The sequence below is a fragment of the Capra hircus genome, chromosome 3 (genome assembly GCF_001704415.2).
Source record: "Capra hircus breed San Clemente chromosome 3, ASM170441v1, whole genome shotgun sequence".
NCBI lineage: Eukaryota > Metazoa > Chordata > Mammalia > Artiodactyla > Bovidae > Capra > Capra hircus.
The window spans coordinates 110110488-110251760 of record NC_030810.1 but is presented as its reverse complement, the minus strand read 5'-3'; the positions used below and the strand labels follow the sequence as shown (position 1 = coordinate 110251760).

Genomic DNA, 141273 nt, shown 5'->3' with positions numbered 1-141273 from the left:
GCCAGCTCCAGCAGCCCCTCCCATCCGAGGAAACAGCCTGATGGTGTGTGGGAAACAGCGTCCATCCATCATGTCAGGGTCCCAGGATTAAGTGGTGGTTATTCGACCACTGGGGTCACCAAGGCAGCGCTTACCCTCTGGCCTCTCCTTGATCCCTTCATTGGGCTGGCTCTGGTGGGACGTAAGGGGAGGAGTTACTACCGCTTTCATTTCTATGTTCATTTACGGTTTCATCTTTCAGCCTTTATGGAGCCAGGACTGGGTACAGATGAGTAATATGTGGTCCCTGCCTTTAAGACGCTCAAAGGTAGGGGAGAAAGCAAACAGACCATTGGCGCACAGTCACAAATGCTGGGCTAGACATCTGCCCAGAGGACTGGCGGGAGCTGTGAGGCTCGTGCCGGACAGAGCAGGGCAGGCCTCGTCCGGAAGGTGAGTCTCGAAGGGTGAGAGGGGCCAGCCAGGTGAGAAGGCAGGGAAGGACATGTGAGGCCCTGTGCCATGGAACACAGTGCTGGGGCCGGCCAGCTCCAGGTAAGGCCAGGCTTAGGGTCCCAGGTGGGGACTGAAAATCCCCATCTCTCGTGGAGAGAGGCAGGGTTGCAGGTTGGTATGCCCAAGAGCCAGGATTCCCCTGCCAGCAGGCGGGAAATTATTGCAAGATTTCCTCAAGGGAGAGACACAGTCCGATTTGAATTATACAAAGATTGACTCTGGGAGAGGTGAGGAGATGGGAGCTGGAGGCAGGGGAGCCTGTTAGAAGGTGATTTGATAAGTTAAGCCACAGCTCAGTCACCTCAGAGCCCTCTTGCACACACTCACCCTTGTTTCGCTTTTCTGGTGCCCATTATCTTTAGCCTGGTTCACAAGTGCTGGGGCCCTAAGTGTCAGTCGCTCAGTCGTATCTGACTCTTTGCAATCCCATGGACTGTAGCCCATCAGGCTCCTCTGTCCGTGGAATTCCCCAGGCAAGAATACTGGAGTAGGTTGCCATTCCCTTCTCCAGGGGATCTTCCTGGCCCAGGGATCAAACCCAGGTCTCCTGCATAGCAGGCAGATGCTTCACCATCGGAAGCACCAGAGATCCTCAAATTGTTTCCATTTCTCCGCCAGTGAAACACGAATAGCTGACCTCCCAGGTGAGGCTGGGCGGGTGAGAGGGTTGGTGGGACTGGTGGTCAGGGAGCCATTCACAGTGCAGCCCCCTCTGCAGTCCTGGTGCCCATGGTCTAAGCCACTGAGGAAGGGAGGGGCAGGGGCCTGGGAGGCGCAGCGTCAGCCCGATTTGGGGACGAGCAAAAGAGAACAGCAGACCCCAAAGTGATCAGAATCAGGCGTACATGCTCCCAGGAAGGGCAAGGACACCTTTGCCACGGAGGCTGCAGAGACTCAGAGGCCGGGGTGTATGACCAGGGAGGGTCGAGCAGCCAGCCACCCCCTTGCCCTAGTCCTTTGTTCTGTGTGGCATGTGATCTGGTTTAATTACCTGAATCGCCACCCAGCGCCTGCTTTTCCCTTTTCCCAACAAGGTCTGGCCCCCTGGTGTCTGTTTCATTGGCCCCCAGGGAGGCCCCAGAGGCTGGTAGTGAACGTCAGCCCTGGGTCACAGTTCTCCCAGACCCACAGGGAGGTAGGTGGGGGGGGGGTTGGGGGGGGGGTGTCTTGCACAAGCAGGCCTGAGAGCTCAGGCCCCAGAGCAGTTGACTGAGGGGAGGAAGGGATTGAAAGGTTGTTGCTGAACCATGAAAGACGCTGGGATTCTTGGTCTCTGGAGAAGAATTCAATCCAGTGCCAGAGATGAGGCTTGATCACTCAGAGCTTCAGTGCAAAAAAGTCTTATTAAGTATAAAAGAGATAGAGAAAGCTTCTGACATAGACATCAGAAGGGGGCAGAAAGCGTGTCCAGACATCAGAAGGGGGCAGAAAGAGTGCCCCCCTGCTAGTCTTTAGCTGGATGTTATATAGCTACTGCTGCTGCTGCTGCTAAGTCGCTTCAGTCATGTCCGACTCTGTGCGACCCCATAGACGGCAGCTACTAGCAGTCTGCTAATTAAAGAAAGGAAATGTCTCAAAACTCAGAGAATGGCACCAGACCTCTCACCCACAAGATGCATTTTGAGATGACCTTGGCACCAGGGGAGTCATCCCGGGCCATAAAGCGATTGACATGAATCTTGAAGAAAGGCAGATTTCTGTACAAATATATAGTTTCGTTAACATAGTTTAGGAGAACAATGTATAACATACTGGTTTGTCAAGTGGGTTCTGAGTCTTTAGGCCAACCGACATGAAGACAGAGTCTGGGGTAAATACAGAGCACATTAGCATAGCTTAAGACAAACATTTCCATAAGAAAAATGCATTGGTTAGCTCAGGGTTTGAGAAAAGTTAAGTTCAGGTGGAACCAGGTGTCATTATGGCAACACAGAATTTTCAGAGAAACCTCCTTTTAAATTTGTTTCAGTTCAGTTCAGTCGCTCAGTCGTGTCCGACTCTTTGCGACCCCATGAATCGCAGCACGCCAGGCCTCCCTGTCCATCACCAACTCCCGGAGTTCACTCAGACTCACGTCCATCGAGTCCGTGATGCCATCCAGCCATCCATCCATCCTCTGTCGTCCCCTTCTCCTCCTGCCCCCAATCCCTGCCAGCATCAGAGTCTTTTCCAATGAGCCAACTCTTCGCATGAGGTGGCCAAAGTACTGGAGTTTCAGCTTTAGCATCATTCCCTCCAAAGAAATCCCAGGGTTGTTCTCCTTCAGAATGGACTGGTTGGATCTCCTTGTAGTCCAAGGGACTCTCAAGAGTCTTCTCCAACACCACAGTTCAAACGCATCAATTCTTCAGTGCTCAGCTTTCTTCACAGTCCAACTTTCACATCCATACATGACCACTGGAAAAACCATAGCCTTGACTAGACGACCTTAGTCGGCAAAGTAATGTCTGCTAATTTGTATAGAGAAGGGGAAAAAATATATCACTAGTTTGATTCCTCCTGCCTCTTAAGAGAGAGAGAAAATGTCTGACACTTGCAGGCTATTTCCTCTGTTTGGAGACCCCTGGCCTTCCTGCCTGTTACCCTCTCAGGCTCCTAGTTTCTCAAGGACTAGAACCCTGGACTCTGAAGGGCTGGGCCTCGTCCTGCCTGTATTCTCAGCAGAGTGGCCTTGGATAAGTCTATTCAGTTCGCTAAGCAATTGCTTTTCTCCTCTTCACAGTGAAGGATTTGGACAAGAAATGGAATCCTTAAGGCCCCTTCAAACACCTACATTCTGTGAAAGAGGTGCAGCTTCCTGCAGTGCGGGGCGGCTCATCATCCCTGCGGGCCCTGCTTTGGCCCCCGGGTTTCTGGGCTGACCGCTGGGAGGGGCGTGTCCCGCAGAGCGCCTTCTCCTCCCCCTTTTTGTTACCGGCTCAGAGGACGCTTTCAGTCTCCGCCCCCTCCCCGCCCCATCCTGGCACTGCTGGGGACTCTGGGGGCCAGAGTCACGGCTGGTTTGCATTTCACCCCCAGAGGCTGTTAAGAAGATTAAGGACTCCTACTTTGACCACAGCTCTAAAGCCTAGGAGTCGATTCCTAGTCCCCGCTCAACCCCAGGACAAATATCCCCCGTTCCCTCACTGCAGCTTTTGTTCAGAGACCTTTTTCCTGCTTCCAATACAGGGTAAGATTCCGGTCCTGTGTGGTCCGTGTAAGCCCCACCTCTGTGCCGAGTTTGGTGTCTTCCGAGGAATACTGCTGCTGGCCTGCATCCAGGCTTGGGCGTGAAGATGGAGGTCAGAGTACAGCAAGGCGGAGCTGGGGCAGAGGTCCTGGGCAGCAGGGAAGGCGGGTGTGGCTCAGTCTTGGAGAGACGCCCTTTGGGGCAGACAGGAAAGGAGAGACTGGGGGTCACCCCACATGGTCTTGTGTTTTCCCCAAGAGTGAACCTCAGGCCATTTCTCCTGCAGAATTGGCAATGTGGGGTTCATCTGTCTGGGCAGGCAGCCTGGGGTGGGGCTGTCTCCCGGGAGACTTTCTCTAGACTCTGTTCCAGTCCTGGCTCTGCCACTTCCCAGCTGTGTGGCCTTGGGAAAGGAATCTGACCTTTCCGGGTTTCTTCCTGTGAAATGGAGATATGACCTCTGTATGGTTGGAGAGATCAAAGTGAGACCTTGCTTCCAAACCACACCTTCAGCTCTTAGATGGCCAGTTATAAATGGTAACTGAGATAATCAACAGAAAGCACCCAATAAGGGAGCTGGGATATGGCAACTGCTCAACAAATGTTAATTCCCTCCCATGTGACTCAAATTTCAAACACAGCTTATTCCCAACTCCCCTCAAGTCGCTCCTCCACCCACTCACAACCTCACACTTGCACCATCTGCATTTCCTTTATCAGGGTGTGGTACCAAGGGCTGCCAGCCCAGAGATTGGGTCATTTTCTCCTTTTGCCCTATGTCCCCTGGGTTCCCAGGTCCCATCTACTCTGCTTCCAGCTCATATCAGTCTTTCTCAGCATTATCGCTAACACCATCTCAACCATGGTGGAGGCAAAGACTTAAAGACTTCTAACTGAGCTCCATGACTCCATTCCCTTTCTGGCTGCAATCTGTCTTCCATGCACCCGATTAAAGTACAAAGCTAAGGAATTCCCTGGTGGCCCACTGGCTAAGACCCTGTGCTCCCAATGCAGGGGGCCAGGGGGTTCGATCCCTGGTCAAGGAACTAGATTCCACGGCAACTAAGAGTTTGCATGCCTCTACCAAAGAACTCATGTGCAACGGTTAAAAACCTGGTGCCGACAAGTCCATAAATAAATATTTAAAAAATAAAACACAAAGTTAGCATGTTGCGCCTACTTCAACAGCTGCCCCCACCCCCAGCACCTGTGGGTAATACCCAAGCACACTAGCCTAAAGGTCCCGTGTCAGTCCCTGTAATGCTTTCATGCCTGAAGTCTTTGCCCATGCTGCTCCTCTGCCTAGCACAGTTCCCTCCTCTCATTCTCGTGATTAACCCTTATTTTCCCATGAAGGCACAGCTCAAGGGTCACATCCTTCAGACAGACTTTTGTGACCTATTCCTTCCCCATAGCTTGGGTTAGGAGCTGCTCCTCCAAGCTGTGATGGCATTTGATGCTGGAAGTAACTCCCTGTCATAGAGCACTAAAATTGTCTCATTGTTTGCCATCTTTTCCTACTAGACTGTAAGCTACATAAGTGCAGGGTCTCTTCCTATTCATTAGATATTAAACACATATTTACCAAAGCCTGCTTGGTAAGCCAGAAACAGAGTTAGGCTCTTGAGATGCCAGGGTGAGGGGCAAATGAGCCCCAGCAGTGCAGTCATGGGTCTTAGTGCTGAAAGTGTTAGTTGCTCAGTCATGTCTGACTCTGTGCGACCCCATAGACTATAGCCTGCAAGACTCCTCTGTCCATGGGATTCTCCAGGCAAGAAGACTAGAATGGGTTGCCATGCCCTCCTCCAGGGGATCTTTCCTGGGCCAGGGCTTGAACCTGGGTCTCCCACATTTCAGGCAGACTCTTTACCATCTGAGCCTCCGGAGAGTTTGTGTTAACTGAAGAATCGCACCATGATGGAGAGGAGCGCTACCCTATGAGAGCTCCTGGGGGGTATCTGTATTAGTTGGGGTTCTCCAGAGAAGCAGAACCAGTAGGGTGGCCAGACAGATGGATGATAGATAGATAATAGAGATGAATGATATGGGTTTTTTATTTTTATTTTTTTAGCTGAAGTATAGTTGACTTATAATATTGTGTTAGTGTCTGGTGCACAGCAAAGTGATCCAGTCATATATGTACATTATATAATACATATATTGAAGATTCTTTTTTATCATAGGTTATTACAAGGTATTGAATATAATTCCCTGTGCTACATAGTAGGACCTTGTTGTTATCTATTTTATATACAGTAATGTGTATCTGTTAATCCCAAGCTCCTAATTTATCCCCCTGCCCCTTGATGTTATGATTTATAGTAAGGAATAGATATTTGGTCTTCATTCCTGTTCCTGGCACAGAGCTCCTAAAACCCTTGGAATTTCCTGTGGTAAGAGACATAAAAGTGTTTTTTGTTAATGAAACAAAGCCCCGAGGTAACCTAAGGATGGGGCTTGGTTACCTTCTAGTCCCATTCACTGACCTTCAGGGAGGCAAGAAAGGAGGCAGACTTAGTTCAAAATCAGTGGCCAGTGATCTAATCAATCATGCCTGTGTAGTGAAGCCTGCATAATCCCCCAAAAGTATTGGGTTCTGAGACTTATAGCTTGGTGAACGCGTGGCGATTTGGGAGAGGGGTGCCTGCAGAGGGCATGGACGCTCCGCGCCCCTTTTCCTATACTTTGCCCTACACATCTCTTCCATTGGCTGTTCCTGCATTAGATGCTTCGCAGTAACCTGTAATCGAGTGAGGAGGCCGAGTTCTGTAAGCCGCACTAACACATTAATTGAACCCGAGGAAGGTTCAGTTGTGGGAACCTACAATCTGAAGCTGGTTGGTCAGAAGCGCAGGTGGCGATCTGGACTTGCAATTGGCGTCTGAAGTCTGCTCGGCTTGGCGGGGAGGTGCAGCGAGCAGTCTTATGGGACTGAGGACTTGACCTCTGGGACCTGTTTCTGAGTAGATAATGTCAGAATTAATTGCTTGGAGGTATGGAGAAAACCATACATGTTGGAACTATTAGAATTAAAATATAAATATGGGCATTTAAAGATATATGTAGAAAGAGATTTATTATAAGGAATTGGCTCTTGAGATTATGGAGACCAGCAAGTCCAAAACTCCAGGAGGTAGGGAAGAACAGGGCAACCTGGTGTGTTGCAGGCCATGGGGTCGCAAAGAGTCAGACGTGACTGAGCGACTGATCAACAAACAGAGCTGTGTTGGAACCTGGAAACCAAAGGAAAAATGGATAATATTGATCCTATCTTCAAATTTTGATATTTTGTTCACAAAGAATTGGGGGGGCACTGGTTTAAGATTTTTAAAATATTGCATCAAAATATTATTGATCTTGATTACTGAGTTTGGGGGCAGTTCTGAAATTTGTACCTAAGGTGAGGTCTCACTCACCATACCTAGTCCCAGAGAGTCCCAGAGCCAGAGAAATCCACAGCCAGCATGCCTGATAGGGAGCCATGCCACTCTCCCTATTAAATCGAGGTTCCTCAGAAAGACTGGAGGGCCGTTGGGAAGGCGGGGGTATCTGTAATAGCACGGGTTCTTTACAGAAAGGGAATGAATCCACATTCAAAGCCAGGAGAGAGAGAATACAGTATAGGCCCCACCCTATGTCTGTCACAGAGACTCAACGACCCAGACTGTAATAGGAGCACACCTGAAAAGTAGACTCACTCTATCAAAAGCTGTAATAAAAACAGAGTAATGGTATTATCATTTTAAACTACTGCACTCCATTTTTCCTTTTTAGCAGATAGATCCTTTTTTCCCAGGAGGTCTTTTTTTCTAACCTCTTGCATTATGTTTTTCTTCAGTTATTAATTAAATCATTTTGGGTTTCTTGAACACAGGCATCATTTCACAAATTTCTGCTGGGATGATAGGGACAAATCTGCTTAGAAGGAAAAGAAAAAAAAGAAAACTATTCATGATCCATAAAGGGAATAATCCACATTTCAATTGCAATTAACTGAGATTTGGTTGGAAACATCTTAATCAGGTAACTTCTCTGAATCTAGGAACCTGGGGTAAATCTCTCCCAGGCCAGGTGCTACCAATGTCGGGCACCCAGTCCACCTGGTCCTTTGGCTACTGGCTCTGCCTGCAATGAAGATGAGAAGGTTTTGCATTATCATCATTTGTGAACTGAATACCTTCCATGCAGGATGTATTAAATATAAAAACAGCATCTGACCCTGAGTTATTCACAGTCTTTTCTGCAGAGACAGGTGAGGCAGATGGTGGTATTGGTGGGTTAGATTCTTGCACCCTTGGGTTAGTATTTCAAATAGGCCTGTACCATACTAATCACATTCTAGCCGGACCCTAAAGCTGGGGAGCTTCTGCTTAGACCGTTCCAATATCCACACAGCTCTCTCATCACCGACACACCTTTCAGACTTCTTGAACTTTCTCTTCTCTGATGGGAGTCGGTAATCTTCAGTTGCCCATCCATCCTGATCCCTGGGGCCCCAGCCCTTCTCATCCATCCAGCCAGCTGCCAAGGCTGTGCAGTTGTGCCTCTTGCTCTCTTCTTTAAGGGAATATCATATTGTTTGGGACTAAATGGCACCCAGACTGAAGCCCAAGTGCTCATTCCTCCAACTCAATGATATTCACATCCCCTCTCCTCTTTAATGGCGAGAGCACCCCAGTGAGAACCTCCTGCATCTATGGACCTTGGTGTAATCTCTCCTACTAATTAACTACACTTTTTGTCTTACACTCACTCTCTTTTAAATTCACAACCAATGGAGGAGTTAATTATATCTGTGCATTTTTAGGACACACTTTGAGGTTCTAGGTTGATATGAATTTGGAGGATACTATTCAACTTACCGAGCTTCCCAGGTAGAGTCAGTGGTCCAGCCTCACCTGCAAATGCAGGAGACTTAAGAGCTGTGGGTTCAGTCCCTGTGTTGGGAAGATCCCCAGGAGGAGGGCATGGCAACTCCAGTATTCTTGCCTGAAGAATCCTATGGACACAGGAGCCTGGAGGGCTCCAGTCCATATGGTTGCAAAGAGTCGGACACAGCCGAAGCGACTGAGTACATCCTCACTCAACTAACTGTGCCCTCCCCCAGATATGATATTATTACATATTTGATTCAGCCTAACAGTCTATTGTTCCTTATGTACTTTACATAGACAAATGGCTGATACAAATATTTTTATAAACCTAAAAGATCAAGGCTGATAGATTTTACCAAATTTTATCTCTGATTAAAACTCATGGGCCATGAATCTGGCCAAATGCCTGCAAGTCTGATTGAGCACTGCTGTGAGGCAACCCATGGTATAAATCCAGGAAACTCTTGGTGTAAATCCAGCCCAGTCTTCACCCACATTTTGAACCTAAGGATCAGTGCTGCAAATCAGCTCATGGTTGCTTTTTCTTTCATCTTTAGGATTTTATACTGTAACAATAGCTGTCTATAAACCTGTTTTCCCCTTAAATGTACTGGTGAGCGTTGAGGTTAAAGGAAGCTAAGATAATGTGGAAGGTATTTACGTTTGAAAAGTAAAATTTTGTAACAAAAGAATATTTTCGTTGCTACAGATGATTACTTAAAAACACAAGGTTCATAAATATAAAATGAATTTATACACACATTGCAGAAGACTTAGAAAAATACATCAAAATACATCATGAAACTGCTGAGGCCCATGTGCCTACAGCTCGTGCTCAGCAGCGAAACCAGCCACCACAGTGTGAGGCTTGCTCACTGCAACTGGAGAGAAGCACCCATGCCCGCCACAGCTAGAGAAAGCCCATGAACAGCCATGACCACTCAGCGCAGCCAAAACTTAAAAATTAAAAAAAAAGGCAAATGCTCTTGTAGTTCCAACAATCAGAATGAGCTGTTGTTAACATTTTGGAGTGTACTTTTTCAGTCTTTCTAACCATATGCACATGTAAACAGGATGTGTCTAGAAAAGGAGACATGTGTATATACATATACATTCACAGGACTGCAGCTGCTTCTGCCTTTAGAAGGAGGATAGAATTCATCTCAAGTAAGATTTTTTTTTTCCAAACTTAAAAGTTTTAATTTTGTATTAGGGTATAGCCGATTAACAACGATGTGGTAGCTTCAGGTGAGCAGTGTAGGGACTCAGCCATATATACACATGTATCCATTCTCCCCCAAGCCCTCCTCCCATCCCAGCTGGCGCATAATATTGAGTAGTTCCCTGTGCTATATAATAGATCCTTGTTGGTTATCTATTTTGAATATAGTCATGTGTACGTGACCCTTCCAGACTCCCTAACTATCCCTTTCCTGTGGCAACCATAAATTCATTTTCTAAGTCTGTGAGTCTCTTTCTATTTTGCAAGTAAGTTCATTTGCATCATTTCTTTTTAGATTCCGTGTATAAGGGATAGCATACAATATTTCTCCTTCTCTGCTTGACTTACTTCACTCAGTATGACACTTTCTAGGTCCATCTGTGTTGCTGCAAATGGTTTTATCTCATTCAAGGAAGATTTATTTTAACTTAGAAGCATTCCTAATGGTCTGTATAAAGTGTGAATGGTGGACACCTCCAAACCCTACTCCCTTCCAGGGCAAGACAAATAAATTACTCCCAACAGGAGGAAAGCTTGAGCTAGCAGCTCAAGAGACTGGGGTGAGGGGTGGGTGAGCATGCAGAATGGGAGGAGGGCGACGGGGAGGAACAGTGGAAGCATAGGAAGGGTAGATTCTGTGAAGGAACACTAGTGAGGAATTCCCTGTGGCAGATAGTGTCTGATATTAAATGTGAAGCGATTTCCTGCTTGCCTTGTGCTGTAATTGTACTCCATGACTCAACCCTCCAGTAACAGTATGCTATTAACAACACCCTGGGGTTTGGTTGCTTTGGTTGAAATGAAGCATGGAGGAAAGTGGGGTGGCAAGGGAGCAAAGGAGCTGGGAGTGGAGGCTGGGAGCAGACATTAGGGAGAACCAGGATATACTGTGCTTGAAGAATTTTGTAGTCAGCTTTATGCATAGAGCAAAAAACTTCAACAGCATGCCTGCATATCATTACTCTTCCACATAACCAGGTATTCAACCTCGTATTTATAGCACCCTTTAGAATTAGCTGCACAGTTGAAAGAAGGACAAGACTCAAGACAACATTTAATAAATCCACAATAATTATGGTGCAAGCGGGAATGCAGTGAAATAGCACTTACAGTTTATTCCCCCAGGGTCTAGGTAGACACCCTGCTCCTAAGTTATATACATAACCTATAATAAACATCCTTGTACCCACAGCATTACCCACATCTCTAGTTATTTCCCTTTATATCCCAGAAGTGGATTTTACAAGGGCCAGAGAAGTATTTCAGAACATTTCACTGGCATTATTATCTTCCCCAAAAGAGGTAGTGATGTTACCTTATTCTTTTTCTTAATATATGTATTTTCTTGACGTATAGTTGACACAATGTTTCAGGTACACAGAAAGGTGATTCAGTTATATATATACACATATTATTTTTGATATTATTTTTCATTATAGGTTATTATAAAATATGGACTATAGTTCCCTGTGCTATACAGTAAATCTTTGTTGCTTGTTGCATATCTATTTTTTAATTAGAAATCTAGCTTTCTATTCATGCTAAGTCAAACAACTGGAATCAAAATGTCATGAATTTTTTTAAGCAAAAATTCCTATTTTCTGAAATACATATATTATGCATATTATATATATATGTATACAGAGGCTTTATACTACACTTGATAAAGGCTTGAGAAATAATATAAAAAAAGAAGAGGTGGAGAAATTGGGAAATATAAACTAAATGAAATGGGAGTACTGAATATGAAGGAGAAAAAGTGAGACAAACTAGATAAAAGTAAAAGATCCTGATATAATCCAGTTGTTTTTAAACATGACTTCTCATTAGAAACATCTGGAGCTCTGGAGGGAAAAAAAAAAAGCAATACCTGGTCATTTGTATTTTTCAGAAAATTTCAAGATAATTTTGATATCCATCTGGATTTTAAAGTGATTACAGGGTTTTCTGTTAAATGAAAGTTTTGGTGATACAGATTTCTGTTATTTTTCTGTTGACCAATCATGATACAATTGTTCTGAGTAATAGTTAACATAATCACAATACTAAAGATGTTTATCAGTTTTCACAATCAATAGTCAGACACAAAATAAAAGGTAATTATAATTGCAAGCCATAATGGGAGAATGATTAACTTAACAATATAAAATAATTACATACAGTTTGGGGGGTCAGGCAGAGTGATGTGGTCAGTGCACACACGCACAAATTTTCATCCTCCCAACCTGTCTATGCCTTTTGATTCTTGCATTTAATCCATTTACATTTAAGGGAATGATTGATATGTATGATCCTATTACCATTTTCTTAATTGTTTGGGGTTTATTTTCTGTAGGTCTTTTCCTTCTCTAGTGTTTTCTGCCTAGAGAAGTTCCTTTAGCATTTGTGGCGCTGAATTCTCTTAACTTTTGTTTGTCTTGAAAGCTTTTGATTTCTCCATCAAATCCAAATGAGAGTCTTGCTGGGTAGAGTATTCTTGGTTGTAGGCTCTTCCCTTTCATCACTTTAAATATGTCATGCCAGTCCCTTCTGGTTTGTAGAGTTTCTGTTGAGACATCAGCTGATGGCCTGATGGGAGTTCCCTTGTATGTTACTTGTTGTTTTTCCCCTGTTGCTGTTAATATTTTATCTTTACTTTCAATTTTTGTCAGTTTGATTACTGTCTGTCTCAGTGTGTTCCTCCTTGGGTTTATCCTGTCTGGGACTCTCTGTACTTCCTGGACTTGTTTGACTATTTCCTTTCCTGTGTTAGGGAAGTTTTCAGCTATTGTCTCTTCAAATATTTTCTCAGGTACTTTCTCTCTCTCTTCACCTACTGAGGCCCCTATAATGTGACTGTTGGTGTGTTTAATGTTGTCCCAGAGGTCTCTTAGGCTGTCTTCATTTTTTTCATTCTTTTTTCTATATTCTGCTCTGCAGCAGTGATTTCCACCATTCTGCCCTCCAGCTCATTTATCTGTTCTTCTGCCTCAGTGATTCTGTCATTGATTCCTTCTAGTGTATTGTTCATGCATTGGAGAAGGAAACGGCAACCCACTCCAGTGTTCTTGCCTGGAGAATCCCAGGGACAGCGGAGCCTGGTGGGCTGCCGTCTATGGGGTCGCACAGAGTCGGACACGACTGAAGCGACTTAGCAGCAGCAGCAGCAGGGTGTTTTTCATCTCTGTTTGTCTGTTCTTCACTTCCTGGAGGTCTTTGGTAAACATTTCTTGCATCTTCTCCATTGTTTCCCTGAGATCCTGGATCATCTTTACTATCATGTTTCTGAATTCTTTTTCTGCAAGGTTGCCTATCTCCACTTCATTTAGTTATTTTTCTGGGGTTTTATCTTGTCCCTTCATCTGGGACACAGCTTTCTGCTTTTTCATCATGATTACCTTTCTGTAATGCGGTTTTTATTTTAGCCACTGTGAGACTGTGCCTCTTCTTCCTTCTTTTGTCTGCCCTCTGATGGATGAGGCTAAGAGGCTTGTGTAAGCTTCCTGGTGGGAGGAACTGGTGACGGGAGGCCTTGTTCAGTAAAGCTTTAACCCAATTATCTGCTGATTGGTGCAGTGGCACTCCTTCCCGGGTAGTTGTCTGGTCTGAAGTGACCCAGCTCTGGGGTCTATGGGCTCTATGGCAGGGTTAAAGTCAAACTCCAAGAGGGTTTATTCCAAGGGGGACCTTCCCAGCCTGTTGCCACCAGTGCTCCCATCCCTGTGGTGAGCCTCTTCCTGTCCAACGCAAGCAGGTCGTTTTGCTTCAGTCTCCTGTGGGTCACAGCGCCTTTCCTCTGGGTCTTGGTATATGCAAGATTTGGTTTGTGCCCTCCAAGATTGGAGTCTCTGTTTCTCCCAGTCCTCTGACCTTTCAGGGCAGACTCCCTGGGGATTCCCAGTCCCTTTGTCAGATCCCCAGGCTGAGCAAGCCTGACATGGGGTTCAAAACATTCACAACAGTGGGAGAACTTCTTTGGGATTATTGTTTTCTGGTCACCCACCCAGTGCGGGTATTGGATTTGATTTTATCATGATTGTGTCCCTCCTACGATCTTGCTGCAACTTCTTCTTTGTCTTTGGATGTGGGGTACCTGTTTTTGGTGGGTCCAGTGTCCCCCTGTTGATGGTTGTTCAACAGCTAGTTGCAGTTTGGGTGCTCTCGCAGGAGGAGATGAGTGGACATCCAATAGTAATGTTACTTTAAAAAACCAACTCTTTCCTCAATCTGAGTATCAACACTATTTCATATTTTTTCACAGTTTATAGTTTAAAAAAAGAGCACACAACCATTTCTATTTTCACTTTTGATCACTACTTGTGAGGTTGTACACTTTTCTGCCCATCTGTTTTTTTTTTTCCTTTATGAATTGTCTGTTTCTATCCTTTGCCTATTAGAGGGTTCATTTTTTTCTTATTGATTTTTGTGATCCCATAACATAAGAATATTAACTCTTTGTTGGTTAATATATTGCGGGCATTTTGTCCTGATTTGTCTCTTGCTTTTACTTTTGGCTAAAACACTTTTAGTGTTTTGGGACCAAGAGATACTTTAAATTTTCATGCAGTCAAATCTGTCTACTCCTTTATGGATTCTACGTTTGATGTTATAGTTCTTTTAAACTTTTTCAAAACCCACGATTATAGGTTTTTGTCTAGTCTTTTTATGATTTCAGCTTTTTAAATGTTCAATTCCTTATTCCTTTTGGAATTTAAGGAATGAGGGGAAACTTTAGCTTAACTTTTCTCCTAAAGGCTATCCAAATATCTCAGCACCCTTTATCAAATAATCCGTCTTTTTCTACTGATGTAAATGCCACCTCTACAGTATGCTGTGCTGTGCCATTCTTAGTCCTCAGTTGTGTCCTACTCTTTGTAACCCCATGGACCGTAGCCCGCCAGGCTCCTCTGTCCATGGGATTCTCCAGGCAAGAATACTGGAGTGGGTTGCCATGCCCTCCTCCAGGGATTATGTTAAATGTTCATGTGTACGTCGATCTGGGCTTCACTACGAGAGACATCCCAATATCCCTTCTCCCCTTCATCTTTTGTAATAAAACTTTCTAATTTACCTGGATACCTTATTCCCCTGAATCAAAACTATGTTTCCCAGCCTCCTTTGCTGATGGGTGTTGTCATGTGGCTTATTCTGCTCACTGAGATACAAGGAGAATGTTATTTGTAAATTTCAAGATATATCCTGAATGAGAAGGGCCATGCTCTTCTTTAGGTCTTTTCCTCATTTCTGACAACTGTAATGTAAATGTGATGACAAGCACTCTGGCAGCCATTCTGGACCATAAGTAGAAGCTACATGTTGAGCATTATTGCAAAATAGAATAAGTCTTGGTATCTGAGGAGATCTTGATGACTTTCTATCAGCTGTGGATTGCTTGCCTTTAGACTTCTAATAAAGGAGAGAAAAATAAATTTCTATTGTGTATACATTCAGCCATGAAATTAAAAGATGCTTACTCCTTGGAAGAAAAGTTATGACCAACCTAGACAGCATATTAAAAAGCAGAGACATTACTTTGCCAACAAAGTTCCATCTAGTCAAGGCTATGGTTTTTCCTGCGGTCATGTATGGATGTGAGAGTTGGACTGTGAAGAAGGCTGAGTGCTGAAGAATTGATGCTTTTGAACTGTGGCGTTGGAGAAGACTCTTGAGAGTCCCTTGGACTGCAAGGAGATCCAACCAGTCCTAAAGGAGATCAGTCTTGACTGTTCATTGGAAGGACTGATGCTGAAGCTGAAACTCCAATACTTTGGCCACCTCATGAGAAGACTTGACTCATTGGAAAAGACCCTGATGCTGGGAGAGATTGGGGGCAGGAGGAGAAGGGGACGACAGAGAATGAGATGGCTGGATGGCATCACCGACTCAATGGACATGAGTTTGGGTAAACTCCAGGAGTTGGTGATGGACAGGGAGGCCTGGCGTGCTGCGATTCATGGGGTTGCAAAGAGTCGGACACGACTGAGCGACTGAATTGAACTGAACTTCAAAATGTTCCATGCACACAGTGCCTCAATCACTGCCCCGACCCTGCAGCAGGCCACCACTGACCCACGCCTCCTCTCATACCCATAAAGGGAAAAAAATTACACCAAATTGAAAATGGGATTTTATAGCCACAGATTAAAACTAAAGATCTAAGATTAACACATCAGATTAATTTTTTTAAGTCTATGTAAAAACTCATGTCAACTTATTTGCAAATCTAAACAAAATGGGAAATTTATGGGAAAATAAGAAGTATCAAAATTGACAAGAGAATGTAGAAGGCCTGAAAAGACTAACAAACAGGAAATAAATTGGGAATCATTGCCAGTGAATCTGTCCTCCAAACATAGTAGGTTTAGGTATAATCCCCAGCATGACAAAAACCATATATTTCAAACCAACAGCCAGTTGTTAATGCTAACAAAAAAACTACAGTATTAACAGTAGATGAAATAGATTTCAAGTCAAAAATCTGACTAAAATAGCACCCAAAAGAGAAAATTACAGACTAGCTTGACTTATGAATATAGATGCAAAAATTCTGAATAAAATATTAGCCAATTAAATGCAGCAGTGTGTTAAAAGAATAATGCACTGTGATCAAGTAGGTTTATTTTTATAAGACTACAAGGACTAAAATTAGAAAATCTATTAATATGTTATTACCCATAGGGAGAAAAATAAAAAGATCAACTCAATAGACACTAAAAACATCATTTTCTGATATTAGTAGAGAAAAGCCTAAATAAACTAGAGATGAAAATAGACTTATTTAATAGAAGAAAGAATATCCGTTTCAAACCATTAGCCAATATTGTATTTAAAGGCAAAACTTTAGACTTTCCCAATAAAGCAAGGAGTAAGATAATGATAGTTGTTATTGCCATTGTTAGAAGACATTGTTGTGGTAGTTTCAACTCTATGCAACAGGACAGAAAAAGTGCATAAATGTATAAGTATTGAAGAAAGAGAAGTCTTCATTGCAGTTCACATAGTTGTCTGCCTGTAAAACCCAAGAGTATTGTGGAAATGAACAAAGGCTACCCAAGTGAAAACAATTAGGAGGCTATTTACTCAGAACTTGCTGTAGGAGGGAAATCAATCACATTCACTCGATTTGGTGGAAGTCAAATGCAAGCAGGAAAGGTTTATAGTCAACAAGAGGTGGAAGGTTTCAGATATGCTTTGATAGAAGATTGTTGGCACGGGGATGTTGGCTAACTAGACACATCCTATGTGATTGTTTTGGGCAGGATATTTGTTGGTTGGTCTTGAGCTGGAATTGTAGCAGAAATTTGGCCTCTGTAAACTGATACCAAATTAAATTTTAGAGACAGAGTTTTGGGTGAAGTAGAAAAGAATAGCTTTATTGCTTTTCCAGGCAAAGGGGGACAGGGCAGATTATGCCCTCAAAACTGTATGTCCTGACCGAGAGGAGGGAGTAATGGTTCCAAGAGGAGGGCATGGTCAACTCATGAACATTCTTCTGATTGGTTGGTGATGAGGTAAGTGTGAGTCAGCATCTTCAACCTTCTTGTTCCAACCAGTCTAGAGTCTGTGTGCTTGTGGGTAGCATACATTTAAGTTCAGTATCTGCAAAACAGCTCAAAGATACTACTGTGAATATCTCTTGGGTGGGAACCAGGGCCCTGGCTCATGGTTGCGCTATTGTTTCTTTTCTTTCTTATTTCTTTTTTTTTGGGGGGGGGCGCTGGGCAGGTGCATGGGAACATTTTTAGTTGTTGAGTGTGGACTTAGTTGCCCCACAGAATGTAGGTGTTAGTCCCCCATGGTGGCAGGTGGTAGTTTAGTCACTAAGTCGAGTTTGACTCTGCAATCCCATGGACTGTAGCTTGCCAGGCTCCTCTGTCCATGGGATTTCCCAGGCAGGAATACTGGAGTGGGTTGCCGTTTCCTCCTCCAGGGAATCTTTCCAACCCAGGGCTTAGAACCTGGGTCTCCTACTTGGCAGGCAGATTCTTTAGCACTGAGCCACCTGGAAAGCCCACGGATCAGACCGTCATCCCCAGCATTGGAAGGTGGATTCTTAACCACTGAACCACCAGGGAAATCCCGTACTATTGTTTCTTGGCTCCTTCTCCCATGTCTCTGCATCCCCTCCTTCCCTGAGTAGCAACTGGATGAACATGCCCTTTGGAACTCAGGGAAGGTCATGGAGGCTGAAGGAAGCCTATTTCCCAAACACAAGAAACAGGAACACAGAAAGGCTTTTGCATCCAGGAGTCCCACAGGGTCCTGCTCAGTTCAGAATCAGGAGCAAAAATTGGAGGAGCTGATCACCACCAAGTACGCTTGTATCTCCACTGCTTTCTCTCCAGTCCCACTCCCATCCTGTCTCTAGGCATTCCTCACACTCCTCTTAGCTTTCTGTTCTTGGCCCCTCAACCCTTCTTCCAGCCTCCCTGCAGACACTTGAAATCCTTCCCATTTTATAATAATGCATTCAGGCCTCTTTGAGTCTAGCCAACCCAAATGATTGGATGGCATCACTGACTCAATAGACATAAGTCTGAGCAAACTCCAGGAGATACTGAAGGAGAGGGAAGCATGACATGTTGCAGCCCATAGGGGTCACAAAGAGTCAGGCACGACTCAGCAACTGAACAACAAAACCCCAATTTTTTTGTTTGCTATAACTGACTTTCTCAACCAGAGTGCCCATGGAGGCATTTTCTTAAGACAGACAACAATGAACCCCAGAGGTGAGTTATGATGTTCCCATAGGAAGCAGAAGTAGCTGAGTTGAATTTTTTGTCTGTTTTTTCCCTACACTCTACACAATATAAATTTGCAAAAACCAACTACATTTTAGAGTAATAATTCATGGGGTAAGTTCTATTTGCAATATAAACAGTTTAAAAAATCAGTAGTAAATATAAGAAGCATATGGCAAAAAAAAAAAAAAAAAGTATATGGCAACTCAGCTCATGAGCCACAACTACTGAGCCCAAGCTCTAGAGCCATGAGGCCCAACTACTGAGCCCACATGCCCTATGCCTGTAACCCACAGCAAGAGAAGCCGCTGCAGCGAGAAGCCCCCTCGCTGCAACTAGAGAAAGCCTGTGCACACCAGCAGAGACCCTCAGAGCCCAAAATAACTTAATTAATTTTAAAAAGTGTATGAACTGATACAAGGACAAATTATACCAAGGAATATAATAAAAAACTTTAAGAGAGATGTACTATATTCTTGGATGGTAAAATCATGAAAATAACAGTAACTTTACACTGACTTATAAATTTAATGCAATTTTAATCAAAATTCCAAAGGAAATTTTTGTTTTTGAACTGATTTACTTATCATAAAATGTACCGAGAAGAATAACAGACAAGAATAATTGGCAAAATATTTTAAGAGAAGTATCTGCATTGTCACATATTAAAATATGTCACAATGTTAAAATCTAATTTCATAGCCTTGTTATATGAATATGCAGATACCAGTGGAGCCTAATGGAAAGACTCATCAGTTAGAATTAGGTTCACCTGCAATGACCAATAAAAACAATATAACAACAATGTATCAGTCAGTTCAGTTCAGTCTCAGTGGTGTCAGATTCTTTGCGACCCCATGAATCCCAGAGTGCCAGGCCTCCCTGTCCATCACCAATTCCCGGAGTTCACTCAGACTCACGTCCATTGAGTCAGTGATGCCATCCAGCCATCTCATCCTCAGTCGTCCCCTTCTCCTCCTGCTCCCAATCCCTCCCAGCATCAGAGTCTTTTCCAATGAGCCAACCCTTTGCATGAGGTGGCCAAAGTACTGGAATTTCAGCTTTAGCATCATTCCCTCCAAAGAAATCTCAGGGCTGATCTCCTTCAGAATGGACTGGTTGGATCTCCTTGCAGTCCAAGGGACTCTCAAGAGTCTTCTCCAACACCACAATTCAAAAGCATCAATTCTTCGGTGCTCAGCTTTCTTCACAGTCCAACTCTCACATCCATACATGACCACTGGAAAAACCATAGCCTTGACTAGACGGACCTTAGTCGGCAAAGTAATGTCTCTGCTTTTTAACAAGCTGTCCAGGTTGGTCATAACTTTTCTTCCAAGGAGTAAGCGTCTTTTAAATTCATGGCTGCAATCACCATCTGCAGTGATTTTGGAACCCCCCAAAATAAAGTCTGACTCTGTTTTCACTGTTTCCCCATCTATTTTCCATGAAGTGATGGGACCAGATGCCATGAGCTTCGTTTTCTGAATGTTGAGCTTAAAGCCAACTTTTTCACTCCTCTTTCACTTTCACCAAGAGGCTTTTGAGTTCCTCTTCACTTTCTGCCATAAGGGTGGTGTCATCTGCATATCTGAGGTTATTGAGATTTCTCCCGGCAATCTTGATTCCAGCTTGTGCTTCTTCCAGCCCAGCATTTCTCATGATGTACTCTGCATAGAAGTTAAATAAGCAGGGTGACAATATATGCAGATACCAGTGGAGCCTTGACGTACTCCTTTTCCTATTTGGAACCAGTCTGTTCCATGTCCAGTTGTAACTGTTGCTTCCTGACCTGCATACAGATTTCTCAAGAGGCAGGTCAGGTGGTCTGGTATTCCCATCTCTTTCAGAATTTCCCACACTTTATTGTGATCCACACACAGGCTTTGGCATAGTCAATAAAGCAGAAATAGATGATTTTTCTGGGATTCTCTTGCTGTTTCAATGATCCAATGGATGTTGGCAATTTGATCTCTGGTTCCTCTGCCTTTTCTAAATCCAGCTTGAACATCTGGAAGTTCATGGTTCACGTATTGCTGAAGCCTGGCTTGGAGAATTTTGAGCATTACTTTACTAGTGTGTGAAATGAGTGCAATTAGTTTGAATGCGGTTAGTGCGGTAGTTTGAGCATTCTTTGGCATTGCCTTTCTTTGGGATTGGAATGAAAACTGACCTTTTCTAGTTCTGTGGCCACTGCTGAGTTTTCCAAGTTTGCTGGCATATCGAGTGCAGCACTTTCACAGCATCATCTTTCAGGATTTGAAATAGCTCAACTGGAATTCCATAACCTCCACTAGCTTTGTTCATAGTAATACTTTCTAAGGCCCACTTGACTTCACATTCTGGGATGTCTGGCCCTAGGTGAGTGATCACACCATCGTGATTATCTTGGTCATGAAGATCTTTTTTGTACAGTTCTTCTGTGTATTCCTGCCACCTGTTAGTGATGGCAGGAAGTGATCACATGGACCACAGTCTTGTTTAACTCAGTGAAACTATGAGCCATTCCATGTAGGGCCACCCAAGACAGATGGGTCATGGTGAAAAGTTCTGACAAAATGTAGTCCACTGGAGAAGGAAATAGCAGAGCACTCACCTAGAGCCAGACATTCTGGAATTTGAAGTCAAGTGAGCCTTAGGAAGCATCACTACAAACAAAGCTAGTGGAAATGATGGAATTCCAGTTGAGCTATTTCAAATCCTGAAAGATGATGCTGTGAAAATGCTGCACTCAATATGCCAGCAAACTTGGAAAACTCAGCAGTGACCACAGATCTAGAAAAGGTGTTTTCATTCCAATCCCAAAGAAAGGCAATGCCAAAGAATGCTCAAACTACTGCACAATTGCACTCATCTCACATGCTAGCAAAGTAATGCTCAAAATTCTGCAAGCCAGGCTTCAATAGTGTGTGAACCGTGAACTTCCAGATGTTCAAGCTGGATTTAGAAAAGGCAGAGGAACCAGAGATCAAATTGCCAACATCCGTTGGATCATCAAAAAAGCAAGAGAATCCCAGAAAAACATCTATTTCTGCTTTATTGACTATGCCAAAGCCTTTGATTGTGTGGATCACAACAAACTGAGGGAAATTTTTTAAGAGATAGAAATACCATACCACCTTACCTGCCTCCTGAGAAATCTGTGTGCTGGTCAAGAAGCAACAGTTAGAAATGGACATGAAACAACAGACTGGTTCCAAATAGGAAAAGGAGTATGTCAAGGCTGTATATTGTCACCCTGCTTATTTAACTTATATGCAGAGTACATCATGCAAAATGCCAAGCTGGATGAAGCACAAGCTGGAATCAAAATTGCCAGAAGAAATATCAGTAACCTCAGATATGCAGATGACACTACCCTCATGGTAGAAACCGAAGAACTAAAGAGCCTCTTGGCTCTCGAAAGTGAAAGAGGAGAGTGAAATAGTTGGCTTAAAACTCAACATTCAGAAAACTAAGATCATGGCATCTGGTCCCATCACTTCATGGAAAATAGATGGGGAAACAGTGGAAACAGTGAGACTTTATTTTGGGGGGCTCCAAAATCACTGTAGATGGTGACTGCAGCCATGAAATTAAAGGACGCTTGCCCCTTGGAAGAAAAGCTATGACCAACTTAGACAGCATATTAAAAAGCAGAGACATTACTTTGCCAACAAAGGTCCATCTAGCAAAAGCTATGGTTTTTCCAGTAGTCATGTATGGATGTGAGAGTTGGACTATAAAGAAAGCTGAGCACCAAGGAATTGATGCTTTTGAACTGTGGTGTTGGAGAAGACTCTTGAGAATCCCTTGGACTGCAAAGAGATCAAACCAGTCAGTCCTAAAGGAAATCAGTCCTGAATATTCATTGGAAGGACTGATGCTGAAGCTGAATCTCCAATACTTTGGCCACCTTATGTGAACTGACTCATTGGAAAAGACCCTGATGCTGGGAAAGATTGAAGGCAGGAGAAAGGGACGACAGAGGATGAGATGGTTGGATGGTGTCACTGACTCAATAGACATGAGTCTGAGCAGGCTTTGGGAGTTAGTGATGGACGGGCAAACCTGGCATGCTGCTGAAGGGTGGGGCTATGTTCACTCCCTGTTGTTTGAACTAAGGCCAAACTATTATGGAGATAATGAAGATAATGGCGACCTCCTTCAAAAGGTTCCGTGTAAACAGTGCCTCACTCAGGGCCCCAACCCTGCAGCAGGCCACCGCCAACCTATGCCTCTGCCTGAGACTCCTGGACCCTCATGGGCATGTCTGGGTCAGTGTCTTGTGGGCTCACTGCTCTTTTCTCCTGGGTCCACACAAGGTTTTGTTTGTGCCCTCCAAGAGTCTGTTTCCCCAGTCCTGTGTAAGTTCTGGCAGCTCTGTGGTGGGGTTAATGGTGACCTCCTCCAAGAGGGCTTATGCCATAGCCCGGTCTACTGCACCCAGAGCCCCTGCCCCTGCAGCAGTCCACTGCTGACCCATACCTCCCTGGGAGATACCCAAACACAGTTCTGTCTCAGTGTCTGTGGGATCTCTGGGTCCTGGTGTGCACAAGGTTTGTTTGAGCCCTCTGAGCATCTCTGGCGGGTATGCGGTTTGATTCTACCATCTTGCTGGGGTTTCTCCTTTGCCCTCAGACGTGGGGTTATCTTTTTTTAGTGGGATCCAACATTCTCCTGTCCACAGTTGTTCAGCAGCGAGTTATAATTCTGGAGTTCTCAAAGGAGAAGATGAGCTCATGATACAGAGATACAGCTATGCAATTTATTTATTCTTTATAAAATGTTTTAATTTTTTTAAAAATTTCAGTATTTATTATGGCTGTGCTGGGTTTTTGTTGTGGTATATGGACTTCTCTAGCTGTGGCATGTGGGCTTAATTGTCACGTGGGGGATCTAGTTCCTTGACCAGGGATCAAACATGATCTCTTTGCATTGGGAGTGTGGAGTCTTATCCACTGGACCACCAGGAAAACCCCAAGAGCAGTTCAGTTCAGTTCAGTTGCTCAGTTGTGTCCAACTCTTTGTGACCCCATGGACTGCAGCACGCCTGGCCTCCCTGTCCATCACCAACTCCCAGAGTTTACTCATACTCATGTCCATTGAGTCAGTGATGCCATCCAACCATCTCATCCTCTGTTGTCCCCTTCTCCTCCCACCTTCAATCTTTCCCAGCATCAGGGTCTTTTCAAATGAGTCAGTTCTTTGCATCAAAGTATTGGAGTTTCAGCTTTAGCATCAGTCCTTCCAATGAATATTCAGGTCTGATTTCCTTTAGGATGGGCTGTTTGGATCTCCAAGATATGCATTTAAATAAAGAAATACTAAGGTAAGATTGCTGGATTAGTTCTAGATACAAAACATTTTAAACTGTAATCTTGGGGTCATCTGTTCCATTATGCAGTAAATTATTCACATTATTTTTAGTGGACCAAAAGCTACAAGTTAACTTCATAAGTACTGTAAAATAACCTCATCAATAGAAACCACGCTCAGCACTGCACTAAAAGAACCCACGAAAAATCTCTTTTGCCTAATTCCCAGATACAGATTGTTTTTATAACAGAGGTGCTGTTTTCCCCTTTTTTACTGGCATTATTTCTGGACCCCGTAGAGGTAGAGGACATTTTCAGTCCTTTTGTGGCCATCTTTCACAGAGGACCCAAAGAAATATGTCCTGTTCTACTGAAGCTGCATCTTGAGAGGTTTTTACTTCTCTTAATGATGGGTTATTGGCAGACTCAATAGACTCTTGGCTAAATGAGGGATCTTAAATTATAAAGGAAGCGTCTCCAAAATTTGACACAAATGTCTTATTAAGTTAAAAATGCAAACACAGAAGCTCAAATAAAGGAGAATTACATTATATACTTGTTGAACTTAAGTTCAACAATAAACTGAGCCAGAAAACACTTTCCATAGTAAGGCAATTTCCACTTGCTTTCTTACTTAATGAATATGTACCACTGAATGAGGGTGAGAGGGAGACACAAACTGTCTTTATTTTCATAAGTCTCAGTTTCCGTGTGTGAGTATCTTAGTATGCTGAGTGTGATTCTCATGTTTAAAAGCATATGTATTTTGGAACCACATGGTCCCTAAATGAAAGCCACCTACTTCAACTGGTACCATAAGTTCCAATGTAGAAGAAAATATCTAGCTATCAGTGTCAGCTCTCTCAGAAGATTTTCAAGGGTAATTTTAACACTATGCTTAATTTGTCTCATACAAAGTCTGTAGACATGGTATTAGTTTTCTATGGCTTCATAAAGGATTTCCATACTCTGAACAGCTTAAGAAAACATATACATTTATTAGCTCGTGGTTTCTGTGGGTCAGGAGTCCAGGTGTGGCTTAGCAGAGTTCTCTGCTCAGGGTTTCCTGAGATTGCAATCAAGGTTTCACCTGGGCTGCATTTTCATCTGAAGATTCAACCATGAATAGCTACTTTCTGACCTCATTCTGCTTGTTGGCAGATTTCATTGCCTTGTGGTTGTAAGGCTGAGGGCCCCATTCTGAGTGGTCCTTTACCACGTGAGCCTCCTCAAGACAGCTCTGACTTCATCAAGTCAGAGCTTCCCTAGTAGCTCAGCTGGTAAAGAATCCACCTGCAGTGCAGGATACCTGGGTTCAATTCGTGGGTCAGGAAGATCCCCTGGCGAAGGGATAGGCTACCCCTCCAGTATTCTTGGGCTTTCCAGTTGACTCAGCTGGTAAAGAATCTGCTGTAATGCAGGAGATCTGGGTTCAGTCCCTGAGTTGGGAAGATCCCCTGGAGAAGGGAACAGTTACCCACTCCAGTATTCTGGCTTGGAGGATTCCATGGACTATATAGTCCATGGGGTCGCAAAGAGTTGGACACGACTGAGCGACTTTCACTTTCATCAAGTCAACCAGGAGAGTCTCTCTGACCTCAGAGAAAGCTTAGTCCTGGCTTAGGTCCTTTCACCTGATTAGGTTAGGCCCATCTCAGATGATCACTCTTTTTATTTACTCAGGTCAACTGTTTGAGGACCTTAATTACCTCTGAAAAATTCCTTCGGTTTGCCATATTCTACGCAAGCCATAGGTCCCACCTACACTCAACAGGAGATTATACAGGACCTGGGCACCAGGGGGCAGGGGTCATGAGGGTCACCCTAAAGGTCTATCTTCACAGACCCTAACCCCCAAAACAATCAGGGCCCAGTCAGGAAAATGGTAACCACGTTAACAGAAAACACTTAACATAGGAAATTGTTCAAATAGTTATTAGACAACTAAAAACGTTTAAAAAAAAATAGTGAGGGCTTCCCTGGTGGCTCAGTAGTAAAGAATTCTTCTGCCAGTGCAGGAGACGCAGGTTCGGTCTCTGATCTGGGAAGATCCCACATGCTGTGAAGCCCCTAAGCCCGTGAAACACCTAAGCCCGTGCACCACAACTATTGAGCCTGTGCTCTAGAGCTCAGGAGTTGCAGACACTGAAGCCTGTGCACGCTAGAGCTCCCGCTCCACAACAAGAGAAGCCCAAGCACCACAAATAGAGAGTAGCCCCTGGTCGTTACAACCAGAGAAAGTCTGTGTGCAGCAATGAAGACCCAGCACGGCCAAAAATAAATAAATCAAATAAAACAAACAAACAAAAAGAAATAGTGAGGTAAGAAAGGAAACAAGTGCAAGAAGCAGCTACCTCTATTGCTGGGGGATAGGGGATGAGGTCAGGGTCATCAGGACCTGTGAGCTTGGAGGAGAAGGCCACACGGCTGAGCCTTAACCTTGGAGTAAAGCCCCTACTGTGACTACTCCTGTTTTTCAAGGAGGAGCAGCAGTAGTTCAGACCTCTGAGGAGGGGCACTGTGTGGCTGGGGCTGGTACCTCTGAGGTGTGGAAAGATGCTGTACCAGGTTGACCTGCTACCAGGATGAAGGGTTGTTGCTAGGCCCACCTGCCAGGAGGGCTGAGCAGATCAGAAGAGCATTTTCCTCACTCCTGCCTTCCAGTCTCTCTCTAGCATCCTTCCTGGCAGAGCGTAACAGCTGCAAGCCAGCAAAGGGGAATGTAATTTCCAAAGTCCTGTATCCATCATCACAGCACAATATGAAAGGGTAGATTTGGAACCTAGAGACAATAGCTTGATAACCAGCATACACCTTTCTTAGCTAAGTCTGCTGAAATCTAGGTCCAGTAGAAAACCCTGCCCTTGGCCTCCTGTCTAATCCCAGCGGTGCTGGGATTTTAGATGGTCAGTGAGTAACATTACTCTCTTTCCTGTTTGAGTTCTGGTCCAACCAAGTCAGAGTGTCAGCGGCTAGAAAATGAAGATTAAAAAATCAGCTTTGTATCTGTCTATGTCTATACCTATAGATATCTTTATCTCCATCTCCATATCTAATCTAGATCTAGTGCCCTTGCCTGGAGAATCCCAGGGATGGAGGAGCCTGGTGGGCTGCCGTCTATGGGGTTGCACAGAGTTGGCCACAACTGTGTGACTTAGCAGCAGCAGGCTTCCCTGATGGCTCAGTGGTAAAGAATCTGCCTGCAATGCAGGAGATGTGGGTGTGATCCCTGGGTCAGGAAGATCCCCAGAGAAGGAAATGGCAAGTCACTCCAGCATGCTTGCCTGGGAAATCACATGGACAGAGGAGCCTGGCAGGCTACAGTCCACAGGGACACAACTTAGTAACTAGACAACAGCAACTAAGCATACTTTGGCTATGCCCTGTGGCATGTGGGATCTTAGTTCCCTCACTAGGGATTGAACCCATGCTCCTGGAATTGGGGACACAAAGTCTTAACCACTGGACCACCAAGGAAGACCCCAAAATATCAGCATTATTACTAACAAAGTCTCTATTGTCAACCATGCAGCCAAATGTGTTTGCAAACATCCCTGGACAGACTTCCTGCCCCAAGCTTCAGGCTTCCCCTGTGGATTCATGAAAATCTGTGTTCTCAAGCAGCCCGCAATTCCAGTGAGAGACAGAGAAAACATCTGAGTGAAGCCCACCCTTGGGCTCTGCCTGGCGGTGCTGAGAGGGCCCTGGGGGCCCCCTGGTGGAGGTTCCTTCACCAGGGAAGGCAGGGAAATTTGGGGGCATGTTTGATCACAGCCCGGCTCTGGTTAGAGATGTTGTAGGAACACAGATTATTTTTTCTCTTAGTTAGAGGTATTATTTCTAGATTGTAGCAAGATATCTATAACTTAAAATTTATGAATTTAATCATTTTTAAAGTGTAGAGTTCAGTGACATTGAATACACTCACATTGTTGTACAGGCATATCCATCTCCATCGTCCAGAACTTTTTCATCTTCCCGCATTAAAGCTTTGCACCCATTAAACAAGAGGTTCCCATTACCCCTTCCCCTGTACCCTGGAAACCTGCAATCTACTCTCTGTCTCGAAAGCTGACTACTTTAGCCATATAAGTGGAATCATAGTCTCTGTCTTCTCATAACCAGCTTTTTTCACTTAGCATAATGTCCTCAAGTTTCATTCATGTTGTGGAAAGTATCAGAATATGCTTCCTTTTTAAAGACTGACTAATAATATTCCATCACGTGTACAGACCACATTTTGCTTAACTATTCGTCATTGGTGGACATTTGAGTTTCTTTTACCTTTTGGCTATTGTGAACAATGCCACAACTGCTCTAAACGTGGGTGAACAAAGATCCATCTGAGTCCCTGCTCTCAATTCTTTGGGATATATACCCCAAAGGAGAATTGCTAGATATATGGTCATTCTATTTGGTAAAGATTGTGAGGAGCACCCCGAGGTATGGGCAGAGAACCCGTGAGGCGTGCATCACCCAGTTTGGAGACTTCTTAGGGGCAAATTGTCCTCTTAGCCGTGTGTATCTGCCCCTGCAGCCTCTGCAGGCCTGCAAAGTGGGGTCGGGGCTTCTTGAGGAAAGGAGCTTGTGTGCTCCTTAGGCGTGGGGTGGTGAACCCCGTGCTCAGGAATGAGGGCAGGGCCTGGAGTCTACCTGAGACCCCATTACCCAGGGCCTGGCTGTGGGACCTGAGTAAAATTCTGGAGCCCTTGCAGCTTGCTAAGTTTTGCTATTTTTGCCATCGTTTCCCCAGTGGCTCAGCGGGCAAAGAATCTGCCTGCGATGCAGGAGGCACAGGAGCTGCAGGTTTGATCCCTGGGTCGGGAAGACCCCCTGGAGGAGGAAAATGGCAACCCACTCCAGCATTCTTGCCTGAAAAATCCCATGGACAGAGGAGCCAGGCAGGCTACAAGTCGAAAGAGTTGCAGAGTCGGACACGATTGAGCAACTAAGCTCAGTTGCTTAATTGCAACTGATAAGGTCATCAGCATCACTGTAATGATTGGCACTCAAGCCTTTAAGGTGGAGCCAGCTGTGTGCATGTTTTGGGGGACAGTTGAAGGGAGCTGGAAGGTCTTTTCCTGGTCTAGGGCCACTCTTGGGGAGAGGCTGAGAGGAAAGCAAGCTGAATTCCTGATGGTTGCTGAGGTGTAGTAGCTGTAAGACCCATGCACCATTTCTAGACAGAGTTGAACTTTCTATCCAAAAGAGGCACCTAAATGATGACCCCTTGAAACTTTGTGGAACAGATTGGTAGGGGTTAAAAATAGCATATAGTATGGGGGGAGCAGACTCTTGCTAGGCCACTTGGGAAGATGGTGCTCTGAGCCCATTGGATGCCTCAAAGAGAAAGTGATGGCTACATTCTTCTCCCCTGGGGCAGGGACCTGAGCCATCTGAGGTCAACTGAACTTACTCTGTTGGCTTAGCTGGACCTGGCTAAGAATTAAAGATGATCCCAGGAATGTCTCTTGGGCAGCATCCTAAAGATACAAAAGAGAAGGAGCAGATGAATGCCGGGGCATTCATAAAGAAGTCAGCGTGTTTGACTGGTTTCCCTGAGTGCTCCAGGCTTGCTTTTGTGTGTTCCATTCAGCAAGGTTCAGAGAATCAGAGAGCTCTGTTTGGTAGAAACATAATGCAAGCCACACACAGAAATTTAGTTTCAAAGAGCCACTTTGATAAAGGGAATGTAAAGGGAAAGGGAAATGGGTGAATTTAATTTTAATAAAACATTATATTTATCCACTATATCCATAATATTATCATTTTAAATCTGTAATCAATATAAAAATTATTTAATTATTTTACATTCTCTTTTTTTTTGGTACTGTGTCTTTGAAATTTGGGTATATTTTACCCTCGTGTCATAACTCAATTCAGACCAGCCACACTCCAAGTTCTTAATTGTCACATGTGGATTTTGGCTTCCCTGGAGGCTCAGATGGTAAAGAAACTGCCTGCCATGCAGGAGACGTGGGTTCAATCCCTGGATCAGGAAGAACCCCTGGAGAAGGGGTTCCAGTATTCCAACTACCCATTCCAGTATTCTTGCCTGGAGAATTCCATGGACAGAGGAGCCTGGCAAGCTATGGGCTACAGTCCACGGGGTCCCCAACAGTTGGACACGACTGAGGGACTAACACTTTCACTTTCATTGGATAGTACAGCTCTGAGAAATCCAAGGATGTTTATAATAGGGTGCATTTATTGTGTTTCCCAGGTGGCGCTGGTGGTAAAGAACCAGCCTCCCAATGCTGGAGACATAAGAGACCTCGGTTCATTGTGCAGCTACTGTCCTATATATTAAATCATTTAATTCTCATAGTGATACCCTGAGGTAGTTGCTGTCTACTAAAGCATACAAATAAGGCCCGCTTACTGCATGGTTAAAAAGCTGATAGTATAGTGTGCTTCCCTGGTGGCTCAGAGGGTAAAGTGTCCGCTTGCAGTTTGGGAGACCTGGGTTTGATCCCTGGGTTGGAAAGATCCCCTGGAGAAGGGAATGGCTGCCCACTCCAGTATTCTTGCCTGGAGAATTCCATGGACAGAGGAGCCTGGGGGGTTACAGTCCATGGGGTCACAAAGAGTCGGACACGACTGAGCGACTTTCATTTTTACAACATCTTCTGTTTCCGATCAGCTTCTCCCGTCACACCATCAGATGGCCTTCTTCTGACGCGGACTTCTCCCGAGTCCCTTCAAGGACCCTAGTGATTATCTCAGGTCCATCCGGTCATCCAGGATAACTCCCCATCTCAAGATTCTTAATTTAATCATGTCTGTTAAGTCTCTTTTGCCAAATAAGGTAACGCAGGTTCCAGGATTAGGGTTTGGGCCTCTTGGGGAACACCCTTCAGCCCACAGAGAGGGAAGTTTGTTTTCATAGTCACATAGAGAAAACACTGCTCCAAGACCACACATCTTCTACTTCCTCTTCGCACCGTCTGTGTTGGTCGGCCCACTCTGCTCCTAGAGGAGAACAGCTCCTTCGCTCCATCAAGCCTGGAGTACTGGCTGCTGCTGGGACAAGGGGAGACGGCCTTCTCCGGCTCCCGGGCCGCTTGCTGCTGTGAATGACCCTGCTAGGACTTCCATGCGTCTCTTCCTCTGAGGGAGCTGGTGATCTGTGAGCCCTTCTTACTGCAAAGCGTCTCATTTGGGGGAGTGGAGGGAGGAGTCCGACCAAAATCACTGACCAGAGGAGGTACCTCTGTCCTTTCACAAGGGCTCTGAGAGCTCTTCAAGCTCTGCTAGCCCACCCCTGCCCTCCCACCACTCTGCTCCACTAGCCAACACTGATTTTCCACCCAAATTCAACCTCTCAAGCCAGTCATTTCCTTCCCAACAATGCTATTCAAGTGAATTCATGAAATTCCTTTGTTTGCAAGTCATAGAAGCTGACTTGAATGAGCTTAAGGGAATAAAGAAAAAGTGGCCAGAAAAATCTTTTCTTGAGATGATCTTGTTTTTCTTGGCAACCTGAGGGTTCCTTCTCCAGGAAAGGGAACTTTCCCCCATCCACCTCTGACTCCCAGCACATATGCAGTGATTGTGATATTCAGCCCATGACTCCTCCAACACCCACATGCACTTCACTCTGCCTGAGATGAAGAATCACAGACCTGTGATTGCCCTGGGACGAAGATCCTTGGTGGGAGGGTAAGTCAATAAGAGAGAAGCCTGGCCAAGGTGCAGATGACTGACCAAGGCATTTGCTTTCATGTGTTATATTTAATATTGTGCTTATGTACACATATAGATTTATTTAACATTACATAAAGTTTGGGCACCTACTATGTGTTAGGTATTGTGCTGGTACTGAGGATACAGAATGACTTTATTCTACCTTAAACTTTTTCCTAAGAGACAAGGAATTGCAGGACAGTTTGATAAATGCCATAAGAGATGTTGGTATTGGGTATAAAAGCGGTGCAAAAAGAGGCATGATTTCCTCTGCTTGGGTGTGTCCAGGACATTTAAAGTGGGTCTTGATAGGAATTCAAAAATCACTATGTAGCGTGTGTTTGTATGCTGGGGGTGGTGGTGCTGGTATGCTGGGAATGGAGGAGAATGTTCCAGACGGAAGGAATTTTATGACCAAGAGTCTTGATGTTAAATGAACTGGAGTTCAGAAAAGTGCAGAGAGTTACTATGGCTGTCAGGAGGGGGACTTGGAGTAGGGAGTCTGAGAATGGACAGTCAAGGGCAGGCTGAATCTAGAAAGGCTTAAATCTTTTCATTTCATCTTGTAAGTGACCAGGCATCCAGGAAAGGATGAAAGCAGAGAGTGGGGCAAGATTTGAATTTGAAGCGAAGGAGGAGTCTAGCAGTGTGGAGGATGGGTGGAGGGAAGGGAGACCAGGGGCAATGAGATTGGTTAACAGAAGCAGAGACCACGACCAAAGTCCCCTTGCAGGAGAGTCACTGGGGGGAAACGCCACATCTGTGATGGATAAAGAGGAGGCAACAGGAGTAGAGGAGAGCCTTTGTAATGTAGTTGTGACACCAGTGAAAGGAGGAGAGGCGAGGCAAGGCTGATGGGGCGCCCAACAGCAACGCTCCACATCAGGCACAAACGCTCGTCTCTGGCACTCTGCTGAGCTCCTCACTGGCTGGGAGCCACGTGGGGGGTGTGGCCTCGGGATGAAGACCTGACACGCCCAGAGGGGCCGCGGCTGGAGGCTGCCCACACCCAGGCTCCTCGCAGCACGCCTGAGGGTCCCTCTCCCAGCACAGAGGTGACTGTAACAGCCCCGTCTGAACCAAGGCAGTCGCAGGGAAACAGAAGAAAGATGTGGAAGAGGAGCTGGCCTCATTAGCACCTCTGGCCTGGGTAGGCTGTTTTCTGCCGGCCTCCTGGAAGGGCGTAGGCTGTTCTCTCCTGGGTGTGTGCTTGGGGGTCCCTCCCTCTGTCCAGCGGGTGCGTGAAGTCTTCCTCTTCTTGAGCACGCCACAGCCTTGGGAGGTGTATGAGTCAACTTGAGCTGCCATAACAAATATCATAGACTGGGGGCCCAGAGAACAGAAACATGTTTTCTCAAGTTCTGAAGGGTATGAGTCCAAGATCGAGGTGTCAGCAGAGGGGTTTCTTCAGAGGCCTCCCTCCTTGGCTTGCAGCTGGCTGCCTTCTCACTGCGGCCTCACATGGTCTTTCTTCCAGATGTGTCTGTGATCTAACTTCCTCTTATAAGAACGCCAGTCTCATTGGACTAGGGTCCACCCTAGTGACCTCATTTTAACTGAATCACCTCCTTTCAAGACCGTATCTCCAAATATAGTTACATTCTGGAGTGCTGAGGGTTAGGATGTCTACATATGAATCTGCAGGGGACATAATGCAGCCCCCAACAGTGGAATATATGACTTTTATTTTGCTGAGACTGAGGTCATTTGTCAGGAGTGTTTCTAGATTTCTTTCCTATTTCTCAGGACTTTTTTACATGCCCAGTTTCTGTTTTTCTTTTTCTTTCTTGCGCTGCTTGATCAGTTTCACATTTAATTCCATTCTTTTCCCTTTAATTAAGGGTTCTGTCCTATCAATTACTGAGCATCTCTCATCCTCCCCCACCCCCATTCACCAATGGGCTCAGTGAGACTCCATCATTTAAAGAGTTTCTTTCAAGCTTGCTAGTTAGTGTTAGTTGCTCAGTCATACCCAACTCTTTGCGACCCCATGGACTGTAGCCCTCTGTCCATGAGATTTTCCAGGCAAGGATACTGGAGTGGGTTGCCATTTCCTTCTCCAGGGGATCTTCCCAACCCAGGAATCGAACCGAGGTCTCCTGCACTGCAGGCAGATTCTTTATCAACTGAGCTACAAGCTTGTTACCTCCCCTCAACTTTCTCCTTCCTTTGCAGCCTGATTGAGATGTTCATGCCCTCTTCTTTATTTCCTTATCACCTGGTTTATTCTCTGTGCACTTACATTATTTTACGTACACATACAAAGGGCTTCCCTGGTGGCTCAGATTGGTAAAGAATCCGCCTGCAATGCGGGAGACCTGGGTTCAACTCCTGGGTTGGGAAGATCCTCTGAAGGAGGGCATGCCAACCCATTCCAGTGTTCTTGCCTGGAGAATCCCCATGGACAGAGGGCCATAGGGTCGCAGAGTTAGACATGACTGAGCAACTAAGCACAGCACACACAGCATGCAAAACGCACAGGTTTGTTTCTAAGCGTAGATGTGCTTATGCTGAACAGATTGTTTTCCAACTTGTTTGTTCACTTAAAATTGTCTTTCAAATCCTTTTGTATCACTGTACACAGATCTTTTATGCTTTATTTTGTTTGTGCTTATGGGTTAGAGGTAGGTAGGTACATCAGTATTCCTCTCTGGAAAAGCATTAAACATTGGGCCTCAGGAGCAGCTTGGTCGGTGAGCAGGGCCATCACCCCAGAATGGCTGCTTGTCTGGGGGAAAGTCAAGGGAGGAAAGCTGACTGGCTGGGAGGAAGCCTGCTGGAAGTGCCTTGGTTTTAGATAAAGACCTACTTGCTATTAGCTGTAGCTACCATGCTGTGCACTCGATCCTCTAAACTTATAACTAACTGAAAGATATGTTTACTTTTTAAAAAATTAGCTAATAACTGTATGGTATACTTGAGATTTGCTAAAATGAAAGGGGTGGTAGCTCAGTCGTGTTCGACTCTTTGCCACCCCATGGACTGTAGCCCATCCATGGAATTCTCCTGGCAAGAATACTGGAGTGGGTTGCCATTGTCTCCTCCAGGGATCTTCCCAACCCAGGGATCTAACTGAGGTCTCCAACACTGGGGGCAGATTCTTTACTGTCTGAGTCACCAAATTTGCTAAAAGTATATCTTAAACATTCTTACTGAAAAAATGGTAACATTGTGAGGTGATTGATGTATTAATTTGATTGTGGGAATCATTTCATCATGTGAAACATTACCTACATACATCATCACATTGTACACTTAAATATAGTACAGTTTTATCTGTCAATTATATCTCAATAAAACTGAAACATTTTTTTAAAAATTAAAGACCTGTTTGTTATTGGCTGAACTGTACACACGCTCCCAACTCTTATACATATGTTGAAGTCTTAAATCCCTGCACCTCAGAATGTGACCATATTAGGGTATAGAATTAAGAGGCAATTACATTAAAATGAAGTCATTAGGGTGGGTCCTAATCCAACACTACTGATACCTTTATAAGAACGGGAAATTTGGACAGACATGTACAAAGGGAAGACGTGGGGAGAAGACTGCCATGTACAAGCCAAGAGAGGCACGTGTCCTTCCCTCAGGGCCCTTAGAAGGAACCAACTCTGCCGACCCCTTGATCTTGGACTTCCAGCCTCTAACAGTGTAAGACAGGACATTCTGATTATATAAACCACTCAGCTTGTGGCACTTGTCACAGTGGTGCTAACAAACTAAAACACTATCATAGTGGGTAGGTTCTTTTAGGTTGCAAGAAAAAGAGAGGCTCAGGCTTAAAAAAGAGCTTGAATGGCAGTCAGCTCAGTTGCTCAGTCATGTCTGACTCTTTGTGATCCCATGGACCACAGCATGCCTGTCCATCACCAACTCCCAGAGCCTGCTCAAATTCATGTCCATCGAGTCGGTAATGCCATCCAACCATCTCATCCTCTGTCGTCCCCTTATCTTTTCCAGCATCAGGGTCTTTTCCAATGAGTCAGTTCTTCACATCAGGCGGCCAAAGTATTGGAATTTCAGCTTCAGCATCAGTCCTTCCAATGAATATTCAGGACTGATTTCCTTTAGGACTGACTGGTTGGATTTCCTTGTAGTCCAAGAGATTCTCAAGAGTCTTCTCCAACATCGTAGTTCAAAAGCATCAATTCTTTGGCACTCCACTTTCTTTATAGTCCAACTCTCACATCTGTACATGACTACTGGGAAAACCATAGCTTTGACTAAACGGACCTTTGTTGGCAAAGTAATGTCTCTGCTCTTTAATAAGCTGTCTATGTTGGTCATAGCTTTTCTTCCAAGGAGCAAGCGTCCTTTAATTTCATGGCTGCAGTCACTTTCTACAGTGATTTTGGAGTCCCACCAAAATAAAGTCTGTCACTGTTTCCCCATCTATTTCCCATGAAGTGATGGGACCAGAGATGCCATGATCTTAGTTTTCTGAATGTTGAGTTTTAAGCCAACTTTTTCACTCTCCTCTTTCACTTTTCTCAAGAGGCTCTTTAGTTCTTCTTCGGTTTCTGCCATGAGGGTGGTGTCATCTGCATATCTGAGGTTATTGATATTTCTCCCTGCAATCTTGATTCCAGCTTGTGCTTCATCCAACCTGACATTTTGCGTGATGTACTCTGCATATAAGTTAAATAAGCTGAATGACAGGGATTCACTTAAAGGATGCAAGGACAAGTAAGGAAACTGTCTCAGCAGTCTCATAGTCAGGCCTCACAGGATAGTGGGAATTACTCAGCAGCAGCTCTGATAATCCTCTCAGAAGCCAACTTCTGCTCTAGATGTAGCTGTTCTCCTTACTCAGTCTCTCTCTCCTGTCTTCTCTTCTCACATTCCTATTTCTATCACCTCTGCCTTCCCTGCTCTTTTACTGTTTCCTGTTTACAAACTAGAGGGGTGGGATGGGGTGGGAGTTTGGAGGGAGGTTCAAGAGGGAGGGGACATATATGTATCTATGGCTGATCCATGTTGATGTATGGCAGAAAACAACACAATATTGAAATTATCTTCAATTAAAAGAAAAAAAAGAAAAACCTCCTAGAGAGTATCTAACTGGGAAACCTAGTACTCTATGATAGAAGCCCTCCCATAAACACATGGGTCTAAGACCATGATCCTCGGTCCAGTCAGTTGTGCCCAGGGTATCAGGACAGCAAGCCTCAGGGCATGGCAAATTTTGCTGGTGTACCAGGACAGAACTAACTTCTTTCTTTCTTTTTGGCTGTGGTGGGTCTTCACTGCAGGGCAAGGGTTTCTCTTTTTACGGTGAAAGGGCTTTAGCGCTTTAGGGCTCCGTAGTTGTGACACATGGACTTAGCTGCTCTGCACTGTGTAGGATCTCAGTTCCCTGACCAGGGATCAGACCTGTTGGAAAGCAAATTCTTAAGCACTGGACCAGCAGGGAAGTCCTCAGAACTGATTTCTTCTGAAGAATGTTATGGATGTTGTAGACACTGATAAGGTAAAAAATCTTTCCAGTCCATCCACTCCAACACGGTCTTGGGAGGGTCTATTGTTTTGGTAGGGCTTCCATAACAAAATGCCACAGACTAGGTGGCTTAAACAATAGAAATTTATTTTCTCACAATTCTGGAGGCTGAAGTCTAAAATCAAGGTTCTGGCACAGTTGGTTTCCTCTGAGCCCTCTTTCCATGGCTTGCAGATGGCCAGACTTTTGTTGCTTGTTTATAGGGTCATCCCCTTGTGCACAAGCAGCCTTGGGGCCCTAACCTTTTTGTCTTATAAGAACACCAGTCATATTGGATTAGAGCCCACCCTAAGAGCCTCATTTTTCCTTAATTACCTCTTCAAAAATCCAACCTCCAAATACAGTCACATTCTGAGATATTAGCAGTTAAGATTTCAGTTATGAATGGAGTGGTGGGGAGGGTGGGCACAATTCTGCACATAACAGAGGGTGTCTCATCCTTGCAACTCTCTCACACATTTAGAGGCCCTAGTCCTTTGGTATATGTGTTGCTGCTCCTTCCAGTGATTCCTACTTCTGCCATCTTACAAGGGAAAGGAGAATCAGAGGGTCCAGGAGACATGGACACAGACAGTGATGGAGAAGGACATAAGAGTTGGGGACTGAGAGGTATACATATTAAATAGGGCTGAGATCTCCAATTAGCACTGAATCCTCAGGAGACTCTGCTGGCTATCAAAGAAGGGCCTGGCACATGGGCCATGGGGTTGGGTACCTTCTATCACTAGTCACTTTAAAGAGAGGATAAAGGTAGTCACGGCTGAAAGGACAACAGGCTGAGAGGTATCTGGGCTTGTGGAAAGGTTTGGGATGTGGCAGATGGGAAGAGGCTGGGAAGAGTGGCAAAAGGACAGACACTGAGCTATGTGAGGTGAGTCTTTTTAAGGGCAGAACCAAAGACTCAGCTCATGGTGGAGAGGTGCCCCAGAAGCCCGTCCTGGAAGTGTGCTAGGAATTACTGCTCCAGTGGGTGGTTAGGGACGAGCTCTCGGAAGCAGACGTGGGAAAGAATGGAAGACTTACTGTAAATTGGCCCTAAACTTCCTTTGCCTCGGTCTTGCTCAGAGGTTTCTAATCTTCTCTCCCATCTTCATTTTCCGCTACCTTCCCATTGTTACTCTATGTTCCATTCAGACCTGACCATCTGATACGGCCTAAAATATTCCTGTGATTCCCTATCTCTGTGTCCTCCTTAATGACAATTCTTTCACATACAATCTATTTTCCTGATAACTGCCTCTAAATCCCTTCTTGATACCAGCTGAGCCCTGCAACTGGGCAGGCTCTCTCCCCTCACTGAGCTCTCCTAGTACTCTGACACTTTGCTTTGTGTCTCTGTTTGTAGTTTGTCCTGCAAAGTAGACTCTCTGGGAAAGAGGACTGTTATTTGCAATCTTGTGTCCCTAGTTTCACCCACCATAGTCCTACATATAGTAGTAGAATGAAGTAGATCTTTGCTGAGTTAAACTGAAGTAGAAAAAATATTGCCTTATGTTATTTTCTCTAGGTCATTCGTGATAAAGAGTCCCATGAGCGTCTCTTCTAGTTAATAAAATATTTTTTGGCTACCATACTTTGATGCTTAACTCCTGGCCTTGGAAGTTTAGATTGATGTAAATCTCTTTGCTTTAAATGCCTAAGCTTGCACATTTACCAAAATGAGCTCATAGTTTCATCTAAGCCTGCTTACCCAAGGAGATTTACATTTTTTCCCCTGAACATTTACAAACATATTAGAACAGTTTTTAAACAGAGCTATGTTGAGGTTTCCTCTTATCTTCCTAGCAGTATTTGCATATTAAAGAAGAACTTGGAGGAAAGTAGTAACAATCAGAAAAGGAATCAGTGGACTTTCATGTTGGGGGTGGGGTCTGAGAGAAGAGTTTCTCTAAAACAACTCAAACTTTACCACCTAGGTACCCTTCTACTTCTCCTGATTTGTAACTAATATGACAGCTTCCTCCTACCACATTGATTTTGCAAGGTTTCTACTCAACAGTCACACCAAGTAACAACCACAAACTTGGAAAACCAAACAAGACCAAACAGAAGTTAATAAAAGGAAACAATACTGACAGCGTTGATGAGATGTATTTAATGGCATTCAAGGCTCAGGTCATGGCCTCGTGATAAATAAGCACAAGTGAATCATCTATTCCTTAAAACCAAATGTAATCTGTATTTTCACACAGTCAAATGAAGTCTTTTCTGGGGTCAGCTTGGAAATAAGATGAATTGGAGTAAGAGAAACTCCCTTTCCTACAAGAGGAGAGAGCCAGCCACTGCTTGACCTGCATCTTCATAATCGCTGAAGTTGGGTCTGCAGCAAGAATCTTACGGCGCAGAGGTCGGGGGTGGGGGTGTGGGGCAGGCGGGTGTGGGGGGACAACTGGGTCGCAGCCTGAGGTTCTTTCTCCTTTCGAGGTTCACCTTCTCTTGGGGCCTCTCTTTGGCTACCCCTCCCGGTGTCCACCACACTGAGTTTTGGAGAGCTCTGCTTCCTCTTCAACACATGGCTGAGCTGGGCTGAAACCTTTAGACAAGAATTTACTAGAGACTAGGGTAAGTAAAGGGCTTCCCTGATAGCTTAGACAGTAAAGAAACCACCTGCAATGCAGGAGACCTGGGTTCAATCCCTGGATTGGGAAGATCCCCTGGAAAAGGCGATGGCTACCCATTCCAGTATTCTTGCCTGCAAAATCCCATGGACAGAGGAACCTGGCGGGCTATAGTCCACGGGGTGGCAAAGAGTCAGACACAACTGGCAACTAACACTTTCACTTTCTTTTCAGGGTAAGTAAAAGGGAAACTTAAAAGTACCAGGAATCTGTCTTGTAAGATATAATTTAGGCATTTTTATTTTTATTTTTTTAGTTTTTATTTTTACTTTATTTTACTTTACAATACTGTATTGGTTTCGCCATACATTGACATGAATCCACCACGGGTGTACATGTGTTCCCAAACATGAACCCCCCTCCCACCTCCCTCCCCATAACCTCTCTCTGGGTCATCACCGTGCACCAGCCCCAAGCATGCTGTATCCTGCGTCGGACATAGACTGGCGATTCGATTCTTACATGATAGTATACATGTTTCAATGCCATTCTCCCAAATCATCCCACCCTCTCCCTCTCCCTCTGAGTCCAAAAGTCCGTTATACACATCTGTGTCTTTTTTGCTGTCTTGCATACAGGGTCGTCATTGCCATCTTTCTAAATTCCGTATGTATGTGTTAGTATACTGTATTGGTGTTTTTCTTTCTGGCTTACTTCACTCCTTATAATAGGCTCCAGTTTCATCCATCTCATCAGAACTGATTCAAATGAATTCTTTTTAACAGCTGAGTAATACTCCATTGTGTATATGTACCACAGCTTTCTTATCCATTCATCTGCTGATGGACATCTAGGTTGTTTCCATGTCCTGGCTATTATAAACAGTGCTGCGATGAACATTGGGGTACATGTGTCTCTTTCAATTCTGGTTTCCTCGGTGTGTATGCCCAGCAGTGGGATTGCTGGGTCATAAGGTAGTTCTATTTGCAATTTTTTAAGGAATCTCCACACTGTTCTCCATAGTGGCTGTACTAGTTTGCATTCCCACCAACAGTGTATGAGGGTTCCCTTTTCTCCACACCCTCTCCAGCATTTATTGCTTGCAGATTTTTGGATCGCAGCCATTCTGACTGGTGTGAAGTGGTACCTCATTGTGGTTTTGATTTGCATTTCTCTAATAATGAGTGATGTTGAATTTAGGCATTTTTAGCTGCCTCCCTTCTTAGTTCCTGGCCTGTGCGTATGCCATACTAGTATCTGTCACCTAGGTAACTGCAAACATCCATTATTCTCCTTCAAGTTGGAACCAGGCTCCTAAGAGATGAGAAGTCCTTTCTGCCTGCTGAGAGCCATCTCATCAGATCTGATGTCCTCTATGAAGATCCATATTTACTCTCATAATGGACCCCCAAATCACTTCTCCTTTCTAAAGTCTCCACCACTACCTCAAGCCTTATCCCGCTTGCCACTTCTTAGAGGACTGGTTGTCAAGTCCCATCTGACTTCCTTGCCTCATTCCTTCTAAAGCAGGGAAGATGGGGAGTGGGGAGAGGTTCACCACACCCTTGCTCCTTGGAGACCCTAAAGCCAGGACAACCAGGTGCTGTACGGAAATGTTCCTATGAAGCATCTCAGGAAACATAGTTGCACGCATGCTCAGATGCTTAGTCGTGTCCGACTCTTTGTGACCCTATGGACTGTAGTCCGCCTCCTGGGAAGCCATAGCCAGTTAGGGATGGTGCAGTAGTGGGAGCCAGCACTTTCCAAATCTGTGTAGGAAGAGGGAGTAAGGGGGCTCACTCATCCCCCAGGACCCACCATTCCCATGTTGAATCTCTTTTGTCAGGAAGTCCTTATCGTCAGGTCTAACCCCCATCACTTTTCTCCACTGCAGAGCCCTATGATGGAAAGTTTGGTGCATCCTTAGTTTCATGTCCCTGTTGTTTCTGTATGTATGGCGGCGTTCGCATCCCCTTCTGATAACCCTGGGTGGAAATGTCTGAGCGGAAAGGCGTCTGACTGAGGTCACTACGGCCACCGACTCTAGATCAGTCGGTAAGGCTGGCTCTACAGTGCTGAGCTGGTGCTTGTGTGCCATATGTCAAGGCAGGGAGGTCTCAGGGTCTCTTCCTTCCTGCAAATGGCCTGAACCTCCCCCTCCTCTGAGAGCCCAGTGACAAACATCTGCACCTAGGCACATTCAGCTTTTCCCTCTCAGCCACTCTATCCCATTCACCCCAGGCCTCTCCAACTGAAGTCCCTGTCCTGCCAGCTGGAGCTGTGAGTGGTTCTGCTGGGAGCTCAGCGGACAGGACAAAACAGATGTTTCCCATAACAGAAGAGAGAAAGATGCCAGAACCAAAGTCTGGCAATAAACCCTTCTCTGTGTCTCTGAGTGAAGACTGCGTCTGCGGACCTTGCGTGTCTCCCAGCTTCACCTGGGACCTCGGCTGTAACTCCAGGGGCACAGGCCCGCCTCTGCTTTGTGTCTCCCCTGTCTTCTGCCACCAGCAAGAACGCGAGCTTATCATCAGCTGTCAGTCTGCTCAGCTACTCATCCTGCTCTGCCCAAGCTGGGGTTGCCCAGCTCACAGTCTGTTCCTTGCCTCTTTCCTAGCATCCTCCCTGTTCACCTAGTGACTCAGCTCCCAGATCTTCAGCTGCAGGAAGTGGATCTCTGCTCAGGCAATTCAGGTGGCAGGGATTTATGGGAGGATGGAAAAGCAGAAATAAAAGTTAGAATCTTTTGTTTTACTTAGCCTTTTGTTAAAACAGGTTGAGACTTCCCAGGCAATCAATCCAGTAGTTGAGACTCTGCACTTCCACTGCAGGGGGTTCTGGTTCCATCCCTGGTTTGGGAAGTAACATCCTGTATGCCTCGCGGCTATAAATAATTAAAATAAATCTTTTAAAAATGTGAATGTGATAAAAGCATTAGAAAACGTTTATAAAGAACAAAGAAGCACGTTGTGAAAACTGTTTTTTCCCAACCCTAGTCCACGAGTTCCCAGTCTACCCCCTGTCTTCTAAAGATCTTATATGGCTACACAAACTTATAGACGTGTGAGTATGTACATGCATATCTTTATATATCTTCTTCTGCTGCTGCTGCTAAGTTGCTTCAGTCGTGTCCAACTCTGTGTGATCCCAGAAACAGCAGCCCACCAGGCTGCCCGTGCCTGGGATTCTCCAGGCAAGAACACTGGAGTGGGCTGCCATTTCCTTCTCCAATGCATGAAAGTGAAAAGTGAAAGTGAAGTCGCTCAGTCAAGTCTGACTCTTAGCGACCCCATGGACTGCAGCCCACCAGGCTCCTCCGCCCATGGGATTTTCCAGGCAAGAGTACTGGAGTGGGGTGCCATTGCCTTCTCCTTTTTATATCTATATCTATACGAGTAGAGGTACATTGTACACAAGGATCCACATGTTGTTGTTAGTTTTCTTTCACTAAGACTTTATACTGGGGCTCATTCCATTTGGTATTTACGGACCTACCTCTTCCTCATGGCCACATAGTATTTCACTATACAGCTGGGCCATAATTGTTTAGCTGAGATCCCCATTACTAAACCATCTAGTTGTTTCTTGCTCTTTTGCTGTGTTTTATACACACACATATATGTGTGTGTGTCTATATGTATTTAGCTTTCTAGATTTTACCTCCTTAACATAACTGCCTCCTAGCAGCCGAGGAGGGAGACTCCAGGCTTTACTGGTATGAGATGGCCCTTGAGGGTGGTGGGGTCCAGAAACAGAGCCCTCAGCTGGAGATCAGGGTGTGGCATAACTGGGGGAGGGGAGGCACTACTTAGAAGTCTGGGCAGTGGGGCCCCTGGGAGTGTTGGGGTGGGGGAGTCCCTAAGGGAGGAGCCTGGCTGGTCCAGCTGTCCTTCCCAACTGTGTGCTCCTCAGCTCCTGTGTCCCGTCCCCTGCTCACCCTGAGAACCACCAGCCTAGTTGTGGGGGATGAGGTGGAGCTCCTCTGTGAGATCCAGAGGGGCTCCCCTCCAATCCTGTACTCATCCCACCTCAATGGGGACATCCCGTGGAACCATGCAACTCTCCATGGTGGAGCCACCTCCTTCCTCTTCCTGGTGATGTCATAGCAGGATGCTGGGAACTATTCCTGCGAGGCTGGGAACAGTGTCTCCAGAGAGACAAGTGAGCCCGAGACACTCGTGGATGGTAGGTCTTGTCTCCCAGCTGGTCTCTGAGCCCCAGCAAGCTGACTAGGGTCAGACTTCACTCCTCTGTGTTCCTCTCACCATGGCCCTTGCTGGGCCCAGAGCATGGGGAGCTTGGACCGAGGAAGGAGAAGAACCTCAGGTCACATGAAAATAAGCAGTAAGATGGGCCCTCTTTTTACATTTGCAGATGTTATGGACCCTCTAGAGAACCATTTTCCTGGGATCTCACTAAATCTGAGCCATGTGGATTTTGGTGTGAGACACAGACAACTTGTCTCCTGCGGATAGGCCATAGGGTGTGTGTTATAGGCTGAATGTTTGTGTGACCCTCAAATTCATAGGTTGAAGGCGTATCCCCTGATATGGTGATATTTGGAGATGTGGCTTCTGGAAAGGTAATTAGGGTTGGATGCGATCATGGGGGTGGGGCCCCCGTGATGTGATTAGTGCCTTTGTAAAAAGAGACACCAGAAAGCTTCCTACCTCTACCTCTCTCCTGTCCTCCTCCTCTTCCCCTCCCTCACCCTCCTCCCTCCCCTCCTCACTCTTTCTCCCTAGACTTGCACAAAGAAAATGTCATGTGAAGATACACCGAGATGGCAGCCACCTACAGGTCAAGAGAAGAGGCCTCAGCATGAAACTACCTTGCCGGCATCCTGATCTTGGGCTTCTTGCCCACAGAACTGTAAGAAATTACATTTCTGATCTTTAAGCCTCCCAGTCTGTGGCATTTTGTTATGGGAGCCCGAGCTAAGACGGCGTGTGTTAGAGAGAGAGCAGAGGGTGAGAGTTCAGCAGAAGCACGCACAGGGATGTGGCAAGAGAGGCAGGCGCTGAGCCCCAGGTGTGGCTGGGCTCCAGAGGCCCACGCGAAGCCCCCCAGCTGCAGCGTGGCCCCACTCCTCCCCGGGCCTGCTGATGCCCTCTCCCCAGGACTGGCGGCGCTGCCTCCTCCCCTTTGCTGCTGGGGTGGACTGCCACACCGTCTGCATGTCTCCCGGCAAAGGGGGCCTTGCGGCCATATGGCCTGGATGTACTTCAGGAAACACAGGCCTCCTCTTCCTGGGGCTCCCCAGAGTAGCAGGGGAGAAATGGCAGCTGCTTTGCCCAGGTGCTGCCTGAAGGCTTGTGAGAGTGGATTTGAGACCCTGGACTCTCAATGCCAACTGTGACCTTGATTCGGTATCCTTCCCAAACAGTTCTGCAAAGCTGCCAGAAACCCTACCTTTTACTGCATATGTGCTTATCTTAGTCTGCTCTGCCTGGAGAAGATGGCACCAGTCTGAACCCACCTCCACATCAGCATTCCCTTGCCTGCTCTGGTCTCAGAGGGCATTATCTCTCCTCCCCTCACTCAGGGTAGAGCAGCAACCCTGGATCCCTCTTCCAGTCCTGGGTACCATGAGGAGCATGACCAGCCCTTGGAAGGGCTCAGGCTGTGGGCTCCAGTCCCTGCTGGAGACCCTCACCTTGATTTGTTCCTGTGGCGTTATTTTCAGTAGGGGACTGTACTCAGGAGTCTGGTCATGTTTGGATCGATTCAATTTGATTGGTTGATTCATTCCTTCTTTCCTTGCTGGAAAAATGAATTTAACACTGTGTCATGAAGAATTAACTTTCCCAAAGAGATGTCTGGCCTTTGCTATTGGCTACTGGGAAACAATCTTTGGACCTTTAGAATATCAGGTCTGATAAGCATGTCTTTGTTTGCACGGGGACCTTGGCCACCAGACTAACAGTGTGATCTATGATGAGGGCTTTGGGCCATGCATTATTATATCTCTCCCGTAACTTTTGTAAGGACTAGAAACTAACGGTCAGCCATGAGGGCTGTATGTCATCAAGACACCAGAAAAATGGCACCACGGTTTGGCTGAGCTTCTCTGTGAGTAATGTCACATACTGATGCCAAGAGCATAACACCGTCCTAGGATTTCACAGGGAGAGGACATGTTTGGTACTTTTCCTGGGCCTCTGCATATCCTTGCTAGGCTGATTTTAACCTATGAGTATAAAAGCTCTCCGTGTGTGAAACTGAGAGTGGTTTGGGGGAACCTCTGAAATTTGCAATAGGTGTGAGAAGTGATGGTCTTGGCCTTGTGTTCTCTCTCACTGTATGCTTGACTTAACTCTCACACATGTTTTACAAAATACATTCAACGTGGCAAGATGAGACGTTAATCAGTTAGGAGAATGAGATTAAAAGAAAGCAGGGTAGGAAGATAAGCTGGTGCCAGGAACAAAGACGGTATCCAAATTGCACGCTTTATGTTCTATCCTGGCCATGAGAGGCCACCCAAGCAGCTCTCTACTCTCACAGCAGCAACTCCAAGCGGACAGTGAGGTCAGCTCTACGGTTACAAGACCATTCAGGGAAACAGCCCTGGGCCCTGCGATTCCCGGCACTGGGAGACATTTTTCCCAAGATGACACTGTGTGCCAATAGTGAGCAGTGTCTTTAGCAACCAATAGCCCCATGTGCCAGGGCTGCCCCAGGGGCTCAGCAGTAAAGAATCTGCCTGCAATGCAGGCTTGGGTTTGATCCCTGGGTGGGGAAGATCCCCTGGAGAAGGAAAGGGCAATCTACTCCAGTATTCTTGGCCTGGGAAATCTCGTGGACAAAGGAGCCTGGATGGCTACAGTCCATAGGGTTGCAAAAGTCAGACACAACTGAGCAACTAAACCACAAGCCCCATTTGCCATAGCCCCATTGAATATTCCTACTTTATAGGAAATGTCCACACAGGCTACTGGCCCTGCAGTGGGTCCATATATAATGTGGCTTGGGGTTCAGTTTTCTGATCATCCCACTTAACTGGGGTTAGTAATTCTCAGTGGGGACAAAATCCCTTTAGCCCAACTTTGAGGACCTCTATCAAAGCAAATCATGCTTATTTTTAGGAGCATATGGTACCCTTTTGTGTTTTCAAGGCTCCAAGTTGGGTGATAAACACTGTTTTAAAGGATTTTGAGTAGCAGACACTTTTTTAAAAAAAGGAAAGTCTTTTTTCCCCCACAGACTATCTTTTCATAAGTCCAATAGGTAACTAAGTAGGTGAAATTCCAACCATTCTATTTGAAATGTGTTGGAAATTTGAAGGGCTTCCCTGGTGGCTCAGATGGTAAAGAATCTGCCTGTAATGCAGGAGACCAGGGTTCAATCCCTGGGTCAGGAAGACACCCCAGAGAAGGGAATGGCTATTCCACCTGCTCACTCTGTCCCATTTCTTTGCTCATCTGCCACCCCTGAGCAGAGGAACTCTGTAGAACCCTCAGGGCTCCAAGGAGTGGCCCTGGGGGTTAAACTGAGAGAGGCTCCATCCTCCAACTTCTACCAGAGTAGTGCACCTTTGTCTGTTTCATGTATTGGGTTTCTCGGAATATTTCCTCTGAGGAAGGGGTTGTATGGATATTTCTAAAGTTCACTGACCACTGTTCTAAAGGAAGGGCTGGATTGCATAGCTGTTAGGGAACACCTCATCAGATGAGCTTTAGACAAGCAAAGAGTTAGGGGCAGTACTCCTGGTCACTGCCCTGGGAAACAGCAGCCTGCCTACCCCAGCGTCAGAACTGGCAGTCCAGACAAGTCTCCTCTCCACTGCTTCCTCCCCTGCCCGCAGAGCGGCTGCTAGCAGGGCCTGCTCCTAATTCTCTGGTTCCCCTTCTCTGTCACTGTTTCCTCTTCTCGCGCATTGAGGGGATCCCCGGGGCCTTTCCCAACTCCTTAGCCATTTCCACAGGTTGGGAGAAAATGTCTCCATTCTTGGTGTTCTGTCAGCAGGCTGCTTTCCCCTCAGAGGAAGGAAAGCTCTCAGATCACAGGGTTCCTGCGGCGCAATCCCGCGGCTGAGATTCAAGCCGCCTTCAGTGCTGTGAGGGCAAGACTTCAGACAGCCCCTCTCCCCTGGGAGGAAAGATTGAACCCTGACAGTGGATTTGACTGTGGGGTGTCAAGAAACAGTTATAAGAGATAAACTCTTTGAGGGAATTTGATAGGGAAAGGGAGGTTTTCCTGTTGAAAGTACTTTATATCTGATAAAGGAAGACCTGCAGCCTTCATCAAGAAAAACATCTTGGGCTTTCCTGGTGTTCCAGTGGTGAAGAGTTTGCCTGTCAATGCAGGGGACAGGGGTTTGATCCCAGGTCAGGGAAGATTCCACATGCCAATGGGCAACCGAGCCTGTGTGCCACAACTCCTAATGCTCAAGTGCCCGAGAGCCCGTGCTCTGCAACAAGAGGAAGCACCGCAATGAGCAGCCCTTGCACCCCTGCTCGCCACAAGGAGAGAAAGCCCGAGCCACAGCAGAGAAAGACCCTGCACAGCCAAAGATAAATAAATAAAAATTTAAAAAGCAGCTAATGTGTATGTGGTGGGAGGTGGTGTTGGTCGCCACGGAAAAGGAGAAAGCGAGACTGCTTTCTGAGTTTCAAAAGTGTTGTTACTAAGTCAATACTTAGTGGATCAGAGATGAGATGTGCAAATTATTCCAAAGAAGCAAACGATCAAATGAAAGTATTTACCTTCTTAGAAAAACGTGGTATGGAGGACGCTCCTTGTGACTCGCTGCAAGGAGGGGCACGAAAGTAAACCCTGACCGGGCCACCTGAGTTTTGTTTAGAAAATGTCAGCTGGACAGCAGTGGAGGAGGAGCTCACTACAGAGATGGATGCAACAGGCTGTCGGCAAACATTTTATTTTTAGGTTTTAAAAAACTTGTTATTTTGAGGTATCCTTTTAGACTTACAGATCTACGGAGTGCCTGTATCGCCTTCATCCAGCTTCCCCTAACTAACCTTAGTCCTTCACATGAGTGATGGATGTTTGTCACCAAATTCTTGCAACATGGCTCATCTCCTATATTCTTTTCTTTTTGTTGTGGTCTTAAAAAAAAATTAATTGATCGATTCATTTGGCTGTGCTGGATCTTAGTTTTGGCACACAGGATCTTTCACTGTGGCATGTGAGATCGAGTTCCCTGACTCAGGGGTCAAACCTGGGCCCCCTGCATTAGGAGGAGGGGGTCTTAACCACTGGACCACCAGGGACCACCACCTCTTATCTTCTAACACCTTGCTCCCAGGGGCTGCCTCCTGCTCACAGCTCCTCAGACTGACCTTGTACAGGGAGGAAATGTCAGGGTAGCGCAGCTGAAACATCCATTTGATCAGAACCCCTTCAGTGAAGTATATTTCTTGCCTTCCCCCACCCCTGGGAGCTCCTTCTGTGTCGCTTCGTCCTGTTTTGCTTTCCCTTGTGGTACTTTATCACTGGATGTTGCTGAGTATATGTGTGTTGTGCACTGCCTATCTCCCTGCAACCCACCCGGAACTAGGATGTAAACTCCATGTTTCTTACTCACTGCTGTGGTGCGCATCTAGTGCCTGGTACTTTGTTGGAACTTCCTAAATATTTGTAGGATGAGTGGCTGATTTTATATATCAGTTGATGACTGTTCTGATAAGATGAAGCAGCCTCCCAGATTCTGATCATCCCTGGCACATCGATGAACTGGAGTTTGGAGCCTGCGGTCTGCCGATCAGTGCTGAATTTGCTGAGAAGAGTATCACTCATTCTGTGCAGAGCTGCCTGGGTGTCCAGCTGGCATCGCTCAGGCCATCCCCCTCTGTTCGCCTCGGGCTCTCTTTGAGCGCCTCCAGTCTCAAATACAAGTTAATAATAACAAACGAATACAAATACAAATTAATAATGACACCATCAATACTAGCATTCACTGAGGGTTTTCTGTGTTGGGACATCACAGACAGAGTTCAGTTACATCCAAAATTAGTTTCATCAGGTAAAGTCCTGCCCCCAAGGCTCCAGGAGACCTGGGTTTCAGCCTCAACCATGTGGCCTTGCAGAAGTTCCTCCACCACTCATTCTATTTTGTTTTTTAAACAAGAGGTTGGACAAGATTAGTAGATTGTGAACTTTTTTCTTTCCTGTTTTCAAGCAAGTTCTGCATCAGCACACTCACATGTCAAGGAGTAAACGTGGGTGGACGTCTTGGGCTGGCGCTCCGGCCTGGGCCTGCTTTCCTTCTCAGTCCTGGACACAGTGCTTCCTATTCCCGGGAGGACAGGCCCCAAGCGCCCAGAGTTATCTCATGTCCTAGGCAGCCCAGCCCCACAGGGCAGCGGTTCATGGCTCTGCTCAGGGGGAAAGGAACCTTTTGTAATTGGAGACAAAGGCAGCTCTGGCTGGGGAACTTCCTCTCTGTTTCAGTGAAACAGAAGAGCAGGCAGCGTAGGGCATTCTCAGACTGTAGCGCACAGCGGAATCCCCTGGGGACCTGCAAGGGCAGGTGGATTTGCAGCCATCACTCCCTCCCGACCCCGTCCTGAGTCCCTGGATCTGGAGTGGGGGCCCAAGGTATCTGCATTGTAAACAGCCCCCTGCATGATCTGATGCAGAAGACGCAAAAGCTACACGTTGAGAATGCTAAGCATGAGGGAAGCGGAACATATGGCAGGGAGTTGATTTTAAGAAAGGCAGACGCATGGTCCTGAAAAGGCAAGTTGAGGGAAGGGTGTGTGTACGTAGGAACCACTCAGGGATTTGGATGTTCAAGGGACTCAGCCCAGCATCCTGCGTCCCTCTGTGCATAATGCGCAGGCAGGGGGCATGGAAAACACGAGCTGGGCCGAACCTGCCAGCAGCAACGCCCTCTGTGTCCTCAGACCAGGGGCTGATTTATGCTGCGGGGAACAGTCCCAGATCAACCTGTTCAACCTGTTCATGTGAGAAACTTCCTCTGTATTATTCTCTTCAATAGACACAGACCCTGGCCCATTATGAGGAGGCTGCAGTTCTTCACAATTCCCAAGTCCACCTTCTCAGCACTTAACCTTTAGTCACAACCGCAACGCACATTCTTTGAGCTCTCGCTGTGTGCCGGTCTGTGCTAAGGGCTTTCCAGGCATCATCTCACCTCATTTTCACAACTGCCCCACAGAGCAGATGTTGCGTGGATCCCTTCTGCAGATGAAGTTTCCAGCACAAGCAGCTTGGTTCCAGATGTGTTCTTGTTTCGCCCTGCCCACCCCACCACCTTCCCTCAGATCTTCAGGGAAGCTTGGTGACGAGAAAAGCTAAGGGTGGTCTTGAGCTCTTAGAGGTTAGCTATTTGACTATGATTCTTTTTTTAAGGTTTTGCTACTGTTTTAGAGTAATCACATAATTTACCCTACAAACCAGGATACTTTCTAAGAGTGAAAAGGGACATGATTAATAATTAGCCCAGGACAGCAGACTTAAACTCAGGCTGTCCCAAGAAGCCTGGATGCAGAGTCACTGCATGTTTCAAACTTTGTCCTGCCCTTGACACAGACACTTCAACCTTCAGTTTCAGCAGAGACCTTGGCCTCTGTCAACCACAAACTGGTGCTTGCCAAGGGCATTTACCTCTGCGGAGACTGACCTCTGTGCTGCTGCAGCTGCTGAACTTGGACACTCCCTGAAGGGAGTTCACAATGGGGAACGAGGCACTCTGTGCTCCAGGGAAACGGTGGAACAGGCCTTTAGACAGATATTTTCAGGAACTGATTTCATGCATCTCCTCATAGGTAGAAAAGCACTAAATCCCTTCATGATGACATCAGCTCCTCGTGACTAGCAGAAAACCTTTTGTAAAATGAGTGCTTGATTGCATTGAACTCCCCCTTCACCAAAATCTTGTATATTAACCTTCCGCCACTACCTCTTTGGAGGGTTTCTCAGAGCTCTCTGAGGTGTTGTTTCCTGGGCTACAGCCCTCATGCGTGCGTGCTAAGTCGCTTCAATTGTGCAACTCTTTTTGACCCTGTGGATTGTAAACCACCAGGCTCCTCTGTCCATGGGATTCTCCAGGCAAGAATACTGGAGTGGGTTGCTGTGCCCTCCTCCAGGGGATCTTTCCGACCCAGGGATTGAATCTGCTTCTCATGTCTCCTGCATTGGCAGGCAGGCTCTTTACTACTGGTGCCATCTGGGAAGCCCTCAGCCCTCATTTTGCCCCAAGTAAAACTTAACTCTCACGTGGTGCATCTTTTTTAGTTGACACCTTCACTTTACAGAGAAAATTGAAACCGCCAGACAGGACTCCCCTTCACTCCTTGCCGCAGACAAATCTACCTGCGTCTCTGATCATCTTTTCTTAGTGTAAAGAAGGACCATTTTGCAGTCTAAGGCTGGTTCTTTTTTCTGGGCTCTGAATTCCAGTTCCTTGTCATATTCTGGGGCAATGGGGGCAGCCTAGCTCCACTGACCATCTCCTTTCTTTTCTGCAGCTCCACTCCCCACTTTCTTCTCTTCTCAGCATTTAAATATGTTCATATCTCTCCCATTAAAAAAAAAGAGTCAATAGCATAAACAACAAGGTCCTACTGTACAGCACAGGAAACTTTCAATATCCTTGGTAAACCATAATGGAAAAGAATATGAAAAAGAATGCATATATAGGTATAACTGAATCACTTTGCTGTACAGCAGAAAATAACACAATACTCTAAGTCAACTATAGCAATAAAGTTTCCCTCTACCCTCTTTTCCCTTCACCTCTAGCCTTTATTTCTCCTGCCTGTCAAAGTAAGCTTTTTGAGAGTATGATTTCTAAGCTCTTGAGCAGGTCTCTGAGGCTCTAAGGTGAGCTGTCTCCAGGGTGCCTCCGGAGCCCCCTCTCTGCTCTTCACCGCCTCCCCCTGGCCCCGCCTGGTCAGGATGCTCCGTGTACTCTGCCCTCTCCCACCCCAGGGATCCTGCCCAGGCTGGTCCCTCACAAGGGACACTCCTTTCTCCTCTGTATCATAGTGGCTCCTCTGGCTGCCCTTCAACAATTTTCAGACTGTTGTTCTCTGCAGCCACCTTCAAATGAATAATCACTCTTTTAACCCTGACATTTAAAACCATCACTGACTCGATGGACGTGAGTCTGAGCAAACTCTGGGAGACAGTGAAGGACAGGGAAGCCTGGCGTGCTGCAGTTCATGGGGTCACAAAGAGTCAGACATGACTTAGTGACTGAACCGCAACAACAACAAGTTTTAAAAGGTAAATATTGTATCGAGCGTACAGGCAGCTCCCTTGATGGAATGGAAGACACATGTAGGTCTCAATGTGCTTTGCTGTGAGAGGAAATTTACCCATACAGCTAATTACCCACACAGCCATTACCCACACAGCTAATGGCTCTGCTGTGTGGGTCCTAGCCTTTCCAGATCTGATGAGAAGCTAAGAGAAAGCCTGATCAAAGGTTTGACCCTTTATTATCCCCCTATCCTTTCATCAGAGCAGGACCAGCTTTTCACCAGCCCATGTTTTCCCCAAGGCTGTTACATCAAGAGAATTGGAATGGGAGGCTTATTTCTCATTAACTTATTTCCTCTAAAGACCCAGGCAGAGGAGACAGTGGATCTAAGTTTGACTGGCTCAACTACTTTATCATATATAATAGTACAACAACCTAGGTTCAACCAAAACGGGACCTTTGGCAAGAACTTGGGTGGAGGTCGTCTTTCTGGGAGACCATCCAGGAGGCCAATATGAAAGAATGAGGAACATGAGATGGGGAAGGGAGAAGAGCCCATAACAGTTGTGTTCATGGTTGGTTATTGCTGTGGGCTGAAAAACCCTGAAGAACAAGCCTCAGGATTATCCCTGGGCAGGGAAAAAAGAAAGGGCAGGGAGGAAGGGCAGGGAGGCTGAGGCATTTATCCATCAACTCAGCGTTCCCCTGACTCCAGGGGTTGCCTATGGGGTCTGTGCACTCCCCTGCACTTCTTGGCTGCATTGCATCTGGACTGATGCAATTCCACTGCTGCAGAGAAATACCCTGAAATGGAAAAGCAAAGGTGCAAACTTCAGGGTGGAGGTCGCAGTCCTGGAACTGTCCACCACCGTGCTGCAGAAATCAGCTGGGTCAAAGACTGTGGTAAGGGGATCCTCTGTGTTAGCTGGAACTCTCCCTGCCGTGGCTCACTGAGGTGTCCCTGGGACAGGAATGGAGAGATGAAAGGCAACATGGGGGGACCTTCCTCTGTGAAATTTACAACCAGAATGAAGGAGAACCCCGGTCATTGCTCTCTGAAACTCCCTCATCCATGGAGAGAGGGAGCTCAGACAGAGGTTTCCTTTTTTTCTATTTTGTTATTATTATTATTGGCTGCACCACATGGCTTGTGGGATCTTAGATCCCCAACCAGGGATGGAACTTCTGCCCTCTGCGTTGGAAGTGCAGAGTCCTAATTACTGGACCGCCAGGGAGTGCCAGAAAGAGATTTCTTTAGAAATAACTTTTCATTGTCATTCCCCATCTCATGGGCTTCTCAGATGGCTCAGTAGTAAAGAATCCACCTGCCAGTTTAGGAGCTGCAGGAGACGTGGGTTTGATCCCTGGGTGGGAAAGATCCTCTGGTAGAGGAAATGGCAATTCACTCCAGTATTCTTGCTGGGATAATCCCATGGACAGAGGAACCTGGTGGCTCTGTCCATGGGTTGCAAAGGGTCAGACACGACTGAGTGACTGAGCGTGCACACACCCCACCTTATCCCCTAAAGGACAGATGATGTTATGTCTGACCACCAGCCAAAGGAGGGTCTTCAGGGAAAGGACACCGAGAGCTTCGAAATGCACGCCTGCAGGTGAGAGTCCAAGGGGACTGGAGCTTCAGTCAGGCTTTGGAGAATTAAAACCAACTGTGGAGTAAGATGGGACTCCCATGCGGCAGCCAGGAGGGTGGTGCTGCGCTGTAGATCTCAGAATCTGTCAGGGCTAGGAATGTTCTGGTGGGCAACTGAGGACCACCAAGAGACACAGCCTGCTGCTTGCTTGGCCTGAGTGCCATTCAATAGGGACAGTTGAAGGGGTGATGGGTGGAGATGAGATGTACAACCAGATGTCCAGGGGCTGAGGAAAGACTTTTAAAGGATGACTCAGAATAGAGACGCATCCTTCCTGGGTCAAGAAGAGAGAGAAGGAACCAGCAGAAACGTGTAAAAACCCACAAAACTGCTCCTCAGTGGAGTCCTTCTTAACCATCTGCCGGACCCACAGAATGCAAAGACACTCAGCCGGGTGAGAACGATTCCACCCCCTCCCCTCCCTGCCCACCTTCCTGGAGCTAGGGAACATTAATTGGGGAGGGGGGGCAAGTTGAAGCGAGCAGAGGGAGGGGGAAGCTGAGCAGAGAGCAGGGCTTCTCCCACTCTCCTGTGTAAGCTTCCAGCCTGAAACAGACATAAGCCAGGGCAAGGGGAGACTGCTCAATTTTATGTAAGTTAAGAATTTTGTATATTACATGGGAAAGAAGTTCTCACTTCTGAACTGAGAGCAGAAAACCGAAGCCGAGGTTCTCATCTGTCACAGGGGAAGACCACCCCACTGAGTAAGATTGAAGAGGCAGTGAGAGATGGAAATGGAGCTGCATTTGGGTAAAAATCCATGAGCCAGAATGAAAAATCAGACTTCCGGAGCACTTGAAAATCATGTTTGGAAAAGGGCTTTCTCCACACTGAACTTGGAGGTCTTAGTGAGTGTGGGCTGGGGGCGGGAGGAAGTGATGACAATTATTTCTCTCTGCTCAATAAGTATCATGTACCATTTATGGAGACAGGTTTTTAATCAATCTGCCCGTAGTCAACTTTTGTCTGATCAGCATATTCACTACAGTGGCCATGAAGGTGCCCCTGAATCTCCTTTGAAGAGAGAACTCGTCTTCAGCTTCAAGGGGTGCAGTTAGCTGGCAGTCTCCAGCTGCAGCACCTGCAGGACCCACGAGAGACCCATGCACTTCCTGGGCAGCCCCAGCCAATGGCTGTGCACGGTGAGGATGCGGGAGCTCCACTCCAGGACTCGCTGCTGAGTTAGTGAGACTGTCTGCTCAGCATCATGGTCCCAGGCTCTCCTTGCTCATTTCTGCTGCCTTCCACTTTTATCTTTTATGTTGCCCTCACCCTCCCTCGCCCACACAGATTAAACCTCTTTTACTCCTAACTCCATCATCTGCTTCTCAGAGAACCTAACTCATATGCTTATCTTTTCAACTGATTTTTTTTTCTTCTTTGCTTTAATACTATTTTTAAATGAGATTATGTTAAAAAGTTTTCATACTCAGACTGAGACCTGATCTACTTTTTTAAAAAACCCCAACCCCCAAGATTTGATAATGATATAAATTGAACTTTAAGAACTGTCTACTTCATTCTTGTCTTCCCTTAGCATATCTCACTCATCCTTGAAGTCTTAGCTTAAATATAATTTCTCCTCAAAAGCTTTTCCCCAACCCTTCTGACTTCAGCTTTGGTAAATCCCTTTGTCACAGGTCCCTCCAATTTCCCTTTGGTAAGACTCATCAAACTTGCGGTTACTTGGCTGTGGTCAGTTGTTGGCCTCTGCTATCCTAAAGCCATGATCTAAAATTCTTGGTCACTGCTAATCACCCAGCACTTAGGACAGAGCCTGGGCCAAGGAAGCTACTCAATAAATACCTGAGTATCAAATCTGATAATCTAAGGTATGGGATGTTGGCACATATCTGCCTGTAATTGTGCCCTTCATCTTGAGAGTATCACTCTAGCTCCTGATTACAGCAAAACTCACAGAATTGAGTACTAGAAGAAACTTAAAGATTATCCCGTCTGAGCACCCATGGATGTCAGGCATGCTGTAGAACATCCAACAATCCAAGACTGTCCAATCTTAGTTTGAACACGAGGGACAGAAATTACCCTCAAAGGCTACCCATTGTGTCCTGGACAGCTCTGATCGTCAGGTTTCCTAGAGCTTTAGCTCATTTCATATTCTCACAGAATGATTTAATATCTTTTGATAATATTGACAACATAGGTAGGCTTTCTGGTCTAAACTGAGTGTTAGTCACTCAGTCATGTTTGACCCTTTGCAACCCCATGGAACTGGGGGTTGGGGGAAGGAGTCAAAATTTCTCTTCTTATGAATAGTCTCTCAAATGGGAACCTAGCTAACTTGAAATAGAAAGACTTCATTCATTCATACATGTCAAAAATATCAGTTGGGTGCTAAATGTGTCTAGAATGGGAACCAGCATCAGTAGGACATAGAGAGATGTCCCAAAATATGGAGTCTGCCTGGGGAGATGAAGATATTTATAAGATCAAATGATCACAGCAACATAGGAACTGCCAAGGGAGATCTGAGGCAGAGTATCCTGAGAACCAAGTGACAGGGTTGGATAGAAACTGTTTGAAGAGCTTGGGGAAGGTGGTGTGCCTGGGAAGCCTGGGAATATAGGGGGCAGGGATCTAGGAAGGGTTCACTTAGGAAGTGGGATTTCAGTTGAATGCTATGGACAGGAAACATGAGGCAGGGGGTAAACCACCTTGCCAATCAGGCTCGAGAGAGATGTCTTCCCAAGATGGACAGGGAGGGGCTTGGTGAGATGGGGAAGTTGGAGGGCAGCTAGCTGCGGGAGGACCACTTCCCTCTCCCCAGGACTGTCAGTCTGCTTCCAGCAGCTCCCCGTCAGCTCGCCTTCCTTACAGCCCTCAGGGCTGACCAGGCCACACTCCCAGGACACAGGCTACTGGCATGGGAGCATTTCCGTGGCTGCTCCTCCTCGTGCTGTCCCAGGAAGGTGAGACAGACTGCCAGCTCCAGAACAGGAGTACTTCATTTCCTCTCTGTGCTCCTGTTCTGCTGGGCCCTTGGCCTAGCAAGTCGCTGCCTTTGGGACTGAGTCTTTCAGCTCTTCTGGAGTAAAGAGGACTAGGGTGTGACTTTAGTGCAGGAAAAAGAGATGAGGAAACCTGTGGACACGGAAGGGGAGCCACCCCAAGGACAGCAAATGGAGAAGAGAGAATTTGGAGGGTGAGGTACAGATGGAAACCAAACCCTGGTAGGTGCTCAAGTCAGGTGCAGCAAAGAGCTAGAGCCAGAAGAGGCAGATGGGGGATGAGACTGAGTGTGGGTCACAGAAACTACTCAACTGAGGCTGAGACCACGGCCCTCTGCCAGTCTCAGCAGCCCAGAGACACCACTCGTGTTGTTTCCATCTTTCTGAAGTTTTCTTTCTTTATTTACTGACTTGGCTGTATGGGGTCTTAGTCGCAGCACACGGGATCTTCATTGTGAGTCATGCAGATCTTGTGTTGAGGTGCACGAATTATCTCTCATTGTGACGTATGGACTCAGTAGTTGTGGTGCTCAGGCTTAGTTGTTCCCCAGCATGTGGGATCTCAGTTCCCCAACCAGGGATCGAACCTGCCTCCCCCGCATTGCAAGGCAGATCCTTAACTGCTGGACCACCAAGGAAGTCCTAATCTTTTTTTTCTTTATCTGCAGCTGAAGGGTACTCTGGAGGTGGTGTGGATCCTGAGGAAGTGGTTGGGATCTTTCACGAGTCCATCAGCCTTCCCCTGGAAATGCCATTTGATGAGGAGGTTGAGAACATCATCTGGTCCTCCCACAAAAGGCTTGCCACTGTGGTGCCAGCGAAAGAGGGATATCCGGCTACCATCAAGGTGACCGACCCTCGCTATGAGGGCCGAGTAAACTTCCTGGAGCCCACCTACTCCCTCCACATCCAAAATCTGAGCTGGGAGGATTCAGGACCTTACCAAGCTCAAGTCAACCTGAGGACGTCCCAGGTCTCCACCATGCAGCGCTACAATCTACGCATCTATCGTGAGTTTACTGGGAACCGTAGCACTGCCTTTCCTGACTCTCCTGAGATTCCTACACAAAGGACCAAGGGTCTTAGGACTCGGGGTTACGGCTTGAGGGCCTGGGACTGGAAAGCATTCTGTCTCCAGTGTGTCTGACCTCAGCTGCAGGTAAAGTGACCTGGAGTAGCAAGGCCCTGGGCTCTGAGCAGTGTCTGTGGATGTGTTGTGAAAGCGGTCAGGGCTTTGCCTACAGATGTCTTAGGAAGCCTTTCTGTTCCTATGAGATTTTGCATCCTGGCCGTGAATTTTTTTTATTGGCTGCACTGGGTCCTCACGGCGGTGAGCAGGGGGTTCTCTTGTTGCAGGACAGGGGCTCTAGAAGGCGGGCTCAGGAGCTGTGGTGGCCTGGCTTCGTTGCCACGCATCATGCGTGATCTTAGTACCTCAATCAGGGATCAAACTCAAGTCCCCGGCATTGGAAGGTGGATTCTTAACCACTGGACCACCAGGGAAGTCCTGCCACCTCTATTCCTAAGCCTTTTGTCCTCCTCTTTGATTTGAGGGCTACTAATCAGGGTCTCCTATCTACTTGAACCCAAATTCCCTCTTAATGCTTGTGACATTGACTGATATTCTACCTTGAATTGTGCATACACTGATTAAACTGTAAGTGCCTCAGGAGGTGATAATATTTTCTGGGATCAAAGAGGCAGGACAGAGTTTGAAGGAAGGTGGGGTGCAAAGGTAAGAGAGGGAAGGCAAGGCGTAAAGGGGCGGTAGAAGATGCCAACAGCAGCTCCGTCGTCTTGGCAGCCGCCCTGGGAACCGCAGGTTGGATCGTGGCTGGGCGCTGTTAGTTTGGCCCCTCCCTCATTTAGGTGAAGCAGGTCTCAGTGGGCAGCATCAGTATCCCAGTGTCGAAGAATTTAGAAAAACAGACCCAGTCCCTGATCACTCAGAGGGGCTTTGTGTTTCTCCTTCATCTAGGACGCCTGTCACAGCCTCAGATGACAGTGAACTTTGGGATCCCTGGGGAAGGAGGTGCCTGTAATCTGTCCCTGATATGCTCTGTAGAGAATGCGGGCCTGGACGTGACCTACACCTGGATATCCTGGGAAGATGGAGCTGACACAGCCCATGAAGGCTCCATCCTCAGAGCGTTCTGGAGGCCTGGGGACAAGGCTGTCTCTTACACCTGCAGGGCCAGCAACCCTGTCAGCAACATCACTTCCCGTCCCATTCGAGCTGGGTCCTTCTGTGCAGGTACCAGGGTCCCAGAGACAGCTCCTGAGCCACTGCAGGGTCTCAGGGTTACCACACCCTTCTCCTCAGGAGAGAATGTGGAGTCTAGAACCTAACCCCTCCCGTAGAGAGTTGACCCCTGGATTGGGGAGGGGCTTCCTTTTTCTTGTGCTCACAGCTTGGAAGCTGGGAAGGTCCCTTCTAGCCTCTTCTAGGTTGAGATTACTCCCTAGATCACAACCTCTGAGACTGTGTGAAAAGAATATATATCCCTGAGATACTTGCCAAGGAACATCAACTGACAGTGAACCCGAGACCTCCTCGGTGGAATTTGGGATGGGTGTCTTCCCCTAAATCCAGATCTTCCCTCTGGTAAGCCCCTCTGTCCTTGCCTTCTCTGCCCCAGATCCTGGCTATCCTTTGGAGAAGGCCTCCACTTCCTTCTGTCTTCTGGCCAAGGGAGTGCTCATCCTCTTGCTTTTTGGAACACTGGCCGTTGGCTCCTGGTTCATCCGAGTCCAGACAAGAGGCAAAGTGCCAAGAATGAAGAAACTCAAGAGAGACAGAATGAGACTGAGAAAGAAGCGGCAGCCTGGCCCCAGCCTGAGCTGATGGCCCTGGAGGCCCCTGTGCTGAGCATTGTCTCTTCTCAGCCCCAGGGAAACCTTCCTCCTCCCCAGGCTCATCTCTTCCCAGGGCATCAAGGGGCTGGCATCCAAAGGGCCATGCTCCCAGAGGGAAGATTGTCTGGCAATGAAGTCAAACCGGGTGATCCCACTCTGGAGGAGCTGTGTAGTCTTTCACTGGGTTACTCTGGCAAAACCTGCTTTCCTGCCTTTCCTTCCCTTCTAGGTGACCCCTTCCATGCCACCTGCTTTCCACAACTGCCTTTGGAAAAGAAAGTGAGTCTAAAAGACCTCCTCACAATGCGGTATTGGTATGTTATTATTCACACCTAATCCATTCCCCACCAACACACATAAGATTTACACTTCAATAAGAAGAGTGAGAGATTTCTTTTAATCTAAATGAAGCTGTGACTCCTGAATGGGAAATTTCAGGCACCAAGAACTCTGCATGAGGGCCATATTATTCCTATTATTCCTGCCAATTCTGCTTTCATACCCTCCTTACACCCTGGCCGATGAGTTCACTAAGTGACTCACTCACCCGACGTTAATCTACCGACTGTCTTGCACAGGGAGCTATGAAGCATCCCAGTGCAATCCAACTCTGGGTCTCAGTTGAGCCTGGTGACCTTCCCATCATCTCCCTGATGCTAGTTGCTCTGGGCCTCTGTTGCCTGCCCCATAGAGATGGCAGCTCAGTTGGATTAATAGCATAGGTCTGGATACTTCCCTGGTGATCCAGTGGCTAAGACCCCATGCTCCCAGTGCAGGGGCCCAGGTTTGATCCCTGGTCAGGGAACTTAGATCCCACATGCTGCAAGTAAGAGTTTGCAAGCTGCAACTAAAGAGGTGGCATCCATCAATGAAGATCAAAGATCTCGTGTGCGGTGACTAAGACCTGGTGCAACCAAATAATTCAATAAAATAAAAATAAATATTAAAAAAAACAGCAGAGGTCGAGACTCTTGACCTCTGCTTGTAATTGGTATTAGAGTCCTGTCTATTCCTTATCCATAGATTTCCACATCTCACACCTTCTATCGGGCCCTGGATTAATGCCTGCCCCCTACACATATATTACCCTCCCCTCCCCCTGCTCTCCTGGCAAAGACCTTTAATTTTATGTTCTTGCTCTTTCCCAAGCCCAGTGATCAGTATGAATTCCTCATCCTCTGCTTGTCTTGGTCACCCTCCCCAGATCAGATCTTGTGAATGCTACTTAATGTAGCTGCTGCAGCAGGGTACGGAGTCGGGGGTGAAATGGGGAGGGGACTGAAAGCCGCTCATGCCACAGGACGTGCTGAGGGAGTGAGTGACCTGGAGGAGGGTGGTGTGGGATACTGTAGTGTCGTGGTCTTCGTAGACCGGGACCTGGGGACTGGAGTGGACGAGAAGAAGGACGCAGGGTCCCAAGTCTCGAGTGAAACAAGGGTCCGTTATTTGCAGAAATGCATGCTTATATGTCTTCAATAAAATGATTACTCAGCCATTAAAAAGAATGAAATTCCACCAGTTGCAACAAAATGGATAGTCCTGAAAAGTCGCTGAAGGGAATCCGAGCAGGTGCTCTTTCCCATGATCTCAGTCCTGAGAACTGCGTGCAGCTCTGCTCATTCCTGTTTCCCAGGAACTGATAAGGAACAGAGAGTCCTTGAGAAACGGCACACAAAGGAAGAAAACAACATATTGGATCCCTTAAAGTTGAGCGTCCCCTGACACTGTAGGGAGAGCCCTGGGTGGGATCCCAGGAGATCTGGGCTGTGCTCTGCCACTGGCCTCTGGCTTGGGACACATGGTCCAGCAGATGTCCACGGAGGCACCGTCCCTTTCGACTAGAAACACGCCCTTTGAAGAGAGCAGGCACAGGTACCGCTGACTGGTGCTCCAAGGCTAAGGGAAGGCCTTGGCTCTGACAGGGGCAGGATGGGCTAGTAACCCCAGGGAATTTTAGAGGAGGGACTGAGGGGTCAAGACAGGGCTGTGTGGCAGAAGCCATGCCAGACACCTCTCTGGATTTCGCTTTCCCCTCTTAGTGAAGAGAAGGATACTGACCTCCAAAGTACGTCCCACGGAAAAGAACGCTGAGACTGTGGAGGGGCAGACGGACTCACTGGGGACCGTAGGGACCAAGGATGGCTTCGGAGGAAACGGGACACAGGGGACTTCCCTGGTGGTTTGGTGGCTGAGACTCCATGCTCCCAGTGCAGGGGGCCTGGGCTCCATCCCTGGTCGGGGAAGTAGATCCTACATGCCTCAACGGCCCACATGGACCAGGCACTGGGACGCCCTGATAGGAAGCCTCCAGCAAGGGGCATGGAGGAAACCAAGAGCCAGGGCTCCCAGGGACGGAAGGAAGCAGAGCCAGGAGGTAAGCGGGGGCTTCCTGTCTTGATTACTGGGCAGGAGACGGACCCCTGTAGGGCCTGGGGAGGAGGTGGTGATGTTGGGAAAAGAAAAAGAAAAAAGAAAGTTTAGTTTCTAAGTCCACTCCCCAAAGAGGTCCTAAGACTAGCAACAGATCCACTCTATTCCCTGAGGGCCCGAGTCCTTGTCCCGCTGGAAGGCAGTCCCTCTGCCTCGCGTTGGCCTGAGCAGTTCCATCTCCAAAAAGGCATGAAGATCTAGGACCAAACCTGCAGCCCCCAACTCCCCTAATTTCTTTAATACCTTTCTGGTAACTGAGTGGAAAAGGCCAACAGCCGTCTTGCATACATGGGGGCAGTTCTTTTCTTGTGAATTTCAGAGTCTGGCACAGGAGATCAATAAGGGAAGGAATGGTCCCTGTACAGTCAGCTGATGGCTCTCCCTAAAATACAGGGGAGCACCTCTCACACCCAGTCTGAACGGAGAAAGGCTGAGGTCTCAGTTCCAACCAGCCCAGAGCACCTGGATGCGGAACATCCAGACTTAGAAGAAGGTGGAATACAAGCTTGGAAAGACTCGGACTCTTCCTCTACAGAAAACCGGGATAATAATCAGCTGGTAACACTTTGCTTTTTGCAAAGTTTGCTCTGTTGAAACAGGTGAAAAGCAAACTGAGGGGAGGAGGATAATACTTAAGCACTGAAGTGTCAGGCACTGGGCTTGCACTGGAGAGGCGGAAAATGTACTCTCTGCCCTTGGAACTCTTTGTGGGGTGTGTTAGATGTAACTACAATGAGGTGTGACAAGGGCTGCGGGTGAAGGTGAGGACCTACGGGTGGTGGGAGTTGTCAGCGATGGTGTCCTGGAGGGAAGAGGTAAACAGAACTTTGACCTGTGACTGCCAGAGAGTTCCCAGGGAAGGGAGAAAAAGGACTTTGTAGCCAGACAGACGGAGAAGGCAATGGCACTCCACTCCAGTACTCTTGCCTGGGAAATCCCATGGACAGAGGAGCCTGGTGGGCTTCCATCTATGGGGTTGCACAGAGTCGGGCACGACTTAGTTGGATGCAACTTAGCGGCAGCAGCAGCAGCAGCAGCAGCAGCCAGACAGAAGATAAGAAGAAAGCCATTGATAAGTGAACAAGCACCATGAATTCAAGGGACTAGGAGGCCACTCGCTGCATGCTGGGATGAATGGGTAGTCTGGAGAGGCAGGCAGGTCTCCTCTGATAGGCTAAGGGCTGAGGTGGCGGGGGAGCGGTGGGGGGGGGGGCGCGGATTTAAGGATGAAACAAGACCAGCTCCACACCCTCAAGGAGGTCTGGTCTCACCAGGTTAGAAAGCAGGCACGCCAATAGCCAGGAAACAGTCGATGATGAATGGTGACTCTTTTCTGATCTGGTCACAGGACCAGTGCTCGTGGCATATAGTCAGCAAAGTTGCTGGATTGACAACATTGTCTAGTCTTCCTGTCAACAAGTTGAAAATACGTGGGCTAGTTTAAGCTTTGGTAAAATGATGCTAGGTAGAATCCTAGCCGCTTGAACAAATTTTTCCAGAGAATAATATTTATGGATAGGACTTTTTTTTTTTTTTTTTTTTTTTACCAACTTTCACTTCCAGCATGATGAGGGAGCAACTTAGGGTCAGGTTCCTTTTCTTACCAGAAAGCTGTCAAGATACACCTGAATCAGAGCAAAATGATGATAATAATAAAATACAAAATTAGCATCTCCCCACCCCAAAAGAGAAAAGACTGTATCTTAAACTTAAAAAAATTGAAAACCATTTCAAATCCCAATTTTACAAAAAAGTTATTTTAATGTCCAAACGAAATTAACTTATCCTCAAGAAAATACTGGAGACAGTGGAAGTGAAACCTTTGAACCAGAGATGGAGCCCATTCTAACACAGGGGAAGGAGATCTTTTGTATTAGTTGGTGAGGGCCCAAGATATAACAAATGTCACACTCTTCCACCATCTTTTCCAGGCATTCTACTTGGCCTTGCTTTCCTGTTGTGTTCACTAGGTGTTTTCATTAGAGTCTCAGCACTGTTAGGTCAGTTTGTCACACTGTAACATTTGAAGGGCCACTTTGAGAGACTTTGCTGGAGGGATAGTGAGAGAAATCATTCTATTGCTCTTGCCTGCTCCCCTCCTTCACTCCCTTCCCACATTTTCATCTCAGGTGGTGAAAAGCACCCAGATCTTTACACCTTTAGAACTTTCCAGCAGTCAAGTCCCTGAAGATGGAATGAATTACGACAAGGGGTGGTAAGCTTCTTAGCCCAGAATTTAGTCAGAAAGGGCTGGATGAGCACCCGGAAGGGAGGATGTGGAAGGGATACTGGTGTGAGCTGTGGTCAAACCCATCCTGTTGGGTCTTCTTGGTGCCATGGGTACGACTGGGAATCAAATGCCTGGTGCACTCTGTGAGTGGCAGGAGTTCAGACTGGGGTGAGATTAGCACGCTGCTTTTAGGGAAGGCTTCCAGGGGAGCACCAGGACAGGCTTTTGTTGTTGTTTAGTTGCTCAGTTGTGTCCGACTCTTTGCAACCCCATGGACTGCAGCACACCAGCCTTCCCTGTCCTTCACCATCTCCCAGAGCTTGCACAAACTCATGTCCATTGAGACAGTGACTCCATCCAACCATCTCGTCCTCTGTTACCCCCTTCTCCTCCTGCCTTCAATCTTTCCCAGCATCAGGGTCTTTTCCGGTGAATCAGCTCTTTATATCATGTGGCCAAAAGACTGGAGCTTCAGCTTCAGCATCAGTCCTTCCAGTGAATATTCAGGACTGATTTCCTTTATGATTGACTTGTTTGATCTCTTTGCAGTCCAAGGGACTCTCAAGAGTCTTCTCCTATTCTGCAGTTAGAAAGCATCAATTCTTTGGCGCTCAACCTTCTTTATGGTCCCACTCTCACATCCATAGATGACTACTGGAAAAACCCTAACTTTGACTATCCAGACCTTTGTCGGCAAAGTGATGTCTCAGCTTTTACCCTATCTAGGTTGGTGATAGCTTTTCTTCCAAGGAGCAAGCATCTTTAAATTTCAGATTTGTGGTAGGGAAGGAGTCATGACCCTGCATCCCCAAGACAGCACCAAGTTGAGGAAGCAGAGAAGGCTGCAGGGCTGACATGCAAGATGTGTTTCTGCCTGAGTTTGAAGTCCCCAAGGTGGGTGGGTTTGACGGAGTCTAGGCTGGGATTCACTCCAGCTCTGCCCTGTGTTCTTGGGGAGGTTACTTCACCCTGTAGTACCTCAGTTTTCTTATTTGTCACACGGAGCTTTACATACTTCACAGAGTTTCCGTACAGGTCACATAGGAGTCCTGAAGCATGTAGTCCAGGGTCTGGCTCCCTGCAGGGGCTCAATAAGTGATCGTTTATTTCAGTCCTCCTCTCCCAATCTCCCGTGCCAGGATGTCTCTCTCTAGTTTCTTCCCTCTGGACTCGTTTCTCTGGGTGGTTGGTGCTGGGAGCTGACTTGGCAACCTCAGGCTGGGAGCGCTGCCTTCCGCTCTGCACACAGTGGGAGGCGCCTGGGCAAGATTTGGGAGCTCGCCAGTGCAGACAGGTATTTCCAGTCCGGCCAGAGAAGAATAAGTGGAGGTGGAGGTGGCGATGGGGATGGGGGAGGTGATCAGAGGGGCGGGGTGGATCCCCTGGGAGGAGGGCGGGGAGTCCTGCTCCCTGCCTGGTGCTTCTGCCCGCCAGGTTCGAGTTTCAACCCTGGCTGCCGCATCTGCGGTTAAGCCCGTTAGGCGAAGGGAGGACGTCTAAGGTGGCTTACCCAGGAAGGAAGGAGTGCAAGGAACCAGCTACGGGTCAGCTCCTGCGACCCCGGGAGCCCGGGCCTTGACCCGCTTAGCCGCGCAAGCTTGCAGCGGGAAGCGGCCGACCGATCGGTCTTTCCACGCTTCGTTGTATCGAGCTCCACCAGGGGGCGACCCGGGCCCACGTGCCACGGAGCCCTGCTCTCCTGAAACTACAATTCCCAGGCCGCTCGGGGGTCGCGCCCGCCTAGCCTCGCCTTCTGCTAGCTCCAATTGGCCGCCGCGGGAGGGGGATTGGCGGTCTCCAGGGCGACGGGAGGCGCTCGGGGCATCCGAGGCGGGGAGGCGGGCCCGCCCCCTATTGTGTAGCTGGAAGAGTGAGGCCGAGCGGTGCGGAGCAGGTGAGGGCGGGGGTGTTCTGGGGGCAATGGAATGGGGGTGCCAGCGAGGGGATGAACAGTGCAGGAGTTATGGGGGACAGGAGAAAGCGGGGGAATTGTGGAATTCTTTGGGGGAGCAGAACTAGGGGAGTTCTGGGGAGTGAAGTGGAATTCTTGGTGGGTGGATGATGACTCCGGAGAACTGGGGGAGTTCGGAAGTAGTGTGTGTGTGTGTGTGTGTGTAGGTGGGGAGGGAGGTTCGTTCTTGGTGGGTTCCAGACGCAAGGAGGAGTTCCAGGGGTCCGGAGACGGCAAGGGAGAAGAGAATTGAAGGCGGGGTATCAGAAGTGTATTGTGGGCTGAGGCAGGAGCATTCCACGGAGGAGAGGATGGGAGAAGTGGGCGGGTGGCGATTCTGGGGGAGACCGGGAGTTCCTTGAAGCACCGAGGATCTGGTGCAATTGGAGATCAGGTGCGAAGAGTGGGAATTGTGGGGGGTGGGGAAGGTTGTGAGAAGTGGGGATAACTGGGATGGGAGAATGAGAGGGTGCTGGGTGGGGAGAGCAGGCGAAGCCTAGTGGCGGCAGAAGAGTTGGAAAGCTCTTAGGAAAAACAGAGGGATTCTGGGCAAACCTGGGTTTACTAGGGTTTTCGGAACACTGAACCAGGAGGGAACTGGGAGTTCTTATGCATTTAGAAGAAGATATGTCTGTGACGTATGGGAGAACTTGGGGCAGTGGGAAGCCGGGGGCTGCTTGCTGGTGACTTATCAGGAGTTAGATGTGCAGGGCCCCTCAGTAGAGGCAGGGATCAGGCTGGGGGACATGGGGGAGGTTTTACAGCCTGTCTTGACCTGTGAGGCCAGGAGCGGGGTGGAGGCCTATAGAGCAGAGTCCACTTAGGTCTGCCAGGTCCAAGGCAGCACCACCCCACTGTGACTTCCCTAGATGCTTAGGCCCTGGGGCTGTCAGGACCTCCTCCCCTCCAGCCACCAGGGCTCACTCTGTACACCCTAGGGACTCTTGGGCTTTTTAGCTTCATATGGGCCATGCCTCTGGGGTTGGGGAAGCGAGAGCCTGGCAAACCTTGGGCCCCGAGGATGCTGGAGGGAGAGAAAAATGGGAGGAACTTGGGTCATGGTGTCTGGCAAGACGGAGGGCTGCCTTGGCAGCATCAGGAAGAGGAAGTGGCACCAGCCGCCAGCTCACAAGCCCTGGGACGTGCCCAGACCTGGAGAATGCTGCCTGGGCACCCCCAAACCAGCAGATGGAGAGGGAGCTCCTCTCCCAAGTGTCTGACGCATTCATGGCTAAAGCAGTATTGGGAGGTTGACTGGAGAAAGAGGTACAAGATTCCCAGCTCGTAGGGTTCACAGAGGCTGCAGAAATGAGGCAAGGATCTGTGCGGGGAACTTTCTGGGGGTTTTCATCCCAACTTTGCCTTTGACTGACTGTGTACACCTAAGCAGGTTTCTCTGAGATCCTCACTGTCCTTATATGTCACCGTGGGGTGGAGGTGATAATGCTGGTTCTATCTTGCTCTTTGCTACCTTGTTAATTAGCATCAGGACTAAGGACAGAGGACAGAGAGAAGGCTGGACCATGGGGGCTCTGTGTCTCCCGTACTTAACTGACCAGTCCTTTTCCAAGTATAGAGGAACCCCAGTTCCCTCGTGGCGCAAATTTCCAAGAGCTTGAGTAAAGAGGGTATCCCCAGAATTCCTCAGCTTTTCCTATGATCTTTCCAGCCCTGTGCTTCCCACATGTCCTTACCTGTCTGGTCTCCGCACCCCAGCACTCCCTCGCCCTTCCGCCACTTATCTGCGCTCCTCTTCCCTTCTCTACCTTTGCTCACCTCCGGCTTTTTTCTAACTCCAACTCCGGGAGGAGGGAGGGGTTCCTCTGGTTTCCAACACTGGCCCACTTTGCATGTTGCCTTGCATTTTGCATCTAGATCTGGTGGTGCTCCAGAGAACGGCTTTCTCAGGTGTGACGTGAGCCAAGCCCTAACTGTCCAGAAGAGTGAGCGCTGATCCCTGTGACCTGATCAGAAGGACTGAGGGGCTTGCTGGGCTCTGCACGTCCCCGGGCCCCTCCATCTGGGCCCCTGTGGAGAGGAGGGGCCAAGCAAGCAGGCAGCTGGGCTATGGTTTGGTGCCTCAGTCTGGCTATCCTCAGCCTGATCATCAGCCAAGGGGCTGACGGTGAGCTGGATTCCCTGGGCTCCAGAACTCCCTGTTGGCCTTGGGGTAGGGGTGGTCCCCCCGGGGTTCTCTGTGCGCAGGTCAGAGGAGGGGAGGAGCAGCTCAGGTTCTGCCAACGTCATAGATTCCTTCAACCCCATCACCAAGGCCTGGGGAACCCACCGAGACAGAGAGGGTATCTCCCCTCCCAGCCCTGGTTCTGGGTCCCTGCTGGGTCCTCATGCCACCCGCCTGCCCGCCCTGCCCGCCCTGCAGGTCGAGGGAAGCCTGAGGTGGTGTCGGTGGTGGGCCGGGCCGGGGAGAGTGCGGTGCTGGGCTGTGACCTGCTGCCCCCGGCTGGCCGGCCCCCTCTGCATGTCATCGAGTGGCTGCGCTTTGGATTCCTGCTTCCCATCTTCATCCAGTTTGGCCTCTACTCTCCCCGCATCGACCCTGATTACGTGGGTAAGACTTGTCCTCAGCTGAGAGGTTGGGAGGTGTCTCCAACAAAGGTGGGCTGGTTAGAGTGGGAACAGGCCTCTTCTTAACAGCTCTGTCCCTGCCCCAACCTCATCTCCAGCTCCACTGCCTGAACTCTGCATAACAAGCATGGCTCTGCTCCCAAGCAGTGTTCATTCACTGAAGTATTCATTCATTTACACACACACACACACACACACACACACACACACACACACACACACACACACATGCGCGCGCGCGTGCGCGCACGGTCTGTTTGGAACTCCACTTGGCCTGTTCCAAAGGAGATCCTGCAGCCCTGTTGCAAGTGTCCATCCTAATTCTCTAATCCCTCTTTCTAGAGCTCATCACGAACCTCCCAGGCTCCTCCTGATCCTCCCTGGTCTCCCCCTACTTGGCCCTCTCCTGGTGCTTGGCTCTGCTATCTTCTCACTCCCTTGCCCTCCTCCCCTCCTATTTTCTTAAATGCTGATTTGGGGGGTTCTAGCAGCAGGCTTCTAGGGAGTGGACTGATGGGGCAGCAGGGTCAGGGGGTTTCTGATCTGTCTGATTCTGAGTTCAACGGAGCAGGGCTGGAGGGAACCAGGCTCCCCGAAAGATCCGCAAACAGATGGGGCTGGGCTGGGTTCCTGCTTCAGCTGGCTGCAACATGGACTTAAAATAGTGTATAGACCTCCCTGGGGGCCTTCTCCTGTGCCCCAGCTGCTCCCTGAAAAGGCTCAGCTTCCTCCTAATCTCCGGGGAGCCTTAATCTGAATGGTTTAGTGCAGGTCTCTGAGGGCAGAGTGTGGGAGAACCCAGGGCTGGGGCTGGGGCGGCTGGCAAGAGTCTGGCTGCCTCCTCATAGGGGAAACCCAGGAAAGGCCACCTGGGAGGCCGTCGATGGGGGTAGGGGGACCCCCCTCCCTTTTCCCTCTTTAGTTTGAATCCTGAGAGAAGCCACAGGATTGGCTAAGCTGTCACCCTGGGGCAGGCTGAGCACAGAGGGGAGGAGGCTCAGGCAGGTGGTGCAGAGGGAAGGGTTTATTTTCAAACTGGGGGCAGTTGTTGGCAAACAGCCTGGTGGGAGCGTATGTGTCTGCACAAGCCTGGGGAGAACCGCTTGGGAGAACTGATGAAAGCGGGGCCCCACTTAGGACAAGTGGAGAGACAATGGCCGGGCCCAGCCCCCGATCCTGGCCTCTGCCCACCGGGCTGGGGAGCCGCTGGGCTGAGGCTCGTGGAGGCAGAACGTTGCCCCACTAGGGCAGGGTTAGGGGGAGACTTTTCGGGGGTCACCTCTGGGCAGGGGTGGGAATGGGGAGTTGGGGGTGGTGATGTGCAACTCTCCTTCCTGCCCTCCCTCCGCCCTTTGTCTGGAAGGTAGCAACTTTGCTACCTGTGGGTTTTCTTTTCGTCTCTGTGGTGTTCCTTTGAGCTGCCCGGCTGTGAGCAGTAACCTCGGGGGCTTTCTTCCTACCCCTGCCCTTCATGCCCACCCCTCCCCTGGGTCTGAAGCTTCTGGTCAAGGCAGAGCTGATCTGGGGAGTCAGGGCCCTGGGGAGAGGCCCCTGTACCCATTAACCCTTTTACTGCCTCCCAGTGTGGAATGGGCCTCTCAGCCTTTGTGCAGGGGACTCTGAACTGCAGTTGCTAGGCAACGGGAGGTGGAGGTTGCTAAGGACAATGGTGTCCTGTCATAAACCCTCTGGGCAAACGAAGGGGAGATGGCCTGGGACTGTGTGTGAGGCCCATGGCCTAGAATGTGGGAGGAACCACGAGAGAGACTGTTTGGAGCCTTCAGGGATTACACTGAAGGGAAGGCTTCCTATCTTTGATGACTTTAGAATCCATCTAGCAGAGGAGACTGGATTCGTGGACTAGTGCAAAAGTAGTAAAAGCAGTATAAAATAAACCAGGACTAAATCCTAGAATGAGATTAGCTGCTGTGTGTAAAGAACCCCGGACAGCGCCTGCATGGTGTGAAATCCTAGGTGTGGAGAGAAAAGAGGGTCCACTGCCTCTATACCAGCTTCCCTGGGGTGGATCTTAGATTAGCTCTTCCAATTCCTGGGGCCAGCTTTTGGTCTTTGACTTTCATGCTATATTTCTTGAGAGTTTCAAAATACCCCCTGTGGCAGAAGGGACATGAGTTTTCTCTCTGTCCTGAGTTCTTTGATAAAAATCAGTTATCTCAAGGACTTCCCTAGTGGTCCAGTGGTTGAGACTCCATGCTTCCAATGCAGGGGGGACAGGTTAGATACCTGGTCGGGGAACTAAGATCTTACATGATGAATAGCCGAAAAAGAAATCAGTTTTCTCGTCCTCCATTTAGAAGAGTCCTCTCTCCTCACCACCTTTTATCCTTGCATCCCCTGGGCTTCCCTGGTGGCTCAGACGGTAAAGAATCTGCCTGCAATGCAGGAGACTCGGGTTTGATCCCTGGGTCCGGAAGATCCCCTGGAGAAGGGCATGTCTACCCATTCCAGTATTCTTACCTGGAGAATCCCATGGACAGAGGAGCTTCGCGGGCTGCAGTCCATAGGGTCGCGAAGAGTCGGGGACAGGACTGAACGATTAACTGTGTAACTCTCACTCTCTGCAGAGTCACCTCTTCCTGGAAACCTCCTGTACGCCTCTTGCTTCTTAGTTTCTTGGAGTATCCGGGCACAGTTAGGCCTGTTTCTTGGACTTCTGTGTGTATGTGAACTTGCACTTGTACATGAGAGAGAGAGCTCTGCCTTTGGAGAGCTTTGCAAGAGTGGGGACTGTGTCTCTTCCTTCCTCTTCACACCCTTGCATGTGGAGAGGTCTGGAGACACTCACTTTGGCTCTGTAGGTAGAGGATGGGCCTCCAGAAGGGGGACCCAGGACTCGGGAGGGCACAGGACCACCTGTTCCTGGCCAGCTTCCTATTCTTCTGTGACACTTCCAGTCTAGCCATCCATACCTCACAGAGAAGTTAGGACATACGGTGTGCTTTATTGGATATTCTGATCAACAGACATTTGGAGCTGTTACCCACTGACTACCAACACATGCCGAGTGAGAATATACTGGCTAAGCTCAGGGATGAGTGCCCTGAGCGTCACTGGGTCCTCACACCAGTGAGCAGTGGAGAGCGTACTGCATCGTGAGAAAGCAGGCCTGCCTGTATCGCTGAATAGCCACGTGATTTTGGAAAGAAGCTTAACATCAGTTCCTTTACTGGAATTCTTGAGAGGATTAAGTATGGTGACATTGCCTGATATTACATGGCGCATATCCCAAACTTGATTTCCCTTCTGTCTTCTTCCTTCTTTGTAGCACTTGAAGATCACTGTAATCAAAAGTTACCATCACATGGGACTTAGAAGAGGGCGCAGTGCAGTCTGCGGGGTTCCATGGCCTGGCAGGTTAGGGTTACTGAGGAATCCCACTGGTGGGAAAAAGGGTGGGATCATGTTCAATGTTTACCTGAGAGACCCAGGCTTATCTAGGGGGGGATTTAAGCACCCAGCCCTTTAAGCAGCTCCACCCTTTCTGGAGAATCCCCACCCCTGAACCTTGTTCTTAGAAGAAAAAGGACCCTTGCCTGAGATCCCAGAGCCAGCCTCAGCCTGATACTTCTCTCATTCCCTGGTGGCATCAGGGCCCCCACGGGTTGATTCTATTTCAGAAAGACGACCCTAGAGGTAGAAAGGAAGCAGATTGGAGGGGGTGAGTGCTCCAACGGCTTCAGATTGTCTGGTACTAGGGGGCTTCCCTTGTAGCTCAGTCGGTAAAGAATCTGCCTGCAGTGCAGGAGACCCGGGTTCAATCCCTGGGTTGGGAAGATCCCCTGGAGAAGGAAATGGCAACCCACTCCAGTATCCTTGCCTGGAAAATCTCATGGACAGAGGAACCTGGTGGATTGCAGTCCATGGGGTCGCAAAGAGTCGGGCACGACTGAGCGACTAACACACAGAGGAAGGGCTAAGTAAAGGCATAGTCTGGTTTCATCTGTTTTGCATAACCCAGAATATTTAGAAAATGTCATTTGTCCTTATCCAAAGTCAAAGTGGGGTGGGCACCTGATGAACATGAAGGCAGTGGGACCCCTTTGTGGGTTGTTTGCATAACCCAGTTGAGAGTTGCAATCAGTTCAGTTCAGTTCAGTCGTTCAGTCGAGTCCGACTCTTTGTGACCCCATGAACTGCAGCACACCAGGCCTCCCTGTCCATCACCAACTCCCGGAGTTTACCCAAACTCATGTACATTGAGTCGGTGATGCCATCCAGCCATCTCATCCTCTGTCACCCCCTTCTCCTGCCTCAATCTTTCCCAACATCAGGGTCTTTTCAAATGAGTCAGTTCTTCGCATCAGGTGGCCAAAGTATTGGAGTTTCCGCTTCAGCATCAGTCCTTCCAATGAACACTGAAGACTGATCTCCTTTAGGATGGACTGCACTCAGCTTTCTTTATAGTCCAACTCTCTCATCCATACATGACTACTGTAAAAACCATAGCTTTGACTAGACAGACCTTTGTTGACAAAGTAATGTCTCTGCTTTTTAATATGCTGTCTAGGTTGGTCATAACTTTCCTTCCAAGGAGTAAGTATCTTAATTTCATGGGTGCAGTCACCATCTGCAGTGATTTTGGAGCCCCCCCAAAATAAAGTCAGCCACTATTTCCACTCTTTCCCCATCTATTCACCATGAAGTGATGGGACTGGATGCCATGGTCTTCGTTTTCTGAATGTTGAGCTTTAAGCCAACATTTTCACTCTCTTCTTTCACTTTCATCAAGAGGCTTTTTAGTTCCTCTCCACTTTCTGCCATAAGGGTGGTGTCATCTGCACATCTGAGGTTATTGATATTTTTCCCGGCAATCTTGATTCCAGCTTGTGCTTCCTCCAGCCCAGCGTTTCTCATGATGTGCTCTGCATATGCGACTAAACTAAAGTGAAGGTGATAGAGAGGGAGACAGTATTCAGGAAGTAGAGTCTGAAAGGTTTACTGAACAAGCTAAAGTGGGAGTGAAAGAGAGAACACCAAAGGCTAACTGAGCAAGCTGACGTGAGAGTGAAGATGACCCCAGGTCTCTGGACATGCGTGATGGTGCTGTTGACTGACGCAGGGGAGAAGGGGCAGATGGTGTGTCGTCAGGTGAAGGATGGAGCCAAGGTTGAGTGCAGTCTGCGATTTCAAGTCTTGAGCTCATTCGTTTGTTCAACCATTTTATTCAAGCATCATGCTGCCTGCCTTCCATTTACCCCACTTGGATTTTTTCTCTCTCTCTCATTTTATAGATGAAGAAGCAGATGTTGAGAGAGAGGTTTAAGTGGTGTAGCCAAGAGGGTATATAGCAGAGCTGGATGCTAGGTCTCTCTGGCTGCAGTGTGTGGCTTGCTCACTGGGTCGCGCTGCCAGGGACCCGCAAAGCTGTCTGTGGTGCAGGACTCTGCCAGGAGAGGATGCTGAGGGCGGAAGGGCGCTGCCTGCTTGCCCTGGGGCTGGGTGCACTGTGGAGCTCTATGAAGTCTGTCAGCCACAGCCTGGATGCCCTGGAGCGTGAGGGAATGGGGTGAGGAGGCTGCTGACCTTGCTGCCTGGCTGGGCTGGACTCTGGCCACCCTAAGGCGCTTAGGCCACTGATAATAACCCCGGCGGATTAGGGGCTTTGGTAGGCGAGGTCTGGATCCCTGCTCGGGCCCCAAACACTGCTGTGGTTTCTGGGGACAGAGTCCTCTGGCAGGAGTACTCCTGGGAACTCCCTTACAAAAAGAGCTCAAGGATGGGTAGGTTCTGTATGACTCCAGAGGAGACACAGAGCTGGTTCTCTGAGCCCCTTTCCCTACAGTCCCGGAAGCTAGGCGTCATTGAGCTCTGTGCCTTGTCCGCCTGCTGCCGCTCTGGTTTCTCTTTGTCTAAGCTGGGTCGCAGCTGCTGAAAGGCAGGAATGACTCGAGGGGCTGAAGGGAGGGATCTGCCCTCAGTGACCCCAACCCCATCTGTGCCTCTCTGGACCCACTCTAGTAGGGTGGCTGGGAGAGACAGCCTGTTCTTTACGTCTGAGAATAACCGGTGTGATCAGGGGCTTGGGGCTCCCATGCAGTCCCTTCAGCACCCTTGATCCAGGGCTGTTTTCCCAGGGCGTGTCCGGCTTCAGAAGGGGGCATCTCTCCAGATCGAGGGGCTCCGGGCTGAAGACCAGGGCTGGTACGAGTGCCGCGTACTCTTCCTAGACCAGCACAGCCCTGAGGAAGACTCTGCTAACGGCTCCTGGGTGCATCTCACCGTCAACTGTAGGAAGCTGGGGGCTGTGGTGAAGGAGGGGGTCGCGTGGAAGGGGGGAGGGTGGAAGGACAGTCCCGAAGCCCCACTTGGCTGACACCCCTTGTTTACATCTCACCCCGCCCACCCCCACTCCTGCCCTTTCCATTCTTCACACCTAAAACCAATCAGCCTTCTTGGCTCTGTGTTGGGAACTTCCTGTCTCTTCCCTGCTCCTGCTTCCCTGACCAGGATAGCATAATGGATAGGGGATAAGGTGTTATTGAACCCCGACTGAAACATTGGTCACATATATACAATACTTTGTTTTATCAAAACCCCTTTTAACCCAGTACCTCATGAATTCTGTCTCAACCCTAAGAAGGAAGGAGGTCACAAGTATTCCCCTGTCATAGATGAGGAAACTGGGTTGTGCCACTGATTAGCGGCAGAGTCTAAAACCCAGGCCTCCCGACTCTAGAGGGCACCTGGCTCTCTCCCAGCTCTGAACGCCCATCCTGTGCTCCGCTCCCTTGCCAGCTCTGCAGGCTGGTGCGGGGATGGGCCGGTGCGTCCTCACTGAGCCCTGGGTGCCGCAGACAGGGTGGCCCAGGGCTGGGGATTCCCCTGAAGGTGGTCAGCCTGATGAGCTGAGGGCTGCAGCCCTGATCTGCCTCTCTGGTCCTGGGATGCAACTCTTTGGGCTGGTGGCCCCTCTGGCACCCCCTGATGCCTCTCTCCTCACAGCGCCCCCTCAGTTCCTGGAGACGCCTCCCCAGGTGCTCGAAGTGTGGGAACTGGAGCCGGTCACCCTGCGGTGTGTGGCCCAAGGCAACCCCCAACCTCGGGTGACTTGGAAGCTCCGAGGACAGGACCTCGGCCAGGGCCAGAGTCAAGTGCAGGTGAGTCCTGCGGCTGGACAGTGTGGGGCAGGTGGTGGCCTGGGAACAGGCTGCAGGACAGAGGGGGTGAGGCCAGGCTGGGAGACCCGCCGGAGGAGGGCTTGGCCCCGGCTTCCCCGAGCCTGGCCTGCTGCCTCCCTCTGCTGGCTGGCCTTGGAAGTGCAGGGGCGTCTGAGGCCCGCTGTGGGCGAGGAGATGCCTGGATCCCGCTCGCTGACTCCTGCTCTAGGTGCTGAACGGAACGCTGCGGATCCGGAGGGTGGAGCGAAGCAGCGCCGGGGTCTACACCTGCCAAGCTTCCAGCACCGAGGGCAGCGCCACCCACGCCACCCAGCTGCTGGTGCTAGGTGCTGTCTCGGGGGAGGGCCGGGAAGCTGGACATGGCGCGTGAGAGGACTGACCTGTGGCTGGGGGTGCACACAGCTTGCGGGGGAGGACTTGGGCCTGAGGCAGGGGCCCCTGGAGAGGGAGGGAGCTCCCAATGCCTCTAAAACCAGCATCTTGCCTGTAAAAGGATCAGTGAATGCAGGTAGTTAGTGCCTAGCAGTGTGGTACAGTGGGAAGGGGGTGGGGTCTTGGTGTCAGACTGAGCCCCTGAACCCCCTTGACCCCTAGCTTCCTCATCTATACAAAGAAGTTCCTGTCTGCCTCTCAGGATTGTTACAAGACTTAGGTTCAGCCGAGCACAGTAATTTGTGGTCAAGCCCTTCCCTTCAGAAGGAAAGCTGAAAAGTACACTCTGCCTTCATAGAGCCCCATGGTGACCTCGGGAATGAGATGCAGAGGTGAAGCCCTGCTCTCCTGGGTGCTGTGGGGGAGGCAGCGCTGGGCAGTGGGGCAGGGTGAAGTCTGGCGTCGGGAAGGCCTGATGTGAATTTGCCTTCCCACTGACCTGGGGCAAGTTGCCTTACAATCTGTCAGCCTCTGAGCCTTCATGTCTTCATCTATGAAGTGGAGACAATAATTTCTATCACAAAAGGCTCTTAAGAGGATTAAATGCAGGTCAGGTCAGTCCACCTGGCATGCCTGGAGGTGTTCTGCACTCCGGCTTGTATCATTACCTCTTATTACTGGCCACTCATGTAGTTGGAGCCTGGAGAAGGGAGACAGCAGTGGGGTTAAAAGATGGTTTGGCAGGGTCTCTGTGGCCTAGTCAGGCTCTTGGGGAAGAGCCTTCAAGACTGCCTGGCATGGGCCCAGTGAGCTCCCATACTGACTTGAAAGAGTATGGAAGGCTTGATGTATGAAAAGATGGTTGGCCAGGTGGGGTCACAAGGGCCCACAGGGCTGGGTCAAGAAGTTTGAGCTTAATGTGCTGGGAGCCAGGAGCTGCTGTGGATTCTTGAGCAGAAGAATTCTGTGGCCAGAGTGGGTGGGTGGAGACATTTTTGCATGAATGGCCATGAATGGAGTCAGGGATTGCTGCAGCATCCTGGGTTAAGGTATTGGGTGCCTGGATTAGGATAGGAGACACAGAGGTGTGGTAGATGGTGTAGGCAGATGAGGGGTGGAAAAGGTGATGGTGTAAAGGGTGAGCAGAGGATTAAACTGGGTGAATGTGGCTGTCCCTGGTAGGAAAGCGAGCTTGCTGGAGCAGAGGAGGAACTTGTGTTAAATAAAAGGGTTAGGGCCTGTTTCCATTCCTGAGGCCCTTTAGCAACCAGCCCTGTATTCTAGAGGGCAGACTAGGGAGAGAGGCAGAAGTGACCTCAGGGTTCCTGGGAAACTGGGCTGAGGCCCCTCCTTCCCCTGTGCTTCCCCCTTCCCAGGACCCCCAGTCATCGTGGTGCCCCCCAAGAACAGCACAGTCAATGCCTCCCAGGATGTTTCTCTGGCCTGCCGAGCTGAGGCATACCCTGCTAACCTCACCTACAGCTGGTTCCAGGACAGCACCAACGTCTTCCACATCAGGTGGGGCTCTGCCTGTGCTAGGGTGTGGTGTGGTGGGGTGGGGGTGGGGAACTGGTGGGCAGTCTGAGGAGTCCCTTGGCTGAGCAAGGCCTGGACCCCTCCGCCCCTGTGCCATACTGCAGCCGCCTGCAGCCCCGAGTGCGGATCCTGGTGGATGGCAGCTTGCGGCTGCAGGCCGCCCAGCCTGATGATGCCGGCCGCTACACCTGTGTGCCCAGCAACGGCCTCCTGCGCCCGCCCTCGGCCTCTGCCTACCTCACTGTGCTCTGTAAGCCCCACCCCGGCTCCCTCGACAGAGTGCTTCACCTCCTTGGGCCAGGCTCAGCTCCTCCCCTACAACTTGCCACTGCTTCCCCCAGACCCAGCGCAGGTGACCGCCATGCCTCCTGAGACGCCCTTGCCCGTGGGCATGCGGGGGGTGATCCGATGCCCCGTTCGTGCCAACCCCCCATTGCTCTTTGTCAGCTGGACCAAGGATGGGCAGGCCCTGCAGCTGGACAAGGTACAGGCCTGGGGCAGGGAAGAGAGGGCTTAGCTTGGTGTTATTCTAGTCAAGACAGCTGGGGTGGCCTTTGATCAATACAGTGACTGGAGATCGTACACCTCTTTTATTTTTTTAATTGGAGTATAATCACATTGTAATGTGTTAGTTTCTGCCGTACAACAAAGTGAATCAGCTCTATGTATACATACATCCCCTCCCACTGGAGCTTCCCTTGCACCCCTCCCCCTCCCATCCCACCCTTCTAGGTCATCGTAGGGCACCGAGCTGAGTTCCTGTGCTTTACCGCAGGTTCCTACTAGCCATCTGTTTGAGAGAAAAACAAATATTGTATATTCACACATATATGAGATCTAGAGAAATGGGACAGATGAACCCGTTTGCAGGGCAAGAACAGAGATGCAGTCATGGACGTGAGACACCGGGGGAAGAAGGGGAGGATGGGACAGACTGGGAAAGTAGTAATGACATCCGTGGTTATCGGGTGCTGTGCCTGGTGTCTGGTAGGAACAGGAGCAAAGAGACATCCGTGCCTCGAGGGGGTAGCACAGCCACAGACGCTCTGCTGGAAGGCTAGAGGGGCAGGAGGCGGCGAGCACCTTCCTCTTAGGGCTGGTTGAGGACAGATCAGCAACGGCTTCTGGGATGCGAATGACGGCCTTGGAGGGCAGAGAGACATTCCATGCAGAAACCAGGGCCCAGAGGCAGGAAGCAGGATAGTGCGTTTATGGCATAATGAGTCATCCAGCTGGGTGGGAGCTACGATTCCTGTGGGGACATGACTGATGCAGAGAATCTGGAAAGACAGGTTGGGACCAAAGGGAAGAATATGGATGCCAAGTTAATATTACCTCATTCCAAGGTGATTGAGATTTTTTGTTTGTCTGCAAAGACAATAAATTCCTTGTGGGTTAGTATTGCATCTCTTAATCCTAGTCACCCCAGGGCTTCTGCAACCATAGTAGTACTCAATAAATTTTTTCAAAGGTTAAAAAAAAAAGTCAAAAGGCATTTGGAACCAGTGAAATTGCTTGAGCAATGGTGTGATAGCATCAGTGTGTCCACACCAGTGTGCTCACTTGCATCAATCATGTCCAACTCTATGGACTGTAGCCCGCCAGGCTCCTTTGTCCATGGAATTCTCCAGGCAAGAATTCTGGAGTGGGTTGCTATGCCCTCCTCCAGGGGATCTTCCCCAGCCAGGGATCAAACCCGCATCTCTTGCACTGAGGCAGATTTTTTACCGTTGAGCCACCAGGGAAGCTTATATGGTAGCGTCAGGGCTGTGAGTAGTTGAGTTTGTCAGAGAAATGAAGGGGAAGAGAGTGGACATTTGTGGTGCAGGGGCTGCTGAAATGAGATTGTGGGTGAGAGGTTACGAGGCCTGAGTTAGAGGGATAGACGTGAAGATGGATGGAACAAAAGGCCTTCCCAGGAGGACAGATGTGGGGCGTGAGACAGAGTAAGGAGTCAGATGTTAGCCTTTGACTGTACAGAACTAGGGAAGCCAGGAAGAAGAGCTGATGTGGGGTGTAAGATAGCGAATGTAATTGTGGAGGGCTAGGAAGGCAGCAGGCAGAGAACCTCACACGGCTCAACCCCACGGGGTGCCATTCACACCAGATTCCCTCTGAGTGGCTCCCCTGGAGTTTGTCAGCCTCCATTCCTCTGACAAACTCCATTGCTCACAGCCCCAGAGCTATCAATAGGCTGCCTTCACACCCCTGGTAGCGGCCCCCTGTAGGAAAGAGAGTGGAAGGGTGGAATTCAGAGAGGGGCCAGCCTAAGGGTGGTTGCGGCCGCCTCCGTGTAGATGCGGGTCTCTCCCGTCTCCATCTCTGGTCTGGCCTCTGCTGAGCGTCTCTGTCTGGCTGTCATCTCCTCTTGCTTCCAGTTCCCCGGCTGGTCCCAGGGCCCAGAAGGCTCCCTGATCATTGCCCTGGGGAACGAGGATGCACTGGGAGAATACTCCTGCACCCCCTACAACAGCCTTGGCACTGCAGGGCCCTCCCCGGTCACCCGTGTTCTGCTCAAGGTGCGGCTTGGGGTGGGGGTTGGGGGCGGGGGGAGTGGCAGCAGGTCAGGCCGCTGAAGATGAAAGGCTGGTACTGACACCAGGCCGAGGTGGGTGGGACAGACGCGTGGGGAGCGGGGCTTCCACGTCTGTTTGCCATGGTAGCGGCAGCCATCAGATGCCACAGCGGAGGAAGGTCCCCTGCCCGCCTCAACCCTTTAACAGGCTGCCTCCCTCTCTGGAGTGAAGGGAGTAGGAAGCAAAGGGGAGGGTGAAGGGTATTCTCTAGAGCTTTGTACATCTTCAGAGAGGCCTCTGCCCATCAGCCCTGGTCTCTCCAATAATGTCCCTCCAGCCCCCTTGCTGGGGACAGGCGAGCTAGAGAGACACTGAGAGATGCAGACAGATGGTGGCCCCAGAGAAGGGGGGGAATGGCCCTCAGGTGGCAGTGTGAGAGAGCCCCCACCCAATGCCAGATCTGGGTTGCAGGCTCCCCCAGCTTTTCTGGAACGTCCCAAAGAAGAATACTTCCAAGAAGTAGGGCGAGAACTCCTTATCCCCTGCTCTGCCCGGGGAGACCCTTCACCTACTATCTCTTGGGCCAAGGTAAGGCTCCTGACCCCACTCCACCTGTATTCACACCTGTTTTCACACTCGCCGCACCCCTGCCTCTCTGTGCCCCTGGATGTTTGTGGGGAGAGGGGAGGTGGGGAGGAGGTGAGGAAGAGATGGCTGGCTGGGGAGGAAACTGGAGCTGCCCCGAGAGCTGAGTGGCGCCCTTGGTGAGGGGTGGCTGCGTGTGTCCTCAGGGCTGACCAGTGGTTCTGTAGGTGGGCCGGGGGCTGCAGGGCCAGGCCCAGGTGGACAGCAACAGTAGCCTCATCCTGCGACCACTGACCAAGGAGGCCCACGGACGCTGGGAGTGCACGGCCAGCAATGCTGTGGCCCGAGTGGCCGCCTCCACAATGTCTACGTGCTGGGTTAGTGGCTGCAGAGCAGGCTGGAAGCAGCCGTGTGGGGAAGACCCAGGGAAAAGAATCGTTTGGGGGGCCCCAGATGGGGATCTTAGGTGGGGAGCCCCTGGGATGATGGGTGGTGAGTGGAAGGCTTGGATCCCCTGAACTCTTCGCCCTCCCTCAGGATCCTGAACATTATCCCTCCATTGCCCCCACCCAGGCACCAGCCCCCACGTTGTCACCAATGTGTCTGTGGTACCTTTGCCCAAGGGTGCCAATGTCTCCTGGGAGCCTGGCTTTGATGGTGGCTATCTGCAGAGATTCAGTGTCTGGTACACCCCCTTGTGAGTGACCTGCCCCTGCCATCCCTCTTACCCCTCAACCTGAGTCCCTCTGGCTCTCTGCCCTCTCTCCTACCTCTCTGTGCCAGCCCATTCCCTGACTCTGCTGTCCAATTTTCAGAGACTCTCAGGGGTTCAAAGCCCAGGTCCTGAGAGCTGGGGTGGTTGAGGGGACAGGGGAGGTCAGCTCTCTGGACTCCAACCTTCCTCCTCTTCCTAGTTCATGAAATGCTTCCCCCCCCCCCATTTCCTCCTGTCCTCCAGGGCAAAGCGTCCTGACCGAGCCCACCATGACTGGGTGTCCCTGGCAGTGCCCGTGGGTGCTGCTTTCCTCCTAGTGCCAGGCCTGCAGCCCCACACCCAGTACCAGTTCAGTGTCCTCGCTCAGAACAAGCTGGGGAGCGGGCCCTTCAGCGAGATTGTCCTGTCTGCCCCTGAAGGTGAGCGATCAGAGCAGCAGACAAGGATGGGGAGGGGCTGCAGGGAAAAGTCCAGACGGGGGCAGTCTGGGTGGGAGTGGCCAGAAGGGTTTGTGGAAGATGATCGAGGCCTGACTTTAGGGGTTCTGGGAGAATAGTTGGGCACCAGGGGTTGTGGAAGGACTTCCCTGGTAACTCAGATGGTAAAGAATCCACCTACGGTGTGGAAGACTGGGGTTCGATCCCTGGGTTGGGAGGATACCCTGGAGAAGGCAATGGCAACCCGCTCCAGTATTCTTGCCTAGAGAATTCCAGGGACAGAGGAGCCTGGTGAGCTGCAGTCCGTGGGGAACACTTCCATTTCCAGGGGATGTGGAGGAGCAGGGGAGGGGCACTGGGAATGCAATCTTTACATGCCTCTGTGTCCCCTTCAGGGCTTCCTACCACACCAGCTGCCCCCAGTCCTCCCCCGACAGAGATGTCGCCTCCCCTGTCCCCTCCACGAGGTCTGGTGGCGGTGAGGACGCCCCGGGGGGTACTCCTGCACTGGGATCCCCCGGAACTGGTCCCTAAGAGGCTGGATGGCTACATCCTGGAGGGCCGGCAGGGCTCCCAGGGCTGGGAGGTGTTGGATCGGGCCGTGGCAGGCACTGAAATGCAGCTGTTGGTGCCAGGACTTATCAAGGTAGGTGTGGCGGGCAGGCAGGGGTGTGGGTCCTGCCAGTGGCCCTCCAGCCCCCTGCTGCACTCCCCAAACCTGGGCTCACCCTGATTTGACCATCCTCACCTCCGCTTGGCTTTCTACTTCACCCGTACCTTCCAACTGCAAAGTCTTTCCAAATGGGCTTGGGGTGAGCAGTGCTGAGCTTTGACCCCCTTCTTGGACCCCCATCCCCAGGACGTTCTCTACGAATTCCGCCTCGTGGCCTTCTCTGGTAGCTATGTCAGTGATCCCAGCAACACAGCCAACGTCTCCACTTCTGGTGAGAACCCGGCAGGAGGGCAGAACCCTGGGGATTGGGGGGGCTCGGAGCCCCCTGTGTCATAGACACCGACCCTCCCTCGTGTCCCCTTGCCCAGGCCTGGAGGTTTACCCCTCGCGCACACAGCTGCCAGGCCTCCTGCCCCAGCCAGTGCTGGCCGGCGTGGTGGGCGGGGTTTGCTTTCTGGGCGTGGCTGTGCTCGTGAGCATCCTGGCCGCCTGCCTCATGAACCGGCGCCGAGCTGCCCGTCGCCGCCGCAAACGCCTCCGCCAAGGTAGGTCACTTGGGGTCCCGCCCTCTATAAGCACCTCCTACTTGGAGAAGCTCCAACCCCCTGGCAGGGCCAGGTGTGTTCCCCCTGCTTCCCACTTTTTCCACTTTCCCCAGGCAGATGGGGTGGCGTCTGGTGTGGAGTGAGGCTTGCGCCCTGGGCCCTGGTGGGGCTCGGTTTCTCCCATGTCACCTCTTGTCCTCTTATTCTTGCAGATCCACCTCTTATCTTCTCTCCCGCTGGAAAGTCAGCTCTCCAGTAAGTGCCTCCGCTTCCTTGGCTTCCTTCTGCCTTCTGTGAGCACCTTCCTTTTCTGCACCTTGGGGAGGGGTAGAAGGGGTGGAACAGAAGTGAGAGGGAGGTGAGGATGGAAGTGCAGAGGCCCCAGCCTGGGGGCCGGCTCCGTGTCGCCCGTGCCTTCCCTCCACCCCTCCACCATGTGGGTCCTTCTCTCCCTTGCTCTCCCTAGCTCTGCTCTGTTCTGCATCAAACCTCTCAAGGCCTGACGCTGGCTCCTGGGAGGGGGACTGGCCCCCTACCACAGACCCTGATCTCCTGTCCTTCCCCAGCTCTGCTCCGGGCTCGGGCAGTCCTGACAGCGTGGCGAAGCTGAAGCTCCAGGGTTCCCCAGTCCCCAGCCTGCGCCAGAGTCTGCTCTGGGGGGAACCCGCTGGACCCCCCAGCCCCCCTCCGGATCCTCCACCTAGCCGGGGGCCCTTACCCCTGGAGCCCATTTGCCGGGGACCAGATGGGCGTTTTGTGATGGGACCCCAGGTGGGGACCTCCCGAGACAAGTCAGGCCCTGAGCAGTCCGAGCCTCGGACCCCAGCTCGGCGTCAGGCCAGGTCCTATGATTGCAGCAGCAGCAGCCCCAGTGGGATGCCCCAACCCCTCTGCATTGCAGACATCAGCCCTGTGGGGCCCCCTCGACCGGCCCCACCCAGTCCTCTGCCAGGTGCAGGACCCCTGCTCCAGTACCTGAGCCTGCCCTTCTTCAGGGAGATGAATGTAGATGGGGACTGGCTCCCCGTGGAGGAACCCGGCCCTGCTCCACCCCCAGATTACATGGATACCCGGCCCTGCCCCACCTCATGTAACCTCCAGCCCCTGGACTGCCACTCTGAGTCCCCCAGGGCAGCACTTCCCGGGGCCATGGTTGGGGTTGGGGCCGCCCCGGAGCCCCCGTACACAGCACTGGTTGACTGGACACTGAGGGAGCGGCTGCTGCCAAGCCTTCTCCCTGCTGCCCCCCGAGGCAGCCTCACAAGCCAGAGCAGTGGGCGGGGCAGCGCCTCCTTCCTCCGGCCCCCCTCCACAGCCCCCTCTGCAGGAGGCAGCTACCTCAGCCCCGCTCCAGGAGACACCAGCAGCTGGGCCAGTGGCCCTGAGAGGTGGCCCCGGAGGGAGCATGTGGTGACAGTCAGCAAAAGGTGAGGGCAGTCCCTGCCCTGCCCTGCCCTGCCCTGTCCTGTACAGATTCTCCCCACCCCTCTCCTGCACCCTCTGCCTTCCCTGCTCCATCCCCACCTTAGGACCAGGAGAGCCTGTCTCCTTTTTGAAGCTTTTGCTGAGGTCCAGGGATCTTCAGAGGAAAGCCATGGCCCACCCTCAGCTTGGGGTCACCAGTTCAGGCTTTTCTGGCTACCTTCTATTCCTCTACCCACACCACACATTTGTCTCATTTCACAGGAGGAACACGTCTGTGGATGAGAACTACGAGTGGGACTCAGAATTCCCAGGGGACATGGAGTTGCTGGAGACTCTGCACGTGGGCTTGGCTGGCCCTCGATCCCGACTTGAAGCTGAGCCAGAGCTAGGTGTGAGAGCCTTCCAGAAAGGCAGGCACCCCTGGCCTCACCGTCCTACACCCCCACCCTTAGGACTCAGCCTGTTCCCAGCCAGGCCCGCTCCTCTGACTCCTCTGCGCTGGCAGGCCCTAGAGAGCTTCGTGGTACTGGTGAACCCCGAGTTCACCCGGGGACCTTAAGACATCTTCCTTTTGTCCTTCCTTTTGCAGGTGTGAAGACTCCAGAGGAGAGCTGCCTCCTGAGTGCTGCCCATGCTCCTGGCCCTGAGGCCCGCTGCGCTGCCCTTCGGGAGGAATTCCTGGCCTTCCGCCGGCGCCGAGATGCCGCTAGGTCCCGGCCACCAGCCTATCGACAGTCCGTCTTCCACCCTGAACAGGCCACTCTGCTGTGAATGCCCTAACGTGAGACAGGGTGAAGGCGCACGGACCCTGCAGGGGAAGCCCCCAGCAAGATCTTTCTCCAGCTGGGGATGCTGCCCCTGCCCCTTTGGTGCTCAGTCAGAGACCCTGACAGTGGGCTTGCTGAGGGGTGTACGGACTGAGGCCCTCGAGTCTGAGGACTGCAGCGGTGATCTTAGGTCTGCCTGTGTGCGTCCGTGTGCGTGCGTGTGTGTGCGTGCGTGTGTGTGTGTGTGTGTGTGTGTGTGGTGTTTGTGGTGTGGGTGAGGCTCTTTTTTACAGGTAAATAAAGTGAAAAAATCTTTCTGTGTGTCATCTGCTTTGAATCTGAGAGGGAAGTAGAAAGAAATCCCTACACCCTAAACAGTGAGGGGACTCTGTGAAAGAATGGAGATACATTCAAGATCCATTCCAAAAGCAGTTATTAAGTGCTTCCTGAGGTCAGCTGCTGAAGTCCAGCCATTGAGCTAGGTGCTGAAAAAATACAAAGTTCACAAGACATCTTTGCTCTTGGGGGAATTCTTTCTAGTCAGTGAAGCAGGAAAATAAAGAAATCGTTACAGTGTGCTGTGATAAGTTCTGTGATAAAGCTGTCTGTTGGTTATTAAGGTAGCATGAAGGGAGGAGTCTGCAAACAGTGAATGCTTACAGCTTGTGCTGGGACTGGCGTGTCACAGGAAGTGAGAACAATAGCCAGGCACTGCTCTAAATTTTGTACATGTATTGTTGAATTGTCTGCCACTCTGCGGTAGGTAGTACTATTAGCTCTATTTTATAGACTAGGTGACTGAGGTGTTCAGTGCTTTAGTAATCTGCCCCAAAGCCACCAAGTTGGTGATGGGTAGAGCAGTGAGAAGTCAGTCATGGGAGGGAGAGCATCCCAGGCAGAGGAACAGCCTGTGTGAAGGTAGGGAGGAGTAAAAACACTTGGCATCCCAGGGAATCACCGGAATATAGAGGTAGGGAGGGCCGGGCAAGAGAGAATGGAAAAGTGAGAAGCCACAGGTTGTTGATGTGCTTGAAAACAAGTTTCAATGGGGGCTTCTATCATATATGAAGAACTCCCCTGATGGCTATAAGCAGCGACTCCACCCTAGAGGGACTGCTCAACTGAATCCTGAAAACAGGTGGGGGCATTCTTTCAACCCCCAAAGGATGCTCTCCTCCATCCTCAGAGACAGAACTGCTAGTCTCCTCCACTGAAGCCTCTTCTGATCCCTCCAGGATAAAACAGAGGTGCCAGGTCATAGGGGAGGAAATGAAGGAGAAAGGAGTCAAGTCTGAACCCTGGGTCCGAAAGCTGATCACACCCCTTGGGCCCTGGGCAAGGAATGACCTCACTGTTAGTTTCTGCCCAGGCTTGAAGAAGGTGGGGAGCAAGACCACGTGCGGGAGCTGTCCGGGCCTGCTAGTTCCAGTTCTGCCACACCCTAGTCACTTGTGTCTAGGGGAATGTTTTCCTGTGCCTCCATTTACCTAACCACCCTATTTAAGCCAAAAGGATTCTTTCCACATAAAAACGCCCACAGTCTTGCGCTAACCTAGGCAGAGAGTTTCCCACTGGGGCACACGTTTAAGGGCTCTGGGGTAGGGCTGGAGGTTCTCAAGGGTTGAGGCCACTGCCTCCAGGTCTTTTAACTCAGGGTCTGGTCCACCGGCCCTCTCTCTCTTAAGCACTGCCCTCCGCAGCTGCACTGCGGCGCCTTTAAACTCTCTCGGCCCTTGCCCCGCCCCTGGTCCGCCCCGTCCGAGGCGGGAGCAGGCTGAAAACCCCCGGCCCCACCCGGGCGATCCACTCGCGCTGCGGCCCCCGCCTCGAGTGCGCAACTCTCCGACCCACGTGAACCGTAAGCTGGAGGGAAGGGTCCTTGAGGGCGTGGGATGTGCGCGGTCTCCAGAAAGCAAGAATCCCGAGCTTGCGGCTTGCTCCAGCGGGCTTGCGGATCGAGGGCTGGCAGGCAAGGGTCCGTTGACTGCCCTGCCCCGCCCTGGGCTGTCAGGTCCGTCCCCAGGCTCTGACCCCTGCATTGTTGAGCGATGAGGTCAGGCGGTGTTGCTAGTGCATTGACGGGGCGTTCGTTGGGATCGGAGACTCTGGGACTGCGCTCCGCCCGCCGGCTCCAGTCCCGGGTCTCGCTGGGGCGAGAAAGGGAGGGGGTCACGGATTATACGGCTGGCCCAGAGTGATGCAGGGTACAGGGTCCCGGCGCCCACCCTTGGCCAGCTCCGCGCCGCCGGGGCTTCCCAGGCGACCCTTCACTTCCTGGTTCCAGGAGCACGTGTGGGCGCTGCCTGCCCTCTTTTCTGAAGCTCGTTTTTCTGGGGACTGGCCGTCGCGAGTTGGGGCGAGGGGCCGCCGTGCTCGGGTCCCGCAGTGGCCTCGCCTTCTCGGGTTTGGGCGGGGACTTGAAGTTCCAGTCCTCTCCAGGAGGTCTCTCGACCTTAAGCATCTGGGAGGTTGCAGCCCAGACAGCGCCTCGGGGTGCCCTGCCTGTAGGAGGCGGTGTTGGGGGAGGATGGCTGCTTTCCAGGCCTCCAGCCTCTACGGGAGCCGACGCCCCCACCCCTTGCCCCCTGCTGCTGGGAAAGTCGGTGGTGGCCGCGGGCGGGCAGGCGGGCTGCCCAGACCGCTGCGTCACCCCAGCGGCGGGCGGGGGGTGATTCATCCCAGTAACGGCCTAGGGTGTGGCGAGTGGGGGCGACTGTGGGGGGGCGGACCAGCAGGACCGGAAATCGGCTGCTGCAGACCTCCCCAACCCCCCTACCCCGCGCGCTCTGCTGGCCTCCTTGAGTCTCCTGGAGCCGCTACGGGTGAGGTTCTGGGGAAGCTTGGTATCCGCTAGCAGAAAGAAGCAGGGTAGAGATGAGAGTTGACTAGTACGGGGATCCGGGGTAGGAGGAGACCCGTGGTTCTCCTAATTTTCTGACTCCAGAGCACCAGACAGGGACAGCTCCGGGTCTGTAACCGTACTTCCAATTTCTCCTTCCTAGCCCACAGGGAAGACTTCAAACAGCAGAGAAGGCCAAGGTAGGGTGAGGCCAGCGGGCCCCTACCCTTCCAGAATCAACAGCTAAGTCTGTCCAAGTGCAGTTCTTCCCCCACGCCCCACCCCAGCCCCCCTGGGGATTGGCTTCTAATCCCCAACGCTTGTAACTTCCCTTCTCCACATTCTTCTGTTCCCTCCACAGCTGCCTCCTTGAGGAATCCCGTGCACCTGTCTGTACCTGTGAAGCGACCCCTTTCCAAGGATCCCACTTCTGCTCCCCATGCCCTGCCTTGCCTCTGCTCCCACTTAGCGCCTCCTGACCACTTCTGCACTTAGTGGATATTTCTGCCTGGTGCCCCGACCTTGCCCCATTCCTGTGTTTGGTACACAGAAGCCATGGCAACGGCCCCCCCATACCCCTCCTCCCCTGCAAGCCTTGTGGCTTCCTGTTTGTGCAGCTTCAGCTTTCTCTTCTGCTCCCTGACTCGACAGCAAGGGGGCTGCCCCAGGGTGGCCCCTCAGTCGTAGGTCTCCCACCGCCCCTGCTCCCTGTGGCACTTCAGTTTAGAGGCAAGGGTTCCCACTTCGCTTTTTCAGGATAGTCTAAATGCCAAGTCTGGGTTGGGAAGTCCCCCTGGGTCCTCTCTGCACAATGAATGGAGAGTCCCTTTGTCTTCACAATTCAACACCCCTGCCCGGAGCCCTGGAATCCTCCCACCCCACCCCCACGTCCGCCTTTTCTTTGGCATCAGCTCCTCAGCTCGGTGGGGTGAGGTAAGCGTCCCTGGTCCAGCCAGGGTCTGGGTGCGGCTGAGGGCTGAAGTGCCTTTTGCAGCCCCTCCCCTCTCCCAGCTGTTGTAACCTCGTGGGTGGGGGTGAGGGCTGTTCCCACCGCTGTCTGGAGTACCTCTGGAGATCACCTTACTCACTGCTAGCCCACCCCCCAAGCTGTGCAGCTGTCTTCCCGTTGGACCCCCAGCTCTGGGCGTTTCCCGCACAGCTTCTCCCCACTCCAGCGGGCAAGTGGCTACCTTCCCTCCTTAAGGGGCGAGCCCCGGGTGCGCCACTGCAGTCCCAGCAGCCACGGCTCCTCAGAGGTTGTCTGCTCGTGGGGGTGGGGAGAGCAGCTGTGAGCAGGCTGCCTCATGGCTCGCCCTCCTGCCAGAGCTCTGCCTCATGGCTCTGACACCGCAGGGTCTAGGGCAGTGGCCCCAAGTGGAGCTGAGACACTGCAGCTGGGGCCTGTGACCTTGCCAGTTGTGTCCTGGCTCCAGAGTTCAGGAGGGCTCACCATCCACCTGGAGGTGGGCCTGGGGGGCTGAGTCTGTCCTACTCCTCCATAGGCAGCACTGGAGGGGTCAGGCTTCCCTTCGTAACCCTAGTGTCCGGGTTAATCATTCTCCTGTGCTTTCCTGGCCATAGTGATCCCTGGCCTCAGGCCAGTTGGCTCCATGGAGACAACGCCCTGAGGCCCAGGTGACCACAGTGAAGCTGCTCCCAGAAGTGAGGTCTAGACAAGGGGCTGGGACAAGGGGGCTTCCTGGTGGCAGCAGCCTCCGGCCCCCTCTCCTTCCTTCCAAGCCTCCCAAGCCTATGAGGCAGGGTCACAGGCTCACAGAGGCTGAGTGGTGGCTGAGCCGTTGGGGCTGGGCTGGGGGCAGGGAATCTTGTCTGCTCTCTCCACAGACCTCAGCCGCTCAACCAGCCTGCCCTCCCCCAGCTAAGTGTGTGTGTGGCTGGTGTGTGGGTCAAGGCCCAGACTGACATTTATCTGGCCGGGCTTTCAGGCTGGGTGAAGTGGGGGTGGGTTGCTCTTAATGAGGTTTAAAAATAGCTGATTTATGGGGAGGATCTCTGCCTGAAAAGTGCAGCCCTATAAGTTGGAGTCAGAAAGAGCAGCCCTGTTGGAGTGTGGGGAGGGGCGGCCTGAACTGAGCCCCCGCAGGGACTGAGGTGTGAGGGAGGTTGAGGCAGCTGCTGTCCCTGTGACCTGCCCGGAGGTCAGGTAGGAGAGGAGGAGGAGGGGCTCAACCTGCTGTGTGCCTGACTTCATCCCTCAAGCCTGAGCTGGCCTGGGGCCAGATTGGGGCGTGGAAGTGTCTCCCTTCCCTCCCCTCCAACTTAGGTGCCTGGTCAGGGGCATCCTCTTTTCTGTACAGTCAGCCAGCTCTATTTCAGAGCAGAAAGAAGAGCCCATGGGGATGGGACAGGGGCAGGAAATTGAGTCCCATGCTGTCTCTGGTCCTGGCTCCCCCTTGACATGTGGCGTTGCAGGACAGGGCTCTGAGTGCGGGGACTTACGCAGGGAGGTGGTGGGTGGGGACAGACTGCCCTCTATGAGGTGTGGGCTGTCAACTCAGGCCAGTGGTCAGGAAACCACCCCCCTCCCGGTTCTTCCTGACTGAGGTCCTCAAACTGATACCACCCAAGGCTCCTGAATTAGGCCTTATTCCCGCTATAACAAATTATCACAAATTTTGTGACTTAAAGCAACATACATTTAATATCTTGCAAGGCTAAGTCTCTCTGGCTAAAATCAAGGGATTGGCAGGGCTGCATTCTTTTTGGGGGTGCCTAGGGGAGATTCCATGCCTTGCCTTTCTTAGCTTCTTGAGGCCACTTGTATTGCTTGGTTCACGGCCCTGTGAAACTTCATCATTGACTTCCTTCTCATTCTCCCACTTTGATTCAACTGCCTTCCTCTTTAACTTATAATGACCCTTGTTGTGAGTACACTGGGCCCCGCTGGATGGCCCAGGGTACTTTCCCTATCTCAAGATCCTTAATTCAGTCACACCCACAAAATCCCTTTTGCAATATAAGGTAACATTTGCAGGTTCTGGGAATTAGGACATAGGCACCTTTGCAGGAGCCATTCTGCCTCCCACTCCTTTTAGAAAGGAAAGTAGAATTAAGTAATACCTGATTTCTCATATAAAGTCTCATTGCCTAGTGAAATCTGTTAAGGGCCTACTCAGACCTACGTCTCCAGGAAGCCCTCCAGGCTGCTTCTGTCCATACTCCTCCCTTAATTCCTGCGGCAAACGGGCTTCCCTGCTGGCTCAGTAGTAAAGAATCTGCCTGCAAGGCAGGAGGTGTGGGTTCGATCCCTGGGCCAGGATGATCCACTGGATGGCAACCCATTCTGATATTCTTGCCTGGGGAATCCCATGGACAGAAGAACCTGGCGGGCTACAGTCCATGTTGTTGGAAAAGAGTTGAGTTGACTTAGCAACTAAGTAACAACATAATCTGTATAGTTCAGTATTCATCCTGTACAACTCTTGCACTTTCCCATGTGCTGTCTTTGTCTCTGATGGCATTACATGCAACTTTAGAATCAAGGATTTCTGTCTCTTTTGCAAGCCCCAGCGCAAATAGTGGGTGCTCAATGAAAGTGTTAGTTGCTCAGTCGTGTCTGACTTTTTTGCCACCCCATGGGCTGTAGCCCGCCAGGCTCCTCTGTCCATGGGATTTTCCAGGCAAGAATACTGGAGTGGGTTGCCATTTCCTACACCAGGGGATCTTCCCAACCCAGAGATCAAACCTACATCTCTCGCATCTCCTGTGCTGGCAGGTGTATTCTTTACCATTAGTCCCACCTGGGAAGCTCAGTGAAAACCCAGTGGCTTATTGAGGGTAGATCTGTCCAGTCCTCTAACTCCTGGCATGGGTTCCCAAGCCACTGCATATTCTTTCCAAATCATTCTCCTTCCCAGACTGGAAAAGGCACAGTTAGGGTTAGAATGACCAGTTTGCCTTTGCTAAAGTTGACCACCCCTAATGGGGGGCTGAACCGCCAATCCTGGCCTCATTTACCCTATGTTGTATTCCAGTGGGTTTTATACTTCATTGTAGGAGTGGAGCCATTCAAATGAAATCTAATGGGAAGCCTCAATATAGTAGACAGGCTCCTGTCATAAGGGTGGGAGAACCCACCGGGGCCAAGGCGAGATGCTCTCATTTGGCAGCTGTTCTCCCCTCCAGGGCCCACCCTAGGGATACGGCGTGTGTCCCCGGGGCGGTCCCCCACTCCGCAGGCTGCAGAGTGCTGACCGCGGGTCTGGCTGTGTTCTCTTCCCCAGTCCCCCACAGCCGCTGCCGCCACCCTCCGGAATGGCCAACAGGGGACCTGCCTACGGCCTCAGCCGGGAGGTACAGCAGAAGATTGAGAAACAATACGACGCAGACCTGGAGCAGATCCTGATCCAGTGGATCACCACCCAGTGCCGCAAGGATGTGGGCCGGCCCCAGCCTGGGCGCGAGAACTTCCAGAACTGGCTCAAGGATGGCACGGTAAGAGCAGGGCGCCTCCCACCAGAAGTTCTAGGGGAGCGGGGATGGGCTCAGCTGAAGAAAGGAGTGCAACCCTGTCCCCAGCTTTCCTGAATCCGGGGATCTCCATTGAGCAGAGGCCCTCCTGTTTTTCCTGCCTCCCACCAAGGGAAGTGGAAGCCTTAGGTAACAGGAAGGAGGAGGAGCTGCAGGGGAAGGGCTGGGGGAGGTGTGCTCTAGTCAATGATCCTTGAATAGCGTGGCTCACTTTCTGGGCTCAGAGGCAGGGGCTGGGCAGGAAGGAGCCAGAGGCTTTCTCCAGGTGCAGTCAGAACTGTCCTCAGGTAGGAGAGGCACCTGTGTCGTTCTCTGGAGCTGAGGGTGGTGCCCTGTGATCTGTGTGAGCACGGCCTCACCTCTGCTGTCCTCCCCCAGGTGCTGTGTGAGCTCATTAATGGGCTGTACCCCGAGGGGCAGGCCCCAGTGAAGAAGATCCAGGCCTCCACCATGGCCTTCAAGCAGATGGAGCAGATCTCCCAGTTCCTGCAAGCAGCCGAGCGCTACGGCATCAACACCACTGACATCTTCCAGACTGTGGACCTCTGGGAAGGTGGGCCAAGGCCAGGGTCAGGGCAGTGTTGTCCAGAAGACCAGAGGTTGGCCTGAGCCATCTCCTTTCTGGCACCCCGAGGACAGTCGAGTGTGCGTGTGTCTATGTGTGTGCGTGCTCATTGTTTTGCATTTCGATAGAGGAGTTGACCATGTTGGAGGCTGGAATGGAGAAGAATAGGGAGATCAAGAGAAAAAGAATTTGGGGGCTGGGCCTGCTGACCTGGTGATACAGGTGGAATCCTGGCATTCTGGACCCTAGCCCCACGGAGGCTAATACAACCCCTCCTTCTTCCCAGGAAAGAACATGGCCTGTGTGCAGCGGACACTGATGAATCTGGGCGGGCTGGCGGTAGCCCGGGATGATGGGCTCTTCTCTGGGGATCCTAACTGGTTTCCCAAGTGAGTACATTGGGCAGCCCAGGCTCTGGGCCAGCGTGGTGGTCATGCTGTCCCTGGGAAACGCCCTCTACCAAGCACTTTAGCATCCCTTGTCTCTATCCTCACACCTTTCCTGGGATGGCAAGGGACAGTCCCTTTTGAGAGATGAGGGGCGGTGAGCTCAGTGCTTTCTGAGGCAGAGCGGGCAGCAGCACGCACACCAGAGAAGCCTGTGCTTTGCCCTGGGAGGACATTTACCGGGGCGGCCTCCACCCTCCTCCTAACCAGCATTCACTTCCCACCCAGGAAATCCAAGGAGAACCCTCGCTACTTCTCGGACAACCAACTGCAGGAGGGCAGGAATGTGATTGGCTTACAGATGGGGACCAACCGCGGGGCTTCTCAGGCAGGCATGACCGGCTATGGGATGCCGCGCCAGATCCTCTGATCTGCTCTGCAGCCCTGCCCCTGCCCTCCGTGAATGGTTAATATATATGTTGTTGTGTTTTTTTTTTTTTTTAGCATTGACATTCCTTGAGAGCCCTCGGGAGCTCTCGCTCTCCCTTCTGCCAGGGTGGGGGCCTGGCCTGTCTCCTCCGGGGTTGCCCGACGGTGGCCTCCCCCTTGTGCTTACTAATACATTCCCTTCTCCAAACACACAAAACTGGACCAACTGGCCTCTTTTCCCCTGGGACCAAGACTGGGGGGGCCTCACCCCCTCTCCGCACCATACCTCTTCTCTTTCCTCTGGCCTCTTCCCTCTGAGCCCTGTGCCCTAATCCATTCCTTAGCTGGGCATCAAGGATGCTGCCTGACGGCCTTCTCTCCCCACAAGTATGCCTTGCCTACAGCTGTGACTGCAGGGACTTAATTTATAGGGAGGGGCCTGTGGCCACTGCCACCCCAGCCCCAGCTGGACTGCACTCACCACACTTCGGAGGCAGCCTGCCCTGGCAGAGGCCCCCAGGCTTCTCATTTTCCATTCCTTTTTGTGGCTAAGGGGTGGGGGTGAGGGGGCCTGGGAGGGAAGGCTGCTCACCATGGGCTGGGGCTTGAAAAATCTGAGTTTGCTGATTTAAATAAAGAATCTGTGTCTTTTTTTTTTTGGATGGATTCTGGCTGTGTCTGGGGCCGCTGAACCCACTGTGAGGAAGGGAGGGATGTGGGGGAAGTACAGGCACTGGCTCCAGGGAAGAGGATTTTGAGATGAAAGGTCACGAGTATCCCCCAATCTTTTACTTTCTTCCTGTTCTTTTTCTTACTTGTTTAGGTGAGGGGTTGAGAAGGGACAGGCCCTCCCGGCTGCCTTCAGGTTAGGCGTCGTGATGACAGGATATGTGGGTAGTGTCTAGGGGGAGAGGGGCCCGCAGCTAGCTGGGCCTTTCCCACAACCAGAACGGCTGTCAGTCGCTGCAGGAAGGTGGGGCTGGCCGTCCCCACAGTCCTGAGTCCTGACAAGTGTCTGGGTTGGAGACCCCTCCCACAGGATTGATGCCAGGTGGCTTCCAGACCAGCTTGGGGGGTGGGGTTGCAGTGGTGAGGGTCTGGTGAACAGGGGCATGAGTGAGCTGGAAGGAGTTGGTGGTGACTGGAGGGAGGAAGCCTTGTTGATCAGACACTTAGGAGCTGCATGTTCTTGAGAACCTAGCAGCATCTTCTGGATGGGTGGCCTTGGACCACAATTGTCAAATTTTGGGTCGGGTTGTCCTGACTCCTACCCCTGACCTGCGCAAAAATGTTCCACCTGTAGTTTCCAATCCCACGGCCTTCCCATCAGATCTGGCTCTGGGCCAGCCCTCCCCACGTCAGCTCCCACCCCCACCAGCCAGCCTGGTCTCCACTGTCCATCTCCCCACTTTTACTACCATTTATCTTTGTTTCCCGAGGCGGGAGAAAGCTGCAGCATTGTGCCTGGGGGTGACAGAATGTGCAGTGGTCGATAACCAGAGACCTTCCAAAGAAGCACCTACTGTGTGCCAGGCCCCAGGCCACTGCTGTACGTTAGCCATTAGCTCAGGGACTCTCCACCTTATCCAAGCCCCAGCCATGGGTGAGATAGTATTTGCTTGCCTGCTGCACTCCCTTGGGTTGTGGCACAGATAAGATAGGCTGCCTCTTATGTGCAAATTCCCAGGGAGTTAGCTCTCACTCCACCCCATTATCTCCCAGTTATCTCCCATTCAGGAAGGCTTTGTGGAATGCCAGTAAGGAAGAGTGATGTCATTGCAAAGACGACATTGAATTCACTGATATTTAAACTGAAAAATCCTTTGCACTCTTCTCTGATTTAACTATTAATAGCTACAAATTATTGGCCACCAGCCTCACGACTTTCTGGGACCAGCACACCACAGAGCAAGACTGAGAACCACTGTGTTCTCCCAGCAGATTCCCATGATAGTGCATAAAGTGGAAATTACTGTATTATTCCTTCATTTTGTTACCAGATGAACACACTGGATCTCAGGACAGGAAACTTGCCCAAGACCACATAAGGAGTTAGTGGAGGGACTGGGTTTTGAGGGCTTCCCTGAGGGCTCAGTAGTAAAGAATCCATCTGCCAATGCAGGAGATTCAAGAGACACAGGTTCGATCCTTAGGTTGGGAAGAGCCCCTGGAGAAGGGAATGCAACCCACCCCAGTATTCTTGCCTGGAAAATCCCACGGACAGAGGAGCTGGCAGGCTATAGTTCATGGGGTCGCAAAATAGTCGGACACAACTTAGGGACTAAACAAGTAGAGCTTTGAATCCAGATCATCCTGGCTGAGAGCTCACTGAGCCTTGCTGTTCCAGCTGGGACTGAATTTTGAGAGGTGCTCAGCCTCCCTCCGGCTGCAACCTCTACCCACCAACAAGCTGTGTGTGGCCCCTCCATGTCTCCCCTTAATCCATCAGTGTAGGTTCAGCTCCTTCCTTCTGGAAATGACCTCCACTGACAACTCAACATTTTGTTTGGTTTTCCGATGGCTTCATTCCAGCGTTTTGTTCTATTTGAGGTCACAGTTTCATCCCTAATCTGGCCCCTCATATTTCCTGCTTCTCCATCAGGCCCTGGAGACCAGAATGGGTCCCAGCCCTGGGACTGGAAGGAAGAACTTCTCTGAATGGCACCCCCTTTCCCTGCCATCTCCTAGCAGTTCATTTCCCATGGCTCTCCACACTGGGGTTCCCCAACACCCTGTGCCTGCGGGTTCTGCTGCCCCGAACAATCTCCCCTCCCAGCTGTCACTGCGGTTCCTTCTCTCCTTCAAGTCTTTGTTCAAATGTCACCTTCCAAGTACTGCCTCCCCTGGCCACCCTATTTAAAACTACACACTCCACCCTCAACCTGCACCCCATCATCCTTTCCCTGCTTTCTCCTATCACCACCTGATATCCAATAAAATACACCTATTTATTTTCTGGCTCCACCCACAGAATGCATAGTCTTTAAGAGCAGGTTTGTGTTGGTTTTGTTGGTACAGAGTAGTGCCTGGCATGTTGTGGGTACTGGATAAATATTTGTCGAATGAATGAATGAGTGAATATCACAAGGCCCTCATGCTCCCGAATCCCATGGCATGGTGCCCAGCCAGCCCAGCGTCCCAGCAACCAACCCAGCCTCTCATGGGATCTGAAATAGAACCAGCCTGTCTGTCAGTTTCTGATGCTTCCTCATTGTTCATTTCCAAAGGTAAGAACCTGAGAAGTCAGTCCTCCCTACATCCAGAGTAGTAGTGGTTGGGAAGGGGATGGAGAGTGGTTTGTGCGCTCTGTGCACATGGAAGGTGCACTGAGGACTTGGCAGGAAAAAAATGGGAGGAGGGCAAGGGGAAGAGGGAAGAGTCAACTTCGGTTCCTTTACTCCTTGTGTTCAGCCTTGAAGTGGAAAATCACTGTGTAGGTAAAGGGGAAGTAGGCTTGGCCTGTGGCGGCTGATGGGAAGGAGAGATGGAGCAGGGAGGCAGGGAGCAGGGGAAGGAGGAGCAGGAGATGGAGAAGCGGGAGGAAGAGATTCACAGTGTGGAAAGAACTCAGTTCTGCACGGTCTGTTCCTGTGTACTGAATGTGCATCCAGGTGTGTGAGAATTCACAGCACAAGGGCTCACGGAGTGACCGTGTGTGGAGGCTGCCTGCGAGCATGTGTTTACCAAGGACTGGGGACGGAGGTGCGGAGAGGTGTGTGCAGGCAGAGTGTAAGCATCTGAGCCCTTGTGCATGGCTCCGCGGACAACAGTAGGTCCATTCTTGCCTGCGCAGCCCAGGCAGGTCTCTGAGAGCCTGGCAAAAGGCCCACAGATCAGTGAAACAGGGAAAGGGCTGGACAGTAGGGCCCTAGGGAGGGAGCGATAAAGGGCCTGGGATTAAACTTGTTGAAGAGAAGGCTAAAGGTAAATTAGTAATCGGCTCTTTGCAAAGAAATGAGTTTTAGTCCCAGTGGCTGGGGAGGTAGATTAAAAGCAAATGCCCTGAAGTTGCACACAGAGAAATTTAGTTTAAGCAAGGAAAAATGATCCTCTTGACTCAGGTGTTTTAGCCTCTGGATTCTCTTAAGGGTCAGGAGGAATGCCTTCATTGATAGTACAAATCTCATCTTCTTCTTCTTCTTTTTTTTTTTTTTTTTTAGTTCTACCAGTTTGTTGCTACCAACCCATCTCCCTCCACCCTCTGCATGCATGCCCAGTCATGTAACTCCATGGACTGCAGCCGCCAGGCTCCTCTGTCCATGGACTTTTCCAGGCAAGAATACTGGAGTGGGTTGCCATTTCCTTCTCCACAAATCTCATCTTCTTAATGTGGGAAATGGCCAATTCTGTCTGGAACCACTCATATATAACCCATTTTTTTCATTCATGTATTCATTACTTCAACAGTGATTGGGGTTCTACCCTATGCCAGGCATAGGAGATATGAAGATTATTAACACATGATCTCTTTGCTCAAAAAGTGCATAATCCTGTAGGGGAGATAAAACACGGGGATGAGCCAAGGTAATTCAGAAAGCCAGCGATAAGTGCCTTTGGAGAAATGCCAGTAGGGCTCTCTGGGAGGATCACTGGCCAACCTCCCACAGTCCTGGATCATTTCTGGAGTGGAGACTGGTGGCGATATGGTGGTGAGCTGAGGCTGTGTGTCTCAGGGATCCTCTCCCTGATCTGTCCGGAGGAGTGGGGCTGCTGGTTGGGGTTGTTGAGGGGAGTTGCTCCTCTAGAAAAAGGAGTAGTCACTAGCTCTGTGGTGAGAAGTCAAGTTTCAGTGGAGGGTGAAGGTGCTATTCTTCTCCTGCCCGGAATCAGGGTGGGCAAAGGGGTCCGAGTCAGGGTGAGAACCAGGGATTGCAGTGGCACAGATCAACATTGCTGGTGGAGGGTGGGTGTGGAGGGGGGTCACACACATGTTGCCACAGGCCCTGGGGCTGTCACACCATTTCACCCCACTGTTGGCAGGGCTGAGTTTGGAGCTCTGTTTCCATGAGAGCTCGGTGTGGGGCTGAACCATCACAGTCGTGATGATGACTCTGATTCACTACCGTTTTTCTGCTAGTCACTGTGCTAAGGATTTAACCTGTATATTATATTTGTCTGTTCACTATTTCAAAAAATATTTATTGAGCACCTATTCAGGGCAAGGCATCTATTGGGTGGTGGAGGATACAGCAGTCAACAAGGCAAGTGTAGTCTGTGCCCTCCTGGGAGGAGTGAGAAGAGCAGAGAGCTGGTTGTAGTATAATGGAGAATTGTGGTGGGCTAAGGGGAGTCTAGGTGAGAAGCCAGAGGAGGAGACTTAGCACAGCCTCACAGGGAGGGATGTCAGTGAAGATTTCTGGAAGGTGAGGTGTGAACTGAGGATTTAAGGATAATTAGAAGGCAATGGCAACCCACTCCAGTGTTCTTGCCTGGAGAATCCCAGGGACGGGGGAGCCTGGTGGGCTGCCGTCTATGGGGTCACGCAGAGTCGGCCATGACTGAAGCGACTTAGCAGCAGCAGCAGCAGCAGCAGAAGCAGATGGGAGAGGCCAGTAGTGATGAGGAGGGTGGTGTTCTCAGCCAGGCTCAGCACTGGCATGAGCTGGAGATGGGAATGTGCAGGGCCAGACAGTAGAATGGGCGTGTTTAGAGGTGGGAGGGGTGGGTGCTGAGAAATGCACAGGATCAGAGGGGCTTCAATGTCAATGAATAATTTTGGACCTTTCATTAAGGGCAAGGGGGAGACACTGAAGGATTTTAAGCAGGACGATGAAGAGATGAGAGTTGGGTTTCAATTTAGCCAAATTCCTTAGGCTGCAGGGTAGAGAATGGCATAGGAAGGGTAGAGAATTATCTAGAATTATCTAGTGAGTGAGGCAGATCGACTCCAGGAGGTTACTGCAGCAGTCCAGACGGAAGTGAGAGCAGCTGGGGAAGGAAGGCCAGTGAAGATGGAAAGAAGAGACTGCATTTCAAAATTGTTTAGTATTCTGTGCAGAGTGAAGGGGGGAGAGGGAGCCAGAAAGACAGGCTTCTGGCTTCAGCCACTAAACAAATGGTGTCTGGGTCTGGGTCATGAAATATGGGCTTCCCTGGTGGCTCAGATGGTAAAGAGTAAAGAATCTGCCTGCCGTGCAGGAGACCTGGATTTGATCCCTGTGTTGGGAAGATCGCCTGGTAAAGGGAAGGGCTACCTACTCCAATTTTCTTGCCTGGAGAATTCCATGAACAGGAGAGCCTGGCGGGCTAGAGTCCATGGGGTCACAAAGAGTCAGACACAACTGAGCGACTAACACACATGGGATATTATTCTCTCCCAGTTTACAGATGGGGAACCTGAGGATGAAAGTAACTTGCAGAACCCAGCAGGTGGCTGAACTGGGACTTACACCTGTGGCAGAAGAAGTCCAAGTTAACTGCTCACCCCATGATGGTGTTCCTTGGCTTGGTGGCTGACACTGGGGAGGGACTCCATTTGCAGCCAGCACGAACTGTGGTTTTTCTGTGGGTGGAGGCTGGGGCCACAGGGAGGAAGGGAGAGGTCAGGCTTAGGAAGAGCGCAGAAAGTTCAACCCTCCAGCAGCCACCTCTCCAAGGCAAATGAAGAACTGGCAGAACTGGCAGCTATAAAAATGAACTAATGGAGAGACCTCAAGGCCCAGCCCCTGATCCTGTAACTTGGGGTTTCTGTCCCTGAGGCTCCTTGATTTTTTTGGAGCCCACTGACAACCTAGCATTTCCCTCCAGCAAGAAAAGCTACCACAACCACAAGGACAATATCTGAGAGTTGTGCTTTCAAGGCACTTCCATATCTATGAATTCCAGGGACAGGAAGCCTTGTCACCACTTGGGAAGGCTTGAATATTTTTATACCCTTTGGGGAGAAGAGAGAAACTGAAACCTAGAGACTATAAGTGATGGTCCAGGGCCCCAGGGATTTTGAGAATAGAAAGCACATCTCAAATGTCTTTAGATGGCTCCTGATTCTCAAAACAGTAGTACCAGACCCAGAAGCACCTTGTCCCAAGTTCATGGCTTTGAATTGGTTCTGCATATACTAGAATCCAGGTCTTTGAACTCCTGGTCACTCACCAGGTGTTGAAAATACTCATGTCAAGCATCCTTGGGGATGGGACTGACTGGAGAGTCCGGCAGACACATAGGATGGTTGGAATGCCTCAGGCCCCATCCAGGATCTTCTCCAACCCTGCCACCCTCTAAGAACTGAAATCCCCTGGGGTACTGTTTGGAAATGCAAATTCTAGTTAGTCCTATTAGGCCAGGAATCTGCGGTGAAGGTAGCGGGGGTGGTGCTCTGAATTTACATTTTAAACTGGCTCCCCCCTGTAATTCTTAGGCAGTGGCACTGTCCTAGGAGATTCAGAGAGAGATGTTTCTCCAACAAGGAAATTGAGGTCTGAGCCAGCCCTGGCTGTGCCGTGAACTGGAGTTGTCTCCACCCCCCCCACCCTGTACTGTTTGGCGACTGTGGCTGGGTTGCCAGGGGAACCAGGCTGTGTAACTTCCTGGCTTTGGCGGTTTTCTCCCCCTTGGCCTTATCTCAGCGTCCGCCACCCAGTCCGGGCCCGTGCTGGTCACGTAGGAGGGGAAGCCGGTGCCAGGCATGTGGAGGCGTGTCCAGGGCACCAGGGCAATGCTGACCTAAGAACGTGGGGCAGGCAGGAGGGTGGAGATGAGATTTTTGAAGTTGGGAAGGCTGCAGATTTACTGATGAGTTTCTTCTTGGCCTGAGAGTTATCTGCCCAGGGGGATTGTGGCCAGGTAGGGAGGTTAAGGGAATCGGGAGGTATGAGCAGCATGCAGCTCTCTCTGGCACTGTTCCGCCCATAGAGGGGAGGGCACCAATATCAGAGGGTGATATTGCCCTACAGACCTGTACCCTCTCATCTTTTCCTCCCCTCTTCTAGACTCAGGGACTCCAACCAGCCATAGGCATCACCCAGCTGTTCTCACTTACACTCTCACCCTAACCATCTTCTTCCGCAATTTCACTCCACCCCACTCTTGCCTTGGTGCTCACAGTCTTTTTCCTTGGGCCCAGATTTCTTCTTGTCAAACTCTCTCCCATATCCCTGTCCCTTGCCTGGTCTCACAGGTTGTAGCAGGAAGGCTCTACAGTTTTTAAGAATGGGAAAGAGAAAGAGAGTTTTGAAAAAAGCAGGAAGGCAGTAAATTTCTGGTAGAAAATAATTCATGCATTTAAGTATTTATGTTTTAAGCCATACTTTGCTTTAGAAAGACTTGGGGCAATTTTGAGAGTTCAACTATTCCAGGAAGAAGGGGGTTGTGAAACAATCTCTCAGGCTTCCTTGCAACTTAGAGGATTTACAGTCTGATTCTTGGTCATGTTTATACGACACTGAAGACAAAAGACATTCCCTTCTCCCCCAATATCCCCCTGCTTTGTGGGGAGGGAAAGGGAAGAAAGCCTCCAGGCAGTATGCAAATTGAGTTTTGAACCTGGTTTGCCCTTCACAGCCCCTCTCTTCTGGGCTATTATCCATCTCCTAGATGAGGAAACAAGACTCAGGGGGTTGAGCAGGTCACCTCAAGCTATAAGCGGCCTCTCAGCTATAAGCGGCTGTTCTGGGGATCAAACTCTGTTGGTCTGGCTCCCAAAACATAGTCACTCCTATCCTTCACTGTGCTGCCTCAGGAGCACGGGTCATGGGGAGAGCTCCCTCCAGGCTGCCCTAGAAAGAACTGTAGGCTCTCAACAGCCTAGGAAACAGTCTTGCTTTAGCGAGACCTGAGTGGGCTTCCTAGAATTCCCTTCACAGGCAGGTGTTACCCCTAAGAATGGAGAAGAAGCTGCCACAGGAGGGAAGTGGGGTCCTGGAGAAATGTCAGAATGTGTGCACACAGCAAAGGAATTCAGAGAGAACAGGAGTGTGGCAGACCCCCTACTAACCCACAACTCCATGCACTTAACACAAAAACTTCTATAGGAATGCAGAAGCCCCAACTTTTTTGCCCATTGTTCATGTGTGGCCCTGCTCCCCACTATCCCATGTCTAGGGTCTGCAACTCTGATTCCTGTGCTCAGAAGTACAGGTTCCTAAATGCATTTCAAAGAGACAGAGAAAGAATCAGAGTCTCCTTTCTCCTGCTCTTAGGCAGGAGACATGTTCCACTGAGAGGCCAGACTTTTCATTTTAACCAAATGGCTCCCCTGGGCCCTGTCTCCCAGGCTCCTCCCATTTAAATGTGCTGATTCATCACAGAGTCAAAATTCTTAACCCTCTTGCCTCAGCCAACACGGGGAGCATCTCAGGAGACTAGCCGGATGGGGCCTGCCTAACTCAGCACCCCAAGGTCCTGTGGGGTGAGGAGGAGCTACGGGAGCCAGCCTGAGCCTTGGGCTTTGCTCCCAGCCCCGAGGCACCCAGCAAATCTCTCAGGTCTGGGCTCCTGGCCAACAATCCAGGGTTTACTCTGAGACTTCACTGGGAGTGGCGACTTGGTAGGAAGGGTCAGGCAGCCAGAGGTGGGGCTAGGGTTGAGCAGAGAATCCAGACCTGCCCTCTTCCTCAGGCGACTGCAAGCCAGCAGTGCCTCATTGTTCTCACCCCTCGGCGGCTTGCTGGGCAGGAGAATGCTGGATGAGGCAGAGCAGAGGAGAGTGAATAGAGAGCTTGGGGGTCAGAGCAGAAGGAGGGAAATCCCAAAGATGCGCAGCAAGTAGAGAAGAGAGGAAGAAAAGGAAGGGCACAGGGGAGAAGGTGGAAGAGGGTAGTGAGGGAGCAGCTGGCGGAGCAGCTGAGGTTGGGAGGTGAGAGCAAGGGCGCCTGCCCCAGTCCCATCGGACGTGGTTGGGCATTTGAGCCAAGTTTTGCTGAGAAGGGAAAGGTTGCCTCCTACTTATCAGGGGCAGAACTGCTGGGTTTTGTGAGGCCTGAAGTCTTGGAAGCCCCTTTTAAGAGAAATGATACAAATTTAATTAGAGGAGTAAACACTTAATTCGGAGAAGGCTATGGCAGCCCACTCCAGTACTCTTGCCTGGCGAATCCCATGGACGGAGGAGCCTGGTAGGCTGCAGTCCATGGGGTCGCTACGAGTCGAACACGACTGAGCGACTTCCCTTTCACTTTTCACTTTCATGCATTGGAGAAGGAAATGGCAAACCACTCCAGTGTTCTTGCCTGGAGAATCCCAGGGATGGGGAAGCCTGGTGGGCTGCCGTCTATGGGGTCACACAGAGTCAGACACGACTGAAGTGACTTAGCAGCAGCAGCAGCAGCAGCAAACAATTAGAATAGTAAGTCACAACAAGTTATCCATTAAAAAAAAAAATCTGGCAAATACTGTAAGCATCATGACATCTGGAAGAATAAGATACATAAGGTTAAGAATACATAAGAATAAGATACATAATAATAACATAAGAGCCTGTGAATTTCTCAGCCACAAATTGACTCTTGCCGTGGGTGCCCACCATCCCCCTCTGCAAGGATTGAATCATGTGCCGCTGCAGCTGCTGACCCTCAACAACCCCCTGAAGGAGTTCAGGGCGGAGAGCAGAAATGAGGCCCTCTGTGTGCCTGGAAAACTGGCAGGACAGGTCTTTAGACTAAATTGGTCTTGAGTCCAATTCTTCTACCTCCTCATATCTAGAAAAACACTACAATCCTTCATAGTGACGACTGTTTCTTGTGACTAGCAGAAGCTTCAGGAGACTAGCAGAACCTTTCTGAAAAATAAACAGGCTTGCTTGCCTGTGTTCCTCCTTGGCCAAGATCACATACATGTGACCTTCTCCTCTTCGTCTTTGAGCAGTCTCTCGGAGCTATCTGAGGCGCTGTCTCCTGGGCTGCGGTCCTCATTTTACCCCAGTAAAACTTAACTCACAATTCTCACGTTGTACACTGAAGTCAACAAAGTCGCTGCCTGAAACAAGGGTAAAAGAGTTTCCGCCTTTACCTTTTTTTGTCTGCTTATTTTTTGTCTCTCCACATGTCAATGGCTTTATAATATTAATATTACTTTTAATAGAGAATGGGCTTCCCTGGTAGCTCAGCCAAGAACTACCAGTTTTTCCTCTGGCATGATTTTGATCAGCCCTTTTATTATCGACAGATTAGAATGTTTCATTCATTTCAGTTTCTTGTTGTATCAGTTTTTCGATTGCTGTCAAATTTGAGAAATCTGTGAAATTTCTTATATAAGTTGTAGGATTTGAGGAGATTGTTCAGTACGTAATCTTAAATATTCTTTGAGTTGATGGCACTCATTGACCAGACTGTCATACCTCATTTTAGTGTACTAATGTGAATTTTATGCAGTCTCCATCAGTGTCAATCTTTTATGTCAAACCAACAAGAAATTTAACATTTCACCAATATATTCATGTGATTTTCCCCCTTGGTTAATTGGATCGTTAAACAATCCAAGCGCTTGTTTATTCTGTTCAAAATTTTTTCTATTCTTCTTATTGAATTGGGGCTTCCCAGGTGACTCAGAAGGTGAAGAATCTGCCTGCATTGGTGGAGAACCAGGTCTGACTCCTGGGTTGGAAAGATTCCCTGGAGAAGGGAAGGGCTACCCACTCCAGTATTCTTGCCTGGAGAATCCCATGGACAGAGGAGCCTGGTGGGCTACAGTCCATGGGGTCACAAAGAGTTGGAAAACAGAGCGGCTAACATTTATTGGATTACCTTTTTTGATAATCTGAAAATTTTTGTTTCAGTTTGCTTCTCAATTTCAAAATAATTTCTACTGATTTCATGGTTCATTTTTATTACTTTTGTTTCATAAATCCATTAATTTCTTTTATTGAGATATAATTAACATATAACGTTGCATTAGTTTCAGGAGTACACTACAGTGGTTCCATATTTGTATTCATCGTGAAATTATCACCACAATAATTCATCACCATGTATAGTTATAATTTTTTTCTTAGGATGAGAACTTTTAAGATCTGCAACTTTCTTTTTTTTTCCTTAGTGTGTCTATTTTATTTATTTTTAATATAAATTTATTTTAATTGGAGATTAATTACTTTACAATATTGTATTAGTTTTGACATACCTCAGCATGAATCTGCCACGGGTATACTGCAACTTTCAAATATACACTAAAATATTACTAACGAGAGACACCATGCTGAACATTACATCCCCAGGACTTTTATTATTTTTTTGGCCATGCTGCATGGTGAATGGGATCTTAGTTCCCCAGTCAGTGACAGAACCCATGCCCCCTGCAGTGGAGATGTGGAGTCTTGACCACTGGACAGCCAGAGAAGTCCCAGGACTTACAACTGGAAGTTTGTATTTTTTTACCCCTATTCTGCCTCTGACAGTCACCGGTCTGTTCTCTGTACCTATGAGTTCTCTCTTTTTGAGGTTCCACATGTAAGAGATACCATATTGTATTTGTTTTCCTCTATTTGACTTATTTCACTTAGCATGATGCCCTCAAGGATGACCCATGTTGTTGCAAATAGCAAGATTTCAGTTCTTTTTAAACAAATAACTGAAAAATATTCCATTGTATATATACACACACCATATTCTCTTTATACATTGATGGATATTTAGGTTGCTTCCATGTCTTGGCTATTGCTGTAGTGAACATGGGGTTCATATATCCTTTTAAGGAGTGTTTTCATTTCCTTTGGATAAATACTCATAAGTGGAATTGTTGGATCATACGGTAGTTCCATTTTTAATTATTTGAGGAACCTCTATACTGTTTTCCAAAGAGGCTGTACCACTTTCCATTCCCACAACAGTCAACAAGGATTCCCTTTTCTCTACATCCCCAGCAACACTTATTGTCTTTTTTCTTAATTAATTTAATTTTTACTGAAGGATAAGTGCTTTATTAGCTCTTGTCTTTTTGGTAATAGTCATTCTAACATGTGTGAGGTAATATCTCATTGTGGTTTTGATTCGCATTTTCCTGATAGTGATATTGAGCATCTTTTCATGTACCTGTTGGCTGTTGTATGTTTTCTCTGGAAAAACATTGATTCAGATCCTCTGTCCATTTTTCAAGCAATTTTTTTTTTGACGGGGCTGTGTGGCATGCAGGATCCTAGTTCCCAGACCGGTAATCAAACCCATGCCCCTTCAGTGGAAACTCCAAGTCCTAATTACTGGAATACCACGGAATTCCCTCAACTTTCTTTTGAAGCTGCGTCCATGCTAAGTCGCTTCAGTCACGTCTGACTCTTTGTGACCCCACGGACTGTAGCCCACCAGGCTCCTCTATCCATGGGATTCTCCAGGTAAGAATACTGGAGTGAGCTGCCATTTCTCCTCCAGGGGATCTTCCTGACCCAGGGATCCAACCGGCATGTCCTCATTGCAGGTAGATTCTTTACCGTCTGAGCCACCAGGGACAAAAGCCTGGGAGGCAATTCCTTTACCTTGCATTCCTTCCTCCCCCTTCTTCCTGAGTCCACCTCAGTCCTTTTCCTCAGAGAGGCAGCCTGGGTTGGGAACTTTTGAGTTCGGACAGTTAACTCACTTGCCCTTAGTATCCTCTTTGGTGATGGGGATAATAACTACCTCCATATAGATGTGGCTGTGAGAACTGGGTGGAAAATGTAGAGGAAGTATCCAATCCTCAGGGGACTGCTTACTTCATCTTCCTTCCTCTCTGGGCTCCAGGGAAGGGCCTGGGGAAGGAAGGGTGCCAGCAGCAGGAAAGCCCAAACCCTTCCCCCACCACCCCTCGAGCTGGGAGGATTGTCCCTGGGAGGATAGCTACTCTTGCCTCCCCCTCCCTCTGATCTCACCTCCAACACTTTCAGCCTGCCCCACTCCCTCAATTTGTCCGCAGGATCCCAAAGGAGCTAAGGCTGGGAAATCTGGGGAAGGAATGTGAAGCTTGCCAGAGTTGAGTCCTTTTAAAATCAGCTGGGGGTGACCTGGCTTCCCTTCCCCCACTCCCCTGAAGCTTGTAAACAGCCCTCTGCAACCCTAACTCCGCTGCCAATCCTTCAGCCCCGAGTGTGTCACAGGAGGCAGTGACTGGCTCTGCAACACAAAAGTCCGGGTGGAGCAAACTCCAGAAAGGTGGGCTGTGGAGAGACGTCTAGGGGTGGGGAAGAGGCTCATAGGACTGCAGTCATCGCTTCTTTTTGGTCCAGGAGTTCAGTGTATCAGTGCTTGGTTGGGTGGAAAAGGTTTTTTTTTGAGGCTTGGAGCAGGTATGGCTGGGGGGACCAGTTCAATTCTCTCCCTGCAGGTTGGGAGGGCGTAGGGTTTAGTCACTAAATCCTGTCCGACTCTTGGGACCCTACTGCACTGTAGCCTGCCAGGCTCCTCTGTCCATGGGATTCTCTAGGCAAGAATACTGGAGCGGGTTGCCGTTTCCGTCTCCAGGGAATCTTCCCGACTCAGGAAACGAACAGGGGTCTCCTGCATTGCAGGCAGCTTGGGAGGCAGAGGTGCCAAACCAAACTTCGAAAATCGTAAAACTCCTAAAAAGCTTTCCAAAACAGTACATACAAACCGGGAAGGGTTAAAAGGCGGGTTCCCTAGAGCCAGGTCCATAGATTTCGATTTCAGATAGTCTGGTAGAATCTACATTTTATTTTGAATAAACTTTCCCAGGTAATTCTGAGCTGGAGGTCTGAAGTCAACATTTTAAGGAACTGCTCCTTAAACTGCATACATATCCTCACTGCTGGAAGTCCTTTCTTTGGTCAAACCAGACTCCGCTGTTTTGAAAGTTGTTTCGGGGGAGCCTGCTTGCTTCTCTGCAGACTAAATTCTCATCAGGGTTTGGCTTGGCTCCGCACACTGGGGCAACGGTAACCATGGTAACCTAAATGAGTAGGGGGGAAATCGTGAACCTCGAGGGGCTGGCAGCAGTTAGACCCGGACCCATGCTAGGCCCTTGACAATTTGGATCTTGACCTAAGAGTTCAGTCAAAGCAAAGTGAAGAGCGGGGCGCTCCAGAGAGGGTCATTCTTTCAGAGATACGGTTCCCTGCTTCAGGGCCGGCGGGAATGGACACAGGCACAAGCTCGGGTTCCTGAAGCCACTGCGCTCGCCCCTCCGCCAAACTGGAGCGGAGAGGCGGGGCCGGGCAGGGTCGGGGGCGGGGTCTGGACCGAGGAGCGCGCGTTCTTGGTTACTATGGTAACGCGTCAACACCCTGCGCGGAAGTGGTGGTGTGGGCTGCAGACGCGGTGGAGGCGCCGAGCTGGGGCGTGCGGCTGAGATGGTGAGGTCCCGGGTGTGGAGAACCTCGGATGGGGACCTCACGTGTTTTCAATTGTGTTGGGGTTCTGGGCGGGGAAAATGAGGTTCTGGGCGGGGAAAATGAGGATCTGGGCGGGGGAAAGAAGTTGGGTGTGGGGGTCAGAAAGTCCAGGAACAGCGATGACAGCCTTAGAAGAGGTTAGGGAAGTCCGGAGGGGGAATCCAAGAGAGAAATAAGGAGTGGGGTCGATCGCGCCTGGAAATGTAATCTGGGGCCTAGCCGAGGAGCTGGAAAAGTGCTGTCCCAATCCGCTTACCCCTCCCATCTGGCTGGGGACTGTGGGATGTGACGTGGAAAAAACACTGGTAAGGAGGCCAGATTACAGGTTATGTTCTGCCTATATGAACCTATGTGCAAAAGAGACACTAGATCCCCGGGTGGAGAGCACACCCAGGAAAAGGACAAGCCTTCATATTTGTTCAGTTGACAGGTGTTACAGTTAAGTCAGGGAAACTCCACAGGGCCCTGTGCCCGCCCTGTTCCAGCCAGGCGCCAGCTCTGTCTTGTTGGATTTGAGCTGAGCATCCAGGCTCTCAGGACATCTGGCACTGCAGTATTTTAAGGGCTGCACTCTCTGTGTTCAAAGTCAGGGCACCATGTCTGACTAGTAGTGCGACAATGTGTATGTCACCTAATGTCCCCGAACCTCAGTTTTCTCTTGTTATTGGGGCTCTGGGTCACTCACAGGTACTCAACAAACATTTGCAAACCAATAAGTGAATGAATGGATAGGGTACCAGATTTGAAAGTCCCTGGAAAGGGATTGGGGCTTCCCTGATAGTTCAGTTGGTAAAGAATCCACCTGCAATGCAGGAGACCCCAGTTGGAGGGACTGAGACTGGTCTAGCAGGCCTGCAGTTCCCTGGGGTGGACAGGATGACATGAGGGTTTGAAAGGACAGCATGCCTGGGAGAAGGTAAGAAAGTAGTGTCTGGGATCCAGGGAGGATGGTGTGGTCCCTGAGGGAAAAGTGAGATGGGGCAGAGGGTAGGTGTTGGAGCCTTGGGTTACTGGAAATAACCTTAGAATTTCTGGGTGCACACCCTATGGCAAAGGTAGCTCCTTCAGTGTACTTGTGGACACACTTCATGCTCAGAGGTCACTCTGCTTTTCTGGGACTAAGCGGTTCAAATTCAGGGTCCCCAGGTTGGAGTTTCTAGAAGAGCTTTGTTAATGATAAAGGCAACAAATCTCTGGAGGAGAGCAGTTCCCAACTTCTGAGGACTTTCTGCAATGTTGCAGTGGGGGTCTCCTTTCACTTATGCTTTTTATGATGCATATTTATCCCTGGATGTCCATATTTATCTCCACCCGGAGATCTAGTGTCTCTTTTGCACATAGGTTTATGGGCCCGGTGCTATGTCTGTGAGGTCCTAGCATCGCACTTGGCATCTAAGGGCTCACAGGAAGTGTTAGTTCTCTTTTTCTCCTCTTTCGAAAATGTCTTATCTCCAAGTCAAATGAATCAGTGAGTTGCACCTGTTTAGAGTTGTGGGCTTCAGCTCACCCAAATCAGGGATTCCCCATCCAAGGGCCACTCAGAGTGGGGCTTTGGTTTGTGGACTGAGCCCTTCTGAAGTCCCTTGGACAGGACAGGGCATATGAGCACCTTTGAGAAGTAGTGGGTCAAGTTAGTGATCTCTGCCCTTTGGCAGGCTAGGGGTGTGTGTGTGTGTATGTGTGTGTGTGTGTGTGGTGCTACTTACTAGCTTTTCAGGCTGTTTGGAGGAGTGGGGAGAGGTGATGGTTGGAGACAGGATCACAATTAGGCACACCTCTAGGACCCTTACAAAAACAATAAATAACATCCCCCAGAAGGAAGGACAGGGCCTCAGTGTTGAGTAGGATGTCATCTTCAAATGGTACCCCACAGATGACCAACCTGGTTGTTTTTGAGGAGAGGGAGGACCTGAGTGCAAGGCAAGATGCCTGGTACATGGGCATCCCCACCTTCTTCGTAACCAAAAGGAGGTAGAATCAGGTCAAGAGCATGAAGCCGGTGGTGAACCTATGTATGAAAGAAACTAGATCCCTGAGTGGAGAGCACACCCAGGAAAGGACAGGGCTTCGTCTTTGTTCAGTTGACAGGTGTTATAGTTACATCAGGGAAACTCCACACCGCTCTGTTCCAGCCCCGTTCCAGCTCTGTTCCAGCTCTGTCTTGTTGGAATTGAGCTGAACATCCCGGATCTCAGGACATCTGGCTGCACTCTCTGTGTTCAGAGTCAGGGCACCAGGTCCACTGCTTTGTTTAGTTAAAATAGTGCCCCCTTCCCCTGTCTCAGGCATAAAGAGAGTTACCTTTTCAATGCAGATCATAATTCAAAAAAATGAGAAATACCTTAAGATGCTAATGCTCACCTGAAATTACTGTTAAACATTTTTGTGAACTTTCTTTCAGTGCCACATTTCGGTTTCGTAAGAGCGTTTTTACTGCAATACTTGGATATTTCTTATAATCTGCTTTCTTTCAAACTTGGTACATTAGGGAGATCACCCTGCATTTATAATTATGTAAAAATCGTATTCTGGTTAACCAGTTAATCTTTCTGTACCAGAGTCTCTCCTGGAGCCCCCAGCAGGGGCTGAATTCTTACAGACCTAGGATGGGATGCTATTTGAAGAGTTAAGGAGTCAGCGAGGTCACCAAAAGGAAAACATAAAGGTTAGGGCTGGCATCTTTTTCTGTCTCAATCCTCTTCTTCCCCAATCATCCTTGTCTCCTCAAAGGTCTTTCCTTCCCTACCAGAGATGCCTTCCTTCAAGGAAGATGAGTGCTCTAGGCACAGGTCAGCTTCTTGGGGATATTTATAATTTGTTAAGTCACGCAAGAAATAAAACCAGCCCTTCACCTCCTGAAAGAACCTCTTGGCTACTGCTTCTGGCCCAGAGGGATCTAACTTTCCATTTCTACTTGTTCCTTCATTTTTTCTACTACTTTTACGCAGTGACCTCCCTAATCCTTCTTGTTGCTTTTGGCAAAACTGGGTATTCTAACCCTGGTGTAAGGCTTGCGGCTTCAAAGTCAGCATTTCCCGAGTGAGGTTTCTCAGCCACCCAACCCCAGAGCTCAACGCTTCCTTCTGCTCTGCCCAGCGGCTGCTTTTCTGTGGTCAACATCTGTTTTCCTTCCTCTGTTCTGACTTCGAGGCTCAGGCAGTCGAGTACTTCTTGTGTGACTTCCTCTTGACCTGGGTACCAAGGGCGTAGGAGGGAGGTGACACAGTCCCAGCGCTGGAGGCTCCTCCAGTCTGGTGGACGCCCAAGCCTGAGGGGAAGGCTGCAGGAGCCCTTGGAAAGAAACTGGAAAACAAACGCAAAACAACAATAATGCTTTCCATCTGTGCTCCAAAGCCCTTTCACATACGTTATTTTCCCCAGCGCAAACCACATACGTGATGTGGAAAATGTGAAGTGGTGGTATATTCTGGAAAGGCTTCTGTCTCAGTCTGGTCTGCAGACCTCAAGAGGTCGTTTTGCTTGGTTTCATTCATTCATTCTTCATCAAATACATATCGAGGTCCTGCTACATGCCAGACTCTGTTCCTTTCCCCTTGGAACTGACACCATCTCTTGTGATCCGATGCCCTCCATCTTTTCAGGTTATTCCTAAAGCTTTGCCTCAGTCCCACCTGTTGTGGATTCTATTCATTCCTTCTTATTCTATTTTTGGTGGAAAGGGGAGCTGTTGCTCCCCACTCTCCATGTAATAACCCTTCAGAGTCTGTTATTAGGCATCCTTGGGGCTCCTGTATTTACTTGTCATGAATTCAAGCTTTTCTGCTCTGCTGTATTGGGGCTGACAGAGGCTGTAAAGCAAGGCGCCCTCTGTGAGCCTTTTGCCGGCTGTGCCAGGCTGGGAGGGAAGGGCACACTCAGCTATGCTTGTATGGAATGGAGCCAGCCGGAGAATAATTGCCCGATTTGCTGCAAAAACCTGCCACAGGTGGAACAGGTGCTGCAGGGAGTTCTCTGTGGTCATGGCAGATTAGAGAGAGCATTCAAAACATATCGTCCAGTGTTTAGTGACCTGGAATGCACGGTCATTTCCCTGTCCACCCTGTCCCCTTGACGGCTGCTCATTCCCAGGCTTGGTCGACCTGACGCGTCCAGCCCTTTGCACCAGGGTCTTCCATCTCCGAGAAGTGCAGGAGATGGGGGCTCCTCCAGAATGAGATTTAGGGTAACCCTGGAGTTGTCCCACAATCCTCACAGAAACCGCCCCCTGGAGACAGACTTCTCTTTAGGCTGAGCTGAAGCGAGACTGACCTTGGGGAATGGAGGTTGTGTTAGTCAGGGTTCTTGGTTATAAACAACAGAGCCAGAACTCCAATTTAGGGAGAAGGGAATGTATGGAGAGGATTTTGGAGAGTGCACGGAGTTCACGCCAAGGCTGGGCAGCTAGGCTTGGAAAATGAAAACACACAGGGACTGCAGCCAGAACTGAGGCCCGAATCACAACCCGGCACTTGCCTGGCAAAGACCCTTGATGCCACCCCCAGGGCTGGCACTTTATCATGGCAGCTGCTCCTGGTGCCCTTATCAGCATTGCTGCAGACACAGGGTGTGACTGCCACTGCTGCCTTTGTCAGAAGGGGTTTCCACGTCCCCTTCTTATATCACTGGCTCTCTATTCATTGTCAGACTTGGGGGAGCTGATGGCTCACCTAGGTCCTTTGCCCAGGCTTGGAAGGCAGCTATCTGATGTTTTCAGCTTCTACGCTCGGAGATGATCCCTGTCTCCTTCAGCTCATTAGATGGGAGAGACAAGGATCCAACCGAGAAGAGTATTGGATGGCTAAAAACGGACTCAGGCATGCTCAAGGGGTTTCCCCAGTGACTCAGTGGTAAAGAATCTACCTGCAATGCGGGAGATGCGGGTTCGATCACTGGGTCAGGAGGTCCCCCGGGAGGAGGGCATGGCAACCCACTGCAGTATTCTCGCCAGGAAAATCGAGTGTAGCCTGGCGGGCTACAGTCCTTGGGGTCGCAAAGAGTGGAATACAAGTGAAGTGACTGAGCATGCGTGCACATACATGCGCATTCAAGGAGTCCTGAGAGTCAGAGCCTCCTGGTGGACACAAGTTCAGGGTGAACCTGTTTGCCTGATTGCAGCTGGCAGTCGTTCATCCACTGAAGTTTATCAGGCATCAACCACCCGCCAGCTGTGTGCAAGGTGCTTCTCAGCGTTAGTGTCCTCGGATCCCTACCGTAACCTTGTGAGATGGTGGGGGCATGGAGGAGGTCAGATGGTAGCATCAGCTGTGAAGGGGGCTTGGTGTTCAGATGACGAGGTTGGAGGTGACGGCACTGTGCATTTCTGGAGAGGAGAGCCCATGTGGCCTCGCAAGAGACTGCTCGCGGGAAGCGAGAACTGGGCTGACACTGCATCATCCTCCTGCCCTCCTTCCTTCCCTGCTGCGCAAGGGCTTGGACTTCTTCAGCTCAGAAACCTCAGAAGTCCTCCTCCTTGCTGGGCTGGTGTCCAGGGAAGCCACTGCTCCTGTAGGGCGTCTCCTGTGTTTCAGGATTTACCCAGGTGCTTTCCCAAACACCCACCCAACCTTCCCTCAGCACGGGCTGGCGAAGCATCTGCCTTGCCCTGGGTGCAGATGGCGGTCGGTACTGATGAGCCCAAATTTCTGCCTCTCCTTGCAGCCATTAAGCACAGCTGGCGTGCTGAGCTCCGCCTCTACTGCTTCCAACAGGTCAAGGAGTAGGCCTCGCTATCGGACCAAAGCCCTGAGCTCCGAGGTGGATGAGAGCCTTTTTGGAGCTGTCAAGGTAATGGTCACTCAGTCCCTCCAGGGAGCTGTCACCTGGAGGCAGTGACCTGAACTGGCTAGTGTTGCTCAGGACAAAGCTAGCTCTGGACAGGTCACCCCCTCTCCCAGGGAACTCTCAGACTGAAGGAATTGGGGGTTTCTGAGGCTCTAGTGGACAAGCTCAGACACTTTGTGGGGCTCATGTAAACAGGCTACCTGGTTTCCTCCACCCTTGAGATCTTTACATCTGTGCAGCATTTGAAGATGTGTTATAATGCTGAACGGAGGCTCAACTGCTGAACCCTCAGTGTCTGCCTTGCTCAGCGAACGCCCTGTGATGGAAACGTTTGAGTGTCGGTGGCCCAGGCTTGCAGATATAGAACAGCATAATTGTTGTTCAACATAATCCCCCCTCCATCCAAGAATAGCTCAGAGTAGAACACAAATCATCCTTCTTTCCCAGCTGCTCAGCTAAAACAGTTACTTTGCTTTGGAAAACGAGCAAGTAAATATTTATTTGCAAATATCACCCAGTCTAAGAGGTTGATGGCTAGAGAAGGAGAGCCAGAGACTTACTTGGAGCGATCTTGGTTACACGTGACATTCAGAAGGTGGGAAGGGAGGAGAGCAAGAGAATGAGATGCGGAGAGAAGAGCGGTGAGAGACTGAGAAAGAAAAGGGACATTGGAGCTGTTAAGAGAGTAAATCCTAAGAGTTTTCAGCACAGAAAAATTGGTCTGTTTTTTTCAATTTTGTATCGATATGAGATGACGGCTGTTCTCTAAACTTGCTGTGATTATCACTTCATGATGGAAAATCAAATAGTTATACTATACCTTAAACCTAAACAGTAGGGTCATGAAGACAAGGCTATGGTTTTTCCAGTGGTCATGTATGGATGTGAGAGATGGACTGTAAAGAAAGCTGAGCACTGAAGAATTGATGCCTTTGAGCTGTGGTGTTGGAGAAGATTCTTCAGAGTCCCTTGGACTACAAGGAGATCCAACCAGTCCATCCTAAAGGAAATCAGTCCTGGGTGTTCGTTGGAAGGACTGATGTTGAAGCTGAAACTCCAATATTTTGGCCACCTGATGCTAAGAGTTGACTCATTTGAAAAGACCCTGGTGCTGGGAAAGATTGAAGGCAGGAGGAGAAGGGGATGACAGAGGATGAGATGGCTGGATGGCATCACCGACTCAATGGACATAAGTTTGAGTAAACTCCGGGAGTTGGTGATGGACAGGGAGGCCTGGCATGCTGAGGTTCATGGGGTTACAAAGAGTTGGACACAGCTGAGTGGCTGAACTGAACTGAAACAGTAGGTCAACTATGTCCCAATAAAACTGGAAGGGAGGGAAAAAGAGAGAAAAAAATAGAGGAAAGGGAAAAAGAAGAAAGACACCAGTAGTGGTTTAAGCACTGGCGTGAACACCACTAGCTGCAGGTGGACCAGGGAGAGAAGAGTTGATGTCTCTCCTTTGTTGCAGTTCAGTTGCTAAGTTATGTCCAATTCTTTGTGACCCCACAGACTGCAGCACACCAGGCTTCTTAGTCCTTTACTATCTCCGGGCGTTTGCTCAAACTCATGTCCATTGAGTCAGTGATGCCGTCCAACCATCTCATCCTCTGTTGCCTCCTCCTCTTGCCCTCAATCTTTCCCAGCATCAGGATCTTTTTTGATGTCTACCCTTACCCTTCAGTCTTCTCACTGTGAATCAAAAAGGACTTTCCAGATTGTTCCAGATGGGTATCTTTCTGCCTTTAGAAGCTGTTTCCTATTGACAAGGGAAAGAATCAAAGCAATTCACTTTCACTTACAGTCATGTTGTTTATTTGTCTTGAGTCCATGGGGACTCTTCTAGCTAAAGTGAAGACAGGTTTGGAAATGGCCCACTTCTCCAGACTTAGTCCTGCTGGCTTGCCAAAGGGGGCGGTGGCACACTGCCTATTCCTGGCTCAGACTTCTGGGCTTATTGTTGGACCAGAGTCTCGGAAGCCTCCCAGCCGGCAGCAGAGGGCAGAAGCGGCCTGTGACCTGACTGAGTTGAGCCACTTGGAAGCAGAGACGGGCGCCAGGCGGCAGCAGCACCCCGGGAACGGGTGTGCGCAGTGCCGGTCTCCAGACAGGAAGGGCTCCACCTAAGCCATGCCCCTGCCTGCACTCAGGATCGCAGACACTGTGTTCATGACACATGAAGTCCTCTCCTCTGTGGACAATTCCCTGAAACAAATGATTTTGTTTTCTTGTTATCTAACTCCTTCATGGTCAGAAAGTTGAAAAAACTCATGTATCTAATTTGTGTTTTCCTTGCTGAATTCTAACTCACTGACTGCCTCATCATATTAGATTTAAGGGCAGATCCACCAGGCCATATTTCTAACTTCCCCCATAGGGCTTTTTTTGGGGGGGGGGGAATCAAAGTAAATGAATAATTAGAAAAGATTGAAAATAACAAATATCATAGATTGAATGTGTCCCTAAGGAACTGTATGCTAAAGACCCTCAATGTGGTCCAAGAGAGCTAATTAGTTTTTCTTTTGTAAATGATGGAGGGAGAAGAACCAAAATACCCCAAATTTTCATTCCTGATGGTTTCAGGTTAGGAATGGACACACACTAGCAAAACTCTCCCTGGGCCTCCAATCCCTCTGGGAGTATCTGCACGCATTATAGAGAAGCCTTGCTCTCAGAGAGCCGGTTGTTACAGATCACATCTGGCCGCCACGCTGCTTGCTCAGTGCCCTGGCTACTCTGGGTACCCCTGCAGTCTGGGCTCCAGCTGATTTCCCCTGACGCTGGATGGGGTGGAGATGCCACCCTCTGCTAACCAGCAAGAAGTGGGGTGACCAGCTTCTAAGCTGCCCTTCCTGACCCCCCAGCCCCTGACCCGGAGTGACAGCCCCATCGTGCTGCTCCGAGACAAGCATGCCATTCGGAAAACCCTCACAGCGCTGGGCTTGGACCACAAGCCGGAGAGCATCCAGCTCATCACCCGGGACATGGTCCGGGAGCTAATGTGAGTACCCAGGGCACGGAGCCCTTCTGTGAGGACATGTGTTGGGGGAGGGGGAGCCCACCTGGTCTCGTCCTGTCGCTGAGGACCCCACCTCTTTCCTATCCATTTCCTGCCTTTGGTTCCTTGGTTCCTGTTTCTTCTCCATTTTGACCTGCTTCTCCCCGCCTTGTATCTATTACCGCCACTGCCCTCGATTCCCAGCTACTGGCTACTGTGGGTCCTGTGGGGCTGGTAGATGGTAGGTTCTTGGGGGAGGGGGTCCCTTCTGAGCCCTGAATAGTGCACTGGGTCGGGGAGGTGTCCAGATGAGTCATTTCCTTCTGGCCTCATCAAGAATCTGAAGCAAAGGAAAAACTGACCAGATGCCTAATTAGTCCCAGGGCTTCTTCCCAGGCTCTGAGGCCAGAAGAGGAAATTCCCCAAAGCTCTGGGGTTCCTTTGGGATTAGCTCAGCACAGCTTCCTGACTGCAGCAGCCCCCTTGCTTGGGCCCCTCCTGCGGGGTTAGGCCCAGCTCAGTCACATGAAGGGAGCCAACCCTGTCACTCAGAGGTTCAGCTCTTCTGCTGGTGCTCCATTCTCTAAACCGTTCTTCCAACTATGGCTCCACTCACGACACACTTGCATTCCCAGAAAATGCATCCTATTTCGCGATCTGGGGAGGCAGGGCTGGTCCACAGGTCCAAGAGCGCCGTCTGGTCAGCTCTGGCGTTGAAGGGCCAGATGTGGTAGTGGCCCTGCAGACACACTTGTGGCCCAAGAAAGGGCTCCTTCTCTTTATTTATTTATTTGTGTGCTTAGCTGAGTCGGGTGTTAGTAGGGGCACATGGGATCTTCCTTGAGTCCTGAGGGATGTCAGGCTCCAGCATGCGCAGGCTCAGTGCTTGCGGTGTGCAGGCTTAGTCGCTCTGCCAAATGTGGGGTCATAGTTCCCAGCCAGGGAAGGAAACAGTGTCCCCTGCATTGCAAGGCAGAGTCTTTTCTTTTTAATGTATTGTTAATTGAAGGATAATTGCTTTATAGTATTGCACTGGTTTCTACCAAACACGCACATGAATCAGCCATGGGTTTACGCATGGCCTCTCCCACTTAAACATCCCTCTTACCTCCGTCCCCATCCCACCCCTCTAGGTTGTTACCAAGCCAAACAGATTCTTAATCACTGGACGACCAGTGAAGTCCCAAGGGCTCCTTCGTGGACTGGTCCAGCCCTAAAAACACATTGGAGGCGAAGTCTCGGGTAACTTGTCAGGGTTCTGAGAACAACACGAGACGCTGTCTCAGATTCACATCATTCCTAGTCACTCCAGATACCAGGCTGTTTGGGGCCACAGCACCCAGGGAAAAACAAAGTCTTGGCTAAGCCTCAAGTCCACTTACTCATGTGTCCACCTCCTGGACACCTCTCCTCAACCAGTTTTATGGGATGAGGTTTCACTTCCTGCCTCCGACCATCTGCGTCTGTTTGCCATGTGCCTGTTAGACGCCCCACCCAGAAGCAGCTTTATGCCCACTCCCCTGCTCCATCGCTAATGTATGTCATCTGTTTGTAATCATTATAATTACCTATTGGTTTGTTGAATGCGTTGGGCAGCTAGGAAAGTCTGTAGACATGTCTCTGGCTATTGTTGATTTTAATTAATATTTAGGGTTCAAAGCTTCCCTCTGGGCTGGAGGCACAGGGATGGTTTCGTTCCTCACTGGCCTCCACTTCATCCTCGTCTGGCGTGCCCTTGCCCTTTTTATGTCATTCTTGAGGAATCATCTGTTTTAAAAGTTCAATTCGGCAGCTTTATTTTGAGTCCTCACTCTGTGCCCAGTGCTGAGCCAGAGACCGGGCTGCCTATGGGATTACGGCAGAGCCTGAATCCCGCAGGAGCTTGTGATCTAGGAAGGCAAACAGACGTTGCCCGCAACACAGGCAGGGACAGTGGAGGGGAGGAGGTGGATGCGTATGGGTACATGGGGGCGGGTGCAGAGGAGGTAACGTGTGACCCGGACCTTTTAGACAAAGTCCTTAAAATGTTCCTTTTTTAGCCGGTGATGCTACTCTACCTTGCCTGAGACTGCTTCTCCCCAGTGGACCCGTTCCGCTGTCTCTCCTGCCCGATTCTCTGAGGCAGGATGGGCAGTGATGAGGGTGGGGTAGAGAGCAGAGCAGCCTGCAGAGAAGTGCTAGGAGCACCCCCCCCCCCCGCCACCCCTGCCTAATTTGATTCATTCTTTGTGTCAGCATTCCCACCAAGGACCCTTCCGGGCAATCCCTTATCCTGAGCCCTGAGGAGTTTGAGCGGATCAAATGGGCATCCCACGTCCTGACTAGAGAAGAACTCGAGGCCAGGGAGCAGGCCTTCAAGAAGGAGAAGGAAGCCATTGTGGTACCTAATCCCGACCCCATCTTCGCAGAGTGGGGGTTGACGGGAAGGGCTGGGGAGAGGCCAGCCTCCCACAAGACTGGGGGCTTCAGTTAGGGGACCCTGAAGTAAGGTGTGAATGTGCTAGAGAAGATGTGTTACAGAATAAAGATCTGGCGGGAGCAACTGCGGGGCCAGGGAGGGGTGAGGACGCCAGGCTGGGAGACCTCTGGCCTGGGACAGTGTGATGGGGTGATGTGAAACTCATCACCCACGGCAGCCAGGCTAGTGCCCAGGGCACGGAGCGCTGGAGCAAGTCCCCGCTGATGCCAGCGTGGCTCCCGTAGGACACAGTGACCACACGCAAGAAAATCATGAAACAGAAGGAAATGGTTTGGAGGAACAACAGGAAGCTCAGCGACCTGGAGGAGGCAGCCAAGGAGAGGGCCCAGAACCTTCTTCAGAGAGCCAACCAGCTGCGGATGGAGCAGGAGGAAGAGCTGAAGGATATGAAAAAGGTGGGCTCTCCATTCTCCTTCCCCGCTCTCATCTCTCTCTCTTTTTTTTGACCTTGCCACACTCAGTGTGCGGGATCTTAGTTCTCTGACCAGGGACTGAATTCATGCCTTGTGCAGTGGAAGAACAGAGTCCTAAGCACTGGCCCACCAGGGAATCCCTCCCTCCTCTTATCTGTTATTCACACGCCTGAAAGCATGGGCTAGAGATGGGGTGCAGGGTTGAAAGGTGAGGGGCTGGCCTTGGCAGGCGAATGGAGTAGATTGGGTCAGGGAGAGCTCTACCTATGGAGTGCCTGCTGTGTGACCTTCAGCAAGTCACTTGCACTCCCTGAGTCAAACTTTCTTCGTTTGTGAAATGAGGGTGGTGAAACTCCTAAGCAGCATTATTAGGATGAAATATGCTAATATATGAGAGATACTCTGCGAACTGCAGGTTGAAAAATACATGTTACTTGTATCTTTATCCTGCTCGTTCAATTCTGGCCACATACGGTGGTGCAGACAATGGGGTTCTTTTTGTTGCTCTCAAAGTGCTTCCTTTAGCCAGAGCATAAAGACCAGAGGCCCATTTGAATTCTACTGTGTTACTCATTTGCATGTGGTTCACTTCCTGGCCAAAGGAAAAATGCTGACTCCCCACCCTCTTCATCCAGAGTTTCTGTCTCTCAGGCAAATCTTCTCTCCTTAATGCTTCCTTTTATTTGCCAAAGCTTTTACTCCACAGCTCTTATTGATGGCTCCTGATTTTTTCATCTCCTTATGTGTCAGGTTGGGCTCTTTTAGCTTAAAAATCCAGTGGCTCCACCTCTGCAAGAATGTTTATTTTCCTGAAGAGTAGAATTGGGGGGAGGTCTTCATTTGAGGTTCAGGGGTCCCTAAGGGGACCATGAACTTCTAAAGTTTTATGGAAATTTTGTGTGTATAGATGTAAGTGAATTTTATGGAGGAGAAGACCCATAGCTTTCATCTTATTCCCAAAGAGTGATCCATGACCCACACCCCCCGCCCCACCCCAAACACCAGACCCAGTACCCTGAAAGATGCTATTGCTTTTCTGGGTTTGTGAGCACACTTGATAGGATTCTGCTCCCATTTCTCCCCACTCCAGCTTCCACATCCCTGTGGTGTATCACCCCACCCCCCCCACCATCCCCATCCTTACTCCCAGACCTAGTACCGCAAGTTCAATTCCACTCTCCAGATCATCCTCAATGCCAAGTGCCATGCCATTCGGGATGCCCAGATTCTGGAGAAGCAGCTGATCCAAAAAGAACTGGATGCAGAGGAGAAGCGGTTGAATCAGATGATGGAGGTGGAGCGGCAGAAATCTGTTCAAAGGCAGGAGGAGCTAGACAGAAAGAGGAGGGAGGAGAGAATCCGGTAAAGAGGTGGTTGTGGCATTTCCCTCTCTAAGTCTTTTCCATGCATCTTTAGGTCCATATAGCCTTGCAGAGAAGGACATGAGAAATGGTCATTATCATCCTTTGTTGTTATCACAAACCTTTATGGAATGATTCAGAAAGCCACAGAACTTCTTTTTTTTTTTCTTTTTAATTTTTATTGTGTATTGAAGTATAGCCAATTAACAAACAATGTTGTGATAGTTTCAGGTGAACCACAAAGGGACTCAGTCATACATATACATATATCCATTCTCGCCTAAACTCTCCTTGCATCCAGGCTGCCACATAACACTCAGCAGAGTTCCATGTGCTATATGGTAGGTCCTTGTTGGTTATCCATTTTAAACACAGCGGTGTGTACATGTCCAATCCCAAACAACTGTAGAACGTCTTAAAGCTTGTTTCTAAGATCACAACAGGTGTTTCACAATACGGCCCTGATTCACCCTCATTCTGCTTCATTTCTTGCCATCCATTCTAGGAGGCTTTCCTTTATGTCCCCCAGCATGCTAGGTCTTCCTATAATCTCATTATTTTTTGTTGTTCCCTCAGCTTTGAATACCCTCTCTTTCCTTTTTTCCTCTCCCACCCCGGAAAATGCTCTCTCTTCCTTCATAATGTGGCCTTGCTCTCCCCTCCCCTGAGAAACCTCCCTGACTTCACTGGGCAAGCTTCGAGCCTCCCTGCTCTGGGGCCCCTACACTGTGTTTGTGGTCTGACACACCCCTCCTTGTGCTGCGGCTCCCTCACCCTCACCAGGCTGTATGCTCACTGAGGACAGGGTCCCTGTCTTGTTTCTGTAGCTTCTGACCTGCCAGAATGTTTGGACTGTAGTAAATGCCTAATACAAGTTAGAATGAATAAATTTAATCCCCTCCAGTTTGCAGGAAAGGACAAATCCCAAAGCAGGTAAATTATAGAATCATAGTGTCCCAGATTTAGAATGCCAACCATATAATACAAGAATTACCCCTATAAATAGTCCTTGCACCACACTGAATGGCAGTTCTTTCTCCCCATTTGTATTCTGTTCTCTTGCGCCGTTCATCTGTGTGCTTCTAGCAGGTACCTGGTCCATACAGTAGGCTCCCATGAAAAGTTTATTTCATGGCTAAATGACTCTTCGTCTTTTGCACGAACAGTTCCAAGGAAGGGGAAATCCCTGCCTTTTTAGGCCGCTCTAATGAGTTCACCTGGTCCTTATACTGAGTCTAAACCTGCTTCCATGTAAGTCTTTTTGCTCGTTGCTCTAGTGTATTTCATATGGAGCCATGACGCCCTTCAGCAGTACTCTCTGAATGTCAGCGTCATGCTCCTCCCCGCAGATACTTGTCCTCATCTGTGTCTTCTCCCACTCTCCCAGCCTTTACTCACAGATCATGGGATCTAGATGCTTCCAAGGCTGTTGACGTCCCAATAACACAGAGGGAGTCACTGGCTGCACTGACTCTAGAATCTGGTTTCTCTGCTTTCTATTGTTGAGCAAGGGTACTGCTGAGTGTAGAGAATTCCTTAGACTCAGCCCTGTACACCAGCAGCCGATGGTCTTAAAATATGAGATTGGGTATAAGAAGGACAGTTAGCTAACTAGGCATGGTAGATGGAGTGGGACGACAAGATACACTGGGTGAGAGCAGATGCTCCGGAGAAAGGAGTTACTGTGGGCTTCTTAACTCTGGGAAATCAGCTTGGGAAGGTCACTCCCTCTGATTACTTTGGGAAGTTTGGGGAGGTGGTAGGATTTCAGAAGACCTCGGGTACTGAAAGGAGAAGGTGTCTTATGGGCACACTCTTGGACAAACAAATGAAGGGAGGGACTCTCAGGAAGGGTGAGCCCCAGAATTAGGAGCTTGGAAGAGAAAGGACTGACCCCGCTTGTGGAACATAGTGGTATTTAGGGGGCACTCGTCACGTTGTCCCTACAATGCCTCCCATCGTGGGTGTTATTTGGGTGGAGGTTAGAACAGAGACCTGGACTTTTGGTGTCTAAGACACCGTGGCACTGTTTCTTCCCAGAGGAAGACGGCACATTGTGGAACAGATGGAAAAGAACCAGGAGGAGCGATCGCTGCTTGCTGAACAGCGGGAGCAGGAGAAGGAGCAGATGCTGGAATACATGGAAAAGCTCCAAGAGGAGGATCTAAGGGTAACTGGGCTGCACAGATCATGCCAAGTTCTGCCAGCAACAAAGCCCTCCGACGCTGTGGGGTTGGAGGGGGTGGGTTGATGTTCCGTCAGACACATGCACGTTTCACAACATCATCACTGTCAACTTTTTATTGCCATATGAAACACTTGTTTGGCTGAGGCCTCATGAGGATGAGCAGTGATTTAGATACTGTCCCTGCCTTCCTGGGACTTGGGGTCCAGGATTGACATATCTGTGTAAATGGACACACCAAGGAAAGATATTGCTGCATGCTTTGCACAAATAAACATAGGGATGTTTTATTGTCTTCCCTCAATTATCTTGGGATATTGTATACTTTGTACATGAACAGCAGCTGTCTTTTAGTTCCAGGCTCTCTGCTGTTACCTCACCCAAGGTACGTTGCATCCCAGTGTCATTAATTGTATGGACAAGCCAAACCTTTTTTCCTGTTAGCCTATCTAAAATTAGTAGGCATCTCCATTGCATAAGAAATAAATAACATAGCTACTCAAACCAAGTAGGCTTAAAAAAATCCCCTTCTATTGGCCTTATTGGGTCTTTTGCAATATATGAAAGCCCCTGGCTCAGAGAGGAGGTACATGGCCAGCGCTTGGAGCATTTATTCTTTCCCCCCTCAATTGTTTTACTCTGGAAACATTTTGCACACATAGACACATTCGAAGAACCGTACCACACCCATCAGTGCTTCGCCTGTATTTAATGATTGTTAATTCCATGGAGCTGCTTGTCTCTTTTAGGTGTACATACGTATTTTGCTATTATTAAGCTATTTGAAAGTAAGTTTCCCATATCTTGGCACTTTGCCTAAATGCTTCAACTTGTATCTCTGAAGAACGAAGACATTGGCTTGTCAGCAGGACCATTATCACATCCCCCCCGTCAAAATTTTGAGTCTGACCATTCTACAATATCATTTAATATTTAATCTACATTCAAATTTACCCAGTTGTTCCAAAAATGTATTTGCCGTGGTTTTCTCTCTTCCAAACCAGGATTCAGTCAGGGATTGAATCATCAGGATTCACACACTGTATTCACCTAAGTCTCCTTTGATCTGGCAGAGTTTCCTTATCCATTCACTGATTTTAATAACACTGATATTTTGAAGTACTCCGGCCAGCTGATTTGAAGAATGCCCCATATTCTGAATTGCCAGGTTATTGCCTAATGGTGCATTTAACTCATGGAACCTGTATTCCTTTATTGTTTTCCTCTTCCCCCATGTTTATGATGACTGAATCGTCATCTCCCAGTGCACTTGATGGTGAGGGGTGACAGGGGGCCCGGCTGGGTCTCATGGGGAGGGGACCTCATAATTATGAAGGCTTCTCAGAGCGCCTGCAGCCTAAGGAACAGTGTGAGAAGTGGGAGGCAGATCACTGGGTGGCTAGGGAAGATGAGAGGGCAGGCAACTTCGTGAGCTGCTTGAGAAGGGGACCAACAAGGCCAAGAAGACAGACAAGACCTGGCCAAGCTCCTGGCTCAGGAAAGGGCCAGAAAGGATAGGTCTGGGGTAGACATGCAGAATACTGGAGAACCCAAATTCGCTGTGGGGAATGGGCATTGGTGGGCTCACTGAGGGGGCTTTCCAGATGGCTCAGTGGTAAAGAATCTGCCTGCAGTGCAGAAGATGCAAGCGACGCCACAGGTTCAATCCCTGGGTTGGGAAAATCCCCTGGAGGAGGGCATGGCAACCCACTCCAGTATTCTTGCCTTGGAGAATCCCAGGGACAAAGGAACCTGGCAGGCTACAGTCTATAGGGTGGCACAGAGTCGGAGACAATTAAAGTGACTGAGAACACACGTAGGGGCTCATTGAGAGAGTTCCAGGTGTCGCTGAGTCAACAGTTGCTCAGGTGTTATGTCATTGTCCTTTTCTTGTCCTTCTAGGCACTCCCTGAGTCTTCAGGAAGTATTATGGGGCAGAGATAGAAACCTCTGCCTCACCAGTTTAGAACTGCATTAACTCTTTGCGAACAGTGCATGGAATTCTCCAGGCCGGAATACTGGAGTGGGTAGCCTTTCCCTTCTCCAGGGGATCTTCCCAACTCAGGGGTCAAACCCAGGTCTTGCATGTTGCAGGTGGATTCTTTACCAGCTGAGCCACCAGTTTTTCCCACCTTGCTAGCAAGATGGAGAGAGTGTCAGGAGTCAATGTAGGGTTGCTTTGCAATGGCTTCAAAGATGAGAAACAGGGAAAATTCTTTGGTTTCTTGAAAATGAAATGAACCCACAAAAACAAACCAAAAAAAGTAAATAAGCAAAGAAGTAAGGTAATGAATATATGATTATATGTATGTCTTAGATCAGAAGTCAGCAGCTTTTCTAGCTTTGAGGGTCAGTGGGTTTAAATACTACCTTCAGATGGTAAAGAACCCATCTGCCAATGTAAGCAGACCTAAGAGACACGGGTTCGATCTCTGAGTTGGGAAGATGCCCTGGAGAAGGGAATGGAAACCCACTCCAGGATCCTTGCCTGGATAGTCCCATAGACAGAGGAGCCCGGTGGGCTACAGTCCACAGAATTGCAAGAGTCAGACAAAGGATTAACACTTTTGCTTTCACTCTGAATACCAATATCGGGCCTAAAACTGATGGGGGAAAGAAAGGTAAGAAGGAAAGGAAGAAAGGGAGATGAGGAAGAGAGGCAGTGGGATTTGGAGCAGCAGGACAGGGGCTGTGGAGTGAGCCAGGAGGCTGGCGCGTGGAGACTGAGGGGGTGCAGGCGGTCATGACTCAGGCGCCACACGGACCTGGTGGGAGGCAGACAGCACTGTGCTTTTCTGTTCAGGAGGCTCCCTGGAGGAAGGGCCCTGAACAGCGCAGCGAGCCAAGCTGAGGGAGGGCCAGCAGCGTCGCCTGGCATGCATTAGGGCAGAAGCTGGGCAGATAGGACTGGAAGACCAACGGTTAGTCTTTGAAGATGTGGAGGCGTCTGGGAGCAGTGTGGGAGGCGGGGTGAGTTGACAGGTACGAGAGTTTGAAGCAAGGAGTCCAAGTTTGAGAGGATAGGGAGGACCCAGCCCAAGATCCCAGTGCCCCTCCACATCAGGGCCTGGGGATGTGCTCAGAAGTGGTCTGACCACTGGGCGCTTTCAAAGGCTCCAGCTCATTTCTTAGAAGGGATCTTGTCACTCATGATGATGTGGACTCTGATCTCCATTACTCATTGTGCTTCTGAGATTTTTTTTTCCCCCTTTCTCACTTGCCTCTCACCTTCTTCCCCATCTTCCTTGCCTCATTATTGAGTATTTGCTGTTTTCCTCTCAGTATCGGGAAAGAGAAGACGTGTGACATGTGGTCCCTGTCCTCTGGCTGGGACAGAATGAGCACTCAGGAAGTGGGTGGGCCCCACAAAGCAGCATATAATCAAATCCCAGGAGGTATATCACCATCCTAGGTGCAAAGGGAATTCAGAAATGCAGAGAGAATGAAAACTTGGGGCAATCAAGTCAGAGTTCCAGAGACAATTGGAACTTTAATTAAGATAGACCGGGTTCCAAAATTCTGGGCTCTGGAGTTTATTAGCTCTATGGACCTGGGCAAGTCACTTAAACTCTGGGCCTCAGTTTTTCCATTTGCATGAGAAAGATAACAAGACCTAATTTTCAGGGTTTGGGGATACATTTAGGGATTAGAGGTAGGTTATATAAAGTTATATAAAGTACTTTCTATTCATAAGAATAGACTTCCCTGAGACTTCCCTGGTGGTTCAGTGGTTAAGACTTTGCACTTCCACTCCAGGGCGCAAGGTTTCCCTCCCTGGTCAGGAAACTAAGATACTGTGGCATGGCCCAAAAAAGGTACTCAGTTAGCATCCTACTTTATTATTTTAATTATCATTATTGAACAGAGACCAAAAGTTTGGGTTAGAATAGGAGAAGGGAATTGAAGGCAAGAGGAAAACATTATGAACAAGTGATAGGATTTTGCCTGACATGTGGGAGACACTGAGTAGAATTTTAGGAGCCTTTACTCCTTGAGACTGAATAGAGATCAACAGTGTCAAGGCTGCCACAAAGTCAAGGTGGATGAAGACTGCCAAGGGCTATTTGGCTAGAAGAGGTCATTGATGATCCTGGAAAGAATAGTTTGAATCAAGGCCAGTAATGAGAACTAGACTGCAGAGCGTGCATCTCTTTCCCTGCCTCCATCCGTGTCTCTCCATCCTGGTAGGCCAGTGTCTTTCTGTCTCTCTTCTTCTCTGAGGCTCTCTCCCTTTGGTGGCAGGACCTGGAACAGAGGCACCAGCAAAAGCTGAAGATGCAGGCTGAGATCAAACGCATCAATGATGAAACCCAGAGGCAGAAAGCAGAGCTGCTGGCTCAGGAGAAGCTGGCTGACCAGATGGTGATGGAGTTCACCAAGAAGAAGATGGTAGGGACCCGCCTTCTGATGCCTGGGACTTCTGAGCAGGAATGGAATGTCTGTCTCAGGGAGGGGTAGGCATGAGTCCTGAGTGAACTCAGCAGAAGGCAGTCACGTCATCAGCCTGAAAATTCACGTCCTTAGTTCAAGGGCCTGGCTCCTTTTTCTTCCTACCTGGCCAGTCTCCTTGTCCATTACCAGAGAATAGCCTGCAAAGGACACCCTAATTAGCATGTTATCCTTGTCAACACCTTTGATTGGAATTTGGGGTGAGGGTCAGGTTCAGGTAGGGAAGAAAATTAAAACTATTGGTGAAAGTGAAGATTTTGTGGATTCCTGGATAATTATATCTCCAGTAATTATGAGTCAGCTGCCCTGTAAATTTCTTGTGAAAATTCCTATCTTGGGCACCCTTTACTTGGTGCTAGATTTGGAAAGCAGAGCCTTCAACCACCAGAACAAATACACTGTGGAGCAGAGAGCAATGCATGAGAACAGTTCCAGGGAGATATGCAGCTCGCGAATGCATTGATTCTTCCTGGGGCGATGGCATGATTGGAGTCTGTGAGGAATGGAGGGCAAAGAAAAGCTTTTAGACATGGTCTAGATGGAGTGAACATGGATTTCTGTCAGAAGAGAAGGGAGAAAAGTTACTCAGTTCCTCATGTGGTAGTCCTGCCTCCCCTCCTAGCTTTGAGCTTCTGTGATGACACCACACTTCTCTAAGGAAGTCTTACTGGGGGAGGGTGTTGGTACAATTGGAAAAGGCAGGTTTGATATACCTCAATACTCCAAATGCAAACCACAGAAAATGAAGCTCAGCAAAGCTTGCTTATTGGTTCTGGCTTCTTCATTGAATGCCAGGTATATGCAGGCAACAGTGAGAATGCAAGACTTGGAACATGGGTTTCTGCATAATAACGATCTTACCACTCCCATTTATCAAGTGCTTAGTCTGTGCGCAGGCTCTGTGCTAAGTGCTTCGTGTGTGTTGTCTCATCTAACCACTCACTTCTTGCAAACCTAGTAACTGAGTGATGGAAAAGATCCTAAATGCCTCAGTGTGTCCAGTTACCAGACTAGGCTGAACATACCTAGAATGATACCATGTACCTCACACGGACGTCAGCAGCTGTTCCTGAGTGGATGACGGTGGTGATAATAAGCCAATCACGTGTAGGAGTTGTGAACAGGTCTATTGGCTACAGCGGAGAGTCTCTGGTGGCTGTGATGGGAAATGAGGTGGTGAGATGATGGAGAGCTGAGAGCAGTTGTTGGGGAGGCCTTGGCCCTTGAGCAGCACCGCAAGTGTGGAATGATGAGGAATTGCCCTAGATTTCTGACCAGGAAAGGACAATGTATGATCTTCATACCCAGAAAGGTCATTAGCAGAAGGAGCTGAGAGAGGTGGAGACTGGTAAAGGGATTGGGCACTTGGGCATGACCACAACCCACCATAAGTCTCCAAGGATATCACAAGCCCCTCCCTGACCTCACAATGGTCTCCACTCTTACAGCTGAGGCTGCCCCTAAAGGCTGCCCCGAAGGCAGAGATAGGTGGTGGAAGCCTCCAGAGTTCCCTGCCCTGCCATATAGGGCAACGCTGAGCAAAGAGACCAGCTTGACACACATGCAGCCATGCACACTTCACAGCAGATAACGCACTGCGGTGCACAGAAGTCTAGACAGGTAGAACAAGGCTAAGGAAGATTCTTTATGGGGTGATCACATTTCCACCCAACTGAAGCCATTCGTCTTATGAATACCCCAGAATGGTAGTTGGGAAGCTGCATATAGAAAGCTTTTAGGGCTATGTCTGCACTTTCAGAGAGGTGGCAAAGGGAACTAATTTTGATGGCTCACTCCTTAGGTAACTGCCAACCACTGGGGGACCGGACATCATAGAGCTGGCCATTTGCCCAAGGACTAATGAGATAACTTCCACCTGCTGTACTTTATAAGACAGGCAGGAAGCCACAGTTACTATTTCTAGAAACTTGGCCCAGAGGCCTTACAACTTGGAAATTGTGAAGTAGAGGACACAGCATGAAGTCTGGGCTCACCTGTAGGTGAATCTGTCTGGTGGTTTACAAGCTGTGCAGTCTTGGACAGGACCCCTGAATTTTATGAGCATTAGTTTCTTCATATCGAATATCTATCTCATGAGACATTGCGAGGACTCTCTGGGATATTACAGGAGAAGACATTTTGTAAGCAGTGAAGCATCTTACAAATGCTGATTAGTTTCATAGCTGTGCATTGCTAGTCATGTTGCCCTACATTAAAAGGAGTCACACAATTATCCTTCAATTAAAAAGCAATTATCCTTCAATTAAAAATAAATAAATTTTAAAAAACGGAGTCAGGGAGGGGTAGGGGGCATACTGAACAGACAGGGGCTCAGTTTCTTTCTGCAAGGCTGGGGCAGATGGGAGCCATTCTATGAGATCTTTTCTTCCTGGCAGGCCCGAGAAGCAGAGTTTGAGGCTGAGCAGGAGAGAATCCGGAGGGAGAAAGAGAAGGAGATTGCCCGCCTGAGGGCCATGCAGGAGAAGGCCCAGGATTACCAGGCAGAGAAGGTACCTGTTCGATCTTGGCTTCCCTCAGCCCCTCATACCTGCTTAACTCGTCCTTTGACAGCCTGTAAAATAGCCTCAAGGGTGAGGGTACAGAAGAGAGGATGCGAGGTACCTCAGCTTCAGTAGTTTGAGGATGGAGGGATGGGCCTGCTCCCACACCTATGGCAGCAAGCACTGAGGAGTGCATTACTTGCCTAACGTCCAAGGGAAAGTTTTGGCTGCCACAGAGAGAACTTTCAACCTTAACTAACTATTGAAATGTGTCACGGGAGGAGGAAACAGTGGCATCTCCATCATTAGCAGTTTTTAAAATTAGAAGCAATCGCAGGACCGCCTGGAGGTGTTTGAGGTATAGGGGAAGAACTGGGATAAGCTGGTGGGGTTGGCGGGGAGAAGGACAAGATGACCCTTCAGGGTATCTTCTGACCTGAAAGTTCTATGACAGGTTTCCGTTTGTTCCCTCTTAGCATAATCTTGTTGCTAGAGAAATTCTGGAGGTTTCTCGAAGCAGGCTGGGTCAGCTGGAGCAGGCGTCGCCCTAAAGGGACCTGAGGGTGTTTTTTGCGCCCTCACTGGCCTCCCCCACCCTCTCCTTCTCCAGGATGCCCTGCGGGCCAAGCGCAATCAGGAGTTTGCCGACAGAGAGTGGCGCCGAAAGGAAAAGGAAAACGCACAGAAGAAGCTGGAAACAGAGGCCATGCTGCGGAAAAGTCGACTAGAACAGGTGGCTTTCAAGGAGCACACTCTGGCTGTCCAGGTGCAACGGGACCGGGATGAGTTCGAGAGGATTCTCCGGTAGGAGGGGCTGGGACCCTCGGCTTCCTTTCCGAGTACTGTGGCAGGGACGGTCCGTACTGGTGGACAGGTGCCTTCCGGCTTGTCCATAGACAGATGCGCAGCCACCCTGACCGCGCTGATGCGGGGCATTCTACCTCGATGGGTGACTGAAATATTTCAAAGACACTTGAGCCAAGAATTTTATTAGAGACTGGAAATATATTAATAGCACCTGGAAGTGTTTAAGGAATTGGGGATTATTGGGATTATTTACCCAGGAGCATTAAAAGTATGAATAAAGATATAACTCTGGGCCCTTCTGCTGTCTCTGTCTCCATGTTCCTCAGCAAGTTTGGGCTGAAACTGCAGCAGGAGAGGTTGAGAACAGAGAAGAACTCACACGCTCTGGGTTGCAAGTCATCAGAGCAGGACTTTAAGGGAGGTCTTTGCCATTCATTTGACAAATATATATTAAGCACGTAAATTCAAGGCTCTGTGCTGGATGCTATGGTCTTGATATTAGAGATGAATAAAACACCATCCTTGCCCATTCATGTAGGAAGGATGTTAGAGACTCATATCTGGATGGACCTCACCTATCTGCATCCATCTTTCCTGCCTTGCCAGCTTGTTATCCTTTTACTTTTGTTCTCTCTGTTGGCTCAATGATAATTCCAGCCGTAAGTGGAAGTTAAGTGTTCACATCTCTCACTGTCTCTGTCTCCCTCCTCCTCCCCAAAGGCAGCCAGCAGTCTCAGCGGCTCTACTTTCTACTAGTTAGATCTGCCACCACCAGACCGGTGGTGTTCTCCTAGCTCTAACTGTTTTGGCCTAACTGGGAAAGACTCTCTTCTTACTCTGGTTCAGACTCTATAAGATTAAAAAAAGAAAAAAAAATTAAAGGAAACAAACTGGGGAATCCCCTGGTGGTTCAGTGGTTAGGACTTAGCACGTCACTGCCTTGTTGGGGAATTAAGATCCTGCGTGCTGTGAAGTGCAGCCAAGCTTAAACCAAAAAAATTAAACAAATAAAGGAAACAAACGAAATTTGAATTGAGGCAGAGTGGTACAAATTGCAGAAATCATGCTCAGATAGGTAGAGATTGAGTGGAGCAGCCCAGCTTTCTTGGTCTATATGCTCTCGGTCCTTCTTGCTACCGCCCCAGTTAGTTGCATGCCAGACCAGGCCCCTGGATTCCTGGGCAGAGACAGAACAGTCTATAGGAATCGTCGTCCTTGCTGGAGCTAAGTTCTTGGACTTGTGTGGGACTGTGGACCCTCAGCCTACCTCCATTGGCTGTGATGTCCTTTGGCTTTGTAGCTCTCCTTGCCCTCAAGGGTCATGCCATGGTCTCCAGATACCTGATAAAGATGGCAGTTTCCTTAACAGCCCCAAAGCTTCGGCCCCTGGACTCCAGGTTGCCTTTTAGATATCTGCCCTCCCCAGCCTCTGTGCTCTTGGACATCTGGGTTGCCTTTAGCAGTCACTGCTGCTGCTGTTGCTAAGTTGCTTCAGTCGTGTCTGACTCTGTGCAGCCCCGTAGACGGCAGCCTACTAGGCTCCCCCGTCCCTGGGATTCTCCAGGTAAGAACACTGGAGTGGGTTGCCATTTCCTTCTCCAATGCATGGAAGTGAAAAGTGAAAGTGAAGTCACTCAGTCATGTCAGACTCTTAGCAACCCCATGGACTGCAGCCTACCAGGCTTCTCCGTCCATAGGATTTTCCAGGCAAGAGTACTGGAGTCGGTTGCCATTGCCTCCTTGGATTCAGTTCAGTTCAGTTCAGTTCAGTCGCTCAGTCTTGTCTGACTCTTTGTGACCCCATGAATCACAGCACGCCAGGCCTCCCTGTCCATCACCAACTCCTGGAGTTCACTCAGACTCTCGTCCATCGAGTCAATGATGCCATCCAGCCATCTCATCCTCTGTCGTCCTCTTCTCCTCCTGCCCCCAATCCCTCCCAGCATCAGAGTCTTTTCCAATGAGTCAACTCTTCGCATGAGGTGGCCAAAGTACTGGAGTTTCAGCTTTAGCATCATTCCTTTCAAAGAAATCCCTATACATGTTGGAAAGAAATTAAAGCCCTACTGTTGCCACTGACCCATTTGTCCCTTCTTTGCTTTGTTTGCCTGGAGCACATGGACTAGTCAGTTATTAACGCTAGACCAGCCCTTTGGAGAAGTTCAGTCTCATCTTTTGTTCTAGGTTAGCATCGGGACCTAGTGTCTCCAGGGCCACGTGATCACCATGGTGGGCGTCTCCAAGTGCTAGGAGCGTCTCTGCCATGGCCAGCAATTGAGCTTTTCCTACTTCAAAAGCATGGCCTCCCCTATGGCTTATATATGGACTTCCTGCTTCTGGACAGAGGGATGCCTTTAACTGTTAGCCTGTTGACTAAGCATAAATAGCTGACCTACCTTACTCAGTGGTTCTTGGAAGTGCCTGGCAGCTTTCAAAAGGTACTGGTGCCCAGGGACCACAGCCAGAGATTCTCACTGAACGGGTCTGGGATGAGGCCCAGGCACCAGTAGTTCTGAAAGTCCCCAGATGATGGTAATGCAGCCGGGCTCCAGGATCCTAGCCCCAATCCTGTGGAATGACTGGGCCCTTCCTGTTCGGGTTTCCGATTGCATGCCACCTCAGGGGCTGTCTGGTGACACATACAGGTCCCCCATTTCCACCCTGTTTCACATCATGTGAAACGATAGAAAGCTGTTTTCTGTATAGGAACGTAATGGCAAGGCAGCGGGGAGAGTCTTCTGCTTTCATAGAAGTGTCAGCAGTTTTCTTTTGATAAACTGAGAAGCCTCTGTAGAAGGTATAGACATTTGGGAGGTATCTGTATGGTGTAAGAGAGTTGCTGGGGGACTTCCGTGGTGGTCCGGTGGCTAAGACTCCACACTCCTAAAGCAGGGGGCCCTGGTTTGATTCCTGGTCGGAGCTAGACCCTGCACGCCACAGTGCAGATCTTGTATACACAACTAAGACCTGGTGCAGACAAATAAGTAAATTAAAAAAACAAAAACAGAGTTGCTCGGAGTTGAGAGGACACGCCATGCATGGCGGAGCTTGGAAGATGACTGAAGCAGGTGAGTCAGGGAAGTGGTGCTCTTGGTTAGGGTATGAGTGACCTCAGTTGAGACATTCTGGCCCAAGATGATTTTACATTTTATTTTTGATTACACTGAGGAAGAAATAAGATGTTAGCTCAAGATGGCCTATGATTGCATTTCCTCTGAGATGTGAGTGCATTTCATTAGAGCTTTTTTTTGTTTTCTGAACATATCTGGTCTGCATTGGCCATTTTCCCTTGGGTGTCAGGGTTCAATTAAGTTTTCTTGTGGAAGAAGCTCCTGAAAGAAGTTTAGAGTTGGAGCAGTAAGAGATAACAGGCAAAGTTCCTTCTTCTTCCAGCAATTAAGGAGAGCCAGCATCACAGATTTTACTTCTTTGAACTTCCTAAGCATTGTCTTTGTTGGTTTTGTTAATGTCATTATTACTGATAATGGCAGGGATGTAAGGGAGAGAGGGAAAGATATCTCAGAACAAGCTGAGAGGAGTCGGGCATTGTTACCAGAGAGCAGAGGAGGACAATGGCTTCCACTGGGGCTTCCCTGGAGGCTCAGTGATAAAGAATCCCCTGCCAGTGCAGGAGATTCGGGTTCGATTCCTGGTCTGGGAAGATCCCGCATGCTGCGGGGCAAGTAAGCCCATGTGCCACAACTGCTGAGCCTGCGCTCTAGAGCCTGGCAGCTGCAACTACTGAGCCCGTGTGCCGTGGCTGATGAAGCCTGCCCGCCCTAGAGCCTGTGCTCGGCAACAAGTCAAGCCACTGCAGTGAGAAGCCTGTGACCACAGCTGAAGGGTAGCCCTGCCTGCTGCAACTGGAGAAAAGAAAGAAAACACCCGAGAAGCAATGAAGACCCAGCAAAGCCAAAAATAAATAAATAGATAGTTTCCGGTGGGTGAAATCCCAGGTATAGGGCCAGCTACAAAATCTATAGGGCCTGGTGAAAAATGAGAATGTAGAGCCCTTTGTTCAAAAATTAAAATAGCAGAGACTTAGGCCAAGCAAGGGGCCCTTCTAAACATGCCCATGATGGAGTCCCATGCCCATGAACCTGGGCCTGGCTGGGAACAGCCTTTGGGCTTGGTCTCTGAGCCATGGTAAGGGAGGGCTTTGGTCTCTGAAGCATGTTCCTAGAGGAGCCCACCCAGGAACTCCCCCAGACCCTTCCCTGGGTTGGGCCAGCTCAGCCTAGCCCGTTCAACAGCCCATGTCCCTCCTTCAGGGCCCAGCGAGAGCAGATTGAAAAGGAGCGGCTGGAAGAGGAGAAAAAGGCTACAGGGCGCCTGCAGCACGCCAACGAGCTCCGGCGCCAGGTGCGGGAGAACCAGCAGAAGCAGGTGCAGGCCCGGATCGCCACCTTCGACGAGGGCCGGCGCCTCAAGGAGGAGGCCCAGAAGCGGCATGAGCGCATTGAAGACATCAAAAGGAAAAAGCTCGAGGAGCTGAGGTGCACTGGAGTCCCCTCCTCCCCCATTGCTCTCCCCTTGCCCAGGGAGGCAGCCTGGAATGTGCAGGGTTAGGGGAACAAAGGGACGGTGATAGGGGTGTAGGGAGGGCCTCCTGCCCGACTCCAAGCTCACATGGGCTGTTGCCCTCTGAAGGGGGCTCCTGCAGAATGTTCTGAAGCTGGGACTTCCTTGGTTGGCTCTCTGGGAAACTCCTTAGCAGGGTGCTGGAGCCTTGACAGGGATGTGTTTGGGGAATGAGTGGTGGGACCAGGCTCAGGGATACAGGTCCCTAGGTTCTTTAAGCCTGCTTCTGCTGTCTCTTTGGTCCCCGCCCCACCACCCCCACCCCTTACGCCCATCCTTTGTTTTCCCTGCAGAGCCACCGGCCTTCCTGAGAAGTACTGCATTGAAGCTGAGCGCAAAGCTAACATCCCAGTCAACACTTCTGTGAATTGAGGGAACCCCTCTGCCCCTCAAGATGCCTTCAAGGGGGGCAGGTTCCTCCCCAGCTCTCGATGTCCATAGCTGCTGCTAATCTAGACAGTTCTGAGTTATAGATTAAATCTATTCTACTTCTGTAAGGGTAGTCCAGCTTTCTTGCTGGGGGGAATGTGGCTGCTCTGGACTAAATGGGGAACAAAATAGGTTATGGGGGCTCTGGGCTGTGGGCAGTATGATGGTCGAGACAGAAATGAAAGGCTTCTCTCTCATGGTCAGCCTCCTAAGCCGGGTGGTCCCTTTGTCCTGGGGTCTCCTGGCTTTTGCGGTGACCCTCTGGCATGCTGTCTTCATGTCCACTTTCAGCTCAGTCTTATCTCTGTCCCCACTCCGTGCCCAGCGGAGAGGCATTTCATGGCAAAGAGCTAGAGATGCTGGCTCAGGGAGGGGCTGAGGCACGGGCCGGGGCAGGAGGTGCCAGAGCTCCTACAGGCACATGCCCGTGACTCAGACCGTGAATGTCGAGAGGGTGACGTCTGAACCTGGGGCTCACCCTCCTGTCTCAGCTCTCTCCTGCCAGAGCCCTTTCAACTCTTGTAGTGTCACCGCACAGGCACCAGCCCCATCTCCCATGAGGGCGCCACCCTGCCTGCCCGGTCCCCTTACCCAACACAGCTGCCTCCTCACTCAAGTGGCCGGCTCTCTTTAGTCCCCCTCACTGCAACAAGTGGGGCTTCCCAAAGCCATCTTTCTCAGTGTTAGCTTGCCTCACTCTTCCTCAAAATATTCTTCATTCATTCATTCACTCGCCCAAGTATCTCTGAGTACCTGCCAGATGCCAGGTACATTTCTAGTGAAGTCAATGTCCAGTGAACGCAGTGAACCTGGTTCCAGTCCCAGAGAAGCATCTCATCTGTGTCCATCAGTCTGCTCTTGCTTTCCACCAGATTTCTTGTATCTTTAGAAGAGTCTCAGCCTATTTAGAAGGACTTGATGATCAGGCTCCCATTTTGGACTGTGTACTAGCTTCCAGAGATGGAGCCAGTTCCCCATTTTTGTATGTCTTTGCGGGGAAAGGGCCTCCATCCAGCTCCCATCACTATGGCAACCTCCCTCCCCCTCAGTTTCATTTCTCCAATCTAGAGTCTGGTCTTGTCTCCTTTGGTGGGTCCTGTGCTGAGAGGAGGCAGAGGACAGCTGCCGGGCACATCCTAGGTGTTTACAACACCAGGTGACGAGGGCCTTGGGCAAGGGTCCTTCATTTATAGGACCCAGGGAGAGTGGGCAAGCTGCTTCCTGTGCTGCCCCTGCCTCTGCATCTTCCCCGGGCTCCTTCCTCACCATCCCCACCAGGGAAGACTGCTGCCCCCTTCCTTCCTAAATCAGGTGGGCAGCCTCACCAGTGGTGTGGGGAAGAGGCTTTCTCACCTTCCCTGCTCCCTTTCACTTCCCCTAAGTGCATCCCTCGTACCTGAAGAAGTTGGTCTCGTCCTCCCCAGGGGGCTTGTAAAGATGTGGTACCCAGCCTGGGATGGGAGAGACAACATGGCAGCTGCTGAGAGAGCCGGCCAACGTGCTTAGGGTCTAAGCATTCCTAGTTGTTGTTCAGTCACCACCTCTCTGTGACCCCATGGACTGTGGCACTCCAGGCTCCTCTGTCCTCCACTATCTCCCAGAGTTTGCTCAAATTCATGTCAACTGAGCCAGTGATGCCATTCAACCATCTCATCCTCTGTGGCCCCCTCCTCCTCCAATCTTTCCCAGCATCAGGGTCTTTTCTAACGAGTCAGATGTTTGGAGTGAGTGGAATGGGTGAATTTAACTCAGATGACCATTATATCTACTACCACGGGCAGGATCCCTTAGAAGAAATGGAGTAGCCATTGTGGTCAACAAAAGAGTCCGAAATGCAGTACTTGGATGCAATCTCAAAAACGACAGAATGAACTCTGTTCGTTTCCAAGGCAAACCATTCAATATCACGGTAATCCAAGTCTATGCCCCAACCAGTAACACTGAAGAAACTGAAGATGAACAGTTTTATGAAGACCTACAAGACCTTTTAGAACTAACACCCAAAAAAGATGTCCTTTTCATTATAGGGGATGGAATGCAAAAGTAGGAAGTCAAGAAACACCTGGAGTAACAGGCAAATTTGGCCTTGGAGTACCGAATGAAGCAGGGCAAAGGCTAATAGAATTTTGCCAAGAAAATGCACTGGTCATAGCAAACACCCTCTTCCAACAACACAAGAGAAGACTCTACACATGGACATCACCAGATGGTCAACACCAAAATCAGATTGATTATATTTTTTGCAGCCAAAGATGGAGAAGCTCTATACAGTCAACAAAAACAAGACCAGGAGCTGACTGTGGCTCAGATCATGAACTCCTTATTGCCAAATTCAGACTCAAGTTGAAGAAAGTAGGGAAAACCACTAGACCATTCAGGTATGACCTAAATCAAATCCCTTATGATTATACAGTGGAAGTGAGAAATAGATTTAAGGGACTAGATCTGATAGATAGAGTGCCTGATGAACTATGGAATGAGGTTCATGACATTGTACAGTAGACAGGGATCAAGACCATTCCCATGGAAAAGAAATGCAAAAAAGCAAAATGGCTGTCTGGGGAGGCCTTACAAATAGCTGTGAAAAGAAGAGAGGCGAAAAGCAAAGGAGAAAAGGAAAGATATAAGCATCTGAATGCAGAGTTCCAAAGAATAGCAAGAAGAGATAAGAAAGTCTTATCAATGCAAAGAAATAGAGGAAAACAGAATGGGAAAGACTAGAGATCTCTTTAAGAAAATTAGAGATACCAAGGGAACATTTCATGCAAAGATGGGCTTGATAAAGGACAGAAATGGTCTGGACCTAACAGAAGCAGAAGATATTAAGAAGAGGTGGCAAGAATACACAGAAGAACTGTACAAAAAAGATCTTCACGGATCACTCATCTAGAGCCAGACATCTTAGAATGTGAAGTCAAGTGGGCCTTGGAAAGCATCACTATGAACAAAGCTAGTGGAGGTGATGGAATTCCAGTTGAGCTGTTTCAAATCCTGAAAGATGATGCTGTGAAAGTGCTGCACTCAATATGCCAGCAAATTTGGAAAACTCAGCACTGGCCACAGGACTGGAAAAGGTCAATTTTCATTCCAATTCCAAAGAAAGGCAATGCCAAAGAATGCTCAAACTACTGCACAGTTGCACTCATCTCACATGCTAGTAAAGTAATGCTCAAAATTCTCCAAGCCAGGCTTCAGCAATACGTGAACCGTGAACTCCCTGATGTTCAAGCTGGTTTTA

General features: G+C 49.6%; 4 protein-coding genes across 11 annotated transcripts; all 4 read left to right on the top strand.

Annotated features, from left to right (window-relative positions):
* Positions 57157-60494, top strand: SLAMF9 (SLAM family member 9). The gene is made up of 4 exons (XM_018046366.1): positions 57157-57295; positions 58003-58344; positions 59313-59588; positions 59974-60494. The coding sequence occupies exons 1-4, from the start codon at positions 57250-57252 to the stop codon at positions 60177-60179; spliced, it is 870 nt and encodes a 289-aa protein (XP_017901855.1). The 5' UTR covers positions 57157-57249; the 3' UTR covers positions 60180-60494.
* IGSF9 (immunoglobulin superfamily member 9) lies at positions 67265-86412 on the top strand. The gene is given in 21 exon segments (XM_018046365.1): positions 67265-68926; positions 69182-69370; positions 75483-75635; positions 76351-76505; positions 76735-76852; positions 78275-78416; positions 78539-78684; positions 78776-78918; positions 80813-80953; positions 81422-81538; positions 81763-81892; positions 81895-81912; positions 82109-82232; positions 82494-82669; positions 83083-83333; positions 83547-83631; positions 83729-83905; positions 84118-84160; positions 84472-85332; positions 85592-85719; positions 85920-86412. Coding segments are annotated over 21 exon segments (3537 nt in total). The 5' UTR covers positions 67265-68868; the 3' UTR covers positions 86102-86412.
* Positions 87827-95467, top strand: TAGLN2 (transgelin 2). Its single transcript, XM_005677238.3, has 5 exons — positions 87827-87955; positions 93181-93391; positions 93806-93980; positions 94279-94381; positions 94667-95467. Exons 2-5 carry the CDS (start codon positions 93212-93214, stop codon positions 94806-94808), a joined length of 600 nt encoding a protein of 199 aa, XP_005677295.1. The 5' UTR covers positions 87827-87955; positions 93181-93211; the 3' UTR covers positions 94809-95467.
* On the top strand, positions 97806-138103 carry CFAP45 (cilia and flagella associated protein 45). 8 transcript variants are annotated; one of them, XM_018046356.1, is made up of 12 exons: positions 97806-98034; positions 115710-115835; positions 118697-118833; positions 121066-121210; positions 121534-121704; positions 122906-123084; positions 125124-125325; positions 129511-129657; positions 132114-132227; positions 132829-133022; positions 137297-137521; positions 137900-138103. In XM_018046356.1, the coding sequence occupies exons 1-12, from the start codon at positions 98008-98010 to the stop codon at positions 137976-137978; spliced, it is 1746 nt and encodes a 581-aa protein (XP_017901845.1). In that variant the 5' UTR covers positions 97806-98007; the 3' UTR covers positions 137979-138103. The 8 variants fall into 8 exon arrangements, with proteins under 8 accessions (XP_017901845.1, XP_017901851.1, XP_017901849.1 ...); XM_018046360.1 differs by having other exon boundaries at positions 97809-98034; positions 125124-125253; XM_018046358.1 differs by lacking the exon at positions 97806-98034 and adding an exon at positions 99436-99456.

Coding starts and splice junctions, on each gene's coding strand:
- SLAMF9 (XM_018046366.1), top strand. CDS start 57,250: ATGGGAGCATTTCCGTGGCTGCTCCTCCTCGTGCTGTCCCAGGAAG. Junction 57,296..58,002: donor CCTCGTGCTGTCCCAGGAAG/GTGAGACAGACT, acceptor CTTTATCTGCAG/CTGAAGGGTACTCTGGAGGT. Junction 59,589..59,973: donor AGCTGGGTCCTTCTGTGCAG/GTACCAGGGTCC, acceptor TCTCTGCCCCAG/ATCCTGGCTATCCTTTGGAG.
- TAGLN2 (XM_005677238.3), top strand. CDS start 93,212: ATGGCCAACAGGGGACCTGCCTACGGCCTCAGCCGGGAGGTACAGCAG. Junction 93,981..94,278: donor GACTGTGGACCTCTGGGAAG/GTGGGCCAAGGC, acceptor CCTTCTTCCCAG/GAAAGAACATGGCCTGTGTG. Junction 94,382..94,666: donor GATCCTAACTGGTTTCCCAA/GTGAGTACATTG, acceptor CTTCCCACCCAG/GAAATCCAAGGAGAACCCTC.
- CFAP45 (XM_018046356.1), top strand. CDS start 98,008: ATGCTTCCTCATTGTTCATTTCCAAAG. Junction 121,211..121,533: donor AGGAGAAGGAAGCCATTGTG/GTACCTAATCCC, acceptor TGGCTCCCGTAG/GACACAGTGACCACACGCAA. Junction 123,085..125,123: donor AGGAGGGAGGAGAGAATCCG/GTAAAGAGGTGG, acceptor GTTTCTTCCCAG/AGGAAGACGGCACATTGTGG.